Source organism: Epinephelus lanceolatus, chromosome 11 (assembly GCF_041903045.1).
Source record: "Epinephelus lanceolatus isolate andai-2023 chromosome 11, ASM4190304v1, whole genome shotgun sequence".
In the NCBI taxonomy this organism is placed as follows: Eukaryota; Metazoa; Chordata; class Actinopteri; order Perciformes; family Serranidae; genus Epinephelus; species Epinephelus lanceolatus.
Window position 1 is genome coordinate 30,920,496 of NC_135744.1, and position 102,473 is coordinate 31,022,968.

At 41.2% G+C, this 102,473-nt stretch overlaps 14 protein-coding genes across 14 annotated transcripts; 3 read left to right on the forward strand and 11 right to left on the reverse strand.

Annotated features, from left to right (window-relative positions):
• Positions 1-2,315: 2,315 nt before the first annotated feature.
• LOC117269693 (olfactory receptor 1-like) lies at positions 2,316-3,296 on the forward strand. The gene has a single exon (XM_033646923.2). The coding sequence runs from the start codon at positions 2,316-2,318 to the stop codon at positions 3,294-3,296; it is 981 nt and encodes a 326-aa protein (XP_033502814.2).
• A 6,430-nt stretch (positions 3,297-9,726) lies between these two features.
• Positions 9,727-10,840, forward strand: LOC117272263 (olfactory receptor 1-like). Its single transcript, XM_033651089.2, has one exon. It carries the CDS (start codon positions 9,764-9,766, stop codon positions 10,742-10,744), a length of 981 nt encoding a protein of 326 aa, XP_033506980.2. The 5' UTR covers positions 9,727-9,763; the 3' UTR covers positions 10,745-10,840.
• A 3,203-nt stretch (positions 10,841-14,043) lies between these two features.
• On the forward strand, positions 14,044-15,105 carry LOC117250910 (olfactory receptor 1-like). Its single transcript, XM_033616875.2, has one exon. The coding sequence runs from the start codon at positions 14,083-14,085 to the stop codon at positions 15,085-15,087; it is 1,005 nt and encodes a 334-aa protein (XP_033472766.2). The 5' UTR covers positions 14,044-14,082; the 3' UTR covers positions 15,088-15,105.
• Positions 15,106-20,799: 5,694 nt separating this feature from the next.
• Positions 20,800-22,053, reverse strand: LOC117269685 (olfactory receptor 2AT4-like). The gene has a single exon (XM_033646911.2). It carries the CDS (start codon positions 21,925-21,927, stop codon positions 20,944-20,946), a length of 984 nt encoding a protein of 327 aa, XP_033502802.1. The 5' UTR covers positions 21,928-22,053; the 3' UTR covers positions 20,800-20,943.
• Positions 22,054-24,548: 2,495 nt separating this feature from the next.
• Positions 24,549-26,500, reverse strand: coa4 (cytochrome c oxidase assembly factor 4 homolog). Its single transcript, XM_033651561.2, has 2 exons — positions 26,366-26,500; positions 24,549-24,985 (listed from the first exon to the last, which is right to left on the reverse strand). Exon 2 carries the CDS (start codon positions 24,947-24,949, stop codon positions 24,692-24,694), a length of 258 nt encoding a protein of 85 aa, XP_033507452.1. The 5' UTR covers positions 24,950-24,985; positions 26,366-26,500; the 3' UTR covers positions 24,549-24,691.
• Positions 26,501-28,392: 1,892 nt separating this feature from the next.
• On the reverse strand, positions 28,393-29,593 carry LOC117246671 (olfactory receptor 1M1-like). Its single transcript, XM_033610574.2, has one exon. It carries the CDS (start codon positions 29,542-29,544, stop codon positions 28,528-28,530), a length of 1,017 nt encoding a protein of 338 aa, XP_033466465.1. The 5' UTR covers positions 29,545-29,593; the 3' UTR covers positions 28,393-28,527.
• A 3,574-nt stretch (positions 29,594-33,167) lies between these two features.
• LOC117269679 (olfactory receptor 2AT4-like) lies at positions 33,168-35,801 on the reverse strand. The gene is made up of 2 exons (XM_033646900.2): positions 34,866-35,801; positions 33,168-33,305 (listed from the first exon to the last, which is right to left on the reverse strand). Exons 1-2 carry the CDS (start codon positions 35,799-35,801, stop codon positions 33,168-33,170), a joined length of 1,074 nt encoding a protein of 357 aa, XP_033502791.2.
• A 5,491-nt stretch (positions 35,802-41,292) lies between these two features.
• LOC144464565 (olfactory receptor 2AT4-like) lies at positions 41,293-42,255 on the reverse strand. The gene has a single exon (XM_078172063.1). It carries the CDS (start codon positions 42,253-42,255, stop codon positions 41,293-41,295), a length of 963 nt encoding a protein of 320 aa, XP_078028189.1.
• A 5,904-nt stretch (positions 42,256-48,159) lies between these two features.
• Positions 48,160-49,122, reverse strand: LOC144464566 (olfactory receptor 2AT4-like). The gene has a single exon (XM_078172064.1). It carries the CDS (start codon positions 49,120-49,122, stop codon positions 48,160-48,162), a length of 963 nt encoding a protein of 320 aa, XP_078028190.1.
• An 8,122-nt stretch (positions 49,123-57,244) lies between these two features.
• LOC144464567 (olfactory receptor 2AT4-like) lies at positions 57,245-58,207 on the reverse strand. Its single transcript, XM_078172065.1, has one exon. It carries the CDS (start codon positions 58,205-58,207, stop codon positions 57,245-57,247), a length of 963 nt encoding a protein of 320 aa, XP_078028191.1.
• A 4,869-nt stretch (positions 58,208-63,076) lies between these two features.
• Positions 63,077-64,039, reverse strand: LOC144464568 (olfactory receptor 5P3-like). Its single transcript, XM_078172066.1, has one exon. It carries the CDS (start codon positions 64,037-64,039, stop codon positions 63,077-63,079), a length of 963 nt encoding a protein of 320 aa, XP_078028192.1.
• Positions 64,040-71,297: 7,258 nt separating this feature from the next.
• On the reverse strand, positions 71,298-72,295 carry LOC117269673 (olfactory receptor 2AT4-like). The gene has a single exon (XM_078172067.1). It carries the CDS (start codon positions 72,258-72,260, stop codon positions 71,298-71,300), a length of 963 nt encoding a protein of 320 aa, XP_078028193.1. The 5' UTR covers positions 72,261-72,295.
• A 2,301-nt stretch (positions 72,296-74,596) lies between these two features.
• Positions 74,597-77,824, reverse strand: LOC117269670 (olfactory receptor 2AT4-like). The gene is made up of 2 exons (XM_078172068.1): positions 76,889-77,824; positions 74,597-75,193 (listed from the first exon to the last, which is right to left on the reverse strand). Exons 1-2 carry the CDS (start codon positions 77,822-77,824, stop codon positions 74,597-74,599), a joined length of 1,533 nt encoding a protein of 510 aa, XP_078028194.1.
• Positions 77,825-97,990: 20,166 nt separating this feature from the next.
• Positions 97,991-100,139, reverse strand: tpbgl (trophoblast glycoprotein like). The gene has a single exon (XM_033651930.2). The coding sequence runs from the start codon at positions 99,893-99,895 to the stop codon at positions 98,822-98,824; it is 1,074 nt and encodes a 357-aa protein (XP_033507821.1). The 5' UTR covers positions 99,896-100,139; the 3' UTR covers positions 97,991-98,821.
• Positions 100,140-102,473: the final 2,334 nt, after the last annotated feature.

Genomic DNA, 102,473 nt, shown 5'->3' on the forward strand with positions numbered 1-102,473 from the left:
TGAACACTGTGTATTTTATTTTGAAAATTAACCGGATGTTTTATTGTGTTTCTGTGCATGACTTCCTGCCCCGCATTATCTGCTCTGTGCTGAATTGCTGCGTTGTGCTCCGGCATCCGGCAAAAACAGAAGTCCTGCGTATCTGTTGCGGAGGGCTCCGGAGTGCCGGAACTGAGACAGACCCTTAACGCAGCACAGGCGCAGCCGGTGGAAACACGCACATTGACTAGAATTGAATCCTATCGGCTCCGCTGCCGTGCCGGAGCGGAGACGCAACCAACACGCATCTGGTGGAAATAGGCCGTTATGCCTCCCTGTCGGCCATAATTCCCGATAGCGAACATCCTGTCACACATTAGTCCTAACTTAACTGGACTTGATGTGAAACTCAGAGCGTATGAGTTGTCTGGACATGGTTCTAAACACTGGAGGTGGCTGAGCCAGTGTCTTGCAGCTAATGGTGCTAACTCCATAAATAGCACTACACAACAGTGCAACAGAGGTAACGGTTTTAAAGGGGAACTAAACCCCCCTCTCTGGGCATTACTCTGCCCACAGCTTAATTTAAAAAAATTCAGAAAAGATAGACGGAGCTGAGGGAGGGAGGGGAGGTGGGGGGACAGGCGAGCGGCTGAGGAAGGGGGCGGAGTGAAGATTGCCCCTCGCTGCGAGGAGAGGAGAGAGGGCTTTTCATTGTGCCGATGGTGGCTTGGAAACCCGCCCCTAACTGTGTCACACGGGCAGAAGGGAAGGCGGCCGGAGCTCAGCTGGTCCCCTTCTCCACACTTTGACTCATTTTATCCTACTTGGTTCTATTTCTCCCTCTCCGGGAGCCTGGGCTCACCGCACAGCAGCCCACCGCATCCATCCACCCCTCCCTCCCTCGCGGCCCCGCACATATACCCCCGAGGCTCGGCTCTCTCTCACAGCGCAGCGGCCCTCCACATCCCTCCCTCGCCACCCCGCACATATACTCCCGAGCCTCGGCGCCTCTCCTTGACCAACTAACCTAAATACTATAAAGACACTACTAACTGTAAACCTACACTAAAATACACTATGCCAACAATACAATTCGACAAATTACTAGCTATTCTCTCTGCTCTGATCCAACCTACTCGCTATCAGTTTGATAACTGCGGACAGAATGGTTTTATAGTAAGGGGAGGAGTAAAGGGAGAAGGGCAGGCTTTAGCGTGGGTGGTTAGTGACGTCTTTCGCCTCGAAAAAGAGTCATTCGCCTACAATGTAATGTAATGTAAATTCAAATGTAGTAACCAGGTTTCAAGCTGTAGAGGGCACTCCATAGCACATTTTTAAAATAAAATGTAGATTTTCAACAGTTTGCACTAAACTGTCAAGATTTTGAGCAGGATCAGTCAGTAACACTACTATACAACCAGAAACAATGATTATCAGCTGAAAAAAATGATTTTAGGGTTTAGTTACTCTTTAAGGGGGGAAACTGGAGTCTGGGCACTATGACGATGCTGTCCATATATTAACGGTAACTGCCATATGAGTGCAGTGCAAAGTGGTGGGGATGAGCTAGCCAGTGTGAGATACACACGCACACAACGGACCAGCTTACCACTACATACCACAGAAAAGCTCGCACTACAACACACACACACACACACACACACACACACACACACAGGGAGCATGACTATGTTTTTTGCTCAGGATGCTATTACTCCACTATATCTTTACATAGCAAATGGTGCTTTAGTGGTACAGTAATGCTCTGAATGTCAGAACCTTTAAGGCCTTAACTACTCTGGTCAAGCAGTGATGATGGATATAATCTTTAAGATTTTAAATCCCCGCTTTAAGCTTTCTGGTTTGAAGGTGCTAAAAAGGGACTTAAATAAAGGGACCTAAATACTATAGCATTTTACCACAAACTTAAAGGTCTATTTATTTTTTTATCCTTTTTTGTAGTCAATCATTGATTATGCTTTATAATTTCTGCCGTTCGCTGTAATATTGTTCTGTTTTAAATTGTGCCATAAACTGAAAATTCAGTATCCTGGTGACAACAGATGATTGCATCAGCACACCAATGACATAAACCTCCAGGCAGTTACACACCGAATGACCATGTGATGCAGCCAAGTGCATTTCTACTCTCTTGTAATAAAAGTTACAAATGTCAGGTCTCTCACAGTACAGCTTACAGTAGGCCTACAGCACTGCACACTTGATGTCTGAGGTGAGGTTGATTTAAAAAATGCCTACCAAACAACTGAGTCATCAGTCTTTATATATACTGTTATTTTCTCTCTGTACATCTAGGGAAACAGATACTCAAAATGACCCCAGCAGAGAAAGCTGCCACCATATCTAATGCCACATTTGTTCGTCCTGCAAAATTCTATCTCAGTGGGTTTTCTAACGTCCCTCATGTGAAGTATTTCTATGTTTTCTTGTGTTTTGTTTATATAATGACTGTTCTTGGGAATAGCCTCCTCCTCTCAGTTATCTACCTGGTGAAGACTCTTCATACTCCTAAATACATGATTGTGTTTAACCTGGCTTTGACAGATTTGTGTGGGAGCACTGCTCTCATCCCAAAACTCTTAGACATGTTTTTGTTTGACAGGAGATACATTGTCTATGAGGCCTGCTTAAGTTATATGTTCTTTGTTTTATTCTTTGGAAGTATGCAGTCGTGGACACTTGTCACAATGGCATATGACAGATTTATAGCAATTTGTTTCCCTTTAAGGTACCATAGTTTTGTGACTAAACCGGCTATTGCTGCAATGCTGCTGTTTGCGTGGGTGTGTTTATCGAGTCTAGTAGGATTTACTGTTGGGCTTATTGATCGTCTCTCCTTCTGTAGATCTTTAGTGGTAAAGAGCTTTTTTTGTGATCATGGACCAGTATACCGTCTGGCCTGTAATGACACTTCTTTAAATTACATCATGGCATATGTTGCTTTCATAGTAGCCCTCTGTATTCCACTTGTTTTGATAGCATTGACATATGTTTGCATTTCCATAGCACTGATCAGGATTGCATCAGGAGAGGAACGACTCAAAGCATTTAAAACTTGTATTTCTCACCTGATTCTTGTTGCTATTTTTTATGTACCATTGATAAGCACCAACATAGCGACAGTAGCCTCCTACATCCATCCTAATACCAGGATCATAAACTCCACTCTGACACACACCATACCAGCTTTGCTTAATCCTATAATATACTCTTTTAAGTCAGAAGAAGTGCTGAACTCAATCAAGAAGCTTTACAAAAGAAATATGATTAGCAACACAACCAAAAAATGGTGAAGTCCTTTTCGATGCTTTAATGACACATTAACAAGTATTTTGTTGTTTATACTGTATATTTTCAGCACTGGCCTCTTACTTATGGGCACTATAATTTTACTTTAAGAAATTGTTATGTTGTTTATTAAATAGTGATGATGTGAGGGTGATGAAGGAGACTCTGATGACACCGTCTTGCTTGCATAAAGAAAAGGTTTATTACAAGAAGTACAGCATCTATCAAACATCTAGGATGCTTGGAGAGGTTCGAGGCCAATGTGAACTGCTCTGAAAAACAGCCCCAAATTACCCCCGTTATATAGACTCGCTGTTTCTGTGAAATGTGAGACAAAGTCAAACAGACAACAGAGAGTCCCCTAGTTGGACTTCACCAAACCTTGACCCTGGGCCATAAATATTTTCTTGACCCTGACCATACATGCTTTTGACCCTGGGCCCCTTACTGGTCATCTGTTCCAAAGCTTCAGAGTAAATGATAATACACTACAGTTATCATGTGGTATCTTGTCATTTACTGTAATTTGCTATAATATGATTACATTATATATTTTACTACAGTAGTAAAACTGTAATAATTATCCCCTAACCAAAATTAAATTTTGATATAGTTATGAAATAATTTTAGTTTGTCATGAATTGTTTTGACAGTCTGCTCCTCAACATTACTATTATTTGGGACAAAGATGCATTATATTTGTTTACAGTTATCTCAAAAATTTGGAAATTGCACAAATTTCAAAATGTGCTCCAAGTTGCGGCTCTTATAGAGTCATTTGTTTACTTTTTATATACCTAAGTATCCTTGTTTTGAGTTTGATCTTGATTTTGATCAGAGTTACAGTGATTCATCGATTAATTGACTAGTCAATCAACAGAAAATTAATCGGCAACTATTTTGATCAGTTAATTGTTTTTCAAGCAAAAATGCCAAATATTGTCTAGTTCCAGCTTCTCAGTTCTGAGGATTTTAGTCTTTTTTGTGATATATGATAACAAACTGAATGTTTTTTGGTTTTTGATTGTTGGTTGAATGAAACAACAAATATGAATGCATCTGGATGGGCTGCTTTGTGCATTTTTTTTTTACAATTGTTTGACATTTCACAGACAAAACATTCAGTGGGTTAATGGAGAAAATAATAAGTAAATTAATCAATAAGGGAAAGCATTGTTACAGTCTTTCAAGGTTGAAATCAAGATGTGGTGTGTACATGTGCAACACATAACCAGGACACTCAACTGGGACATTAGGGTCCATATTAGCGCACTCTAATGTAGCACTGTAAAATCAACTTGAATCACAGTTCATCATTCAATAAACTGCCCAATTTTTTACAATATCTAATATTATTAATACACAACTGAACATACTGGTCACACCCAACATCAGCTTCAGTTTTTCAGGACAATAAACAGAATCATAAGCATATCACAATGGACAATTTCCATCAGTGTTTCCATCAACGTGTTAACATCTTTCCCTTTTAATGAAGCCATACTATCTGATCTGTTTCTACATTCAACTGCTCTGCCTTTGTATCACTTAAATTTACCTGCCCAGCTTTTCTTATTTTACCTCTAGCTTTTTATCTAACCCAGGGGTGGGCAACCTGTGGCTCTGGAGACACATGTGGCTCTACCGCCCCTGTTCAGTGGCTCCCTGTGGCTTTGGCAAAAAGTTATATAGAAATTTAAAAACTGCTTTTTTTTTTAACATTTACATTTTGCAGGAGGAACCCCCCATCTGAACTCTCCCAAAACCTAAAGTAAAGGAACAGGGGTGAGATGGGTCACTCTGAGGTCAAATGTTTATTGCTTTGGCCGTTTGACCTAATTCCTAAGGAACGCTTTCACCGTCATCCTGGCGTCAAGGGTGGTAAAGGTGTCAATTGGAAATACTCCAGATTTAAGTTCTGATTAACATCCTGAAAAAAATCCAGCGTTTGACAACACAGCCAGATTAACTGCCAGACCCGGGGTCATTAACTATGTTTTTAAGTTCAGCACATCTTCTCCCCTTTGTCACATCCATGGGAACTCCCCCAGCCCCATCTGACTCGCACCCGGGTGAAGATTAGATAAGAAATCCAGATGGGAGTCATAAACTCAGCATGCATTCCTGAGCAGAGACTAAGTTTCTCTTGTAACCAACTTGAAATGTCTCTTGAAAGTAAAACTATACATTTTATCCATGTTCTAAAATTGTAACTGTGCATAATCCTTGTTTGTTAGTTGAATGATTTTTTTTTTCCCACTCTTATAGGTCATAGTATGAGAAGTTATAATTCCATGTGTTTAATCCCTCATTTAACATGGAGTCACACTGCCATCTTGTGACGATAGTTAAGAAGGGTTCCCGTAAGGAATCCCATATTATATTTCGAGTTAAAATATAGTTAGATTGATTAATCAACTTGTCTTTATTAATATGTGCTTTCTCATTTAGTAGGTTGATGCAATCGCAGACTAGTTTGCAGTGTTTGTACAAGAAACATTTATACTTGGGTTCTGCTGATATATGCAGTATAATAATCATATTAGATTTAATTTGATGTTAAGAGCCTATTTTGACCATAATGGGAAGAGTATGTGTCTATCGCGCTTAACATGTTAAAGTATATAATCTCACAAAATAAAGTTTCATTAAAGCTCATTAAGTTTCCTCCGAAATAAAGTAATGTCTAAAATAAGCAACCCGCCTTGCCTCAAACATGCCCCATCAAGCTGGTGAGATAAAACTAGTGAGCTCGGCGCATCTCTGCACTTTTACCTTTCTTTTACTTTTTACTTACTTTTACTTTTCTTTCTGTCACTTTACTTTTAACTTTTTCTTTCTTTTTGTCTGTGCCTTCAGTAACATTATACCTGAAGCAAAGAAGCCAGACGATTGCAACATTTTTTTTATACGCATTAATAATAACTTTGATGATAATATCGAACGGCCGACGAGATTTTTTTTTTCAACTTTATTATAAGCGAGTAGCCACAGCTAAATAAATGAGCTACTGTTTGACCTGCAACTCCATCAAAGATTAGGATCCAGCGGCTGCCAGCCACTTGCCACAGTGGTTCTTTTGCCAAACCAGGAGACTTTGTGCTGCCTAAGAGAACTGACGTTTGGGGGCCACCTGAAGGACGTCGCAGTCAGGCTCGATCGCTCCTCCACCACTGTGTTCCAGCCGATTTCATTCTGCTGGGAAGTCCGGGAGCCGCAAAGTGACAGTCCGGGGGTCCTCGGAGAAACGTCCACCTGATTCAACGCTGCTCAGAAAGTAGGCAAAGAATTTCCCTCACCTGATGCAGCCGCTGTGTTGTGATAAGAGTTGATGTCGAACAGGAGACTTAGTTATTCTGATCTTAATTTAGGTTTGTTAGGTAAATGGTTTTGCGCATTCCTGCGTCCCCAATTTATCTACAGTCACATACTCTCTCTCACTGTCGCCAAACTAAATAACTGACAAAAGTGTTACCTCTTGTCTTAATCCATTTATACATACTGTTGATTTTGTGTTATTTCATATCATCCTCATTTACTCAGTTGTTAAATATTTAGCCTAAATAAATCTTCATTTATCACCAAGTCGATGTCTGTGGGTATTTCTTTTGAGCTGGAACTAAGATCACTGTATGGAGAATTCATAACCCAGATATTGAGATTGATTCATTATTGATAAGTGTACTAACAAATTCATAATTGGTTTTCAGAGTTATTAATTTGATTATTTGCTTCCCTCCATAGGAGGGTGGTGCCCCAAATGCAAACATTTTCTAAAGGTATTACTTCTACAATTTTCATTTTTCATTGTCATAGGCCTTGAGTGATTCTTACATTTTCTAATTGTAAAAATGTGTAGCTTATAAACAGAATTTTGAAAAGGTTTTTACTAGGGCTGTCAAGTGATAAAAAGATTAATTTAATTAATTACATGCTCTGTGATTAATTAATCTAAATTAATTGCGTACATCAACTTCTACTGTAAAAGTATTTTTTAAAAAAAATCAGATTTGTCATAGTAAAGCTGCTGGATTTTGGACACAATTGTTCCCCTGTCCTCTACCACTGAAACTGTTCTGCAGTCTATTGTAATCCATTTTGCAAGGAAGGTAGATGGTCACAAGTCGACTTACTTAGTTTGCGTCTGAACACCTTGTGGAGCTTAGCTTGACAAGGCTGGCTGTGTGCGCTAGCATCAGAGGTTGTGCTTGCTCAGACCTAAATGCTTTGCATTGAGGTAATATTTTAGGCTGAAAATTCCTTACTGCAGATATTGCAGAGAATGGTGCTCCGGTCAACAGTTCTATCGGGGTGTTTTTTTAAATGTAAATGTTCCATTCACGGGGCCAAACAGCATCTTCTCGTCTGCCTCCATCATGTGACAAAGCCACTGTAGCCTTCAGTGACGCCCTGGGTCAAAGGGCACCACGGAATGCGATTAATCAGCATTAACTTTTTAACATGTTATTTTTTATGTGATTAATTAATCAAAATGAATGTTGTTTTGACAGCCCTAGTTTTTAAGATTTCATTAACTAAATGTGCGTCATACTGCCTATCACCTTTTCCTTTAAATTTTACCGTACCTCAATACAGGTAGCTTCTCTTGGATCTCCCTAACTAACCTAGCTATGGATTCCAGATAAAAAGAAAAAGTCATGGAGGACAATAGAAAATTTAACAGTGCATGGACATATTCATTTGCTTTACCGCCAACCCTGCAAAGTTTAAGTACCTAACAATCACAAATAGCCCACTGTGGAGTGGCCACCGCGTGGTAAAACATATTAATAAATTCTCATTTAGACCAATTAGTTATGTTGATGAGCAAATTTAGACTTACTGTTACCTTCATTATCAGGCTCAAATATGTTTTACAGGTCCAGGATTATTTGGGAATTTTTTGGACAAAAATGTCTCTTTTGATAGAAAAGGCTGCTGACCCCTGACCTAACGTATACTTATTACAACTCGTCTCTGCTAATATCACTCTTCAAAGGCAAAGCAGCAACTATTTTAGGCAACGTTTCCATTAAAATCAGGGGCGTAGGACCAAATTCTGGGCCCAATGGATAAGCAGGCTCTGTGGATCCCCCGCTCTTTCTCTCTTGATCCATGTCTCTCCCCTTCCCTTTCTTTTTTTATTTGGAACTCTGACTTCCCCTTCTTGGGGAAATACATGACAGTGTACATTGGTGCTCCAGCAGTATAAGCAGCCACTCACTCTACTCCAGCTGCGTTTAGAGACAAAGCTGAGTGCAGTGGCGGACTTAATGATTTTGCGCCTTTAACAGGGGAGAGGTGCCTCAGAAAGCTACCACTGTTTTTTTGTTGTTTTTTTTAAATTAAGTTTTAGTTCATTTCAATTTAGTTATGGCACTAATTACTTACAGATAAATATTTGCAAACAAAACCAGACTTTTATTCCAGGCTTTATAAGGGGCCCTTCTCCCATTGGGGACAAGTTCAAGCTTGGTGAAAAAAAATGATATAAACAGGTTTAAAAAACAAACAAACAAAAAAAAAGATTAACTTAAAACGTATATGTTGAAAATGAACCATCAGGAAGTGTAAAATTCTGGTCGGCTTGCACTATCTAGTGTTTTTTTTTTTTTTTTTTTTTTTTTTTTTAGTGGATTAGTGGATAACAGTTGAAATATATGAACCCAAACAGACCAAACTGCAGCCCGCTGCTTATTTTTAAATGACCCGCAGCAAATTTTTTAAAAATAAACTATAATATGGCTTTAGCATACTTCTAATAATTTTCTTATAAATTTAACTACTTTCTTTGACCATATATTTTTCTGTACAGGGCCCAAAATCCAAAAAGTTTGGCCACGCCTGCGGTAAGGTTATATTCTCCTGCCGATATATTTGGGGGTACTACTATAAAAGCTAACAAGCTAAACTGCCGCAGTGTTTTGTATCAGAAGAAATTTGCGAGTGCACATCCTCCTACTTTTATATCCAGTGGTGAGAACAAGATGACTTTGGTTTCAAACGTTGTGAGACATTCTGTTTTGTAAATACCATAGCCTTTAACCTGAGACTCATCAGTGTATTATTTTTACTTCCTTTCCCTTGAGTGACTCATTATGCTGTTCAATGTTCATCATTTGGAGTAACTGTGTCCTGTTTCTACATTTGAATCATGGATTTTGCGATAAACTTACAATTAACTGTTAACAGTTAACTGAGGTGATTGCATCAGCACATCGATAACATAAACTATGATAAGCCGGTGACCATGTGATGCAGCCAAGCGCATTTCTACTCTCCTGGTATGAAAGGGGTGGGGTATAAATGTCAGGTCTCTCACAGTACAGCTTACAGTAGGCCTACAGCACTGCACACTTGATGTTGTCTGAGGTGAGGTTGATTTAAAAAATGCCTATCAAATAACTGTGTCATCAGTCTTTATATATACTGTTATTTTCTCTCTGGTCATCTAGGGAAACAGATACTCGGAATGACCCCAGCAGAGAAAGCTGCCACCATATCTAATGCCACATTTGTTCGTCCTGCAAAATTCTATCTCAGTGGGTTTTCTAACGTCCCTCATGTGAAGTATTTCTATGTTTTCTTGTGTTTTGTTTATATAATAACTGTTCTTGGGAATAGCCTCCTCCTCTCAGTTATCTACCTGGTGAAGACTCTTCATACTCCTAAATACATGATTGTGTTTAACCTGGCTTTGACAGATTTGTGTGGGAGCACTGCTCTCATCCCAAAACTCTTAGACACGTTTTTGTTTGACAGGAGATACATTGTCTATGAGGCCTGCTTAAGTTATATGTTCTTTGTTTTATTCTTTGGAAGTATGCAGTCGTGGACACTTGTCACAATGGCATATGACAGATTCATAGCAATTTGTTTCCCTTTAAGGTACCATAGTATTGTGACTAAACCGGCTATTGCTGCAATGCTGCTGTTTGCGTGGGTGTGTTTATCGAGCCTAATAGGATTTACTGTTGGGCTTATTGATCGTCTCTCCTTCTGTAGATCTTTAGTGGTAAAGAGCTTTTTCTGTGATCATAACCCAGTATACCGTCTGGCCTGTAATGACACGTCTATAAATAACATCATGGCATATGTTGCTTTCATAGTAGCCCTCTGTATTCCACTTGTTTTGATAGCATTGACATATGTTTGCATTTTCATAGCACTGATCAGGATTGCATCAGGAGAGGAACGACTCAAAGCATTTAAAACGTGTACTTCTCACCTGATTCTTGTTGCTATTTTTTATGTACCACTAGTGGGCACCAACATAGCGTCAGTAGCCTCCTACATCCATCCTAATACCAGGATCATAAACTCCACTCTGTCAAACACCATACCAGCTTTGCTTAATCCTATAATATACTCTTTTAAGTCAGAAGAAGTGCTGAACTCAATCAAGAAGCTTTACAAAAGAAGTATGATTCGCAACACAACCAAAAAATGGTGAAGTCTTTATCAATGCTTCAATGACATATTAGGAGTGTTTTTGTTTTTGTATAGTTGTAGTTCTGACCTCTTGATTATAAGCAATGTGATTTTATTTTTATAAAGTTATGTGGTATCTTGTCTTTTACTGTACTTTAATTTAAAATGGTTTCATCCTACAAAAATACATTCCATTTATTCTGTTATCTGTTTTAAAAATTTGGAAATGACACAAATTTCATAATGTGCTAGAATGTTGGAGCTCTCATACAGTCATTTGGTATCCTGATTTTGAGTCTTTTTTTGTTTCTGCACAGTGTCACAGTAACTAATTGAGAAGTCAATTGACAGAAAATAAATTGACAATGATAATCTGGTAATTGCTTCAGTGATTTTTCAAAGAAAATGCCAAATATCTGGTTCCAGCTTCTCAATTGTACGGATTTGATGCTTTTCTCTGTCATATATGATAACAAACTGAATGCTTTTTGGTTGAATAATACAAAAAATATGATTGCATCTCCATGGGCTGGTATTATATTATGTTATGTTATATTATATTATATTATATTATATTATATTATATTATATAACATTGTTTACAGAAAAAAAAAACATTTATTTAGATAATGAGAAAACTAGTTGGCAGATTATAATCAGTAATGGAATTAATTCTTATAGTCTTTCAAGGTTCCTGAAAACAAGATGTGGTGTGTGCATATGCAACACATAACCTGGATATTAGTGTGCATGTTAGTGCACTCTATTATAGTCCTAATAATAAACTTAAATCACAGTAAATGATTCAATAAACCACTCAAATTTCAGAATATTTAATAATATTAATATTATGTTTAACATATTAATTTTAAAAAAGTAATCATAATCGTGATTAACACCCTGCACACCACCTTTTTTGGGTCATTAAGGAGCATGGGAACATGTTGTGGTATCAAACCTCGAGGGGAGTCAGGTGAAACACAGCTGACATACACTCGACCCTTTTCACCAGTCCTGAGTTGTTCCAGCAAGCACAGATCCCGAAAAGGAGTCTGACATGTCCAAGAGATAGAGCCATATGAACGGACAGGGTGTAGACCACACTGCTACCGTACGTACAGTATATGCTGGACACTCACCCTACAGAACAAGGCTGTGGACACTGCCACACCACTTTTAGTGTGTGCACGGACCACAGTGGGAGGGTCCCTGTCCGTAGGCTTGGAAGATGCACTTACAAAGCCATCTTGCAAGGCGATTCTTGAGTAGGGCCTTACCGGTCACACCATTACCCAAGCACACAAATTGCTGTCCAGAGCATCCGATGGGGGCCGTGCATTCAACATAACATACCAACGCACAGACTGGGCAGAGCGAGAGCAATTTTGCCTCCCTGTCCCCCTCATGGGGTAGAGGAAGAAAAGCATACTGTACTACTCTCGACCTGAACAAACTCCCTGAGTTCTTGGGAACAAAGGAGGGATTCGGCCTGAGAGTAGCCCCACTGCGGGCACTATGAAGCAGCAAGCAGCTAGGGTGCAGTAAAAGGGTAGTTCGGTCACACACTCTCTTAGCTGAGGTCAACACAAGCAGCAAAGCTGTCTTGAATGACAACACCTTCAGAGAGGAGCGCACCAGAGACTCAAAGGAATCCTTCACAAATCACTAATTGCAGGTCCTGTTGCGGGGACGTGGCTCGCATCATCGGGCCTCGTCCCCTGACCCCCTGCAAGAACTGCTTCACTAGAGGGTGGGCAAAGATCGGTCTGTCGCCAAAACCCTCATGGGAGGAAGAGATGGCTGCTGCATACATTTTAATAGTGGCATATGACAGCCCTCTATCCATCAAACATTGCCAAAAGACACAAATAGAGCCAACTGCACAAGACAGTAACTCTAGCCTTCTTTCCTCACACCAGTGTTGGAACCTCAACCACTTTGTCTTGTAACAGACGGTGGTGGATCCCACTTTGAAAAAAAGATTACATTTCAAATACAAAATGACAGCCTATGGTAAACATGCTTTTTATGCCTGCGAAACATCAACATGCTGGGATTGTCGCTCTGAGTATGTTAGCTTGCCAAATAATTGTATTCATTTGCATTGATGTTGACTGAAAATTGATCCCATGTTGCAGATGAGCACTTTCATGTTGTTCAGTTGTTATTTTGCACTTGGCACTGTGTGCTTTAGCTAGCGTCTAGCATGGCGGATTTGGCACATTTTCCACTTTTATCTTAAAGGAAATTGCTCACTGCAATTCGGAGTGTCTCTCGCAGAGGGTAACATTGTGTTTTGTTTGTCTTCCTTGCATTATTTCCCTGTAATTTCGGCCTCATGGAAATACTGGGGGATGAGTAGACATGCAACATGCTTGTTGCCTTACACAGCTAAGGTATTAAGATATGGTAGTTTCTTACCTGATGTTCAACAGTTTGAGTTAATCAAATAAAGGGGGTATCTTCTAAAGTTCCTGTCTGTTTTGTATGGCATTCCCTACTTGCTTGTTTCCCCTTTTGTTACTATAAACCATAACATCTTGTGTTGAGAAATCTGTAAGACTTTTAAATCTCTTCAAAAGTTCTGTTTAGAAAGACCCCATAAAGGTTCTTTTAGAATGCCACTGCATTTTACCAAAGACTTTCTTGTGTATTTATTTTCCACCCTTAACTCACTAATCACACTTAATCACTAATTAATCAACTAATTAAGCTTTATAATTATGCTGTTTCGCAAAATTATATCCGTTTGAATCATGGATTGTGCCATAAACTGATAATTCAGTATCGTGCTGACAATAGTGTGTTGAGTCGATTGCATCAGCACATCAGTGACATAAACTATGAGACAGTTGCACATTGAATGACCATGTGATGCAGCCACCAGCATTTCCACTGTCCCACAATGAAAGCAGTAAAGTATAAATGTCAGGTCTCTCACAGTACAGCTCACTTAAGTGCACTGCACACTTGATGTTGTCTGGGGTGAGTTTGGTTACAATAATTACCATCAATCGTCTGTGGCCTCCTTTATTATATATACTTATTTTTTGCTTCTTCCTTTTATTAAGTCATATAATAAATATAATAATAATTGTTATTTCTTACACTGCACTGCAACTTTTATTAATGCATTTTACATCTGTCTAGCTCTATTTTAGCTTTTTTAATTTCTGTTCTCTTGGTTCTATATGACTCTTTTTAACTGTATTTAAATGTCCTTTTATTATGTTTTTTTTTTTCACTTTGTATGTAAGGCACTTTTAATTGCCTTGTTGCGGAAATGAACTATATAAATACATTTTCTTTGCCTAGTTATCTTATTTTCTCTCTGTACATCTAGGGAATCAGATACTCAAAATGATCCCAGCAGAGAAAGCTGCCACCATATCTAATGCCACATTTGTTCGTCCTGCAAAATTCTATCTCAGTGGGTTTTCTAACATCCCTCATGTGAAGTATTTCTATGTCTTCTTGTGTTTTGTTTATATAATGACTGTTCTTGGGAATAGCCTCCTCCTCTCAGTTATCTACCTGGTGAAGACTCTTCATACTCCTAAATACATGATAATGTTTAACCTGGCTTTGACAGATTTGTGTGGGAGCACTGCTCTCATCCCAAAACTCTTAGACACATTTTTGTTTGACAGGAGATACATTGTCTATGAGGCCTGCTTAAGTTATATGTTCTTTGTTTTATTCTTTGGAAGTATGCAGTCGTGGACACTTGTCACAATGGCATATGACAGATTTATAGCAATTTGTTTCCCTTTAAGATACCATAGTATTGTGACTAAACCGGCTATTGCTGCAATGCTGCTGTTTGCGTGGGTGTGTTTATCGAGCCTAATAGGATTTACTGTTGCGCTTATTAATCGTCTCTCCTTCTGTAGATCTTTGGTCGTGAAGAGCTTTTTCTGTGATCATGGACCAGTGTATCATCTGGCCTGTAATGACACTTCTTTGAATTCCATACTATCACTCATCGCTATCACTATCATCATCTTCATTCCACTTGTTTTGATAGCATTGACATATGTTTGCATCTCCATAGCACTGATCAGGATTGCATCAGGAGAGGAACGACTCAAAGCATTTAAAACTTGTACTTCTCACCTGATTCTTGTGGCTATTTTCTATCTACCACTAGTGGGCACCAACTTAGCTTCACTGACCTCCTCTATCCATCCCAATGCCAGGATCATAAACTCCTCTCTGACACACACCATACCAGCTTTCCTCAATCCTATAATATATTCATTAAAGACGGAAGAAGTGCTGAACATCATTAAGAGGTTTTGCAAAAGATACAGGATGAGAAACTTAACCTCATCCAAAAAGGTGAGCTCTTTATTACTGCTATAATGACTCATTAAGCGTGTGGTTTCATTAGGTCTATACAGTTATATTAATTTGTCATTATACAGTGATCTCCTGTGCAAAATCAAATCACAGATTTCCACATGTACTGTAGTAAAATGCAGTTGTGACTCTACACTAAATAATGTAAGAGATATTTCGGGGGAAAATGGCATTGTGCAACACAATGAACTTGTCATCCTCAACCGAACTATCTCTGAGAAAGTCTCCAACAACAGTGACTACTTGTTTTTGTGTTGACCAGTACTTCACCATAATAGATATGTTTAAAAAAAAAAAAAAAAAAAAAAAAAGAATTAACAGCAATTTTAAAATAAAAAATCCAACACATCATTTTGCTTGCATTGTTTTTTTTAATTTGGAAATCATATTATTATTAATACCATGTCAAGAGATTAAACATGTAAAAGTCTCATATACAGAGATATGAATGTCGGCCTCACCAAACATTTTCTGCAGTTATCCAATAAAACAAATATAATGCTATGACACAGCCACTGCATTGGCTGAATCAAACTACACCATTCACCTCATCAGCTCCTGTCAGTTCCATGTTCGGCCTAAATTTGACTGCACACACACATTTAATCATCCCACAGTTACTTTGACTTCACCAAAGCGAGTTGCTTAAAAGAAAGATGGGCCCAATATCATGAAACACCGTACAACACACACACAGTGCCTCCTCCCTGCAACAACTATAGCTGTACCTTCGTGAAGATGTTTCAGGAGAGGTGTTGAGTGAATTGAAAAGCATTTGTTTCCAGTCTTTTCATCAGTGTACAAAAATCTGTCCCTTTTAATTAACCTAAACTGTCTGATGTAATTCAATATTGTACTGCTTTGCTTTTATGACACTTTAATTTCTCTGTGCAAGATACTTTTTTAGTTTTATCTTGAATTTACTTATTGTGTCAAGTCTTTTTATTATTGCTCTGTGGAGGCAATGTGGCAGTCGCACAGTACTTTTGTCAAACATTTGTCTCCATTAAAATCCATGCAGAGGGTCAGGAGGGGTCAGAAACATAACCACATCCATATGTGGTTGATTACTGCAAAATTCAAGCTCGATGAAATAAAGACTGCTATGATGCAAACAGTCTTGACAGAAATAGGCAATCAAGACTCGCAGGGTGAAAATAAACATGCAGGAGTCTACAATTGTGATAGGCTTGCACCATCTAGTGGTGTGTTCTTGTGTCTCATGGTTTGTGTGATTGAAGTTGAAATATATAAACCAAAATAGAGACAGAACGGCTCGCTGTGTCATAGTGTCTATTTTGACACTATTTTAATATGAGCAGCTTGTTTGTTTGTTTGTTTGTTTGTTTGTTTTTGTTTGTTTCTGTAGATCAGCATATTAGTGTTGAGAAAAAGATAATTTGGGTTGCATACATATTTAGATGGATAAAAGTAATGTTTTCTTAGTGGCTGTGATCTGTGCCATAGCAATAATAAACTTACATTTCCTCTCATCTCATATACAGGTGCCTAGCTTAACTTCTGCCTTTTCAGTCAACAAAAGGTGATGGTTTCAAATGCAGAAACAAGGGCATTGGTTTCATCACAACATGGGGGCAAATATGAAACATGGGGCTTGTGGGTCCACCGCAATAATTTGTAGATTTTTGTTTTATCAATTCATGGTGTAAATTAGTTTTGTAAAAATAAAGGGGGTGGATTCTGAATAATATATATCTAATATTATATTGTATTAATGTATCTCTTGAAATCTACATCGGTGGATGCAGGACAAGATCTTGTGCTCCAACTTTAAAGCGTAAAATTGGAGATTTCAGTTTGATCTGTTATCTCCTTCTCCTCTTTTTATACTCTCACAGTCGCCATGTGGGTTTCTGAACATCAACAGTGAGGTTCAAGGAACTTTAAGGAGGTGTTATACTGGGTGCTAAAGATAAACTGCACCCTTAAAGTCCACAAAAATCTGTCAAATGAGTTGACATTCACAAATAAGCATGTACTCTTAAATTGAGCACAATAAACTTGTAATAATACAGCTTTTGAAACAGCCATAGGAGACACTGTCATTCATGGCACAGCTTGCACTTTACACATAAACCCACTAGAGGGCAGACACTCATCATATTATCATTCTCTAGTCCTCTATTAGCGTAAAGTTTGTATCGTTTGACATGGCAATGTTTTTGGCCAATTTTAATTTTCTGACTCTGGTTGTGCTGAATTAAAACTTTTCTGTAAAATCAGGGTTTCAGAAAAAGAGCCCAGGCTCGTGACCTTTTGAATATTGAATGCTTGCTAGTTTTCCTGATCAGTGCCAGGGCTGCATGTGTGACCCTTAGACAGTGGAAGATCATTGATCTCCAGAGATAAAGCCTCCTGATCCTGAGAAAGCCAAAGCTTTATAATCCTCACATTGATATTAATTTGATCCACCGAGAGCAGGGCTGCAGTTTATCTTAATTAAACTTATTAAACTCAGTGCACCAGAGCTATACATCCCCCATCTGATGAGAATGACCTCTGAGTAGATGAATAAATCAGGGTTATCCACAATCACACTTCTGCTTGGTCACATGAAACTCAGAGGAGGCACGAATATCATGTAATTGTCATTTTTATGTCATTGTGTTGCTTATTCAAATACATATAAATGTGCTTTTGCAACACAATCATGACATGCTTTAAAAACTGTCAGAACATTGCATTGTTGTGTGCATTAAGTAAACAAAATGCAATATGATGACTCTTGCATTGCATAATTGTTGCCTGAAGATGCATTTATCATCAAACAGGCCAGAGTGAGCCAAAACAAAATGTTTCTAATGAGCCCAATCTGTGATGGTGTGATGTCAATGAGCTTGTCTTTAACAAACAAACCTTTCACTGTATAAATTTCAGTCTAATTAATCTCAGTTGCACCTATTAAGGATAAAAAAACTAACAGTGGAGGGAAATACAGTACTATATTTGTGGAGCTATCATTTAATTTAAAGTACACTTATTTTTCCAAGGGCATCTTGGACTTTATACTTTGCTTTCGTCCTTCTTAAAGGCCTTACAATTACTGACTTACAATTAACACATTTTTTAACGTAATTTGTTAGCATTAGCCTTGCTGTTGACCTCGTCAGGCTCCCTTTGCATGTGTGACTGAAACTTTAACACATGTGTTAAATGTACTGCTTTCAGTTCATTATATTTCTTATTATGTTGTGTTCAACAGGGTGTGCAAGGCATGAACAGTTGTAAATACAGCTGGGTATTGTTTAAAAAAATTATGATACCAGCACCAGCGCGCTACTCCTGAAGTGATATCAATACCAATAGAATACTTCAATTGATACCCATAATGTAAACAGAATGGCATGTAGTAGGCCTTAAGGCATACTTTCTAATGTTTTGGTGTCCGTGTGGCCTTAGATGCACAGTAACAGGGCTATCTGTTAGCATGTATCTGTTAGCATCACATGGCTAATGTTACCTAATGACTTAACATGTTTAACGAATGAGGTGAGTTGATTTCGTGTGATGGTGAGTTTGTCGGGAACATGTGTTGGATGTTAGCTGCTGCTATGTGTTAGCTTGTGCTAACCAGGGAGATGTTGAACTGACCATGCTTCGGGAGGAAAACAGCTCTTTAGACAGCAGCAACAGACAGTTTGCTGGTATAGGATCAGACTCCGGCACAAAAAGGATTAAATGCAGTTGTTGCTTGACTGGAGACATGTCAGTACTACTTGGTACTGGGTTATTTTTGGTCGATATCTTAAAGTTACCGTGTACCAATATCCAGCCCTGTAAAGGGGGTACTCACAGCTCATTCACTCTATTATGTTTCAGAGTTTCTAAATTTTAGTATTCTGAAAAGATCTATTACTTAAGCAGTTAGTATGATGCAATAGATTTAAACCTGGGGCTGTATTCACAAAGCTTCCTAGTACAAAGAGATGCTCCTAGTGATGAAATCCTAAGAAAATTCTCAAAATTGTGACAATCTCTTAGAATTTTTCCTTAAAGTTCAGACTATGTCCATATAAAGATAAGTTATTCACAGAGCATCTTAGACCTTAAAAGAGCTCCTAAGATGAAAGACTGTTAGGAGCAGGGAGGAGGACTTTTAAGAGGCTTAGGAGTTTCTTAAGCAGAGAAGGAAATGGTGGAAACACAAAGAGGTTGGAAAGATATTCTCTAAACACTGGATGACAGTGAGTAAATGAAATGCTACAGATTAGATTGTGCAGGGATAATATGTGTGGTTGATCTCATTAGGGATACACACACATATCCCACCTAACACTATAACACCAGAAATAAAATGATGACAGTCGTAAGATATTTGGAAAACTGTAAAAACTCAGCAGTGCAGCAGTGATGACTTGTGTCTGTCTCAACCTTCCATCAGCAGAGTGATCACACTAACAATGACAACACTTTCACAGTCAGCAGTTCATTTCATTTCCACTGGGTGTCCACACCTTGCAGGCTCACAAAAGAGTGTGTCTGTGACAACCAATCACATCTGTTAAAAGAAAGCATCATCACTAGCAACTAGGGTAAAAGTTTCTGTCCCTTCCTTGCTCAAGTTGCTCTGAGAACTTTCCTAAATCAGCTCTCTGAGAGTGTTGTGTCACAGCGCCATATGTCACATGTCAGTACTTTCACCAGGGTTTACTGATACTGAAATAGAGTGAATCTCACATTCACTTTCTTGAGTTTAAATCCACCCTCCTAAAAATCAAATAAGCCCTCCACTGGGTCTGTTATCTGCTTTTATTAGTCTGAAAAGCTGAATTACTATAAACTTTATATTCACATTTCAACAGAGTGAGGACTGCTGGATATAGAAATTTAAAACTGTTTTTTTTTTTTTTGTCATTTTGCCTTTATAGATAGGATAGTCAAGCGTGAGGGGGAGAGAGAGAGGGGATGACATGCAGCAAAGGGCCACAGGTTGGATTCAAACCCAGGCCGCTGCGGCAACAGCCTTGTACATGGGGCGCCTGCTCTACCACTAAGCCACCGACGCCCCAGAAATTTAAAACCTTAAAGTTTTCTCTCCTGAGCTGAACCTGGATCTGAAATGTACTCCATTCCTGATGTTCAGTCATGCACTTTTATTTGGTAGATCAGCACCCCCAAATAGCCTTGGCTCCTTTCAGATAAAATGTTATTATTGAATATAAACACATATTGGATTCAAGAAGCACACAGTTTAAAGAGTTGACACATTTAATGCAGGAAATGTTCAAATTAGGAGAAGGATGCTTGTGAAGCATTTACAGTTGGGTCGTTTCATCCCAAACTATTCAAAATCCTTCAAAATCATAGAGAGGTGGAAGATAAATTACTAAAGTTTGAAGTTACAATGTTGGCATTATGAACATAATAAACATATATTGACTTTTCATCAGTCAAACATGGCATCACATGGTGTAGCTTCAAATGAACACACCTGCAGACACAGAGTGATCAGGATATTCAATGCCTAAAACAAACATATAGGACACAGACAATTAAAAAAAATGTCAACACCTGTGGAATACAGCTACAGTAGATGTTATATAAAGGTGTGTGAATCAAAGTGTCCCATTATACTTTTATGAAGTTTATGGCCTTGAGTTATAAATTGACTATAGCTCAAAGATGTTTATGCATTAATATATTACACATGATGCAACTTTGATTAAATGACATTAGAATTAAATTGTATTCTCTGCAGTGCAGTGCAGTTCATAGCCATCTTCACACTGATGAACCGATGGTCAAACCAGACTGCTGAGCCATTTGGGACATTTCTGTTGACAGATGTTATTCAGAAAGCACACAGTTCAGGCTCTTTACTCACTGCACAAGTTGGTCCTAATTGTGTTGGTTTGTTTGTTGTTTGCCAAGTGTATTTTTTCTCACCAGCGCCAGGACTCTGATTTTGATCTCTTTAGTTTTCAAAGAATATACAATAGGATTGACGCAGGGTGGGATGCAAGAGGCCAGCGACAGGCTCAGCACACGCTGGTCTGGGTCAATTGCTCGCAGATAAAACCCTATAGTAAAAATGGTAATGAGAGGAATGTAAAATACAGCAACAAGGATGATATGCTCAACACAAGTAGCCAAAGCTTTCACACAACTGTCTAAAGATTTCATCCTGAATACAGTCACCAGGATGCTCATATATGACAGAAGAATAAAAGTAAAGGGTCCTACAAGGATTAAAATGGAGAAAAAAGAGGCCACAGACCACTGCATTGAGTAATCATTACAGGCGAGTCTAAACACAGGTGCATAGTCACAGAAATAGCTGAACACTTGGACTGAACTGCAAAAAGACAGTCGAGTCATTATACCTATTGCAAACACTGTAACTGCCAGAACAAAAGACCAAGTAACACCAACAATACAAGACATGCTCCGCAGTGTGTTGATGGAGTTGTGACGCAGAGGGAAACATATTGCAATCAACCTGTCATAGGCAAGTATAGCAAGTGCGTATGACTCCAGAGATACAACAGCATAGTAGACAAACATTTGTACCAAACAGAGGTTGAATGGAATGAAATTATCCTTAACAAGGAATATTTTTATCATGCTGGGAATAAGGCATGTGTTAAGGACTATATCAATTACTGCAAGATTGACAACAGCCAGAAACTTTGGAGTGTGTAAACAATAATTAAAGACAATTACACAGATCACCAAACAGTTGAACAGCACTGTAACCACATAGACAAATGCCAGAAAGATGAAATAGACACTGATGAAGGGAAATGTCTGAAATCCGATGATATAGAAGCCTGGAGGATGAATGATGACAGAGTCATTTAAAACAGTCCTGAGAAAAGACATAGCTGAACTCCACAAGCTGTGTGTTGGAGGTCAGCCTCTGCTTAAAAGCTCTCCAGTCTGACAAAGAGGGAAATCATATTAACTTGTACATACAAACAGGCATTAAATTAAAAGTCTGATGAGCACATTTAGACATAGCAGTATTCAAACATGCACATGTGCTTAAAGAAACCATAGAATGCAGCTTACTCTATCTCTTAAGTGTTTCTCAGCAGCTCTGTGTCCAACAGCAGTAAAGCGATTGCATGTCTGACCTGTGTACATTAGAAGATATACTTTCCTCATCCATCTCTAGAGATGAAGCTTCCAGCGGTTATCGACGGCATCATATAATAACGCCCTGTTAACCACATTAATTAGATCCATAAAGAGCAGGGATTCTCTTGTGTTAGAAACAAACATCTCATTATTGTTTTTAATGATGATTTAGTGAGTGTGAGGATCTCATTACACATAACAATTCCTTTAACAGAAACTTTAAATGCAGCTGCAATTTAGAGGGAATCAACACTAGTGCCCCCTCTCAAAACTAAAGCTTTGTATACTGTATTGAATTTTTACTGGTGGGACTTTCCAGTGTAAAATATTGCCAAATAACGTTACACAGTTTACCAGAAAATCAGTTATTCATGGCCGCTCTTAAACAGTAGTTCCTCGAGGACGCATTGTGCAACTTGCTGTGTAGGCTTCTGTTTTAGAGCAGCAAAGAGGAAAAATTGGAAAGAAACTGCTGTTTTATCCAGGTGTGTAACTACTCTAGAGTAGTTACATGGTACCAGATCGGTGCACAGACTCGTGTACTCGACGATACCTGATCCAGCATTTTAGGCAGTATCGAAGGCATTTGCGGTACTGATATCAGTATCAGAGCAACTCTAGTTGCAGTAACACTGCACTGCACTAATACTTTGATTTTACACATACAACAATTTGATCATAACTCTTCGTACAAACTGCGGCATCAATCAGAGTCAAGTCAAATAGCACTATTGTAACACCCTGATCACAATGACCTCTGCTGCCAGCAGACAGGATGTAACAACTGTACCATCCACAGTGTAATCACTGATGGGTTTGAGGATGGTTTAGTGGCAGCAGATATTTGTATAGAGTCATAAGTGAATAAATATGTCACTGACTTACTGTTGAAACTGTACATGAATTGGCTGTTTTGACATTATAAGAACGATTTGTATGGAAATAATTATGATTTATGAATTGAAAAAAGATCTATTAAAAAATTTACTTTGGTGACACAACCATTTAATGAACTGTGTTTGTACAAAGTGAATAAACAAACACATATGACTTGTTTGTTGCATAATGTTCCCGGAGGATGCAATTATCATTAAATGACCTTTGCGGTCACAAGCAAATATTTTACTGTTTCAACTTGAGACTAATTAATCTCCTGATTACCTATTAACACTTTTAATGATTAAAACTTGAGCTGTCATTCAGAGCAAACTTATTAAACTATGATGGGCTATAAAAGAAGGGCCAGTCTGACTCCAACTCTAACTGTCCTTTGTCCACTTTTTGTGTTATAAAGTGACAAGTCTAAGTTCAACATCCTCATTTATCACACCGACTACACATCCTTTTAGTTATCCCAAAGTTTGTAGGCTTTTTATAAGTGTTTGAATAACTGACTTCCATTCACAGTTCTAACTTCGGTCACCAATGTTGATGTGACGTCCTCTGGGCTCTGAGGAGCCTTGAAATGTCACAAATAAAATGTTTGATGAAATGAAAATACTTACTGCTCTTTGGAGTCACAAGCTTATGTTGTTCATGGTAAAACTGTCCCCGTTAAATCCTAAAATCACCAAAGATTCCTTTGAGATCTGCTGTCTGCTTTTGTTTGTCGTGTAAAATCTGATTTGTTGATTAAATATTTTTCATGGACACAATTAAGTCCCCATAACACAACAGTGTGTAAATACATATTTTTTTAAAAAAAAGGGAAAAAAGGAATTTTAGTTTAACAAAAGAAGTTTATTTGTTATAAAGGCAATATTTTTTTTCATTCATAAATAAACAAACACTTTTGTCCCTTCAGGATCCCTTAAATTTGTTTTTTAAACAATACAGTTGTGACAAAGATATGTACCGAGTGGGACATTTAACAATTGAAAAATTAACGCCCCAGTGCTCTCTGGTGGACAAACTGTATAATAAAGACACTGTTTCTAGCCTCGCGTCTCCAGGCTCTTCACCGTATGTGAAGAGCCTGGTTTCCATTCATTCTGAATTTTGTCTGGATTCTGGTTCCGGTCTAGAAAGCGGATCCGGAATTCACCAAATGCACCAAAGTAAAACTTTAAATTCTGGCACACCATCGATTTACAATAAAAGAAAAAGGTTAACTTAATGGCTTGGGGCTTTTCTTGTAAATTATATTATTTAAATTAAAAAGTTTCACCGCATTTTTATTAGCTTGGTGCTTTTGACGGAAAGGCGCATCCATCAAATTCCGGATCCTGTCTCTCTCGCCCTGGTTCCAGTTCCTTACCAAAACAGCCACTAAACAGCCCCAGACTACACTGTCTCTAGTCAGCGATAAGCTTCTGTTGGCTGATTAATCACATTTATCAGTTGGTCTTTCTGCTGCACACATTTGAAAGTCCAAGTCAGGATTTTTTTGTAGTTGCTCATACTTTATTTTCATTAACAAGAATTAAATTAGGGACAGTCTTTTCACCTCAAGCATGTCTTCAACACATCCAGGCCGATGTGTATGAGGGTGTGAGGTGTTGTGAGTTCAGCTGGGCGCAGACTCAGTGGAGGTCTGCTGCTGCTGCTTCATCAGCTGTTCTTTCCGGGCGATTTGGAAATTCATCATGCAGTCTTTGAAAGTCTGGACCTGGCTCTGGCACACGCGCCAGTCCTGGTGTTCAGCCATGCACTCCTGCACAGCGTAGTGTAGCTCGGCACAGCCGGTGCGGGATATCATCTGTTCAACAGGGTCATCCTCATCGTTGTCTTTACGGCTGCGGTCATGGGGTGAAGGGGACGCCATTCTGTTTCAATGCACTTAGGTGATTCTGTGGGTGTGCTGAGGATGACAAATGATGCTATCAATAAACAGGTGACAGTACAGTTTTAGGAACAATCACAGGACATCCCAGCTGTTCCTTCAGGATACCTTTGCTGTTCAGAAAATTATCTCTAAATCTTCAGGTGTAAAATCTGTAGTGATTTAACTTTTTTTTTAAGTAAGAATTTACTGACATGCTTAATAAAGGCACAGCTCCAAGTCACTGATAATGAAGAAAAAAATAGGGAGTGCTGCACTAGGTTAAGGCTCTGTGTAGTTAGTTGTAAAAAAAAAAAAAATTAAAAAAAAATCAGGTACTCTTTAAGGATGGGGTAAAGTTTGTGTTATGCACATGCTCTTAAATTGCACACCAGTTTCCAGTGCTTTTTACACCCTGATGAAGACTCTCTAGTCGAAACACATTGGTTGTCCATGTATTAATAAATTAAAATTAAATATTAAAGGATTTTTAACAGTCAGAGTGCCTCGGATGCATTTTTAAATTTGGACTGCCTGCTTATACAGTGGACTTTTAAACTGAGGGAGCTGGCCAGGCGTTGTTTTTTTATCTGTAAAAGGCACAGCTCCTTTTTATCGACAAAGAAATGTCTAATTTCAGTATTAATCATATTTTCTCCTCTTTTATGAGTCTTTATGGTCGATGGTATGAGTAATAAATGTCCCGTCTCATTAGGCATTTTGTATCTATACTACAGGTCATGCTTTTGTAAGACATTGTTGTTTTTATCACCGATTACTACATTTGCGCAGTGTAACATATTTTTATGCAACAAAATTGGTAAAATGTAGGTAAATTTGCTCAAGTATTGTACCATACTGTATATGTACATGCAGTTTTATGTTACTCGTACTTTACTTAAGTACTTTAAGCGACCCTACACTTTCAGTCCACCACAAGACTGACAGTCCCTTTGCAGATACAGATGCTGCGTTCAAATAATATGACGGTCCTATAAAGAACGATGTGAGCAGTTAAAATGAGCTCCATCTCGACTAGCTGCTACAAGTAAGTGCTCACATGTTAATGCATCACTGACAGCCTGACATACAGCACTATGAATGTGGCATTTTGCAGAGTGAGAGCTTTGATAGTTTGAGTAAACTCTACTAACAGCACTAATGTACTTTCACTTTCAAGTGCGTTTTAAAACCAGAACTTGTAATGGGCTATTTTTAAATGCTTGTAATGCTGCTTTTATTTAAGTGCAGTAAATATAACAATATTTATCCGAGTTCCAGCAACGAAACTACTCGTCGGTATCAGACTAACAACAGCACACACCTCTTAACGTTCCCTAATGTGTAACAGGTTAGCTAACATTACTGAGAGCGGAGCTAGCTAACACAAATGTTGACACAGCGCTGCCTTGCTCTTACCTGTTTATTCTTTTTCGGTGTATCTGTCCGTAGAAACAGTGACATTAAGTTTACATAACCTTCATAACGTCGGACTTCTCATAACCAACCACACAGTCAACGGTGTGATCCGTGGGGGACACATTTGAAGACAGGACGAAAGTGTAACCGTCAAATAGTTCCGTCGACGCCTACATCAGTTCCGCTGCAGAGCGAGAACACAACCGACAGTCATTGCTGACAATTAAGACATGACGTAATAAACTTAAGCTCCACATCAATGAAAATATGAATGAACATATCGTTAATTTCTCATAGTGCGATTTTTAATGGTGTAAATGTTGTGTAGAGCATTAGAGTGGTCACACTTAATGCTACACATTAACGCCACTAGAGGGCAGCCCACATCACTATTTTGTATTCCATCGTCTATGTTAATATTGACAGCTTTATACGGGTTTGTCAAACATACGACCCGTGGGCTCAGGGTTCAGTCTGGTCCACTGGATGACTCTGCATGTACCCTACATTGTTGCACCTATATAGACTAAGAGGTTCAACGTTTTAATAGCAAGGTAAACACTAAGTGCTACTTCAGAGGCGTTTCAACCAGGACCAGAATACAGCTCTCTGAAATACAATCAATACTTATTGTGGTCATATTTAGAGATATTAAACACTGTGCAAAATAGTTTCTTAAAACTAATAGCTGCCCCCTTAGTTTGGTGTGGTGATGTTAGTATTACTGCACAGAAGTAGACGTATGGAAAATTGCACATGTAATGACAGTGAGAAGGAAACTGACTGAACGCGAAAAAACAGATAGATTGTTGAAATTGCACTTTGCTCATCATCTGTTTTGTCAATGAATGATTGTCTTCAGAATGTACTTGGACTTATTTACACTAAAGGAAATGGAAACATTTGGAGGTTTTGTTATTTACAGGTTTAATGCAATGGTTTTACTGGTCTGGCCCACTAGAGATCAAACTGGGCTGTATGTGGCCCATGAACTAAAATAAGTTTGACACCCCTGACTTAATGTGTTGTACAGTATGATGTTCTACATTGCATACCTGTCTACAGTGCCTGTATTTCATGTAGCCTGTAGAATATACTATATGCTTATAGCCTGCTATTATTATAGTATTATTATTTCATAGTCTATTTTACAATGTTTGACATTTAGAAACTAAAAAAACCTGAACAAACAAAAAACATTGCATCTTTAGGCTATCTCTTATCAAATATGAAGACCAGTGTGCTAAATTCATGAAGCTTAAAGAAAAAGTGACTGTAGTATCCCTCACTATTTTTATTCCTAATTTAGACAAGCATCATCGTAATAGAGATCTTAATAGAGCAAACCAAGCCATTGAAATAAGAATTCATTTTCAGACAGACAATTGATGGTTCACAAATGCAGAAACTCTTCCAAAGCAAAAAAGTAGAGAGACAGTTGTAGCTGTAGTCTCATTTGTTTTTATTCCAAACATTTTGAGCATTTTATGACACATATGATGATGTTTTTAGTCTACTTAAATCTTTACACAACTTAAGTGCTTTTAGGTTAAACATAAACAGGTATAATAATTTCCCTGTGGTGAAGAGAAAAAAAGGTACACTTTTTAGGAGAGGGGGATGCATGGTGACACCACATGATATCAGATAGCAGGATACATGGAATCACAAACAGGTGCCAAATTAATCAGTGAGACATACGATGACATCAGCTGCTGTGAGAGCATCCCCCATGATGCACTGATCTGACTCATAGCTGCCCTGCTAACGTAATAATTCAGTAGTTTTAATCAGTGGAACATCTCATCAAGTATAACATTGTAGAGGAGTTCAAGCATTTGGAATTTGTAAATGTAGTTAAGTTTGTCATCACAAGCAACATCAGGAGGTAGACAAGTTATCTGAAAACATATACATATATATATATATATATACATATATATATATATATATATATATATATATATATATGAACACAATCTTGCAGGCATAATCAAACCTCACATGCAAAAATGCATTGGGTTGAGGTCAGGTGAAGTAAGGGGAAACCGACTTCGACACAACACCTGTGCAGTGTCAAAACACATCATCTTAAAGCCCATATTAAACCTGTTGTAATGAAGCAATCTGGACAAAAAGAGCCTAGGTAGCCCTTTGACCCACTACCTGAACTTATGCGATCTTTTATTAACCCTCCAAGGTTTGTTCTTTTGTTGGTCTGTACCAATTTTAGTTTTCCTTACCAGCGCCAGGACTCTGATTTTGATCTCTTTAGTTTTCAGAGAATATACAATAGGATTGACGCAGGGTGGGATACAAGAGGCCAGCGACAGGCTCAGCACACGCTGGTCTGGGTCAATTAAACGCAGATTAAACCCTATAGTAAAAATGGTAATGAGAGGAATGTAAAATACAGCAACAAGGATGATATGCTCAACACAAGTAGCCAAAGCTTTCACACAACTGTCTAAAGATTTCATCCTGAATACAGTCACCAGGATGCTCATATATGACAGAAGAATAAAAGTAAAGGGTCCTACAAGGAGCAAGAAAGTAAGAAAATTGGCGACAGACCACTGCATTGTGTTATCATTACATGCGAGTCTAAACACAGGTGCATAGTCACAGAAATAGCTGGACACTTTGAGGGATTGGCAAAAAGACAGTCGAGTCATTATAGCCACGGCAAATGCAATGATTCCCAGAGCAAAAGCCCAAGACAGGCCAACAATACAAGACATGCTCCACAGTGTGTTGATGGAGTTGTGACGCAGAGGGAAACATATTGCAATCAATCTGTCATAGGCAAGTATAGCAAGTGCGTATGACTCCAAAGTCCCAAAAGCATAGTAGACAAACATTTGTACCAAACACAAGTTGAATGGAATGAAGTTGTCCTTGACAAGAAATGTTTTTATCATGTTGGGAATAAGGCATGTGTTAAGGACTATATCAATTACTGCAAGATTGACAACAGCCAGAAACTTTGGAGTGTGTAAACAATGATTAAAGACAATTACACAGATCACCAAACAGTTGAACAGCACTGTAACCACATAGACAAATGCCAGAAAGATGAAATAGACACTGATGAAGGGAAATGTCTGAAATGCAATGATATAGAAGCCTGGAGGATGAATGATGACAGAGTCATTTAAAACAGTCCTGAGAGAAGACATAGCTGAACTCCACAAGCTGTGTGTTGGAGGTCAGCCTCTGCTTAAAAGCTCTCCAGTCTAAAGAACAGGGAAATCACATCACATTATACATTAAAGTATATTATATTATTATATTATTGTATATTATTAAAGGCACAACTGTCATACCATTTTGTTAAAACACAATTGAACCAAACAGCATTTGTAAAGTACATTCTCAGTGAGTTGACTCATGAATTAATGTTCTACAAGTCAATGAATGCTCACCTGATTTTTGAGAAGACTTGTTTAGCACTGATACATGATGCTGACTCTAAAGGCTGCACGCAGATGGCTGCATGTCGGACACTCTGTCCGTATATACTACTCTGACTGATCCCCAGGGATCAATCAGGAGGCAACTCTCAATTAAGTCTACAAAGTCATAGTGCAATACCTGATCAATTATGTTAATTTGATCCTTGGAGAGTAGGAGTACATACAGGGTATTTATTTTTGATTTAACTTATCCAACATCCAAAACAAGCATTCAGTTATTATTCGACTGATGATTTAAATATGAATGAAAGCTTAGTAAAATAAAATAAAGAAGAATGAAAAGAAAAGGTGATAGGTCATGGATAAAACGTGTTGCTTAATAAATAATCTTTGATCAAGACAAACTAAACCTCTCTTAATTAAGAATGTAGGTTGGGTAACACAGGTTTTACTGTATTACTATCAAAATTATGGTAAGAATGTCTTTCAAATATCAATATTCTCTATGTCATGATAATTCAAATGTTGGGAAAATCACATACATGTATAAAACAAGCCAGCGGTTGTACAATTAAACTGAATGTCCATAAACAGTAATAATGAATTATCGCCTATTTGTACCTTTATTGTGTCAGTGTCAGAGGTAAGAGGCTGATTATTATTTTATTTTTTTTGTTTTGTTGAGGCACTCGTGAGTGGTCAGAAAACCATAGTCTAGTAAACTTGTTTATGTTAAGCGCTGCATAATTTAGAGCCAAGTAAGCATTATACTTCTATACACACAATGACCTCCATGACCTCTGAGCAGACAGCAGACAGAGTTTAATAATTGTGAGCTGAGGATCATCTACACTCGTTAATTTGTTGAATTTGTTTTCACCATGTTTGTGCAAAGTGTGTAAACAGTAACAAACACATTTAATGTCCTGTTCCCAAAGGATGTATTATCATTAAACACACAGTCATGAGCCACAACATATTAGTTGTAATGAGCCCAGTTGCCATCACCAGAGAGTTTTGGTTAATGACCTCAACTTTAACAAACAAACCTTTTACTGTATAAACGTCACACTAATTAGTCTCAGTTGCACCTATTAAGAATAATGACAATTAAAAACGGAGGGAAACTGGAGTGGGTGTGCATTTTGTGTTTGTGTGCAGCTGTCAATTCATTCAACTTACACCTGCTTTCAGAAATCTTCACTAAGTGTCCCCTGACTCCCTTTTGTTAATCAGATAATGTGTTTAAGCTTTAACCTGCTAGTTCCGCTTTGTTTTATAAACTGTAGACCGTTCTAAAGGATTTAAAAACACTAACATCTACTCAGACTTTAAACTCAATTTACCAGTGGGTACTGTATTCATTGTGAGCTTTTACGCAATTCTCTTCTTGCTTTTCTAGTTTTTAAAACTAAGGTTTAAATTACACTTCTTTTTTCAGTAAATATTTTATTAGAAATTATTTCATTCACGCTAACATGGAGCTCATTTGAATCATTGATGGATATAGAGTAAAAGCTATTGATGACATGGTTGCTCTCAGCTCACTGAACCACTTGCATGATGTTGGTAATGGTAGACTTTGACTTTTTGGTTTTGTTACACGTTGTTTTTAGCCTGATAGATTCTTTTTTACCAGGTTTGTGCAGTAACTGGGTCACCTTATAGTAAGGGACAAAATCAGGAACAATTAAAGTGGCAGGTAGCAATGAACAGGCAATTAGGCACTGCTTGGGGTAATAGAAGGACTCTTGTTGCTGCTGTGCATTTTCATGAAAGTCAGACACTGCGTGCAGGAATTAAATGGCATCTTCTGCTTGGTGTGCGTGGTACTGGAAATTTCATATTGCAAATTGTGTACCACTCCCTGTGTCCCACACTGATCATATGTCATGTTGCTGTATATCATGTGTCGACCACACAATGTACATTTCATTTAATCTGATGATCTCTCTCACATAAGGCTTACTTCCTGTTTTCAGTGGGTGGTGCTATGACCCTGTGTCAATATGGACATGTAGATGTCTTTGGGCCTGGACTCTTATATAGCATGTGAAATTTGGGGCAGAGTGGACCATGTAAAGTTAACTTACAAAAGCTTCCTGTGTCATGTTGAAATTCAGCAGTGGCCACTGGTGCGCCATGCTATGAAAACACAATAGCGTCGCAATTTGTCATCGTGAAGATCTTTAGATTCTACTGCCTATCTTTGAGATAGGATCTGTTGAATCCTGGAGTTTTGTGAAGTTCCATACCTGTAAAGTGCCTAAAATGGTGTGTTGCTATATGACCTATGGCATCATCTTTAAAGCTATCTACAGTACCTCCACAATTAAGCGTCACATTAGTTGGAGAGTTATATCATCCAAATTTCTTAAAAAACCCTCTCGGTGGTTTGACAGAATTTGTGTAAAATAAATGAAAAACACAAAATTCAAAATGGCTGACTTTCAGGTGGGTGGAGCTAATGAAACCCGATGAGAAATATGTCCAAACTTATGAGGACAATGTACCCTCCAAATTTCATGAATATCAAGCACATTGTTCCAACTAAGGCCTTCCGCACATTAGGAGGCGCTATGGAGTCCACTAAATCGCCGTATTTTGACAAGGCTCAATGTGTGCAGCAAGTTTTCTTGTATAGCAACGCTGAACGTAGTTAGGGAGCACTTTATAGCCGATGTGCCCCACCCAAACCCAGTTACACTACCAAATAGTTACAACTTTAAACACGGGTGCAACGTGACTTTTATGCATCCTAAAGCCCGCAAATATGTGTATGTAAAATGAAAATTAATGCGCTAAATTGAAATTTGTGAACATCTAAGAAACTTAACCCCAAACCAGGGGTGCTATAGAGCCCACTGGCTATGCTGAAGCCCAGCCACTGAAGAACTTTATAATTTTTGCCTGTTCCGATTAATGTGCCAATTGTTGTGGGTTTTCAAGCATGCGAAGCCCCTCAAAAATGTGATGGGGCGGTAGAAAAACAATAATCTCTAAACAACAATATGTTCCTTGCAATTTCAGTGCCAGGGATCGTTGGCAGGCCCTAATTATACATATCGGTATCTCTCTGTCCATATTTTCTCTGAGCACTACGCTGAAAACAGCACAAAATGTTCCTGTTTAAGCAGGTAATATTCATCCATCCCGTGTCTGCAGAAATATGATCCAGTTTTACTTTTTTATACAAATGCCAAACGGCTTAAAATATTCATCCTAGAAAGTGATAATGTGATGAACACCCACAGTTCTGATTGTTTAGGCAAGACACAAGGGGGCAAGGCTAAGGAGTTAGAATAAATAAGAATTTATTGCAGGGTAACAGGGTGGCTTGTGAGCATGAGCAGAGCTGGGCAGGAGGGATGACTGGCTTATTGTGTCTAGCAGAGAGTCCAAGGAGTGGGAGGCAGACCTGAGCAGGTCCAGGGCACAATCTGAGGAGTACCTGGGGTGAGCAGAGGTCCCAGACAGGCGAGCAGGGCTGATGAGACAAAGGGGCTGTAGCTGAGCAGATGGGACTGCATTTAGAGAACCAGAATTAATGAGTGAACACAAGTAAGGAGCAAACTTTCACTAGAAAGCCTGGAAACAGTGACTAAGAGGCTGTTTACACGTTGCCGGCTATTTTCATAAACGGACATTTCACCGTCTCCGTTTTCAAAAAGATCTTCGTTTACACTTACCCGTGTATATATACACAAGAGCATGCCAAACCTGTAGGTGGCAGTGTAACGAGAAGCTCAAGCCTTCCATGTATCCATTGTCACCATAGCAACATAGGTCGCACTTTTTACACAGGCGCAAGTTCCGGCGCATACTGTGACGTGGGCTGCCTATAACTCCGTTTATCTGCATTTATCTCAGTTTACATGCAAACGCGCAACCGGAGTTTTCCAAAATCTCCACTCTGGCCGGAGTTTTTAGAAAGACTCGTTTTCAGAGGAGAAATCTCCGTTTGCGTGTAAACGAAGGGCACAAACGAAGGAAGATGTCTCCGTTTATCAAAATCACCGTCTACGTGTAAACGGCCTCTGACTGAGGAGGTACAATCTGGCAAGGTGGATGTGGCAAAGCTGAGTCTTTGTAGGAGGCTTGATTAAAGGATGGGAGGCAGCTGGTGGGACTCCGCTCTGGCTCCAGCACACCTGTCTCCACTCACAGTCACACTCACAAATACAAAACAAAACTGTATGAACGCCCCTGAGACATCATAGTGGAAATTCTATGGAATTCTGAATTCATGGCTTTGTTTGCACGACTTCCCATGTTGTAAACACGGGTCGTGAGTTCCATTTAAACGCAGCAAGAGAGACTGCAGGCTCGGCAGCAGTGAAGGCTGTGACACTCATCCCTAGTACAGTTCATTTCTCTACATATCTCCTTTCCTCTTAAAGAATCTTAAAGGTCCTGAAATAAACTGAAGAACAAAACATTTAAGCAATGTTCCCTCTTTCTGGTGCAATGAAGCCTGGCAGCTAGATTGGCTGCACTTACTGTAGTTTGATAAATACATTTCTGATGAGACACAAGCAGCGCACCTTCTGAAAGCTGCAGTGCACTGGACAAAGAACTTCACGGATCTAACAGGACAGAGAGTCTTCTTGACCCTCACCACCCTCCTTAGGGGGCTCTGCAAGTACCTCCACTAAACACAATAATGAGACAGTTTATGAGTAATAAAAATGTGAAATACAATATAATAAAGTCCGAGTGTTTCAAATAGGATTCTTTCAGGTAACACATGCAGAAAGAGCCGGAGCAACCAATTATACAATTATCATATATTTACTTTCCAGTGTAAACAAGTACATTTATGTCTACACATTATACGTCAGCAGTATATTATTGGCTTGCTAAATTTGGTGGGTGTTCATGTAATGGCAGCATATCAAAAAAAATATAAATATTCTGACAAACATATTCAACAATACGGAGGGATAAGTAAAAAAGGGCCCTTTGTTGTCACAACACACACAGACACACACACACACAGATGAACACAGACACACACACACCCTCCACAGATTGCTTTACGGTGGAAAGAAAAGTTGTCAAGAACTTTTTCTCATTTTGTGGACCAGCGCCAGGGCTCTGATTTTGATCTCCTTAGTTTTCAGAGAATATACAATAGGATTGATGCAGGGTGGGAGACAAGAGGCCAGCGACAGGCTCAGCACACGCTGGTCTGGGTCAATTGCTCGCACAAAAAGCCCTAAGAAGAAAATGATGGTTAAAGGAAAGTAAAATACAGCAACAAGGATTAGGTGCTCAATGCAAGTGGCGAGAGCTTTGATCCGACTGCTTACTGATTTCATCCTGAACACAGTGACCAGGATGCTGACATAAGACAGAATAACAAAGCTAAAGGGGGCCATCAGATTAAACATACTAGAATGTGCACCTACTGCCCACTGCATTGTGTTATCATTACAGGCGAGTCTAAACACAGGTGCATAGTCACAGAAATAGCTGAACACTCTGACAGAATTGCAAAAAGACAGTCGCGTTATGATGGCCGTGCAGTATGCTAATAGTCCCACACTGTAAACCCAAGTCAGGCCTATAATACAAGACATGATCTGCGAGGTGTTGAGTAAGTTCTGACTCAGAGGGAAACATATTGCAATCAATCTGTCATAGGCAAGTATAGTGAGTGCATATGACTCCAAAATCACAAATGTGTAGTAGACAAACATTTGTAACAGACACAGATTGTATGGAACAAAGTTGTCCTTGAAGAGAAATGTCTTAATCATGCTGGGAATCGTGCTTGTGTTTAGGCCGATATCAATTACTGCAAGGTTGACAACAGCCAGAAATTTTGGAGTGTGTAAGCAGTGATCACAGGCAATTATATAGATCAATAAAGTATTGAACACTAATGTAACCGCATAGACAAATGTTAGAAAGATTATGTAGTAACTGATGTAGGGAAATGTCTCAAATGCAATGATATAGAAGCCTGGAGGACGAATGATGACAGAGTCATTTGAAACAGTCCTGAGAGAAGACATAGTCAAACACAACAGGCTGTGTGCTCGAGGATGATGTCCGGTCCACAGTGTTTAAAAGTCCTCTGATCTGAAAGAGAGAAAAAAAATCCATCCTATTACTTTCCTCTTCAGTCACATATCTCAAACAGACATATATACACTTGTGCATTTGGCATTGAAACCATATTTGTTTACCCTGACTGATGAATATAACACGGGACAGAATACAGTGTGCTGTTGGCTCACCTGTTCTGTTGATGATCGTTTTACACAATGTGACTCCACATGATGCTGACTCAGATGGTAGTCACTGAATGTCAGCATGTCTGACCTGTGCACAGTGGAAATTATACCCTCTTCATTGATCTCTAGAGATAACATACAGTCTTCTAATTAAGAACAGTATGGATCAACAACACAGTAATCGTCAGTGCCCTTTTACTGAAATTAATCTGTGGAGAGTAGTGTTTTGTCTTTAAGGAGTAGGCAAAACAAAACATTAGTCTTTATCTAATGAGCAGGAAAACATGCAGGTTATGATTGATAACACTTAAAGCTGGGGTAGGCAGAAATCTGGAAAAGTCTAAAACAACACCACCAAAAAGGCAGAATCTGAAAATACACCCTCCTCCTGCACCCCCTTCCCTCTCTGTGCTAAGACCCTCCAACCAGATTACCATATGCATATGCACACACTTCTACAGTGTTTCTTATACATTGATTTATTTAATCCTTTTTTATTTGGAGTAAAGGTATTTTATCTTTCTATATGATGACGAAAACTCTGTCTGTCTGTGGGTGTGTGTGTGGGTGTCTCTGTTCCACGTTTTCCTCCTCACTGACTTGGTCAATCCATGTGAAATTTGGCACAGTGGTAGAGGGTAATGGGAGGATGCGAATGAAGCAATATTACATCAATTGACCAAAGGGGTGTGCTATACTTTTGCCAAGAATAGCTTGTGAGATGTCTATCTAGGGGATTTTTGGGGTGCTGAATTGATTCCAGCCATTATTTATCATTCCCTGATTACATAAAAGGCATTTTATTAACATAATTAAACAGAACTGAACTCAATGGAAACGTTGTTTTATCAGTTTTCTAGTCAACCCTATTTATCAAACTCCACAGCATCTCCCTCACTCATCTTGTCATTTGGCTGGTTAATGTTCTGGCAAAAGTTGCCATGACAGTCGCTGCAAGCTGAGATACACCTGACTCCTTGCTTTTTACAGCAGCACCTGAGTGTGCTACAGTCGCCTGCACAGTTGCAGCTGACAAACGCCAGGAGGTAGTCTGGTGCAATGGGGTCTGTTGAAGGAACCGGTGCATATCCTTGCTCAGTGAGTTCCCATCCACAGTCCAGGGCATCCAATCTTGCAGCATGAGCCAGTCCCTAGTCTGGAGGTAAGCCCAGAGAGAGTGTTGACCTGCAGCTCCTGTTGTCGGGGGGAGTTTCTAAGGTTTGATGCTCCCAGCAGCAACTCGCTTGTTAAAGATGTCAAATCGCGAGTTTTCCAAGTCTTTAGGTGGTTTGCCATGGAACATGAGCATGAAGAGTTCACAGCCAGCACAGCCCGAACAATAGAGGTGTCTGGGCTCAGTGTACAACATTGCTCTGATGATGCAGACACCTCTATTGTCCGGGCTGCTCTAGATGAGGCAAGAGAGTCCCCTGTTGAGGTGAGGGCTGAGGACACTGACATCATGGTTATGCTGATTCACCATGCTGCAGACCATCCAATCTTCCTCACAACATCCAAAGACACATCTTACGATGTCAGGAAGATCTGAGAGGCCCTCCCAGAGAGATACCGCAAGTATCTGATCTTCTTGCACAGTTTCTCTGGCTGCGATACAGTGTCTGCAATTTCTGGCTTTAGCAAAGCAACTTTGCTAAGTAGGCTCTGCAAGACTGATGAAGCGGAGAGGACCATGGACGTGTTTATGGACATCCAAGCCGAGAAAGATGATATCATCAAAGCCGGCTGTGAACTCTTCATACTCATGTTCCATGGCAAACCACCTAAAGATTTGGAAGACTTGAGATTTGACATCTTTAGCAAGCGAGCTGCTGCTGGGAGCATCAAACCTGAGAAACTCCCCCCGACAACAGGAGCTGCAGGACAACACTCTCTCTGGGCTTACCTCCAGACTAGGGACTGGCTCATGCTGCAAAGTCCATCGTTGGATGCCCTGGACTATGGATGGCAACTCACTGAGCAAGGATATGCACCGGTTCCTTCAACAAACCCCATTGCACCAGACTACCTCCTGGCGTTTGTCAGCTGCAACTGTGCAGGCGACTGTAGCACACTCAGGTGCTGCTGTAAAAAGCAAGGAGTCAGGTGTATCTCAATTTTTTCACAGATGGTCTATGCAATTTGCTAAAATTCCCTATTTGCACTGCCTAGAGTTGGGGTGTGGCCTCTGACTGGGGGGTCAATCACCAGATCTGCTGAGTGCTCTCCTCCTGATGAGGTGGTCTGTAGCGGTGGGCGGTTAGGCAGAGAACACGCTGTGATTTGAAGGTCTCACTAACGTGAGCTACATAAACGTGAACTTGAAGCAGCAGCTGGGAGCCTTTGGCTCCAGTTAGCAGAAGGCTTAACTATTGGCAACATCTTCTCTCCATCTGTGAAATGTTTTGCCGATATTAACATGTGTTTTATTTTGTTTACTCTCAGACTCCTTTTCAGACTCTCTCTTTGATAAATCTGTCTTTGTTCAGCTACAAAGTGACCCTTCTTAAATCAATTAGTCATGCCATGTTACCTTAAATTTGTGTAGAAAACTTTGCTGTTTTCCATGGAGGCACATGGGCGGACTGGCCTTGTGGAGGTTCTGGAGAATCACAGAACGGCCGGTACTCCAGGACGGCTGGCGGCCGCCACGCAGTCATCACCGTTTTTTGTTGTTGTTTTTTTTCCCTTTTTCTCCCTGATAATCTGCTGTTCCACGTCCAGTCCGCTAGGTGGGAGCCTTCATACCATGTCTTGTTGTGTGTTTCAGGCAGTCACCTGCATTGTATTGTTCAGCAGGGAGACATCTGGACTGTGTCGTTTATTTCTCAGTGAGTATTCTACACTATGCTCTTAACACAACATCTAGTCAAAATCGGTGCTATTGCTATAATTTGGAAGGTATAGTATCATGTGTTAAGATTTAAGTATTTTGACACCCGTGTCTGGGGCTGATGAGTTTCTGTGCACCGGTTGTTGTGGGCTGGGCCGAGTCAAAGTCCAGGGCTGTTTTTTAGTCCCAGTCCGCCCCTGTGGAGGCATGTGAGAAGAACAAACACTTTGATTTATTGATGACTAGGGGACCACGTTTAAAGGGATAGTGCACCCAAAAATGAAAATTCAGCCATTATCTACTCACCCATATGCCGAGGGAGGCCCTGGTGAGGTTTTAGAGTCCTCACATCCCTTGCGGAGATCGGCAGGGGGAGCGGCTAGCACACCTAATGGCAGATGGTGCCCCAGACTAATGTCCAAGAACACAAAATTGAAACCACAAAATATCTCCAACATGCTCATCCGTAGTGATCCAAGTGTGCTGCAGCCCCGACATAAAAAGTTGTTTCGAAAAACGTAATTTGAACTCTGTTTTTAGCCTCACTGTAGCCTGTAGCTCTGACTGCTTGTCTGTGCTCCACGCTCACATGTGCACACTTGCGCGAGACCAGCGAAAACACGAGCTTTGCTTACCCATGTTTACATCACGTGACACGTGCACCGCAGGGAGAGACAACAGTAACCACATATCTGAGACCAACGCCATTGTCTGCCTGAACTACGGTAGAAATGAATGACTTCTTTCTTCTTGACCTTTTTGATTGGTCTCCCACGTAGAGCTATGCGATCATTAGAAGAATGTCCGCTATCACGACTGCTGACAACACCTAATGCATCGAAAAAACACGGAAAACTAGTTGTAAATGCGGAAAAATGGTTGTAAACAGGATGTGACGAAATATTTACGTACATTTTTACAGAGGATCACGTTCACACAGGATCAATATTACGCGAGGTATTTTCTACGGACCATTTTACAGAAGGTAAAAGTAACCGTAATTTTTACTGACATTACCTGTACTGATTACAGACATGGCGAGTTCTGATGGGACTAAAATCCCTGGTAATAATTACTTTACCCCACGTCTCCACGTTAAACTAATCCTGCCCGAATAGGGCTATGGATCATACTGCTACATATGAAATGTACAAATGTAACATAAATGTGATTTACAGAAGTGCACCAGGTCAACATTTACTCTGGCAATCGGGTTGCAAACACTAGCCATTACACACCAATATTATCACACCAAATTTCTGTTGAGGTATTTGATTTGATTTTAATATGAACTCAGGGCCTTGGTGTCTATAGAATGGAAAAAAAAAATCTTTATATGACTCAAAGTTTGTGAAAAACTAAAGAAATCTAAAGCATCATCCTCTCTGAGGACACAGTTATCATCTCACAGTGCATAATGACTCCAGACAGAAGGACAGAAGGAGTCTTTCTAATGAACCTAGTTTGAGATTTCATCATCTGAGAATGCAGGTTAATGACCCTGCTTGTAACAAATAAACTTCTTACTGTTTAAACCTTAGCCTAATTAATCTCACCTGCATCTATTAGCAGGACGTGCAGACTCCCATTTGTTGAGAAATGAATGTGAGATTGGGGCCCCTGTGCACTGCCAGCTTTCCTCCAAGAGCCCCTATACTGAAATAACAAGTTAAGTTTCACCAGTCTACACAGTAACGCATTATTTGATTTTCTATATATTGCACAATGAGGTGATTAACAAATGATCAGAGCTGATTGTCGTGTGACAACAGTAGACTCACATGGTGATACACCTGTTTCATATAAATCTTTGTCTCCCAAATTCAACCATGACTAATACAAATAAAACACTGACTGGGAACTAGCTTGGCTGAACTTAGTTCGATAAATACATTTCTGATGAGAAACAAGCAGCACACTGACTTAAAAGCTCTGCCAGTACCTCCAGTAAACACAATGATGAGACCCTCTGTTTAATCAGACAATTTATTAGTGATGTAACTGTGAAATACAATATAATGAAGTGTTTCAAATTGGATTGTGTCAGGTAACACATGCAGAAAGAGCCAGAACAACCAACTATACAAATATCATGCATTTACATTCCAATGTAAACAAGTACATTTATGTCTACATAAGTCAGCAGTATTTTATTGACTTGCTGAATTTGGTGGCTGTTTACGCAATGGCAGAATATCAAAGAAAGATAAATATTAAGAAAAACATATTGAACAATAGGGAATAAATAATATGATACTGCAAATGTGTGGAAACAGCGGACAAAACAGTCGCTTCTGTCTCTGCTCCACAGTGAGGGATAAGTAAAATTGGCCATGTCACAACACACACACACACACACACACACACACACACAGTCAGACTGTTTCCTGAGAATATTAAAACCCTCCACAGATTGCTTTACGGTGGAAAGAAAAGTTGTCAAGAACTTGTTCTCATTTTGTGGACCAGCGCCAGGGCTCTGTTTTTGATCTCTTTAGTTTTCAGAGAATATACAATAGGATTGATGCAGGGTGGGAGACAAGAGGCCAGCGACAGGCTCAGCACACGCTGGTCTGGGTCAATTGCTCGCACATAAAGCCCTAAGAAGAAAATGATGGTTAAAGGAAAGTAAAATACAGCAACAAGAATTAGGTGCTCAATGCAAGTGGCGAGAGCTTTGATCCGACTGCTTACTGATTTCATCCTGAACACAGTGACCAGGATACTGACATAAGACAGAATAACAAAACTAAAGGGGGCCATCAGATTAAACATACCAGAATGTGCACCTACTGCCCACTGCATTGTGTTATCATTACAGGCGAGTCTAAACACAGGTGCATAGTCACAGAAATAGCTGAACACTCTGACAGAATTGCAAAAAGACAGTCGCGTTGTGATGGCCGTGCCGTATGCTACTAGTCCCACACTGTAAACCCAAGTCAGGCCTATAATACAAGACATGATCTGCGAGGTGTTGAGTAAGTTCTGACGCAGAGGGAAACATATTGCAATCAATCTGTCATAGGCAAGTATAGTGAGTGCAAATGACTCCAAACTCACAAATGTGTAGTAGACAAAAATTTGTAACAGACACAGATTGTATGGAACAAAGTTGTCCTTGAAGAGGAATGTCTTAATCATGCTGGGAATCGTGCTTGTGTTGAGGCAGATGTCAATTACTGCAAGGTTGACAACAGCCAGAAATTTTGGAGTGTGTAAGCAGTGATCACAGGCAATTATATAGATCAATAAAGTATTGAACACTAATGTAACCGCATAGACAAATGCTAGAAAGATTATGTAGTAACTGAGGTAGGGAAATGTCTCAAATGCAATGATATAGAAGCCTGGAGGACGAATGATGACAGAGTCATTTGAAACAGTCCTGAGAGAAGACATAGTCAAACACAACAGGCTGTGTGCTCGAGGATGATGTCCGGTCCACAGTGTTTAAAAGTCCTCTGATCTGAAAGAGAAAAAAAAATCCATCCTATTATTTTCCTCTTCAGTCACATATCTCAAACAGACATATATACACTTGTGCATTTGGCATTGAAACCATATTTGTTTACCCTGATTGATGAATATAACACGGGACAGAATACAGTGTGCTGTTGGCTCACCTGTTCTGTTGATGATCATTTTACACAATGTGACTCCACATGATGCTGACTCAGATGGTAGTCACTGAATGTCAGCATGTCTGACCTGTGCACAGTGGAAATTATACCCTCTTCATTGATCTCCAGAGATAACATACAGTCTTCTCATTAAGAATAATATGGATCAACAACACAGTAATCATCAGTGCCCTTTTACTGAAATTAATCTGTGGAGAGTAGTGTTTTGTCTTTAAGGAGTAGGCAAAACAAAACATTAGTCTTTATCTAATGAGCAGGAAAACATGCAGGTTATGATTGATAACACTTAAAGCTGGGGTAGGCAGAAATCTGGTAAAGACTAAAACAACACCACCAAAAAGGCAGATTCTGAAAATACACCCTCCTCCTGCACCCCCTTCCCTCTCTGTGACCCTCCAACCAGATTACCATATGCATATGCACACACTTATACAGTGTTTCTGATACATTGATTTATTTAATCCTTTTTTATTTGGAGTTGCACACAGCTCATGCACTCAGCCCCTCCTTGCCCCGCTTTGACCAGCTAGCACCCTATGGTCACAAAAGCAGGCAGAAGCTTTGGGAGACGGACGTTCAGTCAGCGTCTGTGGTAGCTCTAATGCAGCCAGCGCAACGCCCCCCAGCATTGGGTGTCACAGCGGGCTGATGGCAAGATGCAGTGACAGGTCTAACCTGTGTAACGGCAGCAACAGACAGTTAGCTGATCCAGCAGGGTGTCAGGGCTGTCTGGTCCCCAAGAGCTAGAGGTAGTACTGCCTAGAGTTGGGGTGTGGCCTCTGACTGGGGGTCAATCACCAGATCTGCTGGGTGCTCTCCTCCTGATGAGGTGGTCTGTAGCAGTGGGCGGTTAGGCAGAGAACACGTTGTGATTTGAAGGTCTCACTAACGTAAGTATACATAAACGTGAAGGTGAGGCAGCAGCTGGGAGCCTTTGGCTCCGGTTAGCAGAAGGCTTAACTATTGGCAACATCTTCTCTCCATCTGTGAAATGTTTTGCCGATATTAACACGTGTTTTATTTTGTTTATTCTCAGACTCCCTTTGATAAATCTGTCTTTGTTCAGCTACAAATGACTCTTCTTAAATCCATTAGTCATGCCATGTTACCTTAAATTTGTGTAGAAAACTTTGCTGTTTTTCATGGAGGCATGTGAGAAGAACAAACACTTTGATTTACTGATGACTAGGGGACCACGTTTAACAAGAGCAAAACTCAAAACGTTTGGTTACATTGTAACCTTGGTTCTGTGAGTGAGGAGATTATCCCCCCACCCAGTAGTCATATCATAACTATGGGAATTATCCCCATCTGGGGTAATGGACATGGAAAATTAATCTTTAAGACACGCCACTTTACGTGGCCCACATGCACCAGGCTATAAAAACCCCACCTTGCGTACGCACCCACTAATTTACATTGATTGGAACGGGTTCCGAGCAGCCTTGAGCCTTGGGAGATAATCTCCTCACTCAGAGAACCCAGGTTCAGTTAGGGGTGTAACGGTACACAAAAATCTCGGTTCGGTACGTACCTTGGTACACAAGTCACGGTTCATTTTTTTTGGTCCAGTAATGAAAAAAATAGACAACTATTAAATATCTTTTACTTATTGGTAACCTTATTAAAACATACCACCACAGCAGTTAACTCTTTTTACACAATTTTTGAATGAAACAAATATATATAAAATCCTGCTTTTTCACATTGTTTGAATGAAAATAGAAATATAAAAGTGAAAAATAAAATCCTGCTGTTTTTTTTAACACATTTTTCGAATGAAAAATATAAATATAAATTTCTGCTTAAACAATTTTACTCAATTAAAATAAAAAGTATAGTGCAGCTGGTCAGCTTTAAAGCCTGCTCAGATTCAGTTTTAATAGGAACTTACTTAGCTTTCCCACTTTGTTAAAGTGCAGTAAGCAAAACATGCTTATATCTAAAGTGCAGCTTAAACAATTTTACTCAACTCCAATGGCGTTGGTTATTCCTTTAGTGTGATGGTCAGGGAAACGCTCTTTGTTTTTAAACGACGACGATATCGTAGTTTGCACCAGATTGCCTTTTCTAGTTGTGCCGGTTAACGTTCAAACTCGGGTGGTGTTGCTTTAGATGCGTTAGCATATTGGACGTGTTTCCAAGTACATACCCGACCACTGTTCTGCAGTGTCGGCACACTGCTTTTGTCTTGTCCACTTGTTTATTTCCACCTTCGTTTCTTACCCTGAAACCAAAGTGTTCCCAAACGGAGGACTTAAGGTTTGCGGGTGGGTCTTCAGGTTCGTCAGGCTCACTTGCCATGTTGTCAAAATGCGAGAATGCGCTGCACAAAGTGAAGGCGGAGATTTACAGTCGGACTCGGTCCGTCACTCAATTATGTCCATCGGAGAACTAGATATTTTAAGTGGTTCGGTTTGCAAAAACGCAATTAAAATAAAACAAAATAAAATAAAATAATATCCTGCGCCCAATAATTCGGTACAGGGTCGTGCCGAACTGAAAGTCGCGTACCGAACGGTTTAACACAAATACATGTACTGTTATGGCCCTAGTTACAATGTAACCGAATGTTCACTATCGAATCGAGATTATCTCCCCACCCAGTAGTTATATCATAACTAAGGAAACCCTTTAAGACACACCGCGAGGGGCCCCAGGAGACAGAGCAGATGCAGGTTCACAAGTACCCCCCCGATTTTTGAAAGAGACGTACCCACCGCCAGGTGCATTAACAACAGAAGATACCCAATAAGTGTGTGTACGAAAAAACACCACTGGACTTAAACAAATGTACAACAATCTTGCACCTTCAATGGTCAGTGACACCACCAGACACTGTGTACCATAAGCATGGCTAACCCCACCAGATGCAGGGGTTGGGTGCAAAAAAAGACCGCTCAGTTAGCCAGCCCGCTGCCAGGCCACTGACAATATGACATCACCCAGGGTGGGCATGGGGGGGGCATGGCTCACTGTGTGGTGGTCCCCAGCACATGATCCCCAAAGGAGGTTCCAGCAGCCACATTCAAGCAGTAATATATGGCAAATGTGGATGGACTTGACCACGTAGCAGGTGCACAGACCTCCGAGAGGGTGGCACCACGCCACAAGGCCCACGAGATAGCTACACCTCGTGTTGAGTGTGCATACCCACTAGTACTGGTATGACCGCCCCTCTGTATGCCTGCTGAATTGTGTCCATGACCCAGTGAGACAGCTTAGCCTTCGACACTGGCTGGCCCTGGCACTGGGCCTTAAAGCAGACAAAGAGTTGGTCTGTTCTTCTGAACACTGCAGTGTGCCAGACATAGACCTTCAGGACTCTAACAGGACAGAGATTTGAGTCTTCTTGACCCTCACCACCCTCCTTAGGGGGGCTGTAGGGTCGCAACTCCACCAACTGATTCAAGTGAAAGTCTGCGATTACTTTTGGCAGGAATGCCGGGTTTGGGCGCAACATGACACCAGCGTCATCCGGCAGGAACCGACAACAGCTCTCATCCACTGACAGAGCATGCAGTTCCCCAACTCTTTTGGCTGACGTCACTGCCAAGAGAAAAGCCACTTGAAGTGACAGCCACTTAATGCTGACTGACTGAAGAGGGACAAAAGGCTCCTGCTGTAGGGCGGCCAGCACTTGACCAAGGTCCCACATTGGAATGGCTGGTCTCCTGGTGTGCAGTGCAAGCTTCTGTGCATCCTCTAGGAACTGAGAGATGAGGCTGCAGTCACGGTCTGCAAGCCTAGTATCTCCTGTATGATCTGTCTTGATAGCTGCCACCACGGCTCTAATGGTCGAACGTGATTTTCCCACCTTCAGCAGTCCCTGCAGGTACCAGAGCACCTCTGTGGCTGCACGTGTCAGTGCATCAATCTGGTTAGTTGTGCACCATGAGGATTCTGGCTTTGAAGAGAGCATAGACATGTTTTACTTTCACTTTCATGTTAAATAGTAAGGTTTTTGCGAAAATGAATGTGCATGGGAAGCACTGAGCATACTACTGGATAAATGAGACTTGGATCATACTGCACGATTTGTGTGACAGTTTGTAAATGGATGTTTTCATATAGATTTGTATTTGTTAAACGTGGTCCCAAATTTACCAATAAATCAATATCTTTGCTGTTTTCTGTGGCGGTATGCCAATAAAACAGTGTTTTCTTCATGAATTCAAAGTGACACAGCATGACTAATTGATTTATGAATGGTCATTTTGTGGGTGAAGGATTCCCTCAAGCCAAAACATTGTGTTTTTTGTGCATAAACTTAACCACACATTATCCACAGCACTGTCACAACAATATCTATAAATAATATATTTCAACATATCTGCTACAAATGAAATGTACAGATGTAACATATCCGTGATTTACAGAAGCGCAGTATGCCAATATTTATTCTGGTGATTGGGTTGCAAACACCCTTCGGCCCGCCCACTAGCCATTACACACCAACATTATCACACCAAATTTCTGTTTAGATATTTGCTTTAATGTTAATAAGGACTCAGGGCCTTGGTGTCTATAGAATGGGAAAAAAAATCTTTTATGACTCAAAGTTTGTGAAAAACTAAAGAAGTCTAAAGCATCATTCTCTCTGAGGACACAGTTATCATCTCACAGTGCATAATGACTCCAGACAGAAGGACAGAAGGAGTCTTTCTAATGAACCTAGTTTGAGATTTCATCATCTGAGAATGCAGGTTAATGACCCTGCTTGTAACAAATAAACTTCTTACTGTTTAAACCTTAGCCTAATTAATCTCACCTGCATCTATTAGCAGGACGTGCAGACTCCCATTTGGTGAGAAATGGATGTGAGATTGGGGCCCCTGTGCACTGCCAGCTTTCCCCCAAGAGCCCCTATACTGAAATAACAAGTTAAGTTTCACCAGTCTACACAGTAACACATTATTTGATTTTCTATATATTGCACAATGAGGTGATTAACAAATGATCAGAGCTGATTGTCGTGTCACAACAGTAGACTCACATGGTGATACACCTGTTTCATATAAATCTTTGCCTCCCAAATTCAACCATGACTAATACAAATAAAACACTGACTGGGAGCTAGCTTAGCTGAAGTTAGTTCGATAAATACATTTCTGATGAGAAACAAGCAGCACACTGACTTAAAAGCTCTGCCAGTACCTCCAGTAAACACAATGATGAGACCCTCTGTTTAATCAGACAATTTATTAGTGATGTAACTGTGAAATACAATATAATAAAGTGTTTCAAATTGGATTGTGTCAAGTAACACATGCAGAAAGAACCAGAATAACCAACTATACAAATATCATGCATTTACATTCCAATGTAAACAAGTACATTTATGTCTACATAAGTCAGCAGTATTTTATTGACTTGCTGAATTTGGTAGGTGTTTACGCAATGGCAGAATATCAAAGAAAGATAAATATTAAGAAAAACATATTGAACAATAGGGAATAAATAATATGATACTGCAAATGTGTGGAAACAGTGGACAAAACAGTCGCTTCTGTCTCTGCTCCACAGTGAGGGATAAGTAAAATTGGCCATGTCACAACACACACACACACACACACACAAACACACATATATACACAGACAGGCTGTTTCCTGAGAATGTGAAAACCCTCCACAGATTGCTTTACGGTGGAAAGAAAAGTTGTCAAGAACTTGTTCTCATTTTGTGGACCAGCGCCAGGGCTCTGTTTTTTATCTCTTTAGTTTTCAGAGAATATACAATAGGATTGATGCAGGGTGGGAGACAAGAGGCCAGCGACAGGCTCAGCACACGCTGGTCTGGGTCAATTGCTCGCACAAAAAGCCCTAAGAAGAAAATGATGATTAAAGGAAAGTAAAATACAGCAACAAGGATTAGGTGCTCAATGCAAGTGGCGAGAGCTTTGATCCGACTGCTCACTGATTTCATCCTGAACACAGTGACCAGGATGCTGACATAAGACAGAATAACAAAGCTAAAGGGGGCCATCAGATTAAACATACCAGAATGTGCACCTGCTGACCACTGCATTGTGTTATCATTACAGGCGAGTCTAAACACAGGTGCATAGTCACAGAAATAGCTGAACACTCTGACAGAATTGCAAAAAGACAGTCGCGTCATGATGGCCGTGCCGTATGCTAATAGTCCCAGACAGTAAACCCAAGTCAGGCCTATAATACAAGACATGATCTGCGAGGTGTTGAGTAAGTTCTGACGCAGAGGGAAACATATTGCAATCAATCTGTCATAGGCAAGTATAGTGAGTGCATATGACTCCAAAGTCGAAAATGTGTAGTAGACAAACATTTGTAACAGACACAGATTGTATGGAACAAAGTTGTCCTTGAAGAGGAATGTCTTAATCATGCTGGGAATCGTGCTTGTGTTTAGGCCGATATCAATTACTGCAAGGTTGACAACAGCCAGAAATTTTGGAGTGTGTAAGCAGTGATCACAGGCAATTATATAGATCAATAAAGTATTGAACACTAATGTAACCGCATAGACAAATGCTAGAAAGATTATGTAGTAACTGATGTAGGGAAATGTCTCAAATGCAATGATATAGAAGCCTGGAGGACGAATGATGACAGAGTCATTTGAAACAGTCCTGAGAGAAGACATAGTCAAACACAACAGGCTGTGTGCTCGAGGATGATGTCCGGTCCACAGTGTTTAAAAGTCCTCTGATCTGAAAGAGAAAAAAAAATCCATCCTATTACTTTCCTCTTCAGTCACATATCTCAAACAGACATATATACACTTGTGCATTTGGCATTGAAACCATATTTGTTTACCCTGACTGATGAATATAACACGGGACAGAATACAGTGTGCTGTTGGCTCACCTGTTCTGTTGATGATCGTTTTACACAATGTGACTCCACATGATGCTGACTCAGATGGTAGTCACTGAATGTCAGCATGTCTGACCTGTGCACAGTGGAAATTATACCCTCTTCATTGATCTCCAGAGATAACATACAGTCTTCTCATTAAGAACAGTATGGATCAACAACACAGTAATCATCAGTGCCCTTTTACTGAAATTAATCTGTGGAGAGTAGTGTTTTGTTGAGGCAAAACAAAACATTAGTCTTTATCTAATGAGCAGGAAAACATGCAGGTTATGATTGATAACACTTAAAGCTGGGGTAGGCAGAAATCTGGAAAAGTCTAAAACAACACCACCAAAAAGGCAGAATCTGAAAATACACCCTCCTCCTGCACCCCCTTCCCTCTCTGTGACCCTCCAACCAGATTACCATATGCATATGCACACACTTCTACAGTGTTTCTGATACATTGATTTATTTAATCCTTTTTATTTGGAGTTGCACACAGCTCATGCACTCAGCCCCTCCTTGCCCCACTTTGACCAGCTAGCACCCTACGGTCACAAAAGCAGGCAGAAGCTTTGGGAGACGGACCTTCAGTCAGTGTCTGTGGTAGCTCTAATCCAGCCAAAGCAAACCCCTCCCCAGCATCGGGTGTCACAGCGGGCTGATGGCAAGATGCAGTGACAGGTCTAACCTGTGTAATGGCAGCAACAGACAGTTAGCTGATCCAGCAGGGTGTCCGGGCTGTCTGGTTCCCAAGAGCTAGGGTTAGTACTGACTAGAGTTGGGGTGTGGCCTCTGACTGGGGGTCAATCACCAGATCTGCTGAGTGCTCTCCTCCTGATGAGGTGGTCTGTAGCATAGACATATATACATAGACGCCGCATTGACTGCCGCTGCCTATCAGGGCCGACGTCCTCGCCGGCCACCATCTTGGATGGGTCTCTCTTCGCCTCCACAGTGCATTCACTTCTATTGAGGAAGGAGCTGTATGCACAAGTAAAATAGAATAACTCACTGAATTTTCAATTGATTTTCACGTGGTTTGGTTTGTTACAAATGGCACACGTAGTTATGATACAGGATGCTTTCGTACATTAAAAATGCGGCAGCATGTTATTTAGGTCATAACACAGTTCTTTTATTCACCTCAACCCCAGAGTGGGATATATATATATATATATATACACACACACACAGTATTTATATACTGTATAAACATACTGTTTAAACACAATACAAAACACAGTATAGCATGTTATGTATAGCACACCTGTATAGCACTTTTCCACCAGCTGTGCTGCAAATATCCCCTGCTGCTCATCTTTCTGTATCTTTGTTCAAATTATCTTGACCACAGTCCCATTTTCATAGTTATAATACCAATACCAAAATTAATTTCAGTGTTTATGTAAATACTGAAAATGTTTTTTACTACTTTTGAGGGATCACAGCAGTCAGTGCAATAAGAATAAGAAGAATTTATTAATCCCCGAAAAGAAAATTTCAAAGAAGTCTGTAAGATCATCTATTTAACAAAGAATTATTAAGTCTGATGGCTGTGGGTATAAAAGAGTGTGTGTGAGAAATAAACTCAATCAACAATCAAGCTATTTCTTTATTAAAATATATTAATACATTTATTAATATGCTATACTATGTTTTGTATTGTGTATATTGTGTTTATACAGTACAGTATAGCCTATATATATATGTGTGTGTATATCAATCAATTCAATCAGTTTTATTTATAAAGCCCAATATCACAAATCACAATTTGCCTCACAGGGCTTTACAGCATACAACATCCCTCTGTCCTTTGGACCCTCACAGCGGATAAGGAAAAACTCCCCAAAAAAACCCTTTAACGGGAAAAAAACGGTAGAAACCTCAGGAAGAGCAACTGAGGAGGGATCCCTCTTCCAGGACGGACAGACATGCAATAGATGTTGTACAGAACAGATCAGCATAATAAATTAACAGTAATCCGTATGACACAATGAGACAGAAAGAGAGAGAGAGAGAGAGAGATGCAGGACAGATGGCAATGACAGTAACTTACAACAACATTAATGAAAGTATTAATATTATAGTTATAGTTCTGGCTACTGTGGTACAATATGTTGAAAGTATATATTAATATCTGGCAGTATACATGTGTGACAATAATCACATGTGTATAATAACAGTAGAAGTATGACTAATGACTAATGATGGCAGCAGCAGCAGGAGGCATCTGGCAGGACCACGGCAGCAGCACAGTATATGTGTGTGTACATATATATATATATATATATACATAAATTCAGTGAGTTATTCTATTTTACTTGTGCATACAGCTCCTTCCTCAATAGAAGTGAATGCACTGTGGAGGCGAAGCGAGACCCATCCAAGATGGCGGCCGGTGAGGACGCGCTCAGGCAGTCGATGCGGCGTCTATGTATATACAGTGCCCTCCAAAAGTATTGGAACAGTGAGGCCAATTCCTTTATTTTTGTTGTAGACTGAAAATATTTGGGTTTGACATCAAAAGATGTATATGAGACAAGAGATCAACATTTCAGCTTTTATTTCCAGGTATTTACATCTGGATCTGATACACAACTTAGAAGATAGCACCTTTTGTTTGAACCCACCCATTTTTCATGAGAGCAAAAGTATTGGAACATGTGACTGACAGGTGTGTTTTGTTGCCCAGGTGTCTCCCAATTACATTGATTATTCAAACAATAAATAGCACTGAATGTCTGACCTCAGTTTCAGATTGGGCACGATAGGGTTTGCCTGTGCAGACTGCATTTAGAGGTGGAACCAACATGAAAACCAGAGAGCTGTCTATGGGTGAAAAAGAAGCAATTGTGAATCTGAGAGAAGATGGACAATCAATCAGAGCCATTGCACAAACATTGGCCATAGCCAGTACAACCATTTGGAATGTCCTGAAGAAGAAAGAAACCACTGGTGTACTAAGCAACAGACGTCGAACAGGTAGACCAAGGAAAACATCAGCAGTTGATGACAGAAACATTGTGAGAGCTGTAAAGAAAGACCCTAAAACAACTGTTAGTGACATCAGCAACAACCTCCAGAGGGCAGGAGTGAAGGTATCACAATCTACTGTTCGCAGAAGACTTCATGAACAAAAGTACAGAAGCTACACCAGAAGATGCAAACCACTCATTAGCAAGAAGAATAGGAAGGCCAGGCTGGAATTTGCCAAAAGGTACAGAGATGAGCCTCAAAAATTCTGGGAAAAAGTTTTATGGACTGATGAGACAAAGATTAACTTTTTCCAAAGTGATAGAAAGGCGAAAGTTTGAAGAAAGAAAGGATCTGCTCATGATCCCAAACATACAAGCTCATCTGTGAAACACGGTGGAGGGAATGTCATGGCTTGGGCTTGCATGGCTTCTTCTGGGACGGGCTCTTTCATCTTCATTGATGATGTAACACATGATGGCAGCAGCAAAATGAACTCAGAAGTCTACAGAAACATTTTGTCTGCTAATTTAAAGAAAGATGCAACCAAACTGATTGGGAGATCCTTCATCATGCAGCAAGATAATGACCCAAAACACACTGCCAAAACAACAAAGGAGTTCATCAGGGGCAAGAAGTGGAAGGTTTTAGACTGGCCAAGTCAGTCTCCAGACTTAAACCCAATAGAGCATGCATTTTACCTGCTGAAGAGGAGACTGAAGGGAGTAACCCCCCAAAACAAACAACAACTGAAAGAGGCTGCGGTGAAAGCCTGGAAAAGCATCACAAAAGAAGAATGCAAAAGTTTGGTGATGTCAATGGGTCACAGGCTTGATGCAGTTATTGAAAGCAAAGGATTTGCAATTAAATATTAAGTCTCATTCACTTTAATCTATTTTAAGTTTATATGTTCCAATACTTTTGCTCACCTAAAAATGTTGTGTTCCATTACAAATAATGCTATCTTCTAAGTTGTGTATCAGATCCGGATGTAAATACCTGGAAATAAAAGCTGAAATGTTGATCTCTTGTCTCATATTCATCTTTTGATGTCAAACCCAAATATTTTCAGTCTACAACAAAAGTAAATGAATTGGACTCACTGTTACAATACTTTTGGAGGGCACTGTATGTCTATGGTCTGTAGCGGTGGGCGGTTAGGCAGAGAACACGCTGTGATTTGAAGGTCTCACTAACGTGAGCTACATAAACGTGAACTTGAAGCAGCAGCTGGGAGCCTTTGGCTCCGGTTAGCAGAAGGCTTAACTATTGGCAACATCTTCTCTCCATCTGTGAAATGTTTTGCTGTTATTAACACGTGTTTTATTTTGTTTATTCTCAGACTCCTTCTCAGGAGTCTCCCATTGATAAATCTGTCTTTGTTCAGCTACAAATGACTCTTCTTAAATCCATTAGTCATGCCATGTTACCTTAAATTGGTGTAGAAAACTTTGCTGTTTTTCATGGAGGCATGTGAGAAGAACAAACACTTTGATTTACTGATGACTAGGGGACCACGTTTAACAAGAGCAAAACTCAAAACGTTTGGTTACATTGTAACCTTGGTTCTATGGGTGAGGAGATTATCCCCCCCACCCAGTAGTCATATCATAACTATGGGAATTATCCTCATCTGGGGTAATGGACATGGAAAATTAATCTTTAAGACACTCCACTTAATGTGGCCCACATGCACCAGGCTATAAACACCCCACCTTGCGCATGCACCCACTAATTTACATTGATTGGAACGGGTTCCGAGCAGCCTTGAGCCTTGGGAGATAATCTCCTCACTCAGAGAACCCAGGTTACAATGTAACCGAATGTTCACTATCGAATCGAGATTATCTCCCCACCCAGTAGTTTTATCATAACTAAGGGAACCCTTTAAGACACACCGTGAGGGGCCCCAGGAGACAGAGCAGATGCCCCCCCGGTTTTTGAAAGAGACGTACCCACCGCCAGGTGCATTTGCAACAGAAAATACCCAATAAGTGTGTGTACGAAAAAACACCACTGGACTTAAACAAATGTACAACAATCTTGCACCTTCAATGGTCAGTGACACCACCAGACACTGTGTACCATAAGCATGGCTAACCCCACCAGACACTATGTACCATAAGCATGGCTAACCCCACCAGACGCAGGGGTTGGGTGCAAGAAAGACCGCTCAGCTGGCCAGCCCGCTGCCAGGCCACAGACAATATGACATCACCCAGGGTGGGCCAATGCGCCGCCACCCCCCCCCCCCCCCCCCAGCTCAGGGGCATGGCTTACTGTGTGGTGGCCCCCAGCACACGCTCCCCAAAGGAGGTTCCAGCAGCCACATTCAAGCAGTAATATCTGGCAAATGTGGATGGACTTGAACAGCAGGTGCACAGACCTCCTAGAGAAGGTGGCACCACGCCACAAGGCCCACGAGATAGCTACACCTCGTGTTGAGCATGCATACCCACTGGTACTGGTATGACCGCCCCTCTGTATGTCTGCTGAATTGTGTCCATGACCCAGTGAGACAGCTTAGCCTTCGACACTGGCTGGCCCTGGCACTGGGCCTTAAAGCAGACAAACAGTTGGTCTGTCCTTCTGAACACTGCAGTGCGCCGGACATAGACCTTCAGGACTCTAACAGGACAGAGATTTGAGTCTTCTTGACCCTCACCACGCTCCTTAGGGGGGCTGTAGGGTCGCAGCTCCACCAACTGATTCAAGTGAAAGTCTGCGATTACTTTTGGCAGGAATGCCGGGTTTGGGCGCAACATGACACCAGCGTCATCCGGCAGGAACCGACAACAGCTCTCATCCACTGACAGAGCATGCAGTTCCCCAACTCTTTTGGCTGACGTCACTGCCAAGAGAAAAGCCACTTGAAGTGACAGCCACTTAATGCTGACTGACTGAAGAGGGACAAAAGGCTCCTGCTGTAGGGCGGCCAGCACTTGACCAAGGTCCCACATTGGAATGGCTGGTCTCCTGGTGTGCAGTGCAAGCTTCTGTGCATCCTCTAGGAACTGAGAGATGAGGCTGCAGTCACGGTCTGCAAGCCTAGTATCTCCTGTATGATCTGTCTTGATAGCTGCCACCACGGCTCTAACAGTCGAACGTAATTTTCCCACCTTCAGCAGTCCCTGCAGGTACCAGAGCACCTCTGTGGCTGCACGTGTCAGTGCATCAATCTGGTTAGTTGTGCACCATGAGGATTCTGGCTTTGAAGAGAGCATAGACGTGTTTTACTTTCACTTTCATGTTAAATAGTAAGGTTTTTGCGAAAATGAATGTGCTTGGGAAGCACTGAGCATACTATTGGATAAATGAGACTTGGATCATACTGCACGATTTGTGTGACAGTTTGTAAATGGATGTTTTCATATAGATTTGTCTTAGATATCTTTGCTGTTTTCTGTGGCGGTATGCCAATAAAACAGTGTTTTCTTCATGAATTCAAAATGACACGGCATGACTAATTGATTTATGAATGGTCATTTTGTGGGTGAAGTATTCCCTCAAGCCAAAACATTGTGTTTTTTGTGCATAAACCTAACCACACATTATCCACAGCACTGTCACAACAATATCTATAAATAATATATTTCAACATATCTTCTACAAATGAAATGTACAGATGTAACATATCCATGATTTACAGAAGCGCAGTATGCCAATATGTATTCTGGCGATTGGGTTGCAAACACCCTTCGGCCCGCCCACTAGCCATTACACACCAACATTATCACACCAAATTTCTGTTTAGATATTTGCTTTAATGTTAATAAGGACTCAGGGCCTTGGTGTCTATAGAATGGGAAAAAAAATCTTTTATGACTCAAAGTTTGTGAAAAACTAAAGAAGTCTAAAGCATCATCCTCTCTGAGGACACAGTTATCATCTCACAGTGCATAATGACTCCAGACAGAAGGACAGAAGGAGTCTTTCTAATGAACCTAGTTCGAGACTTCATCATCTGAGAATGCAGGTTAATGACCCTGCTTGTAACAAATAAACTTCTTACTGTTTAAACCTTAGCCTAATTAATCTCACCTGCATCTATTAGCAGGATGTGCAGACTCCCATTTGGTGAGAAATGGATGTGAGATTGGGGCCCCTGTGCACTGCCAGCTTTCCTCCAAGAGCCCCTATACTGAAATAACAAGTTAAGTTTCACCAGTCTACACAGTAACACATTATTTGATTTTCTATATATTGCACAATGAGGTGATTAACAAATGATCAGAGCTGATTGTCGTGTCACAACAGTAGACTCACATGGTGATACACCTGTTTCATATAAATCTTTGTCTCCCAAATTCAACCATGACTAATACAAATAAAACACTGACTGGGAGCTAGCTTGGCTGAAGTTAGTTCGATAAATACATTTCTGATGAGAAACAAGCAGCACACTGACTTAAAAGCTCTGCCAGTACCTCCAGTAAACATAATGATGAGACCCTCTGTTTAATCAGACAATTTATTAGTGATGTAACTGTGAAATACAATATAATGAAGTGTTTCAAATTGGATTGTGTCAAGTAACACATGCAGAAAGAACCAGAACAACCAGCTATACAAATATCATGCATTTACATTCCAATGTAAACAAGTACATTTATGTCTACATAAGTCACCAGTATTTTATTGACTTCCTGAATTTGGTAGGTGTTTATGCAATGGCAGAATATCAAAGAAAGATAAATATTAAGAAAAACATATTGAACAATAGGGAATAAATAATATGATACTGCAAATGTGTGGAAACAGCGGACAAAACAGTCGCTTCTGTCTCTGCTCCACAGTGAGGGATAAGTAAAATAGGCCGTGTCACAACACACACACACACACACACACACACACACACACACAGTCAGACTGTTTCCTGAGAATGTTAAAACCCTCCACAGATTGCCTTACGGTGGAAAGAAAAGTTGTCAAGAACTTTTTCTCATTTTGTGGACCAGCGCCAGGGCTCTGTTTTTGATCTCCTTAGTTTTCAGAGAATATACAATAGGATTGATGCAGGGTGGGAGACAAGAGGCCAGCGACAGGCTCAGCACACGCTGGTCTGGGTCAATTGCTCGCACATAAAGCCCTAAGAAGAAAATGATGGTTAAAGGAAAGTAAAATACAGCAACAAGCATTAGGTGCTCAATGCAAGTGGCGAGAGCTTTGATCCGACTGCTTACTGATTTCATCCTGAACACAGTGACCAGGATGCTGACATAAGACAGAATAACAAAACTAAAGGGGGCCATCAGATTAAACATACCAGAATGTGCACTTACTGACCACTGCATTGTGTTATCATTACAGGCGAGTCTAAACACAGGTGCATAGTCACAGAAATAGCTGAACACTCTGACAGAATTGCAAAAAGACAGTCGCGTTATGATGGCCGTGCCGTATGCTAATAGTCCCACACTGTAAACCCAAGTCAGGCCTATAATACAAGACATGATCTGCGAGGTGTTGAGTAAGTTCTGACTCAGAGGGAAACATATTGCAATCAATCTGTCATAGGCAAGTATAGTGAGTGCATATGACTCCAAAGTTGAAAATGTGTAGTAGACAAACATTTGTAACAGACACAGATTGTATGGAACAAAGTTGTCCTTGAAGAGGAATGTCTTAATCATGCTGGGAATCGTGCTTGTGTTTAGGCCGATATCAATTACTGCAAGGTTGACAACAGCCAGAAATTTTGGAGTGTGTAAGCAGTGATCACAGGCAATTATATAGATCAATAAAGTATTGAACACTAATGTAACCGCATAGACAAATGCTAGAAAGATTATGTAGTAACTGATGTAGGGAAATGTCTCAAATGCAATGATATAGAAGCCTGGAGGACGAATGATGACAGAGTCATTTGAAACAGTCCTGAGAGAAGACATAGTCAAACACAACAGGCTGTGTGCTCGAGGATGATGTCCGGTCCACAGTGTTTAAAAGTCCTCTGATCTGAAAGAGAAAAAAAAAAATCCATCCTATTACTTTCCTCTTCAGTCACATATCTCAAACAGACATATATACACTTGTGCATTTGGCATTGAAACCATATTTGTTTACCCTGATTGATGAATATAACACGGGACAGAATACAGTGTGCTGTTGGCTCACCTGTTCTGTTGATGATCGTTTTACACAATGTGACTCCACATGATGCTGACTCAGATGGTAGTCACTGAATGTCAGCATGTCTGACCTGTGCACAGTGGAAATTATACCCTCTTCATTGATCTCCAGAGATAACATACAGTCTTCTAATTAAGAATAATATGGATTGACAACACAGTAATCATCAGTGCCCTTTTACTGAAATTAATCTGTGGAGAGTAGTGTTTTGTTGAGGCAAAACAAAACATTAGTCTTTATCTAATGAGCAGGAAAACATGCAGGTTATGATTGATAACACTTAAAGCTGGGGTAGGCAGAAATCTGGTAAAGACTAAAACAACACCACCAAAAAGGCAGATTCTGAAAATACACCCTCCTCCTGCACCCCCTTCCCTCTCTGTGACCCTCCAACCAGATTACCATATGCATATGCACACAATTCTACAGTGTTTCTGATACATTGATTTATTTAATTCTTTTTATTTGGAGTTGCACACAGCTCATGCACTCAGCCCCTCCTTGCCCCGCTTTGACCAGCTAGCACCCTATGGTCACAAAAGCAGGCAGAAGCTTTGGGAGACGGACGTTCAGTCAGCGTCTGTGGTAGCTCTAATGCAGCCAGCGCAACGCCCCCCAGCATTGGGTGTCACAGCGGGCTGATGGCAAGATGCAGTGACAGGTCTAACCTGTGTAACGGCAGCAACAGACAGTTAGCTGATCCAGCAGGGTGTCAGGGCTGTCTGGTCCCCAAGAGCTAGAGTTAGTACTGACTAGAGTTGGGGTGTGACCTCTGACTGGGGGTCAATCACCAGATCTGCTGAGTGCTCTCTTCCTGATGAGGTGGTCTGTAGCAGTGGGCGGTTAGACAGAGAACACGCTGTGATTTGAAGGTCTCACTAACGTGAGCTACATAAACGTGAACTTGAAGCAGCAGCTGGGAGCCTTTGGCTCCGGTTAGCAGAAGGCTTAACTATTGGCAACATCTTCTCTCCATCTGTGAAATATTTTGCCGATATTAACACATGTTTTATTTTGTTTATTCTCAGACTCCTTTTGATGAATCTGTCTTTGTTCAGCTACAAATGACTCTTCTTAAATCCATTAGTCATGCCATGTTACCTTAAATTTGTGTAGAAAACTTTGAAGTTTTTCATGGAGGCATGTGAGAAGAACAAACACTTTGATTTACTGATGACTAGGGGACCACGTTTAACAAGAGCAAAACTCAAAACGTTTGGTTACATTGTGACCTTGGTTCTATGAGTGAGGAGATTATCCCCCCCACCCAGTAGTCATATCATAACTATGGGAATTACCCCCATCTGGGGTAATGGACATGAAAAATTAATCTTTAAGACACGCCACTTTACGTGGCCCACATGCACCAGGCTATAAAAACCCCACCTTGCGCATGCACCCACTAATTTACATTGATCGGAACGGGTTCCGAGCAGCCTTGAGCCTTGGGAGATAATCTCCTCACTCAGAGAACCCAGGTTACAATGTAACCGAATGTTCACTATTGAATCGAAATTATCTCCCCACCCAGTAGTTTTATCATAACTAAGGGAACCCTTTAAGACACACCGTGAGGGGCCCCAGGAGACAGAGCAGATGCAGGTTCACAAGTGCCCCCCCGGTTTTTGAAAGAGACGTACCCACCGCCAGGTGCATTTGCAACAGAAAATACCCAATAAGTGTGTGTACGAAAAAACACCACTGGACTTAAACAAATGTACAACAATCTTGCACCTTCAATGGTCAGTGACACCACCAGACACTGTGTACCATAAGCATGGCTAACCCCACCAGACGCAGGGGTTGGGTGCAAGAAAGACCGCTCAGTTAGCCAGCCCGCTGCCAGGCCACTGACAATATGACATCACCCAGGGTGGGCCAAGGCGCCCCCCCCCCCCCCCCCCCCCCCCCCCCCAGCTCAGGGGCATGGCTTACTGTGTGGTGGCCCCGAGCACACGCTCCCCAAAGGAGGTTCCAGCAGCCACATTCAAGCAGTAATATCTGGCAAATGTGGATGGACTTGACCAGCAGGTGCACAGACCTCCTAGAGAGGGTGGCACCACGCCACAAGGCCCACGAGATAGCTACACCTCGTGTTGAGCATGCATACCCACTGGTACTGGTATGACCGCCCCTCTGTATGCCTGCTGAATTGTGTCCATGACCCAGTGAGACAGACTCACCTTCGACACTGGCTGGCCCTGGCACTGGGCCTTAAAGCAGACAAAGAGTTGGTCTGTCCTTCTGAACACTGCAGTGCGCCAGACATAGACCTTCAGGACTCTAACAGGACAGAGATTTGAGTCTTCTTGACCCTCACCACCCTTCTTAGGGGGGCTGTAGGGCCGCAGCTCCACCAACTGATTCAAATGAAAGTCTGTGATTACTTTTGGCAGGAATGCCGGGTTTGGGCGCAACATGACACCAGTGTCATCCGGCAGGAACCGACAACAGCTCTCATCCACTGACAGAGCATGCAGTTCCCCAACTCTTTTGGCTGACGTCACTGCCAAGAGAAAAGCCACTTGAAGTGACAGCCACTTAATGCTGACTGACTGAAGAGGGACAAAAGGCTCCCGCTGTAGGGCGGCCAGCACTTGACCAAGGTCCCACATTGGAATGGCTGGTCTCCTGGTGTGCAGTGCAAGCTTCTGTGCATCCTCTAGGAACTGAGAGATGAGGCTGCAGTCACGGTCTGCAAGCCTAGTATCTCCTGTATGAATTGTCTTGATAGATGCCACCACGGCTCTAACAGTCGAACGTAATTTTCCCACCTTCAGCAGTCCCTGCAGGTACCAGAGCACCTCTGTGGCTGCACGTGTCAGTGCATCAATCTGGTTAGTTGTGCACCATGAGGATTCTGGCTTTGAAGAGAGCATAGACATGTTTTACTTTCACTTTCATGTTAAATAGTAAGGTTTTTGCGAAAATGAATGTGCATGGGAAGCACTGAGCATACTACTGGATAAATGAGACTTGGATCATACTGCACGATTTGTGTGACAGTTTGTAAATGGATGTTTTCATATAGATTTGTATTTGTTAAACGTGGTCCCAAATTTACCAATAAATCAATATCTTTGCTGTTTTCTGTGGCGGTATGCCAATAAAACAGTGTTTTCTTCATGAATTCAAAGTGACACGGCATGACTAATTGATTTATGAATGGTCATTTTGTGGGTGAAGGATTCCCTCAAACCAAAACGTTGTGTTTTTTGTGCATAAACCTAACCACACATTATCCACAGCACTGTCACAACAATATCTATAAATCATATATTTCAGCATATCTTCTACAAATGAAATGTACAGATGTAACATATCCGTGATTTACAGAAGCGCAGTATGCCAATATGTATTCTGGCGATTGGGTTGCAAACACACTTCGGCCCGCCCACTAGCCATTACACACCAACATTATCACACTAAATTTCTGTTTAGATATTTGATTTAATGTTAATAAGGACTCAGGGCCTTGGTGTCTATAGAATGGGAAAAAAAATCTTTTATGACTCAAAGTTTGTGAAAAACTAAAGAAGTCTAAAGCATCATCCTCTCTGAGGACACAGTTATCATCTCACAGTGCATAATGACTCCAGACAGAAGGACAGAAGGAGTCTTTCTAATGAACCTAGTTTGAGATTTCATCATCTGAGAATGCAGGTTAATGACCCTGCTTGTAACAAATAAACTTCTTACTGTTTAAACCTTAGCCTAATTAATCTCACCTGCATCTATTAGCAGGACGTGCAGACTCCCATTTGGTGAGAAATGGATGTGAGATTGGGGCCCCTGTGCACTGCCAGCTTTCCTCCAAGAGCCCCTATACTGAAATAACAAGTTAAGTTTCACCAGTCTACACAGTAACACATTAATTGATTTTCTATATATTGCACAATGAGGTGATTAACAAATGATCAGAGCTGATTGTCATGTGACAACAGTAGACTCACATGGTGATACACCTGTTTCATATAAATCTTTGTCTCCCAAATTCAACCATGACTAATACAAATAAAACACTGACTGGGAACTAGCTTGGCTGAACTTAGTTCGATAAATACATTTCTGATGAGAAACAAGCAGCACACTGACTTAAAAGCTCTGCCAGTACCTCCAGTAAACATAATGATGAGACCCTCTGTTTAATCAGACAATTTATTAGTGATGTAACTGTGAAATACAATATAATGAAGTGTTTCAAATTGGATTGTGTCAAGTAACACATGCAGAAAGAGCCAGAACAACCAACTATACAAATATCATGCATTTACATTCCAAAGTAAACAAGTACATTTATGTCTACATAAGTCAGCAGTATTTTATTGACTTCCTGAATTTGGTAGGTGTTTATGCAATGGCAGAATATCAAAGAAAGATAAATATTAAAAAAAAACATATTGAACAATAGGGAATAAATAATATGATACTGCAAATGTGTGGAAACAGTGGACAAAACAGTCGCTTCTGTCTCTGCTCCACAGTGAGGGATAAGTAAAATAGGCCGTGTCACAGCAGACACACACACACACACACACACACATATATATATATATATACACAGTCAGGCTGTTTCCTGAGAATGTGAAAACCCTCCACAGATTGCTTTACGGTGGAAAGAAAAGTTGTCAAGAACTTTTTCTCATTTTGTGGACCAGCGCCAGGGCTCTGTTTTTGATCTCCTTAGTTTTCAGAGAATATACAATAGGATTGATGCAGGGTGGGAGACAAGAGGCCAGCGACAGGCTCAGCACACGCTGGTCTGGGTCAATTGCTCGCACATAAAGCCCTAAGAAGAAAATGATGGTTAAGGGAAAGTAAAATACAGCAACAAGGATTAGGTGCTCAATGCAAGTGGCGAGAGCTTTGATCCGACTGCTTACTGATTTCATCCTGAACACAGTGACCAGGATGCTGACATAAGACAGAATAACAAAGCTAAAGGGGGCCATCAGATTAAACATGCTAGAATGTGCACCTACTGCCCACTGCATTGTGTTATCATTACAGGCGAGTCTAAACACAGGTGCATAGTCACAGAAATAGCTGAACACTCTGACAGAATTGCAAAAAGACAGTCGGGTTATGATGGCCGTGCAGTATGCTAATAGTCCCAGACAGTAAACCCAAGTCAGGCCTATAATACAAGACATGATCTGCGAGGTGTTGAGTAAGTTCTGACGCAGAGGGAAACATATTGCAATCAATCTGTCATAGGCAAGTATAGCGAGTGCATATGACTCCAAAGTCGCAAATGTGTAGTAGACAAACATTTGTGACAGACACAGATTGTATGGAACAAAGTTGTCCTTGAAGAGGAATGTCTTAATCATGCTGGGAATCGTGCTTGTGTTTAGGCCGATATCAATTACTGCAAGGTTGACAACAGCCAGAAATTTTGGAGTGTGTAAGCAGTGATCACAGGCAATTATATAGATCAATAAAGTATTGAACACTAATGTAACCGCATAGACAAATGCTAGAAAGATTATGTAGTAACTGAGGTAGGGAAATGTCTCAAATGCAATGATATAGAAGCCTGGAGGACGAATGATGACAGAGTCATTTGAAACAGTCCTGAGAGAAGACATAGTCAAACACAACAGGCTGTGTGCTCGAGGATGATGTCCGGTCCACAGTGTTTAAAAGTCCTCTGATCTGAAAGAGAGAAAAAAAATACATCCTATTACTTTCCTCTTCAGTCACATATCTCAAACAGACATATATACACTTGTGCATTTGGCATTGAAACCATGTTTGTTTACCCTGATTGATGAATATAACACGGGACAGAATACAGTGTGCTGTTGGCTCACCTGTTCTGTTGATGATCGTTTTACACAATGTGACTCCACATGATGCTGACTCAGATGGTAGTCACTGAATGTCAGCATGTCTGACCTGTGCACAGTGGAAATTATACCCTCTTCATTGATCTCCAGAGATAACATACAGTCTTCTAATTAAGAACAGTATGGATTGACAACACAGTAATCATCAGTGCCCTTTTACTGAAATTAATCTGTGGAGAGTAGTGTTTGGTCTTTAAGGAGTAGGCAAAACAAAACATTAGTCTTTATCTAATGAGCAGGAAAACATGCAGGTTATGATTGATAACACTTAAAGCTGGGGTAGGCAGAAATCTGGAAAAGACTAAAACAACACCACCAAAAAGGCAGATTCTGAAAATACACCCTCCTCCTGCATCCCCTTCCCTCTCTGTGACCCTCCAACCAGATTACCATATGCATATGCACACAGTTCTACAGTGTTTCTGATACATTGATTTATTTAATCCTTTTTATTTGGAGTTGCACACAGCTCATGCACTCAGCCCCTCCTTGCCCCGCTTTGACCAGCTAGCACCCTATGGTCACAAAAGCAGGCAGAAGCTTTGGGAGACGGACGTTCAGTCAGCGTCTGTGGTAGCTCTAATGCAGCCAGCGCAACGCCCCCCAGCATTGGGTGTCACAGCGGGCTGATGGCAAGATGCAGTGACAGGTCTAACCTGTGTAACGGCAGCAACAGACAGTTAGCTGATCCAGCAGGGTGTCAGGGCTGTCTGGTCCCCAAGAGCTAGAGTTAGTACTGACTAGAGTTGGGGTGTGACCTCTGACTGGGGGTCAATCACCAGATCTGCTGAGTGCTCTCCTCCTGATGAGGTGGTCTGTAGCGGTGGGCGGTTAGGCAGAGAACACGCTGTGATTTGAAGGTCTCACTAACGTGAGCTACATAAACGTGAACTTGAAGCAGCAGCTGGGAGCCTTTGGCTCCGGTTAGCAGAAGGCTTAACTATTGGCAACATCTTCTCTCCATCTGTGAAATGTTTTGCCGATATTAACACGTGTTTTATTTTGTTTATTCTCAGTCTCCCATTGATAAATCTGTCTTTGTTCAGCTACAAATGACTCTTCTTAAATCCATTAGTCATGCCATTTTACCATAAATTTGTGTAGAAAACTTTGCTGTTTTTCATGGAGGCATGTGAGAAGAACAAACACTTTGATTTACTGATGACTAGGGGACCACGTTTAACAAGAGCAAAACTCAAAACTTTTGGTTACATTGTGACCTTGGTTCTGTGAGTGAGGAGATTATCCCCCCCACCCAGTAGTCATATCATAACTATGGGAATTACCCCCATCTGGGGTAATGGACATGAAAAATTAATCTTTAAGACACGCCACTTTACGTGGCCCACATGCACCAGGCTATAAAAACCCCACCTTGCGCATGCACCCACTAATTTACATTGATCGGAACGGGTTCCGAGCAGCCTTGAGCCTTGGGAGATAATCTCCTCACTCAGAGAACCCAGGTTACAATGTAACTGTATGTTCACTATCGAATCGAGATTATCTCCCCACCCAGTAGTTATATCATAACTAAGGGAACCCTTTAAGACACACCGTGAGGGGCCCCAGGAGACAGAGCAGATGCAGGTTCACAAGTGCCCCCCCCCCCGGTTTTTGAAAGAGACGTACCTACCGCCAGGTGCATTTGCAACAGAAAATACCCAATAAGTGTGTGTACGAAAAAACACCACTGGACTTAAACAAATGTACAACAATCTTGCACCTTCAATGGTCAGTGACACCACCAGACACTATGTACCATAAGCATGGCTAACCCCACCAGACGCAGGGGTTGGGTGCAAGAAAGACCGCTCAGCTGGCCAGCCCGCTGCCAGGCCACTGACAATATGACATCACCCAGGGTGGGCCAATGCGCCACTGACAGAGCATGCAGTTCCCCAACTCTTTTGGCTGACGTCACTGCCAAGAGAAAAGCCACTTGAAGTGACAGCCACTTAATGCTGACTGACTGAAGAGGGACAAAAGGCTCCTGCTGTAGGGGGGCCAGCACTTGACCAAGGTCCCACATTGGAATGGCTGGTCTCCTGGTGTGCAGTGCAAGCTTCTGTGCATCCTCTAGGAACTGAGAGATGAGGCTGCAGTCACGGTCTGCAAGCCTAGTATCTCCTGTATGAATTGTCTTGATAGATGCCACCACGGCTCTAACAGTCAAACGTAATTTTCCCACCTTCAGCAGTCCCTGCAGGTACCAGAGCACCTCTGTGGCTGCACGTGTCAGTGCATCAATCTGGTTAGTTGTGCACCATGAGGATTCTGGCTTTGAAGAGAGCATAGACATGTTTTACTTTCACTTTCATGTTAAATAGTAAGGTTTTTGCGAAAATGAATGTCCTTGGGAAGCACTGAGCATACCACTGGATAAATGAGACTTGGATCATACTGCACGATTTGTGTGACAGTTTGTAAATGGATGTTTTCATATAGATTTGTATTTGTTAAACGTGGTCCCAAATTTACCAATAAATCAATATCTTTGCTGTTTTCTGTGGCGGTATGCCAATAAAACAGTGTTTTCTTCATGAATTCAAAATGACACGGCATGACTAATTGATTTATGAATGGTCATTTTGTGGGTGAAGTATTCCCTCGAGCCAAAACATTGTGTTTTTTGTGCATAAACCTAACCACACATTATCCACAGCACTGTCACAACAATATCTATAAATCATATATTTCAACATATCTTCTACAAATGAAATGTACAGATGTAACATATCTGTGATTTACAGAAGCGCAGTATGCCAATATTTATTCTGGCGATTGGGTTGCAAACACACTTCGGCCTGCCCACTAGCCATTACACACCAACATTATCACACTAAATTTCTGTTTAGATATTTGATTTAATGTTAATAAGGACTCAGGGCCTTGGTGTCTATAGCATGGGAAAAAAAAAATCTTTTATGACTCAGAGTTTGTGAAAAAAGTCTAAAGCATCATCCTCTCTGAGGACACAGTTATCATCTCACAGTGCATAATGACTCCAGACAGAAGGACAGAAGGAGTCTTTCTAATGAACCTAGTTTGAGATTTCATCATCTGAGAATGCAGGTTAATGACCCTGTTTGTAACAAATAAACTTCTTACTGTTTAAACCTTAGCCTAATTAATCTCACCTGCATCTATTAGCAGGACGTGCAGACTCCCATTTGGTGAGAAATGGATTTGAGATTCAGAAGACCCTTCATGATGGAAGATAACAAGAGTTGGTGTAACTGGCCCGGAGGGTTACCGGGGCCCCGCCCTGGAGCCAGGCCTGGGGCTGGGGCCCGTGGGCGGGCGCCTGGTGGCCGGGCCTTCGCCCATGGGGTCCGGCCGGGCCAAGCCCGAACGGGCTACATGGGCTCGTCCCCCTGCAGGCCCACCACCCGTAGAGGGATCCAGAAGGGTTCGGTGCAGTGTGGATCGGGCAGCAGACCAAGGCGGGGGCCTTGGCGGTCCGATCCTCGACTACGGAAGTTGGCTCTTGGGACATGGAATGTCACCTCTCTGGCGGGGAAGGAGCCGGAGCTTCTGGAAGATGTTGAGCGCTACCGGCTAGATATAGTCGGCCTCACCTCGACACATAGTTCCGGCTCTGCAACCCAAGTCCTTGAGAGGGGTTGGACTCTCCCCTTTGCTGGAGTTGCTCCGGGTGAGAGGCGGAGGGCCGGGGTGGGCTTTCTGATAGCTCCCAGACTCTCTGCCTGTACGTTGGGGTTTACCCCAGTGGACAAAAGGGTTGCGTCCCTGCGCCTTCGGGTCGGGGAACGGGTCCTGACTGTTGTCTGTGCTTATGCGCCGAACAGCAGTTCAGAGTACCCGCCCTTTTTGGAGTCCCTGGGACGGGTGCTGGACAGTGCCCCGACCAGGGTCTTCATTGTTCTGCTGGGGGACTTCAACGCTCACGTGGGCAATGACAGCAGGACCTGGAGGGGCGTGATTGGGAGGAAGGGCCTGCCCGATTTGAACCCGAGTGGTGTGCAGTTATTGGACTTCTGTGCGGGTCGCAGTTTGGCCATAACTAACACCATGTTCGAGCATAAGAATGTCCATCGGTGCATGTGGCACCAGGACAGCCAAGGTCACAGGTCAATGATTGACTTTGTAGTCGTGTCATTTGACCTGCGACCATATGTTCTGGACACTCGGGTGAAGAGAGGAGCAGAGCTGTCAACTGATCACCACCTGGTGGTGAGTTGGATCGGGTGGCAGGGGAGGACGCCGCGCAGACCTGGCAGGCCCAAATGAGCAGTGAGGGTCTGCTGGGAACGCCTGGCGGAAGAACCTATCAAGATGATCTTCAACCCCCACCTCCGGGAGAGCTTCGACCGCGTCCGCGGTGGAGGGGGACATTGAGTCCGAATGGGCCTTGTTCCGCTCTGCCATTGTCGAGGCGGCTGTTGCGAGCTGTGGCTGCAAGGCCGCGGGGGCCAGTCACGGCAGTAACCCCCGAACCCGCTGGTGGACACCAGAGGTGAGGGGAGCCGTCAGGCTCACGGGTACCAGCGGGCCAAGCGGAGCGCAGCAGCGGCAGTCGCGGAGGCAAAAACTCGGGCGTGGGAGGATTTCGGTGAGGCCATGGAGAAAGACTATCGATCGGCTCCAAAGAGGTTCTGGCAAACCGTCCGGCGCCTCAGGAGGGGAAGGCAGCAACTTGCTCACACTGTTTACAGTGGGGGCGGGGAGCTGCTGACATCAACTGGGGACATTGTCGGGCGGTGGAAGGAATACTTTGAGGAGCTCCTCAATCCCACCAACACGTATTCCAGTGAGGCAACAGAGCCGGGGGTCTCGGGGGCGGGTCGTCCAATTTCGGGGGCAGAAGTCGCCAAGGTAGTGAAGGAACTGCGTGGCGGTAGGGCCCCGGGGGTGGACGAGATTCGCCCTGGATATCTCAAGGCTCTGGACGTTGTAGGGCTGTCCTGGCTGACACGCCTCTGCAACATTGCGTGGACATAGGGGGCAGTGCCTCTGGAGTGGCAGACCGGGGTGGTGGTCCCCATCTTCAAGAAAGGGGACCAGAGGATGTGTTCCAACTATAAGGGGATCACACTCCTCAGCCTACCCGGTAAGGTCTACGCCAGGGTGCTGGAGAAGAGGGTCCGGTCGATAGTTGAACCTCGGATTGAGGAGGAGCAATGTGATTTTCGTCCTGGATGCGGAACCGTGGACCACCTCTTTACCCTCGCCAGGGTGCTGGAGGGGGCATGGGAGTTTGCCCAACCATTCCACATGTGTTTTGTGGATTTGGAGAAGGCTTACGACCGTGTCCCCACGGGCATCCTGTGGGGGGTGCTCCAGGAGTATGGGGTTGGTGGCCCTTTGCTAAGGGCCATCCAGTCCCTGTACCGAAGGAGCACGAGTCTAGTTTGCGTGGCTGGCAGTAAGTCGGACCTATTCCCGGTGAGGGTTGGACTCCACCAGGGCTGCCCTTTGTCACCGGTTCTGTTCATAACTTTCATGGACAGAATTTCTAGGCGCAGCCGAGGGGTGGAGGGTGTCAGGTTTGGTGACAGGAGGATCTCGTCCCTGCTATTTGCGGATGACGTGGTCCTCCTAGCTCCATCGAACACTGACCTCCAGCTCTCGCTGGGACGGTTCGCAGCCGAGTGTGAAGCGGCTGGGATGAGAATCAGCACCTCCAAGTCTGAGGCCATGGTCCTCAGCCGGAAAAGGGTGGATTGCCCACTCCAGGTCGGGGGGGAGGTCCTGCCTCAGGTGGAGGAGTTTAAGTACCTCGGGGTTGGGCTCAGCCCTAGAGATAGGGTGAGGAGCTCGGACATCCTGGAGGGACTCGGAGTAGAGCCGCTGCTCCTCCACATCGAGAGGAGCCAGTTGAGGTGGTTCGGGCATCTGGTAAGGATGCCTTCCGGGCGCCTCCCTTGGGAGGTATTTCGGGCATGTCCAACCGGGAGGAGACCTCGGGGCCGCCCCAGGATACGCTGGAGGGATTACATCGCCCAGCTGGCCAGGGAACGCCTCGGGGTTCCCTCGGAAGAGCTGACGGAGGTGGCTGGGGAGAGGACTGTCTGGGCTTCTTTGCTGAGGCTGCTGCCCCCGCGACCCGGACCCGGATAAGCGGACGAGATGAGACGAGACGGATGTGAGATTGGGGCCCCTGTGTACTGCCAGCTTTCCCCAAAGAGCCCCTATACTGAAATAACAAGTTAAGTTTCACCAGTCTACACAGTAACACATTATTTGATTTTCTATATATTGCACAATGAGGTGATTAACAAATGATCAGAGCTGATTGTCGTGTGACAACAGTAGACTCACATGGTGATACACCTGTTTCATATAAATCTTTGTCTCCCAAATTCAACCATTAGTTCGATAAATATATTTCTGATGAGAAACAAGCAGCACACTGACTTAAAAGCTCTGCCAGTACCTCCAGTAAACACAATGATGAGACCCTCTGTTTAATCAGACAATTTATTAGTGATGTAACTGTGAAATACAATATAATAAAGTGTTTCAAATTGGATTGGGTCAAGTAACACATGCAGAAAGAGCCAGAACAACCAACTATACAAATATCATGCATTTACATTCCAATGTAAACAAGTACATTTATGTCTACATAAGTCAGCAGTATTTTATTGACTTGCTGAATTTGGTGGGTGTTTATGCAATGGCAGAATATCAAAGAAAGATAAATATTAAAAAAAACATATTGAACAATAGGGAATAAATAATATGATACTGCAAATGTGTGGAAACAGCGGACAAAACAGTCGCTTCTGTCTCTGCTCCACAGTGAGGGATAAGTAAAATTGGCCATGTCACAACACACCCACACACAGACACACACACACCCACAGACACAGACACAGACACAGACACACACACACACACACACACACACACAGACACAGACACAGACACACACACACACACACACACACACACACACATACACAGTCAGACTGTTTCCTGAGAATATTAAAACCCTCCACAGATTGCTTTACGGTGGAAAGAAAAGTTGTCAAGAACTTTTTCTCATTTTGTGGACCAGCGCCAGGGCTCTGTTTTTGATCTCTTTAGTTTTCAGAGAATATACAATAGGATTGATGCAGGGTGGGAGACAAGAGGCCAGCGACAGACTCAGCACACGCTGGTCTGGGTCAATTGCTTGCACATAAAGCCCTAAGAAGAAAATGGTGATTATAGGAAAGTAAAATACAGCAACAAGGATTAGGTGCTCAATGCAAGTGGCGAGAGCTTTGATCCGACTGCTTACTGATTTCATCCTGAACACAGTGACCAGGATGCTGACATAAGACAGAATAACAAAGCTAAAGGGGGCCATCAGATTAAACATACCAGAATGTGCACCTACTGCCCACTGCATTGTGTTATCATTACAGGCGAGTCTAAACACAGGTGCGTAGTCACAGAAATAGCTGAACACTCTGACAGAATTGCAAAAAGACAGTCGGGTCATGATGGCCGTGCCGTATGCTACTAGTCCCAGACAGTAAACCCAAGTCAGGCCTATAATACAAGACATGACCTGCGAGGTGTTGAGTAAGTTCTGACGCAGAGGGAAACATATTGCAATCAATCTGTCATAGGCAAGTATAGTGAGTGCATATGACTCCAAAATCACAAATGTGTAGTAGACAAACATTTGTAACAGACACAGATTGTATGGAACAAAGTTGTCCTTGAAGAGAAATGTCTTAATCATGCTGGGAATCGTGCTTGTGTTTAGGACGATATCAATTACTGCAAGGTTGACAACAGCCAGAAATTTTGGAGTGTGTAAGCAGTGATCACAGGCAATTATATAGATCAATAAAGTATTGAACACTAATGTAACCGCATAGACAAATGCTAGAAAGATTATGTAGTAACTGAGGTAGGGAAATGTCTCAAATGCAATGATATAGAAGCCTGGAGGATGAATGATGACAGAGTCATTTGAAACAGTCCTGAGAGAAGACATAGTCAAACACAACAGGCTGTGTGTTCGAGGATGATGTCCGGTCCACAGTGTTTAAAAGTCCTCTGATCTGAAAGAGAGAAAAAAAAAAATACATCCTATTACTTACCTCTTCAGTCACATATCTCAAACAGACATATATACACTTGTGCATTTGGCATTGAAACCATATTTGTTTACCCTGATTGATGAATATAACACGGGACAGAATACAGTGTGCTGTTGGCTCACCTGTTCTGTTGATGATCGTTTTACACAATGTGACTCCACATGATGCTGACTCAGATGGTAGTCACTGAATGTCAGCATGTCTGACCTGTGCACAGTGGAAATTATACCCTCTTCATTGATCTCCAGAGATAACATACAGTCTTCTAATTAAGAATAATATGGATCAACAACACAGTAATCATCAGTGCCCTTTTACTGAAATTAATCTGTGGAGAGTAGTGTTTTGTCCAGGCAAAACAAAACATTAGTCTTTATCTAATGAGCAGGAAAACATGCAGGTTATGATTGATAACACTTAAAGCTGGGGTAGGCAGAAATCTGGTAAAGACTAAAACAACACCACCAAAAAGGCAGAATCTGAAAATACACCCTCCTCCTGCACCCCCTTCCCTCTCTGTGACCCTCCAACCAGATTACCATATGCATATGCACACACTTCTACAGTGTTTCTTATACATTGATTTATTTAATCCTTTTTTATTTGGAGTTGCACACAGCTCATGCACTCAGCCCCTCCTTGCCCCGCTTTGACCAGCTAGCACCCTACGGTCACAAAAGCAGGCAGAAGCTTTGGGAGACGGACGTTCAGTCAGCGTCTGTGGTAGCTCTAATCCAGCCAGCACAACGCCCCCCAGCATCGGGTGTCACAGCGGGCTGATGGCAAGATGCAGTGACAGGTCTAACCTGTGTAACAGCAGCAACAGAAAGTTAGCTGATCCAGCAGGGTGTCAGGGCTGTCTGGTCCCCAAGAGCTGGGGTTAGTACTCACTAGAGTTGGGGTGTGGCCTCTGACTGGGGGTCAATCACCAGATCTGCTGGGTGCTCTCCTCCTGATGAGGTGGTCTGTAGCAGTGGGCGGTTAGGCAGAGAACACGTTGTGATTTGAAGGTCTCACTAACGTAAGTATACATAAACGTGAAGGTGAGGCAGCAGCTGGGAGCCTTTGGCTCCGGTTAGCAGAAGGCTTAACTATTGGCAACATCTTCTCTCCATCTGTGAAATGTTTTGCCGATATTAACACGTGTTTTATTTTGTTTATTCTCAGACTCCTTCTCAGGAGTCTCCCATTGATAAATCTGTCTTTGTTCAGCTACAAATGACTCTTCTTAAATCCATTAGTCATGCCATCTTACCTTAAATTTGTGTAGAAAACTTTGAAGTTTTTCATGGAGGCATGTGAGAAGAACAAACACTTTGATTTACTGATGACTAGAGGACCACGTTTAACAAGAGCAAAACTCAAAACGTTTGGTTACATTGTAACCTTGGTTCTATGGGTGAGGAGATTATCCCCCCACCCAGTAGTCATATCATAACTATGGGAATTACCCCCATCTCAGGTAATGGACATGGAAAATTAATCTTTAAGACACTCCACTTTACGTGGCCCACATGCACCAGGCTATAAACACCCCACCTTGCGCATGCACCCACTAATTTACATTGATTGGAACAGGTTCCGAGCAGCCTTGAGCCTTGGGAGATAATCTCCTCACTCAGAGAACCCAGGTTACAATGTAACCGAATGTTCACTATCGAATCGAGATTATCTCCCCACCCAGTAGTTTTATCATAACTAAGGGAACCCTTTAAGACACACCGTGAGGGGCCCCAGGAGACAGAGCAGATGCAGGTTCACAAGTGCCCCCCCGGTTTTTGAAAGAGACGTACCCACCGCCAGGTGCAGTAACAACAGAAAATACCCAATAAGTGTGTGTACGAAAAAACACCAATGAACTATAAACAAATGTACAACAATCTTGCACCTTCAATGGTCAGTGACACCACCAGACACTGTGTACCATAAGCATGGCTAACCCCACCAGACGCAGGGGTTGGGTGCAAGAAAGACCGCTCAGCTGGCCAGCCCGCTGCCAGGCCACTGACAATATGACATGACCCAGGCCACAAGGCCCACAAGATAGCTACACCTCGTGTTGAGTGTGCATACCCACTGGTACTGGTATGCCCACCCCTCTGTATGCCTGCTGAATTGTGTCCATGACCCAGTGAGACAGACTCGCCTTCGACACTGGCTGGCCCTGGCACTGGGCCTTAAAGCAGACAAACAGTTGGTCTGTCCTTCTGAACACTGCAGTGCGCCAGACTTAGACCTTCAGGACTCTAACAGGACAGAGATTTGAGTCTTCTTGACCCTCACCACCCTCCTTAGGGGGGCTGTAGGGTCGCAGCTCCACCAACTGATTCAAGTGAAAGTCTGCGATTACTTTTGGCAGGAATGCCGGGTTTGGGCGCAACATGACACCAGCGTCATCCGGCAGGAACCGACAACAGCTCTCATCCACTGACAGAGCATGCAGTTCCCCAACTCTTTTGGCTGACGTCACTGCCAAGAGAAAAGCCACTTGAAGTGACAGCCACTTAATGCTGACTGACTGAAGAGGGACAAAAGGCTCCTGCTGTAGGGCGGCCAGCACTTGACCAAGGTCCCACATTGGAATGGCTGGTCTCCTGGTGTGCAGTGCAAGCTTCTGTGCATCCTCTAGGAACTGAGAGATGAGGCTGCAGTCACCATCTGCAAGCCTAGTATCCCCTGTATGATCTGTCTTGATAGCTGCCACCACGGCTCTAACAGTCGAACGTGATTTTCCCACCTTCAGCAGTCCCTGCAGGTACCAGAGCACCTCTGTGGCTGCACGTGTCAGTGCATCAATCTGGTTAGTTGTGCACCATGAGGATTCTGGCTTTGAAGAGAGCATAGACATGTTTTACTTTCACTTTCATGTTAAATAGTAAGGTTTTTGTGAAAATGAATGTGCATGGGAAGCACTGAGCATACTATTGGATAAATGAGACTTGGATCATACTGCACGATTTGTGTGACAGTTTGTAAATGGATGTTTTCATATAGATTTGTATTTGTTAAACGTGGTCCCAAATTTACCAATAAATCAATATCTTTGCTGTTTTCTGTGGCGGTATGCCAATAAAACAGTGTTTTCTTCATGAATTCAAAGTGACACGGCATGACTAATTGATTTATGAATGGTCATTTTGTGGGTGAAGGATTCCCTCAAGCCAAAACATTGTGTTTTTTGTGCATAAACCTAACCACACATTATCCACAGCACTGTCACAACAATATCTATAAATCATATATTTCAGCATATCTTCTACAAATGAAATGTACAGATGTAACATATCCGTGATTTACAGAAGCGCAGTATGCCAATATTTATTCTGGCGATTGGGTTGCAAACACACTTCGGCCCGCCCACTAGCCATTACACACCAACATTATCACACTAAATTTCTGTTTAGATATTTGATTTAATGTCAATAAGGACTCAGGGCCTTGGTGTCTATAGCATACAGCATAGTTATCATCTCACAGTGCATAATGACTCCATACAGAAGGACAGAAGGAGTCTTTCTAATGAACCTAGTTTGAAATTTCATCATCTGAGAATGCAGGTTAATGACCCTGCTTGTAACAAATAAACTTCTTACTGTTTAAACCTTAGCCTAATTAATCTCACCTGCATCTATTAGCAGGACGTGCAGACTCCCATTTGGTGAGAAAGGGATGTGAGATTGGGGCCCCTGTGCACTGCCAGCTTTCCTCCAAGAGCCCCTATACTGAAATAACAAGTTAAGTTTCACCAGTCTACACAGTAACACATTATTTGATTTTCTATATATTGCACAATGAGGTGATTAACAAATGATCAGAGCTGATTGTCGTGTGACAACAGTAGACTCACATGGTGATACACCTGTTTCATATAAATCTTTGTCTCCCAAATTCAACCATGACTAATACAAATAAAACACTGACTGGGAGCTAGCTTGGCTGAACTTAGTTCGATAAATACATTTCTGATGAGAAACAAGCAGCACACTGACTTAAAAGCTCTGCCAGTACCTCCAGTAAACACAATGATGAGACCCTCTGTTTAATCAGACAATTTATTAGTGATGTAACTGTGAAATACAATATAATAAAGTGTTTCAAATTGGATTGTGTCAAGTAACACATGCAGAAAGAGCCAGAACAACCAACTATACAAATATCATGCATTTACATTCCAAAGTAAACAAGTACATTTATGTCTACATAAGTCAGCAGTATTTTATTGACTTGCTGAATTTGGTGGGTGTTTATGCAATGGCAGAATATCAAAGAAAGATAAATATTAAAAAAAACATATTGAACAATAGGGAATAAATAATATGATACTGCAAATGTGTGGAAACAGCGGACAAAACAGTCGCTTCTGTCTCTGCTCCACAGTGAGGGATAAGTAAAATAGGCCGTGTCACAACACACACACACACACACACACAGACAGGCTGTTTCCTGAGAATGTTAAAACCCTCCACAGATTGCTTTACGGTGGAAAGAAAAGTTGTCAAGAACTTTTTCTCATTTTGTGGACCAGCGCCAGGGCTCTGTTTTTGATCTCTTTAGTTTTCAGAGAATATACAATAGGATTGATGCAGGGTGGGAGACAAGAGGCCAGCGACAGGCTCAGCACACGCTGGTCTGGGTCAATTGCTCGCACATAAAGCCCTAAGAAGAAAATGGTGATTATAGGAATGTAAAATACAGCAACAAGAATTAGGTGCTCAATGCAAGTGGCGAGAGCTTTGATCCGACTGCTTACTGATTTCATCCTGAACACAGTGACCAGGATGCTGACATAAGACAGAATAACAAAACTAAAGGGGGCCATCAGATTAAACATACTAGAATGTGCACCTACTGCCCACTGCATTGTGTTATCATTACAGGCGAGTCTAAACACAGGTGCGTAGTCACAGAAATAGCTGAACACTCTGACAGAATTGCAAAAAGACAGTCGGGTTATGATGGCCGTGCAGTATGCTAATAGTCCCAGACAGTAAACCCAAGTCAGGCCTATAATACAAGACATGATCTGCGAGGTGTTGAGTAAGTTCTGACGCAGAGGGAAACATATTGCAATCAATCTGTCATAGGCAAGTATAGTGAGTGCATATGACTCCAGTGTCCCAAAAGTGTAGTAGACAAACATTTGTAACAGACACAGATTGTATGGAACAAAGTTGTCCTTGAAGAGAAATGTCTTAATCATGCTGGGAATCGTGCTTGTGTTTAGGATGATATCAATTACTGCAAGGTTGACAACAGCCAGAAATTTTGGAGTGTGTAAGCAGTGATCACAGGCAATTATATAGATCAATAAAGTATTGAACACTAATGTAACCGCATAGACAAATGCTAGAAAGATTATGTAGTAACTGAGGTAGGGAAATGTCTCAAATGCAATGATATAGAAGCCTGGAGGACGAATGATGACAGAGTCATTTGAAACAGTCCTGAGAGAAGACATAGTCAAACACAACAGGCTGTGTGCTCGAGGATGATGTCCGGTCCACAGTGTTTAAAAGTCCTCTGATCTGAAAGAGAGAAAAAAAATCCATCCTATTACTTTCCTCTTCAGTCACATATCTCAAACAGACATACATACACTTGTGCATTTGGCATTGAAACCATATTTGTTTACCCTGATTGATGAATATAACACGGGACAGAATACAGTGTGCTGTTGGCTCACCTGTTCTGTTGATGATCGTTTTACACAATGTGACTCCACATGATGCTGACTCAGATGGTAGTCACTGAATGTCAGCATGTCTGACCTGTGCACAGTGGAAATTATACCCTCTTCATTGATCTCCAGAGATAACATACAGTCTTCTAATTAAGAATAATATGGATCGACAACACAGTAATCATCAGTGCCCTTTTACTGAAATTAATCTGTGGAGAGTAGTGTTTTGTCCAGGCAAAACAAAACATTAGTCTTTATCTAATGAGCAGGAAAACATGCAGGTTATGATTGATAACACTTAAAGCTGGGGTAGGCAGAAATCTGGAAATGACTAAAACAACACCAAAAAGGCAGAATCTGAAAATACACCCTCCTCCTGCACCCCCTTCCCTCTCTGTGTTAAGACCCTCCAACCAGATTACCATATGCATATGCACACACTTATACAGTGTTTCTGATACATTGATTTATATTTTATTTGGAGTTGCACTCAGCCCCTCTTGCCCCGCTTCGACCACAAATGAGACAAGAATTCAGCTGGAAATGGATGTTTTAATATAGATTTACTGATATTAAACGTTGTCTTCAATTAACCAGTAAATCAATGTTTGCCATTTCCCATGGAGGCATGAGAGAAAAACAATGTTTTCTTCATAATTTCAAAGAAGTATTCCTTTAAGCCAAAACATGATGTGTTTTTGTGCACAAACCTAACCACACATTAACCACAGCACTGTCACAACATTAAATTGAAACACAAAGTTTCAACGTATCTGCTACATATGATATGTACAGTTGTAACGTAAATGGGTTTACAGAAGCGCACCAGGTCAACATTTATTCTGGCGATCGGGTTGCAAACACACTTCGGCCTGCCTACTAGCCATTACACACCAACATTATTACACCAAATTTCTGTTGAGGTATTTGATTTAATGTTAATAAGGACTCAGGGCCTTGGTGTTGTGGGAAAAAATCTTGTATGACTCAAAGTTTGTGAAAAACTAAAGAAGTCTAAAGCATCATCCTCTCTGAGGACACAGTTATCATCTCACAGTGCATAATGACTCCAGACAGAAGGACAGAAGGAGTCTTTCTAATGAACCTAGTTTGAGATTTCATCATCTGAGAATGCAGGTTAATGACCCTGCTTGTAACAAATAAACTTCTTACTGTTTAAACCTTAGCCTAATTAATCTCACCTGCATCTATTAGCAGGACGTGCAGACTCCCATTTGGTGAGAAATGGATGTGAGATTGGGGCCCCTGTGTACTGCCAGCTTTCCCCCAAGAGCCCCTATACTGAAATAACAAGTTAAGTTTCACCAGTCTACACAGTAACACATTATTTGATTTTCTAGAGGCTCCATTAAATGTTTGAAGAGTATTGATTTCACAATGAGGTGATTAACAAATGATCAAAGCTGATTATGTCACAACAGTAGACTCACATGGTGATACACCTGTTTCATATAAATCTTTGTCTCCCATATTCAACCATGACTAATAACAATACAACACTAATTGACTGACTATACAGTGTTTAATAATGTGGGACTCAGAGACACATTCATGAATCATTAAAAACAAAGTGCACTCTTTGTATAAACTCTGAGTGTATGAAATGACTTCATAACAAAGTGTTACACTGACAATGAATAGAATTTCCTGAGGGGACTTTCATCACCAAACAGGACACGGTGACCCCGGACAAAAGGATTCTCTCCTGCCTCTCTTGGACTCCTGGGAACTCTGCTAATGAGCCCTATTTGTGATGTCATTACCAAAGGATGCTGGTTAATGACCCTGCCTGTAACAAACAAACCTTTTACTGTTAAGCCTAATTAATCTCATCTACATCCATTAGAAGGTTTTGCACTCTCACAATTAAAACTGGAGTGTAATGGGAGCGGGTGTACACTGATATTAATGAGTCATTAGTGTTCTTGAGAAGCTCAAGTATAAACCCTCTAATTGTCTAATAGTCACCTTTTCTCAGAAGGGCACACCACGGATGCTGTTTCTGAAGTCGCCTCTTTAAGTGTGATAAAGCTGCCATTAAACCTGAGATTGTGTTTGGTTACTTGCTGCGTTGGCATTGGATGCAAACAATGTACTGCATCATAGGGAATGTTATTCACTGGAGAATGGGCAGAAAGCTCAAAGACGTCTCGGAGTCAGTTTTGTGCAGCAGCAGGAAATTCAAAATGCTTTAGAAATGTTGCTATAAAACAGCAATATGGAATAAGAATGGGCACCAGTGCTGAGGTACCAACTATTCAGTGTGACTTGAAGGAGCCACCCGAGATGTTTGTTTAGTTTAGTTTAATTAACTTTGGTCATTTTCCAACTTATCAAATTCAAATGTGGTAGATAGACAATACATAATCATTAAGTTCATGCTGTTTTAGCATACAAAAACAAAAGGTAAACAAAAAAAAAAAAGAAAACAAAACAAATCGGGACAGAAAAGGTGTCGGCTAAAGCCTTAGCTTATTACAACTACCCTTTCAACATTCATCGCTGTTATCAGCTCCCTTTAAGTTATACAGAGCAATAACAAACTGACAGAAACTATAGGGGGAGTTGCTATGTTTGTGAGGGCTAATAATTATGAATGAACCAATCGACCTTTTTTTCTCCCAATACACAGCGTGATACCTCAGTTCAGAGTATCTGCCGACACAGAGAGCCGTTCTGACACCAGTGCTCTCTTTTCTCCCAATTAGAATTTGTCTACCGCGTTGTGTGGTGCTCATCAGAATAGTTTTGATGTAGGGTAACATGAGTCAGTGGCCGTTGTGACTGGATGAATAATCGTAGAAACTAGAGCTGCAACGATTAGTCGATTAGATGATTAAAAGGAAAGTAATTGGCACCATTTTGATAGTCAAATAATCATTTAAGTAATTTTTTTTATGCAAAAGGCCAAACATTTTCTGCTTTTATGCTTCTTAAATACAATGAGTTGATGCCTTTCTTTGTCAAACATGATAATAAACTTGGGACTGTTGGTCGAATAAAACAAACCATTTGAAGAAGTCACCTTGGGTTCTAGGAAATTACACAGGGCATGTTTCACTTTTTTCACAAAATGATTAATCAGTTAATTGAGAAAATAATATGCAGATTAATTGATAAAGTATCGCATCGTTAGGCACGGTGGTGCAGTGGTTAGCATTGTCGCCTCACAGCAAGAGGGTTCCTATTTCAAACCCGGGGTGAGGGAGCCCCTCTGTGACCCTGTGGGTACTCCGGCATCCTCCCACAATCCAAAGACATGCAGGTTAGGTTAACAGGTGACTCTAAATTGGCCGTAGATGTGAATGTGAGGGTGAGTGGTAGTCTGCCGACCTGTTGTACCCTGCCTCTCGCCCAATGTCAGCTGGGATAGGCTCCAGCACACCTGTGACCCCAAACAGGATAAGCGGTTAAGGAAAATGAATGAATGAAAAATGAAAGAATCTAATCGTTAGTTGCAGCCTTAGTGGAAACATAGTTATTTAATGACATTACCAGAGCAACTGTATTTTTCAAACACAGTGTCAAATAGAAACATATGTATAATTCAACACTGTTACCTCCCCCCTTCCACCCGTTTGTCTTGTCTTCACTACTAGCCACGTCCTTGTGTTGTCACACTGTCTGTCTTGCATGTGTTGTCTGGAAAAAAAACAAAGCAACTGTATTTTATGTAGATCAGATACAACTGGCTGATACCCGACCTGGTCAATAAGGTGTTTACAACTAAAACCTTTAAAGATATGTCTCCATACTTGGAGCTTGTGAGTCCAACAGTGTCGTAAAGTCTCAAAAACTTTTGTCCAAGTTTATTACAAGGGCCCAACAATCAGTGTGCTGACAAACCATCATGAAAAGTGGGGTGAGTGTCAAAGCATTAAGGAGACTTTGCAAATAGGAAATGTAAGTGATAAGATCCGGCCAAGTTCAGCATGATCCATGGAAACACAGCAGATAAGAGCCGTCGGTTTTATTGTGCAGTGCAGCATACAAACTGCAAAGATTTACTATCAGAAGCAAAGTCAGAAAAACACAATATAAAGTTGGACGCTATGAGGAAGAGGAAGGACTGTTTACTCAATGCTTAAACAAGCTTTTTTTTATCATAATAAACTGTCACAGTAATTATGAGGGTTTAAAGAAAGTGTGTTTGCTTGCTTGTTTGTAGGTTTGTTTCAGATTCTCCTTATAATTTAGTATCTCTTTAAAACATTTGCATTCCCTCTTTCCCTTCCATTTTTAATAAATGAGGGAAGAGATTAATTAGGCAAATGGTTCAACAGTAGAGGGTTTGTTTGTTTACAGGCAAGGTCGTTAAGCACTGTTCCCCAGAGATGCCCTCACAACTGGGACTCATTAGAGAGGCTCTTAGAGGCACGATCCATTTGTCTTGGGTCATCATGTCCTTTTTGATAATAAAATGAATGTAAGTTGTAAATTCCAAGGGGAATCTCATGAAAGTGTCAGACGGCCAGACAAGACAAAATGTAGGTATGTCTAAAATAAAGGCAATAAATAATGATGTTATTAATGTCCCCTACTTCCCTGCAATGCAACTGTATTGTATTTTCAATTTAATCGTGTTTGAATAGCACGCTGACCTTGGCTTACCTGGAAGGCAATAAACCCATGACAAACTTTGTCTTGATGAGTTACACCAGGAGTGAACTTATGAGCCTCGGCTGGGCTTTGATTTATGTAGGTTATTGGGTAAAAATAGATGTCCTGACTATGAGCTCCTGATAAGACATGACCAAGAGCCACTCTTTGAATTGATATGGGCGGAGAGGAGAGCTCCATCAGTGGATTTAGAGTTTCAGAACCACGGATAACGACTAATAAAGCAGGTTTCCTCGGCCATGATGACAGGAGGTGTTCATAAAGAAAAATCATATATAATAAAATGTTTTACCCCAAATTTGAAATAAAAGTTTTACGTGCGAGTAAGATTTTAACAAACTTCTCCAACTGTTAACTAGCAGTGCTGATGATTTATGGCTGCACCTAAACCGCCTGATCTACATTTCTTTAATCTTGATGTTGATTTATAACTCTTCTCACTCCAAGGTAATGGATATAAAATGAGCACTTGTGTTCTCATTACAGAGAGCCTTTGTGAAATTCATGTGTAAAACTTAAAATATAATTACCTTTCTCCGGGGACATGAGATGTGTTACTGCCTTTATGGTGTTTTCAATGGTGCGGTGACACACTATTCTTTGCTTCTTTGCTTTATAAAAACACTATCCCAGATCAGTGTTTGACTGATGTAATTGTTTTCTTCTTTTAGACCTAAGAAATGAAAGGACACAATTTTTTTGACTAACAATTTACAAAAAACAAGTCCTTTAAATCCAACAATGCCACCGAAGGCCTCACAGAAGCAGATATATGAAAGGGATAACAGTATAGCTGACCTCAGTAAAATTATTTAATCAGCTTGAATGTTACAGTAAAGTTTAGTCGTACCAAGAAGCAACTTGTTCTTCAGCTTAACAACTACCACCTAAAACTTTACCTCTATCACCCAAAGTGAGTTATAGTATATATTACTATATAATGATGAAAACTCTGTGTGTCTGTCTGTGTGTCTGTTCCACGTTTTTCTCCTCACTGACTTGGTCAATCCATGTGAAATTTGGCACAGTGGTAGAGGGTCATGGGAGGATGCGAATGAAGCAATATTACATCAATTGGCCAAAGGGGGGCGCTATGGCAGCCGATTGAAATTGCAAACTTTGAATGGGTATACCTCATGCCCCGTATGTCGTAGAGACTTGAAACTTTGCACAGAGATGCCTCTCCTCGTGAGGAACAAATTTGCATCAAGAACCCATAACTTCCGGTTATATAGATTTTCCGCCATTTTGAATTTTTTGAAAAACACTTCAAATCGATCTCTTCCTAGGAAGTTTGAGCGATCTGCATGAAACTGGGTGAACATAATCTAGGGACCAATATCTAAAGTTCCCTCTTGGCAAAAGTTGGAAAACTTACTAAAACTGAGCTTCTATAAGGCAATGAATATTGTGGAGGGCGTGGCTCATCACATAAAGGTGTATAACATCTCAAAGGTTTCACCCATCACCACGCAACTTTGTAGGCATATGACCACACATAATCTGAGGGGACCCCTCCATTATTGACCCCATCAAACAAAATGGGAGTGCTTCTTATCTAGGCATAACCGCCATATCGATTTTTACTGAACTTGGTAGAGTACACCTCAAGGTGACTGGAGAAATTTAACTCTAATTGGCAACTGGGTGGCGCTATAACAACAGAAAAATGCTTAAAAATGGCTAAAATGCGACCGATTGCTGTGGCTCCCCCTGTGGACCAATGTTGTTGTTTTTTTCTAATCTTTGGTATAACTAAGTCATGGAAAGGTATTCTGTACTCAGCGGGTATGGACTAGTATATTTGTGTTTTTACCCCACACTCATGACACTTTATGTCACAATTTGACCGAAAAAGCATGATGAAAATATATATAAATCAGTCCCTGATGCTGGCTTTATCACCGGATAGGTGCCTCAGAAAACACAATAGTCTCCTGTATGTTTAACTCCTCAAACTCTATAATGAGACTAATTTCTGAGTCATCATCAGAGCTTGTTGGTTAATGATATTGTCTGAAAAAAAACCTCTTTTACTGTTTTGAATTGAGCCTAATTAATTTCATTTGCCACTATCACAAAGCACCAAACTCCCAATTAAACCTCCCTATTAAAATGTTTTCTCAAATAATGAGTACAGTTTCTGTCGAGCCATGGCAGCAGATATGTTTATATTGTTAACAGTATTTAGTGCAGGTGTAAGTTAATACAAGCTAACTATTGCTTTATCACCCTTGATCGATCCTCATACCTCTGTTTCTGTTTAGAAAACTGGATCTTCAGTCATTTTTTCCCCTCTGTGTCTGCAGACATTGAGATCTTTTTGAGTGACCTTAATTAACATAGACAAGAAATAAGTTGTTTTCATGAGCACCATGATATCACAGCCATAAAGGTAATCGCTATACTCATTATACTGTATGTAGAGGTACTGAGAAACCCCTCAGAATATAAGAGAGCCTCATGTTTGCTATATAAGGATTCAGCTCAGCCTCCACTGAGCTTCATGTGTTTTTTATCCTGAGAGCGTTAAATTCTTTAGTATGTAGGAGGAAACATTTTTTAATTATTACCACAGTACAGAGGTTGACAGAGAGATGTTTATACAACTCTGTGATAATGTTTAAGGACACACTGTAGTGTCTTGTAATGTTAAATTGCATCATGTGTATTTTACATCCACATATACTAACCAGTAAGTGATGCAACCACACATTTTGTACTCACTAAAATATAATACAGGTGTTAAAGATGAACACTTTTATGACTTGGACTCAGTTCAGAAAGTTACAAACTCGACTTGACAACTTCAAAAACGACTTGACTTGGAATTCAACACCAATGACTCGTGACTTCACTTCTTGAGCTTTCTTGATGCATAACTCCAAGTGTGTCAGGGGGAGGCGTGTGCCAGGAATCTGTTCATTTCAGTTAATTTCCCTCCTTTTTTTTTTTTTTTTACATTTGTGTATTTATTTTATTTAGACATAAAACATGCAACAACATAGAAGAATAGAGAAATGAAGAGAAAGTTGTGGACATTTTTCCAATATGTGATGAGTTAAATACAACAAGACAGGACAGAAAGGTATAAAAATCATTTTGTCTCGGTCCTGGTTAGTAGTGCTATTTGCTATGAAAGTGCAATGTCAGCACTACTTTTTTTTATGATAAATTCAGTTAGACTTCTTTTAACAAACTTGTTTTAACAAATAAATACAAATTTTAAAAAGCATACATGATTTTTCTTAATGTAATATATTATTACTCTGTCATTAAAATGGCATTACATTTTGTAATAAGCACATTATGACTTGTTTGGGACTTAACACTCAAAGTTATAGGACTTGAGACTTGAAACTTTCTTGTGACTTGTTCCCACCTCTGATTACAGGCAGTCCTAAAGCTAGGATAAGTGTGCAGATTGTGAAGCAGGCAGTGCATTGTATGAAGTCAGATTAACCACGATGTGGAAATTTAAACACATTGCTTTGCTGGGCTGCATTGTAGCCAAATGGCCACACGGGGGCAGTAGTTGGCAGATTTTAATGGCAAAGGCCAGAAACAGTGTAAAAAGTTAGTGTGCACTCTGATGCACTCTGAATGACACAATAAGGTTGTGCTCTTCTGAACAAGGTGAACTGCAGCTAACAGAATATCATGTCAGAGCTGATGACATTGTCAGATGCTGTCAGGGGTTGTTGTGTCTGTGTGGTAAAAACATGAAACAGCGTTTCACAGGACTTGAATATAAATAGGTGAGGATAAGAGTGGTGAGAGTGTTGTAAAGTAATGGTAGCATATTTAAAATCAGGTTGTGTTTGTTGGTTTGAGACTGTGCCGAGTGTAAAGAGCTCTCAGGATGCTCAGAAAGTGACGGACAGGTTGTCAGAGCAGATGCTGTTTTCTCTGAGGTAACGGGCCAGAGTTATGACCGCTCAGAGGATCAGCAGCTTCTCTCCAGCGAAGGACAGCATGAAATATTCAAACTGCTGAGTCTGCTTTTTTTTTTTTTTTTCACAGCCATTTGAATGAGAAGCAGCCCATCGCATACTCCTACTGCTCAAACGGGCTCACTGGCAGCTAATTAGCAGAGCTACAGTAGATGGTGGTGTGATGGATGGGAATGGGATTTAATGAGCACTAAACATCTAGTAATTAGGCTGAATAATTGTCATAAGGCATTTTAATGCTTTATTTTTTTTTTGAGTTGCTGCAGTGATTAAAAGATAACGTATTGAAATACATTTCTGTGTAATTGTAATTAAAGCCGCAGTGGTGTGCTTTTGTCAGATGTGCCACAGAAAATGAGGCAATGATTAACAATCTAAGTGGCAAATGTAGAGCTGTTTGTCTGGTATATAGAGTATTATTCTGTTTAGAGATACACACATATGAATGATGTATGTTCTCATTGCAGAATGCAGATTTTTCTGTGTTTGTACTGTCACGACTGGTTCCAAGATATCATGCAGGTTTCAAACTATTCTGTTAGTTAAATTTGCTGCTATACATGGGTTAATGAGTTCATAATAACTGTACACCCTACACATCTAATCATCATTCAAATATTAGAGTTATTTCTGGTTATATTCCCTGCTCGTCCTTGAGAGGACAGCACAGCCAATAAAAGCTTAATTAGTACCTCTTAGCAGTGAGGCAGCTGCTGATTATTCAGTATTCAGTACCATCAGACAGTAACTTATAAAAACTGCTGTGAATTAAGTTTTTTTATTAATAAAAACACAGTGCCATCAGGTCATAAGCAAGATTTAGAGCAAGCATTTTCATACATTTATTTTTAATTTCTTTATTTGCATTTTATGAAATGATATAACTTCACTAAGAAAAACACAGAAAAGAAAAAAATATTTAAAAAAAGGAAACACTCAAATCAAGACACAGATAAAAAGGGGAAAGAATTTAGAAAAATAAATACATAAAATAACTGGACCCATAAATATCAGTAAATAATAAATAATATTGTAGTAACTATTCAAGTCAGATGATACATTTCACCAATACGACGACATGTACCATAAAAACTATGGTAGCACGTGGGTGTGTGTACACATGCCTATATTTACACACACATTCTTGTGTATGCTCATGTACAAAGAGAAAGAAATCATTACACTCAACATCATATTATCGTAGTCATCACATCTCACAGGAGCATTTTTTCCATCTGTCTTCTAAGATGTGAACTTTATTTCTAATGCTTATGGTAATTTTTTTCCATCCCACATAAACCATTTACAAGAGCCTACAATTTATAGTTAATAATGTTATCATCTTTAAACTTGTTTCTTGTATTTCTTGTTCTTGATCTCTTCTGGTATTTTTCTGAATAGTAGCAGTGATGGATTGGGTTGTTTTTTTTTTAGAGAATTATCAAAAATATTAGACAGTTACAGTTATATAATTGGTTATTTTTCCCAATAGCTTAGACTTAGTTGTTTTGACATATACATTTATGCACATTTCTTCCCAGTCAGCTGGGGATACCATTTATTTTTTAGCTCTCATTTTGATAACTGCCACGGTGCCTGGGTTATGTCTTGTGCATCAGCGTCATCTTTTCAATCATTCCATTAACCCGGGATGTGATGGATATTCTTGTTAACTGAATTATCGAATCCAAATTGAGCACCTGTGCCCTCGCTGGGAGGAACTTGATTGAAATTAATGTGTGAAATCAGAAGAATTAATGTTTGTCCTGCAGTGAGGGATCAAGGTCAGAGCTCTCTTTCTCTGTATCTGTCTCATAAGCTCATTCTACACATTGGCTATCTCTGCTGGGAAATCGACAGGCGAGTCAGCGAGTTTAATTAGTGTATAGATCAGAGACAAATGCACGGTTTGTTAAGACAGAGTCTGTTCTCCTGGTCAAAGGCCGATCGACCAGTCGACTGTGTTTATCTACAGTAAAGGATGAATCAAAACCCAGGGCAGGGCTGCAGTCCTCCTCTTTAAAACCTGATCAAGTCCTGATCAAAACCCACATGACCTCTGAGCTTAGAGGCCAGGCAGAAACTCACAATATCACACTTGAGTACATTGGTTCCCATGGTTTGTAATTACACTGCACTGTAATTACACTTTGATAGCCTCTGTTGGACTTCCCTAATGATCCAGTCTGACTGTGTGTGAGCTTTGGATGTATGAAGTAGGTCAACAGAATAATATGATGACATGCCAAATGTATGCTGTTCCCAGAGGATGAATTTACCCTCAAACAGGACACGGTGACCCCAAACAAAAGGATTCACTTTTTCCTCTTTGACTCCTGGGAATCTTTTTCATGAGCTCCATTTATGATGGCATTACCACTGAATGCTGATTAATGACCTCGCCTGTAACAAACAAACAAACAAACCTTTTACCGTTCAAATTTAAGCTTAATTAATCTCACATGAACCGCTGGGAGTCCCAAGCCTGCGCTCTAACATTTAAAACTGAAAGGGAATTTGTGTGGATGCACACCAGTAACGAGCCATTAACACTGGTTTTGAAATCTTACATTTAAATATGGTATTTGTGGAATGATGAAACCTTCTTAGACACATGTGCAGAGCTCAGTTTGTTTCAGCGATGGTTTAAAAAGCCCTTGTTGACTTCTTCTCAGCTCTTCCTCTTGGGAGAATCCATCATCCACCACCCATCACATCTTAAATTCACAACCTCTGCAATCTGAAGTCTAATCTCAAGCAGACAATGATGGACACTAGAGGAGCATATTTACCCAGAATGCATTGCGATCTTTCATTATTTACACCTATCAATCAATATACAAGTGTAGATAAGGCTGGGTATAGTTTGAAATTTCTCAATTTGATATGTACGTGTCAAGACCAATGCCAACGCATAATATGCCTTCATGGCTGGAGGCATTTTGTTTTCGGGTTGTCCTTCCATCCCATTCTCATAAGTGTAATATCTCAAGAGGGCCCGAAGAGATTTTCTTCAAATTTGACACAATCATCCACTCGGACTCAACAATGAGCTGATCAGAATTTGGTGGTCAAAGGTCACTGTGACCTCACAAAACATAACATGAATTATGACAAAACTTCACACAAATGTCAAATAGGATAAAATAATGAAGTGATGTCATTTTATATCCAAAAGGTCAAAGGTCATCTTCACTGTGACATCATAATGTTTTGTGGAACAGGAGACATTTGGTGAGATACCGAATTTGTGACACTGATCTTGGGCGCCCAAGTTAAACCTGTGCTGTTTGCAGTGGCATAAGTTCCAACGGGCCCCAGTGCACATTATAATGACGGGCCCTAGTGCACACTAGTTGCTGTTTACGTGCCTAAACTACCTGCTGTACAACTGTATCATCACATTATCAAATGGAGACTTGACATATTACCCAGAAATCATATTTGCATATATGATATTAAAAGGAAAATATGGAATTATTAAATAATTAAAAAGTTTTTATAGCATATTTATAGTTTATGTAGAATAACCATATATTTACAACAAATTTTGTTATTGATTGCTACTGACTATTTTACAAAAAATAAATAAATAAATAAATAAAACCATGATGGGGATGGGTTTGCCGTTTCAAAGTCATATAGCCTAGCAAATAGCACTATTAGTTACTACTAGTTTTTCTTTAAACATGGGCATATATCCGAGGTGGCTATCTGAATTACTCACAAGGCCCTGTTTTCTCACTCTCTCTATGGGCACCAGTACAACTGCCCTGCCTGTACTGTCTATATCTACACCCCAGGCTGATTGTATAGCTTTTCTGTGGTTGAAGAAGCATTGTCAACTATCAAAGCTACATATGAGTCTGAACTTACATGGATGTAAACTGCAACTACAATTTGATTCATTTACAGAGGCATACAACCATGAGGTGGTAATTCTATTTTTTTTTTTTGATACCTTACATTGAGCATTTTTTTCCTAATGAACAAAATATCAATTAAATAAAAAAAATAAAATTAAATGAAAAAAATCTAAGTTTAATTGTAAAACAAAAAATTGGTTCAAGAACCTTGTCTGAATAAAATACAGTCTAGGATGAGCAAAGTTGGTATTTAAATAAGGAATTGTTTAATCAAAGTATAAGTACATAGGATTCAGAATCTGTCCAGATATTCAGTGTCAGCTTTTGTTACTAAAGAGTTTTCAATTTAGTTTTTTCAATTTAGCTGATGCCAGCTGTGGCTCAGAGCGGGTCGTCCACCAATAGAAAGATCAGCGTTTCAATCCCGGGTTCCTCCAGTCTGCATGTCGAAGTATCCTTGAGCAAGATACTGAATCCCAAATTGCTCCCGATGGCTGTGTGAGTATGTTAAAACTGAGTACCAGGTGGCACCTTGTAGCCTCTGCCACCAGTATATGAATGTGTGTGTGTGTGTGTGTGTGTGTGAATGGGTGAATGTGACTCGTAGTGTAAAAAGCGTGTTGAGTGGTAGGATGACTAGGAAAGCTCTGTACAAATGCAGGTCCATTTACCTTTTAACCAGACTCATATCAGCTTATTGCAGATTATATCAGTATTGATGTATGTACCAGCAGATAGGTAACAAGAAACTGTAGTATAGAAATACCAAACTAGGTTTGAGGTAACTGTCACTATTATGTGGTTTGTCCACGAGAGAGCAGTGACAAGTTGCTTAGTATGTATTTTGAAATGAAGAAGAATGAATTGATCCAAATCAGGGTTGTTTGTTTGTGTAAAATAAAAAACATTATTGGCCAATATCTTCTCATCAGTACTGATATCAGTTTGAAAAACTTGGCTATACTAAAGACACATTTCTCTCAGTACCCAAAAAGCCCTTCACTGAAACACTGTGTACTTGCATATAAACCCATCTGCAGAAATATTTCTTACTTTTGAAACTGGTTTTAATCATTCTCAATGATGAAGTGATCAAGGGAAGGTCGCTCTGTGAGTGCTACATCCTGTAACAGAGGAGAAGTAGAAAGCAGTGTCAGACGACTCAGTCTTTGAACACCACGAGGTGACCCCCTTTTTCATTCATAGCAGCCACAGAACAGCTGCTGTCTCCTTCACTGTGTGAACATTTCTGACAACACTGAATCATAACTGCAGTAATGTTCTGAATGCTGACAGTGTGTTAAAGATTTTTGCATAAATGTGAAACAGTGAACTTTGAGATGGAAGAGAAAGTTCTGCTTTTGGTGTGAGACTGTAATAGCAGAGAAGATAGAGGAAATAGAATATCACATTTGGTTCACTTTGCTCCACACAGGCGAGGACATTATTAAACGGTGTTCGTCCAGTCGAGAAGTGATTTCAAACTTTTCTCAGCTCATGCTATGTAAAGTTTCACTGATAAAGCTGTACTCTGGAACATTAACTTTCTTCTGCTATTGCACCTTAACATTTTACATCAGCTGTATTTAACCAGACAGATTTGACCCTCAACCTCCTCCTGCCCACAGCCACACTTCGGCTTCTCCTCTCCAACGATACCAAACCCCTTCCCTTATCTTCAGAAGGCAGCCCAGGCACATCCAGCGATCAATAAGCAGTAATCACCAGACTGCAAACTGGCAGACTCTTTTCCATATGTCACATCATGAACTTCTCACATTCAGCTAGCGATGCGTACTATTCAATCAGTGGTTGATGGGCTGTGAGACATCACGGTGAAAGTGTTCTCATGGAGGAGAGATAGAGGCCATTTAAAACGTGGCCTGAAGTTCAGATGCTCAGACATGATTGAATTCTCTGATAGCAGCAGCTGTTCTACAATAAAGATAATATTTGCACATTCATTTTAGAAATCTCCCCTGGTTTGCATTTGGGCTTTGGCCCCCCAGACATTCACATATAGAGCAAGACGATGAGTCATCGCTCTGCATAAGGCGAGGACATTTGGTGCCTGGGCTAAAGAACTCTAATGAATCTTTTCTCTACTCCTCCTTTTCTTTATCTGTCTCTTTCCGTTCTTCCTTTTTGGTGGGCTCAGCTTAAACCCTGTCCCTGCGTCCTTTACAAAGTCACTCAACTGGATAAAGTCATTTACCTGGATGAAGGGGAGCGAGAGAGGGGAATTGACAGACAGAGGGAGGGTGGGCCATGTAGCGCAGAGAGGAAATCTTTAACAAACACTATATTTGTAAGGAGAATGTCGTGAAATGGGAGAGGAACAAAGATATAGAGAGGTGACAAGTGGAGTGCACGGAGAGTGCAGAGTTGAAGCCTGAATACTTTGAAAAGACAAATTCAGTCTTGTCTTTTAAACCAACAACAGAACACTGTGTTGTTTCTACCTCTGCATTTATGTCTCAGAATCTCAAAAGACAGAAAAAAGCTGATGGTTGAAGAGACAAATACCGCACAGGGGAAAGAGAGGGAAGATAGCAGCAAACGAACAAAGTAGAGATTATGAAATATCAGTTACATACAGTGGTTTCCATTTAATTCAGCATGTGGCACAAAATTTAAGCGACATTGGGCCTCATGCAGCAAGATTCAGACGTCACCTCCATATGCAGCATATGTTCTTAACCATCCAAATCTGCTCTAACCCAGACGTGCTCAATTACACTGAACAAAAATATAAATGCAACACTTTTGTTTTTGCTCCCATTTTTCATGAGCTGAACTCAAAGATCTAAAACCTTTTCTATACACACAAAAGACCATTTCTCACAAATATTGTTCACGAATCTGTCTAAATCTGTGTTATTGAGCACTTCTCCTTTGCCGAGATAATCCATCCCACCTCACAGGTGTGGCATATCAAGATGCTGATTAGACAGCATGAATATTGCACAGGTGTGCCTTAGGCTGGCCACAATAAAAGGCCACTCTGAAATGTGCAGTTTTGCTTTACTGAGGGGGTCTGGGGGGGTCAGAAAACCAGTCAGTATCTGGTCTGACCACCATTTGCCTCACGCAAGGCAACACATCTCCTTCGCATAGAGTTGATCAGGTTGTTGATTGTGTCCTGTGGAATGTTGGTCCACTACTCTTCAATGGCTGTGTGAAGTTGCTGGATATTGGCAGGAACTGGTACACGCTGTCGTATACGCCGATCCAGAGCATCCCAAACATGCTCATTGGGTGACATGTCTGGTGAGTATGCTGGCCATGCAAAAACTGGGATGTTTTCAACTTCCAGGAATTGTGTCAGATCCCTGCAACATGGGGCCGTGCATTATCATGCTGCATCATGAGGTGATGGTCGTTGATGAATGGCACAACAATGGGCCTCAGGATCTCGTCACGGTATCTCTGCGCATTCAAAATGCCATCAATAAAATGCACCTGTGTTCGTTGTCCATAACATACACCTGCCCATACCATAACCCCACCGCCACCATGGGCCACTCGATCCACAACGTTGACATCAGCAAACCGCTCACCCACACGACGCCACACACGCTGTCTGCCATCTACCCTGAACAGTGAAAACTGGGGTTCATCCGTGAAAAGAACACCTCTCCAACGTGCCAGACGCCATCGAATGTGAGCATTTGCCCACTCAAGTCGGTTACGACGACGAACTGCAGTCAGGTCGAGACCCTGATGAGGACGACGAGCATGCAGATGAGCTTCCCTGAGATGGTTTCTGACAGTTTGTGCAGAAATTCTTTGGTTATGCAAACCGACTGTTGCAGCAGCTGTCCGGGTGGCTGGTCTCAGACGATCTTGGAGGTGAACATGCTGGATGTGGAGGTCCTGGGCTGGTGTGTTTACACGTGGTCTGCGGTTGTGAGGCCGGTTGGATGTACTGCCAAATTGTCTTGGCTTATGGTAGAGAAATGAACATTAAATTCACGGGCAACAGCTCTGGTGGACATTCCTGCAGTCAGCATGCCAATTGCACGCTCCCTCAAAACTTGCGACGTCTGTGGTATTGTGCTGTGTGATAAAACTGAACATTTTAGAGTGGCCTTTTATTGTGGCCAGCCTAAGGCACACCTGTGCAATGTTCATGCTGTCTAATCAGTATCTTGATATGCCACACCTGTGAGGTGGGATGGATTATCTCGGCAAAGGAGAAGTCCTCACTAACACAGATTTAGACAGATTTGTGAATAATATTTGAGGGAAATGGTCTTTTGTGCGTGTAGAAAATGTTTTAGATCTTTGAGTTCAGCTCATGAAAAATGGGAGCAAAAACAAAAGTGTTGCATTTATATTTTTGTTCAGTGTATGAATCCAACTTGATCATAAGTCACCTATTAGTGTGGGTAATAAAACACCCTTAAACACTATAAAAAGGCAGGGCTGTGTTCAGCCTTGACAACATGTAGCAAAATGTTTATTCAAACAGAAACAGTGGTGCGTTGAACATTGTTGTGTTACACAGGCGCATTGCCTTTTAATATGGCGATGTCCCATTCAGTCCATTCAAAGGGGCTTTGTTGGCATAGGAAACATTTGTTTAATCGCCAAAGGAAGTGTGAAATAAAAACAAAAATTGTATGGACAACTACGGATTGACCTGACTTTGGTCTATATACTGCGCATGTCGTTGCTGATTGGGTAACACCTCTAACACAACCACCAAACCAGAGAAAACATACCTCAAAGCCTGTTACACACTGTGTCACATAGTTTTAAGGAAACGTGATGTGCAACCAGAAAACTGAAGCAAAACAGTGCAAAAAACTTTAGATTGAATGTGCCCCAGGTGTGGTGCTGTGTGCAAAGACTCTGCCACATGCCCAAGAATTGGAGAGGTGCCACCAAAAAAAAGTCTGAGAAGAAAAGAAAAATAACCTCTGCAGGAGTGAAATTGATGTACTGTTCAATAAACTTGAACAAAGTAAATGTGATTTTCCAGAGTGCCAGTACTAAAATCAATAAAAAAAACAGCAATAACAAAACAGTTGTGTCAGCAGCAGTGCTGGAGGTAGAGATCCTTTACTTAGGTAAAAGTACACATACTATACTGTAAAAAACAAAACAAAACAAAAAACAGTTAGGCTACCAGTATAAGTCCTGCACTGAAAATGTTACTTAAGTTAAAGTATGTCAGTACAGTCAGGAAAATAATGTTTCTAAGTATTAAAAATACAAGTTATCACCCAGAAAATTTTAAATGCACAAAATCAAAATAATTGAAAGAAAAATCTGGATAAACAGTTATCAAAATAGTTGCCAATTAATTTTCTTGTAAACGGACTAATTGTTTCAGCTGCACCTGTATATCTTCATATGGTTCATGCGCAAAAATATTAATTTGTAGAGTAACTAGTGATTAAACCTGTAGTGGTCAGTGCAGGTGGCATGAGATTAAAATACACAAGTAAAATAAAAGTACCTCATATCTGTACTTTAGTACAGTACTTGACTAAATGTACCTAATTACATTCCACTACTGGTCAGCAAAGGGACACACAGTAACTGAATTTATGGTAACTGGGATCAGTGGACCAGGTATAGTGGCATTTCTTTAGCCCTCAAATTTAATGATCCAATCATCACTTTAAAACATGATCATTTAAATTTTATTACATGATATACATTCTTAAGATTTCCTTGCATGGGGCAACAATTTGAGGGCTGTTATAACAAGATGTTCTTTACTTTTCTTGGTGAGAATACTCTCCATCCGCTCATAAAACGTTCCCTTACCTGGGTTTTGTCCCAAGTTTACTTATACCTCATTATCTTTGGATGATCAAATGTCACTTCAATCTCACTCAGCAAATTATCAGATGACAAAAAAGTTTTGTTCAATAATGTGTCACTATATGGAGAACATGTGACCCTGGCCTATTTCAGATGAACTCAAAACCTCTTTAAAGTTTCTCTTCTGGCATTTATTCAACCGCTAAAATGTATTTCTGTTCATCAAGTTACATTTAAAGACATTTTTTCCCATGCAAAAATCCCTTTGGGCCTTAAAATGGTGTAGATGTAAGAAGTGTTTTCAAACATAACAATTTATCGACACATATAGACACTGAATATTTGCAGTATCAATACAGTATCCATTCTTATCAGCGTCACCTGTACTGTGTGTTTAGTGCTAATTAGCTACCCTGCTAAACTAACATGGTGATCATGGTGCACATTATACCTGGTTAACATCAGCATGTTAGCATTTTCACTGTGAGTATATTAGCATATTAGCACGTAGCATTAATCTCTAAGCATCAGTGTGCCTAAACACTGTCATACAGAGCCACGAGTGTGACTGTAGACTCGTCAACTATGACATGCATGGAGCACACACACACTCCTCCAACTCTTTCAGCCACTGTCACGTTCATCTCACTGTCTTGTGTCATTTATAACATATTAAAACACCTTCCTGAAAAGTTTCTCCAAATTATTCAGAAACATACATCAAGTGAACGATGTCAAAATGAGTCAATGTACTTTAATCCTTGAACACTGCCTTCCTGATGATTACGCCTGTCTTGTCAGCCTCCATATACAACATGACAGTGTATGGTGCACTGTCATGTCAGCTGACATAACAAGTGACAGTGTCTCACATTATGATGTCATCGTTATGTAAAGGGGGCTCCCAACACTGCTGACACAGGGAAATATTCAAGAGTGGATAAATTGGAAGTGAAAACGATCAGCACCAGCAAAAATACATCTATCTATCTATCTATCTATCTATCTATCTAATTTTCTGGTGTTACATAAGAAGAAAGGCAGAATATGACTTGTTTATGAAACAAATAATCTTAACCAAAGTCCCTGATGGTTTCACAAAATATGTTGTTTTCACTTTCATCTATTTTTTGCCTAAAGTGCATCTGTTGGAATTTACACACATCTCATCATTTAAATGAACATGCTCACACACGCACACACATTCCTACTTGTCTGCTGTTTTCCATCTTTAATGTTTGACCCGTGCTTTCAAAACCCCTGTGATCGTAACCTCTAGTTAAGAGGGTTGATAAGCTCCGGGCTGCGGTAGAGAAACTGACTTCACAGGTCGATTGTGATTCTCCACGGTTTATTCGTCACAGTGCTGATGAGATTAACACTGCCATGCCTTTTCTGTTTTATCGCTCTTTGCAGACTCCTGCCAGCCTTGGACTTTTGGGTGCTTTAAAAAGAAACAGATGAGATAGCCGAGACCATTTCTGGTGCTGACGATGTGACATCTTTCTGCGGTTTAGAGGTATTTCTTTCACACGAAGCAGATGCATTCACTCACACCTGCTTCTGGCAAATTCACAAAAACTTTTTTTAACAAAACAGGGGAAACACTTCCTGCGTTTAATGTCTGGAGCCGTGCTGCATGAGGTCGACATTTCCTGACAGTGATGGTAAAATGAACTGACGTAAAGAACACTGCTAACTCGCCATTTTTATTTGACCTTTTATTAAAGTTTTGGTTGGTTTTCTATGCCTACAACAATCACATGCATGGTTAGACTCTGTCGCTTCTTTTGCCCCTTCACTGATAAACTGGCCCGGTGTCAAATGATACATGTGTTGTTTTTAGAGATCAAAGGCTGTTTGGAAAGAAAGGTTGGTAACTTATCCCATGTTCTTGATGATGAAACATGACAGTTTACTCCAGCATTGCCTGCTTGCATGAAAATGGCACTCACCAGCTTCCTCGCCTCCTCTCACCCGCCCTAGTCTCCTTTCTCTCTCACCCAATATGCACTCCCTCAGCAGATTAGAAACATGAATACCTTGTTGTCCCTGCAGGGTGTCCTGAATGTAGGCCATTAGCTTGCAACAACTTGCAAGGCTGCAGTTTTCAGTGATACATTGATTCAGCATTTCTTCTCAAATCAAGAATCCTATAACTTTACTGTATATTTGTCACTTGGTTAATAAGATAAATAATACTAAGTTAGTCTGACAAGCTGCTGTAGGCTGCGTAACATGATGCATGAAAAGCATTCCTCTCTGGAGGATGTACAGTATGTACAGTAGTGCTTAGAAGTTTGAGTATTCAGTTGTACAAAATGAACACTTTACAGTCTCTCATAGTCATTATACTGTGTTTGGCTCTGTGCATATCCCAGTGTGAGGGGGATACACATGCAGTTCATTGGCCAGCTGCTGAAAATGATGAAACTGGTTGTAAAAACTATTGATTCTGATTGCAACAGGACACTGCCGGGGAGTCTCCCCCAGTCTGTTTGCCCTCACAGCCACTACACAGCATTGGCCTGGTGTTTTTAAACAGCCACGTTGGCGAGTCTCGGGTCTGAGTCCTGCTCGTAGCGGTAATGATAGACCTCCATCTGGTCTCGGCACGCCTCTCTGATGTTGTTGAGCCACCGTTTGATGCCTCCCCGGTTGAGATACAGCACCATTAGAAACACCACCCCGATCAGAGCCAACACTATACCAAGGAACACGTATGACACCGCCTCAAGGTTCTCATTCATACAATCCACGTCCTCCTGCCGGAGCTTCTCCACAGGAACCCCCCTCTTGGCCTCCGGCTCGTTGCACAGAAGACGCCCTGCATCCGGGCACTGGGATGAATTCTTCAACCAGTAGTAAAACGCCTCCAGCTCACAGTTGCACCGAAACGGGTTTAAAGACAAGTAGACGCGTATGCGCCTTTCCTGGTACAAAATGGTCACATCATCTCCCCCTATGCTCTCTATTGAGTTATTTATCAGCACCAGCGCGTGGAGATTATACATATCTAATCTCATCAGGGGGATTGACTTCAGCCTGTTTCCCGCCAACTCCAGTCTGTGGAGGTTGCGCAAACTTTGTGTGCTGAGCGCATTTGAGAGCTGCTCCGTGGCCGAAGGCAGAATGGAGTAATTTAGGTAGAGAGAGCGCAGCTCCGGTAACCCGTGGAAAGCCCTGGCGGAGATAGACTCCAGCTGGTTGTGGCTCAGATCCAGCAAATGCAGCCGGGGGAGTCCCAGGAAGGCGTACGGTTCAATAACCTGTATCCCGTTATAGGACAGCGAGAGTGTCGTCATTTCCAACTCCGTGCCGTTGCTCATGAACGCACCACGCTGTAAAGTTGAAATGTTTCTCCCCTTGAGTATCAAGGTGGACGTCCACTCCGGTATGTCTCCAGGTACCTTGGTGTCGTCCCCATCACGGCAGGTGACTGTCCCCGAGTCTCTGGCACAGATGCAGAAGGACGGGCAGGCATCATCCGTCCTGACAGGGGAAAACAACAAACACGCCAATGCTGCGTAATACAAACACCACTGGTTCCAGATAGAGAAGATACACTTTGGATTGTCGGCACTGTAAAATATCCACATGTTCTCCCTCATTTTAGTCTCAAAGCAGGTCTGAGCCGATGTGTCTCGCAAAGAAGGTGACCGACTACAGTCCTCTCAGGCATGTAAAGTCGAATCAGTCCGGCATCGGGTACTTTACTGAACCATCAGAATAGAAAAAACGCTCCTTCGTCAGTCATCTCGGAGCTCTGTGTCTCTGTCTGCAGGAAAGAGGACTTTAGTTTGGGATATTTACGCATCAGGAACGGCGGACAACAGCCGAGTGTGGCTGCGTGGAGAGCTTCTGATCAGCGCTCCCTTGGTGGTATTTTTGACGCCTGTCACTGAGAGAGGGAGGGAGGGAGGGAGGGATGCACGCGAGACCAGTACTCCCAACTCATGAATTTGTGCTTATTATTTCTGAAATGGGTTTAACAATATAGTTCATCTAATACAAATATATATGGAAGTTACTGAAGTAAAATGTTTTCAGTGTTCACGTAATGTTGCATGAAGACTTGCTCTCTTGAGTTACTGTGACGTCATTCATTCAAACTGAAAAAAAAAAAAAAAAACACCAAACCCAATCCTCCCAGTTAAAACAACCGAGCTCATTTATCATGACTTAGATGGCTTCAGGATAATTAAACTCCTCATTTCCTTTCCGCATCATGTCTTTGTCATTACAGCCTCATTTTATGGCATCTGATGTTTGTTGCACATCAGTGGCTGTAATTATGAGCCTGTTTAATGGGGGGCCTTGGTCAGTTCTTTCCGATTGATCCATTTTCCAAAGAAAGAAAATTGGCTTTCAGATGGTTGGTCACGCTCTCCACGTCTACAGTATAAAGTTGGCAAACAAATCAATAAGCCTGAATACATAAGCTGCTTCCAACTCTGAGATTTGCATGGGTATGTGGTGCTGGACTGACGTGGGACTGATGTGTCATGTTGTGAGTGAAACCTGGAGGTAATCAGGATGAAGGACTCTAATTAGGCAAAAAGGTGTCTTGAAGATTTGATATGAGGACGTCACAGCACAGTACATCACTGAAATTCTTCATCTTTTATTGTAGATGGAAATAGTGAAAACATTTTGCCTATTTCTCAACCAACCAGCATAATAAAGCACACATAAATAAGCCAGAAGCAAAGACAATCTATCTGTTTAATTAAGTATATTAGTAGTCAGTGAGAAATAGAAAGTCTGCTCATGGTGAGACAAAGTGAACGAGAGGTTCAGCACCGTGGACAGCTCCAGTGCTTGTAGGTGTTTGTGTTCAAAAGGACACATTGGAGGAGACGTAGCTAACAAATGGAAAGATGAAAGGAAGCAAAGAGGAAAAGAGAAGTGTTACTTTCTTCTTTTCAACCGACAACAAATAAAACATGAGCTGAGGAAGAAAAAGAAATACAGAGGGAGACAGGAGAGAAAGGAGGTTCAGCACCACGGATAGCTCCAAGTGTCAGAGCAGTGCAGTTAGTTCTGAGTACATAATGAAAGGAAGAGAGGGAGAGAAATAAAGAAGTGGAGGAAGACAATGTGGTTAAGACAAAAACAGAGAGATACAGGGCATTGGAAAGCACAGAGGAGTAAGGCACTACTGGAAATAGACAATTAAGGAAAGAAAGAAAGAAAGGCCAAATGCTGCTTAACAGCATCCATCCCTCTCTGTCACATGTGGTCCCGTTTATAAAAGACATCAGACACAAAAATAACTTTCAGGATGACCTGATTTAATTGGAGCAGATGCAGAGCAACAGTAAAACGTCGTTAGTCACAGAACATGCCTGATGACATCACGGTCACAATGAGCGCCTCTTCTGCCTCTCGTTCTGTGTGTGTGTTTGCTGAGTGAATGAAAGCACACACCTAGACAAAGAGCATCAGACCGTGTGTGTGTGTGTGTGTGTGTGTGTGTGTGTGTGTGTGTGTGTGTGTTCTCTCCTGATAAAGCAAAAGGTGTATCTGTGATCTGTCTTGAATTTGAGAGCCGGCCTTTTCGGTTTTCTACAGACATATGAGGACGTTTCTCTGAACTGTACTGAAAAGGAACATGTCCAAGAAAATGTTGTTTATTTTATTGATTTCGACCTGCAGCACTCTCCAGCTATATGCTTGTCTCACTGGTTGGCAAGTGTGTGAACGCTCCAAACATTACACCCATTTGTGTTTGTCTAACATTTCTATCTAAAACCATGATCATTAGTTAAATGCTACAACAGCCTCCACTCTTCTGGCTTCGGGCTGTCCTTTTTTTCGGTACCTGGCTGTAGGGATTTGTGCCTATTAAGCCACAGCAGCACCAGGGGCATGAAGGGAACTGATGTTTGGCAATAACCTCTCCAGGTCTCAATTGATCCTGAAGGTGTTGGATGAGATTTAAAACAAGTTCTTCCACACCAAACTGGGTTTGTGCATTTTCATGTTGAAACATGAACAAACTGCTGAGAGCACACTGTTGTCTAAAATATCAGTGTATGTCATGACATTCCTCTTCAGTGGAACTAAGGAGCGCAAACCATGCATGAAACAAAGCTGCAGACCAAAAGTACACACAATTATGTGAACAAAATTATCGGTAACACTTCATAATAACCATCATAAATAAACAGTCAGTTGAAATAGATG

Coding starts and splice junctions, on each gene's coding strand:
- LOC117250910 (XM_033616875.2), top strand. CDS start 14,083: ATGATCCCAGCAGAGAAAGCTGCCACCATATCTAATGCCACATTTGTT.
- LOC144464567 (XM_078172065.1), bottom strand. CDS start 58,207: ATGTCTTCTCTCAGGACTGTTTCAAATGACTCTGTCATCATTCGTCCT.
- LOC117269693 (XM_033646923.2), top strand. CDS start 2,316: ATGACCCCAGCAGAGAAAGCTGCCACCATATCTAATGCCACATTTGTT.
- LOC117269679 (XM_033646900.2), bottom strand. CDS start 35,801: ATGTCTTCTCTCAGGACTGTTTCAAATGACTCTGTCATCATTCGTCCT. Junction 33,306..34,865: donor AAATCAGAGCCCTGGCGCTG/GTCCACAAAATG, acceptor CTCTAAATGCAG/TCCCATCTGCTCAGCTACAG.
- LOC144464566 (XM_078172064.1), bottom strand. CDS start 49,122: ATGTCTTCTCTCAGGACTGTTTCAAATGACTCTGTCATCATTCGTCCT.
- LOC117269670 (XM_078172068.1), bottom strand. CDS start 77,824: ATGTCTTCTCTCAGGACTGTTTCAAATGACTCTGTCATCATTCGTCCT. Junction 75,194..76,888: donor AAAACAGAGCCCTGGCGCTG/GTCCACAAAATG, acceptor CTCTCTTCAAAG/CCAGAATCCTCATGGTGCAC.
- LOC144464565 (XM_078172063.1), bottom strand. CDS start 42,255: ATGTCTTCTCTCAGGACTGTTTCAAATGACTCTGTCATCATTCGTCCT.
- LOC117269673 (XM_078172067.1), bottom strand. CDS start 72,260: ATGTCTTCTCTCAGGACTGTTTCAAATGACTCTGTCATCATTCATCCT.
- LOC117246671 (XM_033610574.2), bottom strand. CDS start 29,544: ATGTCTTCTCTCAGGACTGTTTTAAATGACTCTGTCATCATTCATCCT.
- tpbgl (XM_033651930.2), bottom strand. CDS start 99,895: ATGAGGGAGAACATGTGGATATTTTACAGTGCCGACAATCCAAAGTGT.
- LOC117272263 (XM_033651089.2), top strand. CDS start 9,764: ATGACCCCAGCAGAGAAAGCTGCCACCATATCTAATGCCACATTTGTT.
- LOC144464568 (XM_078172066.1), bottom strand. CDS start 64,039: ATGTCTTCTCTCAGGACTGTTTCAAATGACTCTGTCATCATTCGTCCT.
- coa4 (XM_033651561.2), bottom strand. CDS start 24,949: ATGGCGTCCCCTTCACCCCATGACCGCAGCCGTAAAGACAACGATGAG.
- LOC117269685 (XM_033646911.2), bottom strand. CDS start 21,927: ATGTCTTTTCTCAGGACTGTTTTAAATGACTCTGTCATCATTCATCCT.